This window comes from Apus apus, chromosome 2 (genome assembly GCF_020740795.1).
Source record: "Apus apus isolate bApuApu2 chromosome 2, bApuApu2.pri.cur, whole genome shotgun sequence".
NCBI lineage: Eukaryota > Metazoa > Chordata > Aves > Apodiformes > Apodidae > Apus > Apus apus.
Genome location: NC_067283.1, coordinates 62320049 through 62464227, shown reverse-complemented (window position 1 = coordinate 62464227; position 144179 = coordinate 62320049). Strand labels below are relative to the sequence as shown.

General features: G+C 41.7%; 1 protein-coding gene across 1 annotated transcript; it reads left to right on the top strand.

Moving 5' to 3' along the window:
• The first annotated feature begins 9858 nt into the window (after positions 1–9858).
• On the top strand, positions 9859–12295 carry SOX4 (SRY-box transcription factor 4). Its single transcript, XM_051610867.1, has one exon. It carries the CDS (start codon positions 10673–10675, stop codon positions 11972–11974), a length of 1302 nt encoding a protein of 433 aa, XP_051466827.1. The 5' UTR covers positions 9859–10672; the 3' UTR covers positions 11975–12295.
• The last annotated feature ends 131884 nt before the right edge of the window (positions 12296–144179 follow it).

Below are 144179 nucleotides of genomic sequence, written 5' to 3'. Positions count from 1 at the left end.
AGCCAGACACCACTTCTGCTCCCCTGGTTTGCAATAATTTTGGCATTACATGTTGAGCTTCTCTCAGAAGGAGCTTCAAGCACATTTACCACCAGGATGTACAGCAACACATATTTTGAAGCGTCAGTTACTGAATATAGATATGAGGTGTATAAGATTACAAAATGCATCAGCATATATCTACATAAGAACAGCAGAGCTTCTTCCATTTATAGTAAAGATGGTATTATATTTCTGGGATAAGAAAATGGAAAAACAAAAATAGATTACTTGAGAGAGTTTAAATTATGGGTTATTTTTATCTTCATCAGTAGGCGGCCATTTTATCTGCTCACTTACTCCATGTGATTCTGAAGATTAAATCAATAAACTTCCCATAGGTAAATTTTTGCAAGATTGCACTGAACAGGAGTTATGCAGTGGGTGAATTCTGTTTAATTTATTTTTTTTTACCTGATTAAAAATAAATCGATGCAGATGTTGTATTAGAGCAATGCTGAGGCTAAGAGCAGGGAAGATGAAAGTTCAAGGCATGAAAATCTGTAGGCTGGTGAAGCTATGCAAAGGAGCCAAAAGTTTGCTGGCACCTGTCTTGGGGGGGCTTTCATCCCAGGAGGGAGCTGGGGGCAGAGCCGTGCCTATAGCAGTGGGACAAGACCTGGAGAGCAGGGCAGGGCCTAGCTGCTGCACAGCCCATTCCCAGCTGCTGTAGAAATACCTCAGAGAAGACTCACAGCTGCTGGACACATAAATCAAGAGTGAAACCTAAAAAACGCCTACTATTGCTTCTGGTAGCTAAGATGGCTCATTTATAGCTATCTCAGGGTTTTTTGTGCTATACCATAGACTGCAGTGTGCATCTACCCTAAAAAGTGTCTCCAGCGTCTATTTCTATAGGAACTTGAAATTCTTCTGTCTTTTTAGCTCTGTAGTCTAAATATTGTTTTTTTTCCCCCATTGGTCTTGCTACTTGTGATTTTTCACAAGTAATCACTTGCCAGTGATTTCCCTCCCCCTCCCCCCCTTTATATATACAGGCAGAAAAGGTCATGCACTGAAGTCTTCAGTGCAGTGCTAGTGAATATGCATGTGCTTACATCAGCGAGATGCTGTGAGACCTCAGAGATGTTTATTGCCAGTTGTACAGCTCTGGAATGAGCATCACTTACACACCAGGTGTGAGATACACAAGACACAGTGTTATATCCTGGTTACTTCCACCCCATACAAGACATCTGCCCTCAGAACCACGTAACTTCTGTGCCCCACCAAGAGAGGCACAGGAAAGTACTTTGTGTCACAGGGCTGAGAGCATGAGAAGAACCACGAGATCTGCATTGAGACAAAGTGCATGCCTCAGATTTTCCTCCCCTGCCCCCCCTCCCCATACCACTGGGGTACATGTGGGCAGCTGCTGTTTATTCCAGCCCTGAGGTGAAAACAGTTGACGTGTGGGTATGTTGCGGCAACCACCAGCACTGTTACCTTCCACTTCAGAGCCTCCACAAAGACCAGTTGCCAGGATGAGTGCATGAAGGCAAAAGTCTCAGGTTCCTGGTGGAAACAGATGCCACGAAGTCTGAACAAAGTCAGTCTACATGCCAGCTTTCTGTATTATCTGGGTGGTGCTTGGATTGTAAGGCCATTTGGAAGCATCTTATTTGGTACCTAATTGCATAAATTACAGTTCTGAGCAGATTGTTAGCTAGAGGAAGTTGTCCCACAATCAGATATTAAAAGAAAAGGGTTTGTTTGGGTTTTTTTTTTTAAATGAAATGTGAGTAAGGATAGACTAATTTGATGTGTATAGTAGTTCCTGACTACAAGGATATATTCTGATACATCAACAAGATTTGCACTTCAGATTTCAAAGGCAGTGCAAACAAACCAAAAAAAAAGAGGGCTGCTTAGCAGATAATTTTTCTGTGGAAGTGCTTCCATTACAGGAGTGTGATATTTCTCACATTTTTCAACTTTTATATATATGTTTCACAAAATGACTATACACTGACATCCTCTTATACAGTATTCAAGAAATCAGTAATTTTATAAAGCAAAATTCAATGGCTCGGGTTTTTTATTAGTTCCCAATACATAGATAAGGTGCCAGGCTGAATTTGTGAGATACAGGAGATGAGGATTAACATTTTTTAATAATACGTGGAAAATGCCTGATTTTTGTAACAAAAAACAGCTTCCTGAGGCTACACACAGACAATTTGTTATTTTTGATAGCAATTAATCAAACGTAAATACAGACTCTACAAAGCAATGCAAATTCAGATACCCTGCCTCACTTGAGCACACCTGCACATTAAGATTACTCATATATACACTTTTTGAGTGTGACAGCTAGATCAGGATTATATAGAGTTGTGTAGAACTTCACCACCCTTTTCTGACATTCTGTTCAAAAAGATTCAATTCTTAGGGAAAAAAAAAAAAGGTTTTGGATTTTAAAAAAAATATTAATATTTAATATTAAATCAGTTATCTTATTCTGCACAAGAGGCATAAGCGTGGCAGGTGACAGAGACTGTAGAATAGACTCTGGCAAGTACAGAATGGCATCATTTGAACAATCTATTCAGAAAAGATTAAAAAAACCCTCCTACTTACTAATTGTCACACCAGCACCATAATTAAGAACAATTATATGGAAGAAAACCAGGAAGAAAGCCAGACTTGTATTTGTCCTGAGCACAAAAGGAAAAAAAAAAAAAGTAAGAAAACTACTTTTTGTTCTCCTTCATTTTAGATTCAAATGTATTTTGTCTCTTCCTACCAGAATCTGCTGTTGGTTTTTTGACCTGTGTATCAGAAGCAACAAATCAGAAAAAAGAAGCAACATTTGTCAGAAATTCATCTGTTATGTCTGAAGACCACAGGGAGGAATGAAGGGATGAATTTTTTACTACAAAGGCAATTTTATGATAAAAAATACTAAAAGTTGTCTGAAGTTGATAGATAGGAAAATGGTAGGCCATTCTTAAGACCAGTCTTAGTGGTGTGACATGGCTGGTTTTAGTCAGTTATTTCCATGCCTCAAGGGATCCTAAAATTAAAGACATTTAAAATAATAACAATTATTACCTCCACCACTGTTCTGGACAGTAAACAGCATTATTTGATGACAGGCTCTTCTGGAGGCTCTGCAGAAAGCCTCCAGAAAGCTTATACACCAATCCTGGATCTGCCTGGGTGACAGTCTTGTTGGTCAAAAGCTGGGTGATACTCCAGAGTTTCTCTACGTCTGCCAGAACCGTCTTAGAGTACATGGATAACCCCAACAGTCCACAGGTATCTGAAGGCATTATTTAGAGGTGGATTCTGCAGATAAGCATCCATGAGGATGGGTGATCTCGACCCTAGAGGCCAATATTGTAGGTTGGGTGTTTGTGGGTGCTTTTTTATGTGGCTTTTTTTTTTGTTTGGTTGGTTGTATTTCGGTTGGTCGGTTTGTTATTAGCTGGGTTTTTTTATGGTTGGACTCGATGATCTCAGAGGTCCTTTCCAACCATGAATACTGTGTGATTCCATGATCATGAATAACCCAGAGTTTACAAAAAAATGTAATGATCACAACTAAATCCTATGCAATATATTTTTTACTATTGTTATTTAATTACCCTTAATATATCACTGAAGAAATGGTCATGAGAGCAAAAGTTAAACTTTAATTTTAGAGGAATCCTTTTTGCTATGTGCATAAGAATTTCCTTATTCCTCCTTTCCAGAAGTACTAAGTATAGGCAATGTTTTCTTAACACAAGAAGTCAAGCATATGCTGAATTAAATATCATGCAAGATGCAACCGAATGATCTTTAAAAACAACCCAAATTGAATTAAATGCATGGTGGTTTTGTAGCTCCACCTTATCAACCATGTGAAAGTCTGGGTGACATCATGATGTTGCGGAAGCGGGTGGAAATATTACTCCATTCTAGATACCATGTGGGCTTCTGCTGCACTGTCTTCTCACAGCTGTTTGCTCATTCTTAAGAGATGGCAGGAAAAGATGAGCTGAATGCTACAAGAGAGGTAGTGATAAGTTTGTAGGAGAAGGCACAGGAAGGCAAGAGCAAGCAGGAAGGACAAGTACAGGTGGCTGGGAGGGAGCATGAGGGGCAGAACAGAGGAGCACATTCAGACAGCGGGGTGGTCCGAGGGAGCAGGGCACTCCTTCCCCGGTCCTCCTGGAGGGAGCAAGGCTCAGCCCTGCCAGAGGGCTGGCTGCAGGCACACACCAGCCGCTGCTCCTCTCCACCGGCTCTCCTCTTGGGCTACCCTGCCTGGGGTGGCCTTCACGGCAGCTGCAGCTCATGAATATGCAACGTGCTGATACATATGCAGCAGACCGGTAATTCCTCTTCAACCTCGTGACTATGGTTCTTTTCACTATGTAGGAAAGGCTTGCCAAAACAGCTTTTAAAATGGAGTAAAAGGTTTTCTTATATGAGGCAGGGGTTTTTTTGTTTGTTTTCTGGGTTGTTTTTTTTTTGGTTGTCTTTATTTATTTATTTTAAAGGGAATTTACTACTACATCTTACAGGATTGGACAGGAGTTGCAATCCTCCTTTCAAGTAAATGCCAAAAAAGTGTTTTCCAAGTTTATTTTTTGCTTTTTAACAAAGCTTTTTGAATCAGTCTTACTCATAGGGAACAAATTTAATCTTTAAAAAGTCACCAAAGTGGATAAAGGAGAGAAGGTATGATCATATTTCCTTATTAAAAATCTCTGGAGATGAGTTTCTACCTTCCCAAACCAAACATTTCCATATAAGTGATTAATATCTGAATGCATATAAGTATGTATATGCAAATGGTTTCTTACCTACTTATGGTATTAAATGAGCTAGAAATGCCTCAGCGTTCTCATAACAAGAGCCTTGGGTGTCTATGTGAAGGCTCTTAGTCAAGTAAAACAGAAGTGAACACACATTTTTGAAGGAAACAATACCGTACAACTTTAGGCAACAGATTTTTCATGGCTAGGTAAATAATATGCTCTATAAAACGTTTCCCAGTCATAAAAGCTCTTCTCAACAAAGCTGTTGGGGAGAGTTCAAAGCGTTCATGAATCACGTTGAATAAAGGTACTCTGTGAATCGGAGTGATGTAATTGTTCAATGGAGTTTTCTTCTTGCAAACAGGACGAAGAAGGAGGGACCACTTTCATGTCTCAGCTTACACTTCTGATCCTTAGGCACGCTCTTCTTTGATCGTGAATATTCGCTATCACCGTGTTATTTTAAAAGCCAGGGCTTTTTTTTCCCCCCTTACTGGCAAGTATCTCATCAACTTTGTTTTCCTTGGATAAAAACAGGCGGTGAAAAGATGGTGGGGAAGGTGTTCTCTAGCCGTGTACCTCTGGTGTGGCCTTGTCATTTGCAATTCAAGCAGACTAAAATCTCCCCGATTAAAATGCGGCAGGGAACATCAAAGCAAAATAGATGTTGCAAAGATGACTTTCGGTCGTAGACGGAAACACGCTCAGAAGTAATTCAGGTTTTTTTGAAAGCAAATAAGGTGCCTCCGTTCCACACCGCGGGGGGGCCTGTCACACAGCGAGGGGACACCGGGCATCTCGGGACTGGCCTTCATCACCCGCAGTGTTTCCTCTCGGGCTGCTCCATGACCAGCTCAAGTCATGGCTCGGGTGGGGTCCCCGCGGCTTCCCCACCGGTGGGCACCGGGATCAGCCTTCGGGGATGCCGCCACCTGCCCCCACCCCCTGCGGAGGGCCCCGCGCTGCATTAACCGACCCACCACGCCCGCCCCCCTTTTCCCAGCTGCGGGGGGGGCGGTGCGCGGCCGCGGAGCGCCCTCCGCCGCGGGAGGCAGGCGCCCAACACCCGCCGTGGCTCCGCGCCCGCGCATCCCCGGCAAGGGGTGGGGGGTTGATGGCTGCGCGGGCGGGAAGCGCCCAGGAGGGCTGCAAGAGGAGTGGTCGTGCCCGCCGTGTTCATCGCGAGGGTGGTTGGTCAAAGGGAGGGGATGCACTTTGTGCGCTGCGCGACCAGGGTGTCTGCTCAGCGTGGAACGAACGCGCGTGTGCCCCGGGGCTGGCAGTGGCTGGGGCGCCGCTGAGCAGCGCAGCAGGCTGCGCAGCGTGAAAGGCGGCGGGTGGAGCCGCGGGGCTCACCGGCCCTGCAGGCTCTGCTCGCTGCCCGGGCAGGGTCCTGACAAGGAAGAGCAGCTCTCCGTGCCGACAAGGGCATGCAGGAACATGTTTCGCGGGAGAGAAGGTTTGCCTTCCGAAAGCTCAGCCGGAGTCGACTCCAAAGCATTTCTCACAGCCTCCAGAGCTAGGGGTGCGGAAAAGATCAACTGCAAGGGCGGTAGTTAAATAAGCCTGAGAGCTACTAATCCTCAAGCTTAAGAGGGAGAGGCGGGGGGGGGGAATCTGCTGCGGTGCTAAACCTGCGTGTTCTTAAGACACTTGAACCGCTGGGGACTGTGGACTGATTCACGCGTAAAACCCTGAATCCGTGCTTGTAGTTGCCGATACTGCTGCAGACTTGTCCAGAAGCTTTATCTCAAAACAAGCTTCCTGAAACACCCTCTTGCTCCATGTGCGAGGCGAACCGCAAGTTCCGATTCCCAGCCGTACGTGTGCGAATTGTGTTGTTGACCACCATGCCCTTAAAATCCCCCTGGTGAGGTTGACGGTCAATCGTAACGTGTTTCAGGGGCGCGCAGGTGAATGTGTAGGCTGAGAGCTCTTATATGCAAACAGACTGCATTTCAGTTAGAGACTTGCAGTGCCAGGCTCCTCAGCAAAACCACGAGGAAATAATAATAATAATAACGATAACTAAAATAAATAAAAAAGTCCGAGTTGGGTAGCTCGGCGCTTTCCCACGTCTTGGCAGAAGAGGCTCAGCGCTGCCACCTCGTGTCCCTCTCCTCGTCCCCGGCCTTACAAAGCCTGCGGGAAATAAAATTAAGTTTCGAGGCTGTTTAAGTTGTAAAAGGTGGAGAAATCTTGCCAATGCTCTTAAAAGTGCGTTTTGGACGGAAGCTGAATGCTTAACGCTTTACACCTAGGCCTAAAAAATTGGGGAGCTGGAAGGCACTTTCAGTCCCACACTGAAGGATTAGGGGTGGAAGCAATTAACTTCAAGGAAACAGAAATTGCAATAAAATGTTTTTATAGAGTTTCACATCATGTTCTTACAATTGCTTTATTAAGCAGTTCTAAATTGCACTTTTAAAAAAGGTTTCATGCAGGAAATAATACCCTTCTGTCCATCCCACAGAGACATTTTTTGAAGCAAGATTAAATCAACATGACTGCTTTCATCAAGATAACGCTTGATTCACCTGGAGCTACTTTTTATGCATGAGGGCCAAGACCTTGCACACCATAACACAACTGAGTGAAAAGCTTATCTAAAGCTTTTTCTCTCCTTCTCTCCCTGCCTATCAGTTTGGGTTTTTTATTTGTTCTGCTTTAACCTGTGTCTAGAAACATGAGAATATTTTTACCCACTTTGTAGTTTAAACACATTAAAATTTATATGTAAAATATGATAGCTGAGGGTTGAAATCCTTTGGGATATTGTGCTAACAGGTGAAGCAGCCAGAAGCTACTGACTGTTCACAGTCACAGTTTTTCACACCGTTGCACATGAACACCAGGAGTGTAAATAAATGCAGGCCTTACTTCTGACACCAAAACCACCTCGAGCCTCCCTTTCTATAGATGTGGGTGGTATATGGTAGAACAGATTAGATGTTCAGGGGAAAAACATAGTGTGATTTACTACCCACCAAGTGTAAAGGTGAGAAACTCCACTGATGTCACTGGATGCCCTCAGCCTAACAGAAAGCAGTATTTTACCCAATGCTTACCGGAGCTGAAAAAGGAAACAAGGTATTACTTTTGCAAGCAAAGCAAAGCAATTCAGGTTGTATCTTTGTAAACACTCTCAGTAGTGACCTACCCAGGGAGGCATAAGGAATTCAGGACTTTTCTCAGCCCTTCATGCCAGTGTAATAGTGTAACAGTTTAGTGTAATAGTGTAACAGAGCCCAAGGTGGGATCTTAGTATTCCAAGCCTGTTCTCAAACCTGCTGGAAACCCTATTGAAGGATCCTCCTACAAATTTTCTTGCAAAAACTTGCAACTTGTTTTCAGACCCCCTTCTTAGGCACTTCAGCTGTTTCCAGCCATTTACTTTTTTTTTCTGATTTAAAAAGTGTTTTTAGCGGTGGTGTCGTGTGGAATACAAAAAAACCCTCACAGCTGTTTTGTCGAAAAGCCTTTTTGGTGCCTGGCCTGCTGCATGACGTGAGGAATCCTCGGGGAGTTACGTTGCCATTTTTTACGGCATCACCTTTACCTGGGTATTGGGTTTGTTGTTGTTTCGGGGTGTTTTTTTTTTATGCCGGGAGGCCTTAGGGAGTGCTTCACAGCGCATAGCACCTCTGTCCTGTTTCTCCTTCGCTCCTGATCCTTGCGGAGGGAGGAGGAAGTGAAACGAAACGGTGATCCCCGAAAAGCACCTTGCGCCCTAGGAAGGGCCCCGAAGAGGGGGAGGCCTCGCTCGGCGGGGAAGAGGGGCAGGCAACCACAGCCAGGAAGCTGGTACCTGTCAGCCGGCCGAGCACTTCTTTTCCTCCCCGCGGGCCCTCCCGCTCCCGGGGGCACCCAGCGGGGCCGGGCCGGGTGCCCCAACCGCAGCCCCTCTGCCCGGGATCGTGCGGCGGGGCCGCAGCGCGGGGGAGCGGCCGGTGGAGAAGCGCGGAGCGAGGGGGGGGGAGAGTCAAGCAGGAGATGCGGGGCACCACCTCTTCCTCCCGCCGCGCCGGGGAGGTGAGAGGGGTGGCAGCGATTGATTAATTAACGCCGCCGCCGCCCGCGTCAGGCTGGCCGCTCGGCGGGAGGTACCGGCCCCCCCCGTCCCCTCCCACCCCCGCCGCCGCTCGGCTCCCGCCGCCGTGGCGGAGGGGGCGTGACCGCGGCGCTGCGCGGGCGCTGCTCGCGGGGTGACGACCCCTCCTGCCTCCCCCTGGCTGGGGGCAGGGGCGCGGGTGTGCGCGCGGGCGGGACGCCCCGCCGCCCCCTCGCAGCCAGCCCCGCAGCGCTGCCCGCCGGGCCGGGACATCCGCCCGGCCCTTTGTGCGGGCAGGTGTCCCCGCTCGCCGCCCGCGACTCCCGCAGCACCGGGACGGAACGGGTTAATTCTCCCTCCTCCTCCTCCTCCTCTTCTCCTCCCCCCCCCCCCTTTTTTTTTTTTTTCTTTTAATTATTTGTATTACGATGATTTTTGCTGATTTCCTTTTTTTTTTTTTTTTCCCCGCGGGCAGAGAGGAGGGAGAAGGGAGGCGCAAGAGGGGGCGACGGGGGGGTGGGAAGGCGGTGTTGCGGGATGGGGGGAGTGGGGGGTGGTGAGGAGGGGCGGAGGCGGGGGGGGGGGGTGAGGGAGGGGGGGGCGCGGGCACGTGCGCCGCGGGGCGCGGGGCGGCGCGTGGGCCTGCCCTCCTGCCCCTTTTAAAAAGTTCGCCCCGCCGCCGGGAATGAGGTCAGCGCCGCCGCTCCCCATTGCACGCGGCGGCCATTACCGCGCCGCGGCGGCCGCCAATGGCGGGGCGGCGGGCGGGGCTTGGCCGGCGGAGGCGTTGGATACAGCGCCCGATTGGCCGCGGGGCGGGCTGCGAACGGATAAAGCGGCGCGGGGCGGGCGCGGGGTCCGCTCTCAGCTGCAGCCGGCGGAGCGCGGCGCGCGGGGGGCGCGGGGCATCGCCCGGCGGGCGGGCGGGTCGGCGGGGGGCGGCGGCGGCGGCGGCTCCGCGGGGCTCCGCGCTCGCGGAGGAGCAGCAGGAGCAGCAGCAGCGGCGGAGAAGGAGGAGGAGGACGGGACTGGGCACCCCCGGCTCGCCGGTCTCCCTGCCGGGGACGGTGACACACTCGTTCATGCACGAGCGCTTTTCTCTTTTTTTTTTCTTCCGGGCATTTTTTATTTTTCTAATTTTTTTTTCCTTATTTTTCTTTTTTTTTTTTTCCCACCCCTGCTCTGAGGGGTTTTCGCTCCTTACCTCGCAACGACCAAATCCTACCTGCACAAACTCCTGGCCGCCGCCGCCGCCACCACCACGAGTCCTGGAGCCGGGGTCTGGGGGCGCGCCGCCTCCCCCCTCCCCCGCAGCGGTGCACGCTGGCCGTGCCCAGCGCTGAGAGACTTTCGGCGGCGGGCGCGCTGCTCTCCTGAAACGCCGGGGGCAGGACAAAAGCACTTGTGAACTGGACCAGCTGCTTCGGGGAGGGGGGACACCTGAAGTGGTGAGGAGAGAAAAAAAAAAAAAAAGAGCAACACCCCCCCCCCCTCCTCCAAAAAAGCCCCAACAAGCAACCAAACAAAGGGCCCAAAACACCCCGAGAAAAAAAAAAAAAAGGCAAACTTGGAGGGGTGGCTCGCGGTGCTGCTTTTGCAGAAACTCTGTCTGACCGCCCGCGGCCCCGCTGCCTCGAGGGGGAGAGGACCGCGCCGCCGGGGACGAGGCGCCGGTGTGGAAGTACAAGTGGTACGGGGAGCGGGGGCGCGGCCGCGGGGGGCTGCGCGGCCGGCTGTGCCGCCCCGGTGCCGCTGTGAGAAGTTGCGCGCCCTGCCCCGCGCCGGAGCGGCGCTGAGCCCCGGCGAGCCCCCCGCCGCCGCCGCCGCCGCGATGGTGCAGCAGACCAACACGGCGGAGAACACGGAGGCGCTGCTGGCCGCCGAAACCTCCGACTCCGGGGCCGGCATTGAGCTGGGGATCGCCTCCTCCCCCACGCCGGGCTCCACCGCCTCCACGGGGGGCAAGGCGGACGACCCGAGCTGGTGCAAGACGCCCAGCGGGCACATCAAGCGGCCCATGAATGCCTTCATGGTGTGGTCTCAGATCGAGCGGCGGAAGATCATGGAGCAGTCCCCCGACATGCACAACGCCGAGATCTCCAAGCGCCTGGGCAAGCGCTGGAAGCTGCTCAAGGACAGCGACAAGATCCCCTTCATCCGGGAGGCGGAGCGGCTGCGCCTTAAGCACATGGCGGACTACCCCGACTACAAGTACCGGCCCAGGAAGAAGGTGAAGTCGGGCAATAGCTCCGCCAAACCCGGCGACAAGGCGGACAAGGGCGGCGGGGGCGGTGCCGGCGGGGGCAGCGCGGGCGGCGGCCCCGGCGGCCCCGCGGCCCCCGCCAAGCCCGCCCCGAAGAAGGGCGGCGGCGGCGGCTCCAAGCCCTCCCCCGCGGGCGGCGGCGCGGGCGCGGGCGGCAAGCCCCACGGCAAGGCAGCGGCGGGCGGCAAGGCCGCCCCCTTCCCCGGGGAGCCGCCGGCCGCCCTGCTGCCGCCCGAGCACCAGGCGCTCTACAAGCCCCGGGGGGCAGCGAGCGCGCCCGCGGGGCCCGGCAAGCCGCTGGCCGAGAAGAAGCTGAAGCGGGTCTACATCTTCGGGAGCGGGCAGGCGGCAGCCGCCTCCGCGTCCCCCGGCGGCGCCGTGCCCGGCAGCCCTACGCTGAGCAGCTCGGCCGAGGCCGGTGACCCCCTGAGCCTCTACGAGGAGGGGGGCGGCGGGGCGGGCCGGCCCGACGGGGACTGCGGCGGCGCCGGCTGCCCCTCGCCCTCCGGCTCCGGCTCGCCCTCGGACCACCGCAGCTACACCAGCCTGCGCGCCACCTCCCCAGCCCCCTCGACGGCGCATTCCTCCTCCGCGTCCTCCCACTCCTCCTCCTCTTCCTCCTCCGGCTCCTCTTCGTCGGACGACGAGTTTGAGGACGACCTCTTGGACCTGAACCCCAGCCCCGGCTTCGAGAGCATGTCCCTGGGCAGCTTCAGCTCCTCAGTGCTCGACCGGGACCTGGATTTTAACTTCGAGCCCGGCTCGGGCTCGCACTTTGAATTCCCGGACTACTGCACGCCGGAGGTAAGTGAGATGATCTCGGGGGACTGGCTGGAGTCCAGCATTTCCAACCTGGTCTTCACTTACTGAGGGAAGAGCCGGGCCCTGCTGGAGGAGGCACAGGCGCGCGTTGTCGCAGGACTCGCCCACCCCGCCGGGGCGCTTTTGTTTCTTGTTTGGTTTTGTTTTTTCTGGGAAGGGGCTGGTGAGACTGCTTCTTGTGCTCGGGAAGAGCGGCGGCGGGAGCGGGATCGCCCTCTCCTTGCAAAAATGCCAGCAGTTCCCTTCCTCCGGCTGGAGACAGATCCGCACACACCCCCTCCGAGGGACGAGTCTGACGGTGCTTTTTCAGAGACTGTCGGGACCGAAACGCTTTTTAATTTTCCTTTTTATTTCCTGAAAAGAGACAGAGGAGCGGGGGGGGGGGGGGGGGGGGGGGGGGGGGGGGGGGGGGGGCTGGGGGGGTGGGGAGGGACCACACACACCTCTGGGTTCTTTGTTTTTACCCACTTTATTCGAATAAAGAGGAGGGGGAGCGATGCATTGTGCTGAGCGCACACTGGATGTCTTGAGCGTTCGCTCTTTGTGCGAAGGAGCGATCAGAACTGCTTGGAGAGAAAAAATAAACACAAAAATCCACCCAAGGCCTTGCAAGGTTCATGTTTGAGGGGAGAAATCCTGTCCCGGTTTCTTCTGCGGTGAGAGGAGGCGACGATGATGTGGAGAGAGAGGAGGAGGCGGATGGAGTTTGGAGCTGGACTGAAATCCTAGTTAAGCGGAGAAGAGCCAGACTTACACTTGAGAGCTGTCTTGGAAATACGGTGGTAGGAAGATAATAATAAACTGAAACGGATTTGCACGTACGGATGAGGTGGCAGCAGCGTTTTTCTCAGTCACCTTATGTCATATGTAGAGAGAAAAAAAAAAGACCGAAGCTTCAAGAACACTGAAAACTTTGGAAACAGAGACCGAATGGGGACAGTTTCTGTCATGACATGTGGTACAGGGGTAATGGAGGGCAACGGCTTTTGCAAAAAAAAACCCCGAAAATACAAAAAAAAAAAAAGTAGTTTTTTTTCCTTCTTACTCGGAATCGTGATGGTGTTGGATTATTTCACTGGTGGGGTTTAATATAGCATGTTATCCTGTCTATCTTTCTAAGATTTCTGTAAGACTGTTGAACAGTTTTTAAAAAATAGTGTTAGGATAATATAAAAGCAGATAGATGGCGCTATGTTTGATTCCTACAAAAAATATCACCAGCTTTTTTTCATTCTTAACTCTTTAAAGGATTCAAACGCAACTCAAATCTGTGCTGGACTTTAAAAAAGAAAATTCAGGACCAAATTTTTTTCTCAGAGTATGTATGTGTTTGTTCCTTATAGCTGTAAATGAAAAGACTGTTTTTTCTCACCGATGCTCCATCCTCGTGTTGTTTTGTTTTTTTTTCCTTGTAAATGTGATCGGATGCCATTTTATAAGTGGACGTATTTATACTGGCCAAACATTTTTGACTTGTATTTCTTTGTCCTTTTTTGGTAGTTCTCGTTGTTACCCGCACCATTTTTATGTCTCCTTCACTGAAGGGCTAGAGTTTTAACTTTTAATTTTTTATATTTAAATGTAGACTTTTGACACTTTTAAAAACAAAAAGAGAAGAGAGATGAAAACGTTTGATTATTTTCTCAGTGTATTTTTGTAAAAAATATATAAAGGGGGTGTAAATCGGTGTAAATCGCTGTTTGGATTTCCTGATTTTAACAACAGGGCCGCTGGTTAGTATCTCACACGCGTGTGCGCGCTCACGCTCACTTACCCATTCACCCACCCACGAATCAGCCCCTATTTTGTCCATGTTTACACTCCAATCTGCAGGCATCTTAAAGTGACAGAATCCCTCGCCGGTGCCCGCTCTGCTGCCCCCCCTGCCTCTCCGGGGGGAGGGGGCCGGGGCAACCGAAGGGGAAGGGAAGGACGAGTGCGTATACACTGTGTGCTACCGTTTGGGGGAGAAACCTATCCCGGAATGAAGTAAAGCAACTGATGCATTTACACAGAAGGGATCCTGTACCTTTAACTTGTAAACCACATCTTTTGCACTTTTTTTAGAAGCAAAAACGTGCCGTTTAAACCACTGGATCTATCGAAATGCCGGTTTGAGTTCGCGACACTATGTACTGCGTTTTTCATTCTTGTATTTGACTATTTAATCCTTTCTACTTGTCGCTAAATATAATTGTTTTAGTCTCTTATGGCATGATGATAGCATATGTATTCAGGTTTATAGCTGTTGTGTTTAAGATGAAGAAAGTGAAAACATCTTTGTACATTTAAGTCTGTATTATAATAAGCAAAAAAGAAGATTGTGTGTTTATGTATGTTAATATAACATGACAGGCACTAGGACGTCTGCCTAATGAGGTGGTTCCGTTAAGGGTTTAACTTTTTTTGTTCTTTGTTATTTTTTGGTCATCCATCCTGTGCAATATGCTGTGTAGATTTCTTTTTTTTTTTTTTTTTAATTTTTTTACTAACGATAACCCTCGACGCAATGTTGGGGGAGGGGGAAAAAAAAAAAAAAAAAGATCATGCCAGCTAACCATGTCAAGTTCACTGCCTGTCAGATTGTTGATATACCTTCTGTAAATAACCTCCTTTTTGTTTTATTTTGGTTTGTTTTGTTGGTTTTTTTTTTGTTTTGTTTTTTTTTCTTCGGGAAGGAAATAAAATCAGCTGGAACTGAACCCTAACACCGGACTGCTCTCGTCCTCATTGCTACGTCCCCGGTCCCCTCCGGTCGGGTCTTTCCCCGTCGTGGCCCGGTAGAGGAGCGGCTCGGCCCCGGTGGCAGCTCCAGCTGCCGGGAGGGGTGAGGGGAGGAGCGGCCGCCACGCCGAACCGCCCCTCCGGGACCGAGGGAGCGGCCGGGGGCCGCCGGGAAGCGCTGTCCCGGGTGGGGGTTGCGGGTGAGGGGGTGGGAAGGGCTGGGCTTGGCGACTGCGCGACGGGATCGGCACCGTGGGGCTGGTTATTCCCAGGTCCCGGCGCTGCGGTAGCCGGGAGGCAGCGTGGGCCGCGCCTCCTCCAGGGGCAGCTGGCCCTGGCACCGCGGGTTGAGATTCTTTTCCGTGTTCCATTCCTTTTTTTTTTCTTGCTTTTTGGTTTTTGTTTGCTTGTTTCTCCTTTCTGGCCTGGCGTTTCGGGTGAGAGCCGGCGGGACGAGCGAGCCACTGAGGCCGGGGAGCAGCGGGGCCCCGCCGCCCACCCCCCTCCGGAATCATTAATGAAGTCTTTCTGATGCAAAACGCTTGCAAACGGTCGCCAGTCAGCGCCATTAGGCGTGTGAATAAGGGGGCCGGGGGACCCAGGAGGCCCGCGGCATCTGGGCGCTGCTTTGCCCCCCCAGCCCCCTTGCTGGCTGCCGGGGCGGGGGGCACCCCGGCTGGGACCGAGGCCAGTGACCCTCTTGGGTTTCGACTTTCCGGGTCCGCGCCTGCGTTACCCTCCGGCCCGCGCATATGCATCGTACCTTGAACAGTGTTTTGTAAACCGATTAAAGCATCCCACTGACATAATGGTTTCACTTAGCTGTTAATTTACAGCTGGCTTTGAGCCATAAACTCTTTTCCATGAAAAAGAAGCAGCAAACGAAAAGAGACGTTGCAGCGGCTGTTTCGCAAAGCCACCGGCGCAGGAGGTTAATGTTTGCCCTGCCTTATCCCCGTGAATTCCTGTGTTGTATTTGCCATGCAAAAATCCCCCATCAGCAGCTCCACGCCGCGCATAGCCTGGGAGATTTCCTGGTTGGCTTCTTTGCATACAGCGCCTTCCTTTCCTTTCCTTTCCAGGGCCATTTGCGAATCAGCAGCCTCCGCCCGCGGCCCCGGCGCATCCCCGGGGCTGACCACCCGGGGGTCCGGGCGTCCCCGCCCCCGCGCTGCCGGGGAGGTGGGGGCAGGCACCCCGCTGGGGGTGTGCGCCGCAACCCTTCCGTCTCCAGCACGTTGCTGTCCCCAGCTGGTGCGGTGAGAGATGAATTTGCACTTGGGACTGAGCACAGGTCAAAATCAGGGAAGGGATAAAAAAATCGGGGGTGGGGTGTGTGTGTGTGATGGGACTGGTGACAACGTCAAGGAGCAGCCTCTTGCGGGCTACAGGCTTGGGCGGCAGCCTTTCCCAAGCCCGGCTCGCCGCTGCTGCTCCGGGCCGGTTTGCCGTTGGCTACAGTCAACTTGAGGGGTTTTATGGCTTCCTGCATACGTTGTTTTCGTTCTCAGTTGTAATTGAGTCCAGTGTTGCCAAACTGATTGTTTCTCTGGGGACTGTTTGGTGACACAAGTTGCTGCTTCCAGATAGCCAAGTGGAAGTCAGGCTAAAATCTGTATATGTGTTCACACCACGTGACATATGTGCATATAGACATAAATGGGAAATATTCCTATGTTCCTTGCTGCCTGCAATACAAAGCAAGGCAAGTCTCTCCCTCGGGGAAGTACTCAGAACTAAACCACACGAGGATGTATCACCAAATGTATTCTTTTAAATTTATTCATTCATTTCTTTATTTGAATAGGTGATATTTCTAGTATCAATGTTTCGAAAGGAAAAGCAGTAGCCCTATCGCGAACGTGAAAGCCAGCAAACGTATCGCAAAGATTTTTAGAATTAAGATCTATGTTAAAAGAAAACTAGATTTCGGGAATGGCAACTGACGTCTGGCCATAGGTTTGCCCAACACCGGATCCTGTCTTGGACCTGGGCCAGAATGGCGGGTGCCTGTGAAGACCTGCGTTCCCACGGCGCGCTGAAATCTCCGAGCGGAGGCTGCAGGCGCGGGCTGTTCCCTCCCGCCTGCTCTGCCGCTGCTGCGGGGCCTCTCCCCCCGCTGCCGTCACAGGCCCCAGCCCCACTCCTGGAAGCTGCAACCGTGCTCCTGCAAACGAGTCTAAGCAGAATTGTTCCTTCCCCGCAGTGCCTTCACCTGGCCTCTGGTGATAAACATTTCAGAGCCTTCTTACAGCCAGACGTGGTCATTGTCACCAGTGAATCCCCCTCCATTAATTTATCCTATCCTCCAGGGCATTCCCTTCTCACTTGTGGCCTCTGCACTGTCTTGTCATAAGACTGAGTGCATTTGTGTGCTGAGCGAAAAATGAAGTTTCTATTTTCTACTTCAACTTTGCTATACACAATTGTGTCCATTCTTACACTGTGATAATTTTGTCTCTTCTACATCTTTTGCTGAGCTGCTGATTTTTGTAGCACTTTGCCATTCACCATCAGCTCATCTCAGTGCATAGAGATGTAGAAAAAACTGAAGATTTAAATGAAAAATCACCATCATAGGCTGCATATGTCTGTTGCTAACATTTATTTTAATAGACCGTTCTTCTTTGTAAATCATTAATTTACCTGCAATTTAGATGAAGACTGTTCACCTCAAGAGTGCATATATAATTTTCAGTAATCAGATTTACTTCCCCTGTGTATCACTACATTTCCTTCCTTGTGAAGTGGTGTGTGATTTGACTGCCTGCACAGAGCACATTGTAGGTCTCCCTGGGAGTCAGAGATGCTAACCATGTTTGCAAGCTTCACACTCCCATGTTATACTTCCAGCAGCTAGGGCCTGACTGAGCAGAAAGGAAATTGCTGGGCTAGAGGCCTTCCTAGCTTCCCCTTTAGCTGTTGTGACATATATGATACATGACAGAGTAGCAGCCATCTGAGTACAGAGCCTTGACACTTGCTGGTCCATTTCCTCGCCATCCTCTGCCACATCTATTTCCACAAGAAAAACGGAAAACTAGCAGGCTAGAGCTTAACCCATCTCTCCAGGGCCCTTTATCCTGCGTGTGGGATACAGTTTCTAAATGTATGTATTAAGGTTAATTTTCCTGTACAATAACTCCATAAAGGTCTCTGAAAAGCTTTGAATACATTAGCAAGGTGTTACAATGCAAACTCCCGGGATTACACATCTCGTGACCATCTTGATACGCCAGAGTTCAAAAATTATTGTTTACCTCCTGCAATTTCAACCTCTCCTGTCCAGAGTCCTTGAATGAGCTCTAAACATCAGCTATGCCAAGGAAAATAAATATGATTGTCTCCAAGATGGGTATAATGTGGTACAAAAGGTAAGTGACTTGTTCAGGACTCAGTAATTACCTGATCAGTGACGTGCATTGTACATAAGTATCTCAAGGTAAGGAGCAGTGTTTACTGAACTTGCAGTAACCAACCTATGAACCACTAACAGAATTACATCCCCTAGAATAGGATTTAGGCATAACTCAGGCATGCAACATTTCCTGATACATCTTTGGCCAGACCATACTATTCTGAGTCACTTCCTATGCCTTTTTTTCCTAGTGGTGCAGTAACTCCTAGTGTGCTTTCTCCCCCTTTACTAACTCCTCCCCATTTTTAGTAAAGTTTAATTCTCTTCCTGTGTGACCAAAGAGTATCCACAAACTCCAAGGGCTCCTGTTACATCTTCCATTCTACATGAGTTTATTTGAAGCAAAGGACAATATAACAGTGGCTACTGGTGTGGTGATGTTCCTTGATTTGTGGCAGAGGAGGAGAGCTGTGCATAATCTGACCTTGTTGACAGCTAACAAATGCTATCCAGTCTCTTCATATACCCCCATGTGTTCTGTCTGTATCAAAGGCAGCATTAGCTTCCTTGAACAGGAGGAGGAAAAGGGCTTGCAGAACTAGGAGCAAGACCAACAGATTAATTGCAAGGGAGCCCATATGGGTCTTTGAAAATGATGGGAGTTAGGTAGAAGTAGAAACCCAGACCTGGCATCAGCCAGGAGAGCTTTGAGTCCTGGTTAGCACCATTATGCCAGCAAAATGCTAGATAAAACGTGTATTACACTGGCAAAACTTTGCTTTGTCATGTTGGCAGTGCTCTTGCAGTGTAGACCTGGAAGAAAAAGGAAAATACTTGTCTTTCTATCTTTCCTCTTTTGCTGTCTCAGTAACTGACTTTGTTTCTTCCTGGGCTTCCCTCCCCAGTCTCCAGTTGACATTCCTTTCTCTGACCTCATTTCTTCTCAAATGTCTTCCTAACCTTCTTCAAGAGGACTTTGGCTAATACTCTGTTTGAGATGTAAATTCCCCATTCATTGGACCTACAACATTATATTTCCTGCTTCCCAGACCCCTTTTTCATCTGTTTCAGTATTTATCTCCTTCCCTTGCAAAAGGCACCTTGCCTAATATGTGGCAGCAGAATGAAAACAAATCTAATTTAAGATGTATCCAAGATGTACCCATGCTACATTATCATCCTGAGCTTAGTCCAAGGCTTTCAGATGAGGGTATCTCTGCACATTTTCTGCCTCAAAAGTAGCACCAAGCTGGATACAAATTGTGAGTGCATTTCTGGAAGCTAAATTAAAACTGCTGGTATCTAGCTGAATAATTTAAAAGGCTGTTGCTCAGGTTGAGTGTTTTGAACAAGTGTGATTGCTATGAAACCAGACAAGATCTGACCACCTGATCTCAGCATATCTCACTGAAATACGTATACTCAGTTTAAAGCCCACAAGCATCATTCAAATGGACAAACTCTTGATGTATCAGAGAAAATATCATGGAGTGACTTTTTGCCTTAGCAGTCTGCCTGAAGCTTGTGACTGCTTGCAGCTCATGGTCTGCTCCTCTCAAGAAAATGAAGCAAATATCTGAAGCTTTCCAGGACCTTGGAACTGCTGAAGTTTTAATTACTGCCACAGTGGGATGGTCACTAATGAGGGTATATTGACAGGACATAAAGTGACTGATGACAGAGGGTCACACAGGATGGTGTGGGACCCAGTGAGTGGCAAAGGGAATGGCAGTTTAAAGGGGAATCTGGGCATTTATCCAGACTTGAACACCTGGATCTGCATTGATTTATCTCCATGAAAGCAAATTTAGATGTCTTTAGACTCAGCAGAATTTATGCTAGGGACTAGCATGATTCAGAAATGTGGCCTTTGAGATATTGCCATTGTGATGCCACTGATCCAGACTTACTCAGGGTACCACAAAAGACAAAGCAATTCAACATTATGTGAGGTAGCTCCTATTTACATATAAGTATTCATGTGCACTAATTGTATATAGCTTCAGGGATTTTTTCCCGAGAGAGACATAAATATTAAATTGTTCCAGAAAACAATTTCTTTCTGAATAATAAAAGGATATGATTATTTTCTAATGAAAGAAGTTGCATGTATCTAGCTGTAGTGAAACCAATGGTATGGTGGATAAAACAGGAGGTCAGAAGCAGGCATCTTTAGATTAATTCCTGGTCTTTCTGCAAACTTTGTCCAAGGCTCAATGTGATTTGGAAAATCTTGTTATGCTGCTTTTTCTTTGGATTGGTTTGAGGGGGGTTTTGTTTGTTTTGTAATGAATAAATTAAAAATGTATGGTGTTTTTAGAAAACATGGAATAACAGAACAGAGTAAGAATAAACTTACATTCTTATTAAAAAAAAAAAAAAAAAAAAAAAAAAAAAAAAAAAAAGGAGGAATCCTGGATATTTTAAAAATCTTTGGTTTTCTCTTGGGTCAGCTTTGGTGGAAAAATGTGAACAGGTTATTTGTCTAAGATCTCTCCTTGCTTTTAAGAACCCAGATATGAAGCCTTATAAACAGAGTCCTTTGCTTCCATATCCTAAAATGAAAAAGCACACTAGTGCTCTGGAGCTGGTTGCAAATGGCAGGTCATAAATTCCAGCTCATCTTATCTGAGTGGTGTATTTCATGTAGTTCTAAAAGACTGTATTATCACAGTGAAAGATACACACTGTGATTTAGACTTTAGTCTTAGTATGTCGCTGACATACTCTGTGATAATTAAATAAAGGAAGCTTCCTAATTCCATTAACAAATTGTTCCAGGTTTAGCTAGAAATGAAATCATAGTGTCCTCTCCTCTTCCACTGTATTAGTCTTGTTGTTATGTAGTTGTTGCTGCCCTTAATCATAGATCAGCAGCTCATGTCCTTTGTGCACTTCGAATACAGAACAAAAAGAGAAGACTCACTTCAGACTGTTTACAGTTTAAATGTAGAACAGAAAAGCAGCCATGGAGATGAGCAGAAAGCAAAGTAATATTGCCATTTGGCTTGGCAGCACTAATCTCCCTACAGCAGCAGCCTGAGCTAGCTGCTCTTTCATTCTTTGCAGGTATCACAGATGAAGACGGGTATTAACGAGGGATTTAGAAGAGAACACACATAAATTTGCACCAGTGAACAGGGACTTCTTCCAAGGTATGTCTCCTGAGGAGAGAGAATACAAAACATAACATGCAAACAGCTAAGAAGCAGGGATCTTGAGATCATACATGGGAACCATAATATACTTTGTAAGTGGGTGATGGCGTTGGAAAGGACCCTGACATCAGCTTACTTGTGAAAGAGGGCCAGGGGAGAAGAGCACAGATCAAGTTATCATGGTCAGGCCCACAGGCCATGAAAATAGGCATTGAATCAGAAAGTCTAGATGTATGGGAAGAAGGGGGAAAAAACTACTGCAGTACTTGGGACCCACGGTGACCAAGGCGGCCAACAGCATCCTGGCTTGTATCAGAAATGGTGTGGCCGGCAGGACTAGGGAGGTGATCGTGGCTCTGTTCTTGGCATTGGTGAGGCCGCACTTTGAATGCTGTGTTTAGTTTTGGCCTCCTCACTACAAGAAGGACATTGAGGTGCTTGAGTGAGTCCAGAGAAGGACAAGGAAACTGGTGAAGGGTCTGAAGCTCAAGTCTTCTGAGGAGCATCCAAGGGAACTGGATTGTTTAGCCTGGAGGAAAAGAGGCTGAGGCGAGACCTTATCGCTCTCTACAACTACCTGAAAGGAGGTTGGAGTGAGGCAGGGGATGTTTTTTTCCTCCCCAATAACTGGTGATAGGACCACAAGAAATGGCCTCAAATTGTGCCACAGGAGGTTTAGACTGGGTATTAAAAAGATTTCTTCACTGAAAGGGTTGCCAGGCATGGGAAAAGGCTGCCAAGGGAAGGGATCCAGTCACCATCCCTGAAGGTATTTAAAAGACATGTTGATGTGGTGCTTATAGAGCTGGTTTAGTGATGGACTTGGCAGTGCTAGGTTAACGGTTGGACTCAATGATCTTAAGGATGTTTTCCAACCAAAATTATTCTATGATTCTATGGCGTGCACTTCAATAAGTTTAGGAAAAAACAGTACTATCAAAGCATACCCTGGATATTAAAGCAGAATTACTGCTGGTTACTAACAAGAAACTGGTGTCTTACGGGAGTAATTAGAAGAAAAAAGGTAGGAGGAAGGTTTTAAGGGCCTAGTGGAGATGGAAAACTGTGTAGTTGTTTAATTCAGGCAGAATATACAATCTAGGTTGCTCATTATCCACAGGTAATATTAGAGACTAAGGCTGAGGTTTTAATTTCTTCTGAGGTGAGGATGGCGGGAAATCATTGTGTGAGCCAACAGAACCTGGTTTCTGCAGATCTGTATCTCAGGAGAGCCTCATTGGGGGGACTCTCTGATGTCTAATTGGTACGGTGCTTCCTGCTGTAAACTATCTGGCAGGGCCTGAAGGGCACTAATTTGTTCCCCTGGCCAGCCCCACCTGGGACTCTCACCTGCCCCTCAGGAGCTCATTGAAGCTGAGGGCTGGGCCTCCATTTGTTATGGATGTTATGGATGGACAAATGACGATACACGTATGACCCATCTTCAGGAAGGTGAGTTAAGAAGGTAAGTCTGAAGAGCCTTTTGCCTGTAGTCATTTCCAGCTGGTGAAATGGGCTGTGGAAGCATTTGAGAGTTGTGTCTTAGCTACTCTGGGTGACCCTAGCACTCAACATAGGACCTGGCATCCTGTGGCCTTACAGGTCAGATGTGGGTTGTGCAGTCTTCTCTGAAGGATCCGGGATGCCAAACGACAGGTCTAAAGCTTTTGTGGCTTTGTGACTGGCAGGTCTGTTGGTGATCTGAAACTCAGTTAATTTTAAATTGTCCTGTAATAAAACTAATACTATGGAAGAATGGGAAATATTATTACTTACAAAATAAAATTCCAATTTAATAATATTTCTTGGTAAACAGAGGTCTATGGTAGGCACGCTAAGGTGTAGTTAAGGATCTTCTTGTCATAAATGATTTACAAACATGTAGAACAAAGTGTATTTGTAAAGAAATATCCACATATGCACATTTATAAACAATTTTTTCATCAGAATGCTCTGAGAACAATAACAATCACAAACAAATAGGCTGGTTTCATAAGAAGGGGATTGATTTAGATCAAAGTCATTTAAATTTTAATCAGGATTTAAATTGTCAAGTTGGAAACCTTGATTTAAATAATTGATTTTCATCTTGTTTTGCATTTGTGCTTCCTGTGTATTTTTCAAAATAAAGGTTGATTCTCATTGGCTGCTGTAATTCAGTATTTGCTGTTGCTAACCTTGAGGATTATGTACATACTACATCTGTATGTATTTGTTTAACCTATACTTACACAGATTCTTAATTTATACATTTTTATAATTCTAGAAAGACATTAATGAATATTTTCTGACTTTCTAAATCATGCTTATTTTTCCTCGTGCATTGCTTCTAACTGTACTTGGATGGTAATTAGACTTTCATTAAAATACATAAAATATTGAGAGAAAGAAGGTGTTATTTAAAATATGCTGGGTAGCTAAAAAGTGATTTTGTTAGAAAGTGGTGCTTTTAAAAGAGGTTTAGATCTGCCGTGGACTTCAGACTTGTAGCTAGGATAAGTTATTTTAGTGGGGCATTAGTTGCCTGTGTCACCCAATCAGGTAGGGCTACATTGCTAAAAACTTCACAGAGGTCTTTCAGAGTCCAGGGACTCTGTGGTGAAGCTGAGGTCTGGGTCAGCAGAAAAAAGAGGAAGCCATGAAGGACAGGAGCTTCTGCAAGACCAATGGTGGCTTTTCCATCAAAGCTGGTGTCAGTGGTGAGCATGGGAAAGAGGAAAAGCAACCCACCATCCTGAGCCTCCAGGACAAGGTGTCCTGGTTCAGCTTGCTCGAGGCAGCTTGTCTCAGCGGTTTTGACCGAAGTGGCCTTCTTGGCCACAAGGGCACAAGGCTGGTTCATTGTTGAGTTATTACCTACCAGGACTTCAAGATTCTTCTTCTCAGAGCTGCTTTCCATCAGGTCAGCCCATAACCTGTACTGATGCATAGAGTTGTTCCGCCCCAGGTGCAGGACCTTGCATTTTCTCTTGTTATATCTCACTAAGTTCCTCTCGGCCCAACTCTCCATCCTGGCCAGGTCACGCTACATGGCAGCACAGTCTTTTGATGTGTCAGAGACTCCTCCTAGTTTTGTATAATCGGCAAACTTGCTGAGGACACACTCTGTCCCCTCATCTAGGTCACTGATGAATATGTTAAACAACACCCAACCCAGTACTGATCCTTGGAGAACACTGCTGGCTACAGGCCTCCAACTCATCTCTGCACCATTGATCATGACCCTCTGAGCACTGTCACTCAACCAGCTCTCAATCCACCATACTATCCACTTCTCCAACCCCTACTTCCTGAGTCTCTGAATGAGGATATTATGGCAGACAGTGTCAAAAGCCATGCTGAAGTCAAGGTAGGTGACATCTGCTGCTCTCCCCTTGGCCAGCCAACCAGTTATGTTACCACAGAAGGCTAGCAGATTGGTCAAGCATGATTTACCCTCAGTAAATTCATGTTGACCACTCCCAATAACTTCCTGTTCTTCAATGTCTTTAGAGATGACATCCAGAAAGATTTGCTCCATCACCTTTCCAGGGACAGAGGTGAGACTAACTGGCCTGTAGATTCCTAGGCAATCCTTCTTGCCCTTATATCTTGATATCTTGAATGTATCGATTCAATCAACTAGATGATCAAGACATTTTTGATTTTTTAATGTTTTGTCCCGGTGACAAAAGATTATTTGAGGGTGTGGACTGTTTCATCACTGAATGTTCCTTCAGGTGGTGAAGCTCCTGTGGCAGTGGGGAGTTTTGAATTAAAATATTTGGAAGGTCTGTGTGACCCTCAGGGTTACACAATACATTTCTATATGTGATAACACCAAACACAACAAAGATGCCCTAAAGTACATTCCAAAACTTGTAAGATGTATGCAAAGTACATGTTTTGAATTATAAAGGGACATGCCTAAACTATAATTTTTTGGAGCTTTCCCTAAAATTATTTTTCTCAAACCTCTTTGTTCTCTTACTCTGCTTGGCCAAGGGAGTTGTAAGTATGAAGAAGATAACAAATTGCCAGAAACTTTTTAGTTGATTGTTGTGTTTTTTTAGTAAAAGACTGTTAACTCTACCTTTGATTTCTGCTAAAGTAAGTCTGTTGTTTTGTTTTGTTTTTTAATTAAAATTTTTTATGTGACAGTCAAACCTAGGAAAAGTAACAAAGTACTAATTAAGTTCTAACTAATCTCAGTCTTCACTGGCCATCAATGCTCATAATGAGTCTCTCAGGTTTAAAGACACTAATCATTTAACAAAGCCAACTGTGTCGATTGAAATTAAGGAACTATTAATTCAGCAATTGCATAACAACCTACTAATTTCACATATTTGTGTTAGCATTTCTGTCACTGTAGTTTCAAGTGTCTGGTAGTGTCTAATATTGGTAAAGGCAGGGACATGTAATGCCTGACCCTTCAATCTCAACTATATGATGACAGAATCACAGGATTACCCTGGTTGGAAAAGACCTTCAAGATCATGGAGTCCAACTGTTTTCCTAATATTGACAAGTCCTTAACTGAACCATATCCATAAGCACTATGTCTATATGTCTCTTAAATACAACCAGGGATGGTGACTCCACCACTGCCATGAGCAGCCTGTTCCAAAGCCTGATAACCCCTTGGGTGAAGAAATTCTTCCTAACATTCAATTTAAACTTCCCCTGATGCAACTTGAGGCCAGTACCTCTTGTAACTTCATTGAATAGACCAATCCCCACCTCTTTACAACTTCCTTTAAGGTAGTTGTAGAGAGTGATAAGGTCTTCTCTCAGAGAAGTATGCAAATATAGAAAAAGAGACATAGAAAACAACCCAAAAAGCCAAAACAAAATTCCATTTAATATTTATATGGTGATGTAAATTATTTTAATGAGACTTTTCGATGTGTTGCAGCCATGAATAAGTCTCTCAGATTTGAGGATGGTGATTCTGTACTTCCGATGTTTGGTGGCCTTAATACCAAATTTAAACTAGTTGACTTTTAAAAAGAGATTTCTTAATTTGTATGTTGGGTTTTTTAAAATAAAGACATTGCACTGCTGTATCCATTGCGCCTTACAAGGCTGGAAAATTACTTCCCTTCCTCCAGCAAAGCCCATTATTTTTATACTTCACAGAGGAATAAACATAGTTCTCTTTACTTCAAAACATCCCTTTCCTCTGATCCTCAAATAGCTACTCTTAGAGAGCTTCTTGTCTTGTTTAAGATCTTGATTTATCTCCAGCCCTGCATATCTTTATGAGCAACACCTCAGAGCACTCACACCAACAGTGTTTCTTTTCCTCTCACTCTCTTTAGTTTGAAGTTGGCCGCAAATATTTTTCCACAACCAATTAATGTATCCGATGTACAAGTCGTAAGGATAGGATTTCATAAGACCTTCTGCACACGTGGAATATAAATTCCTTTAATAGATACACAAATAGAAGATAGGAAATGTTTGAAATTCTGAGGGCACCCAGCTTCCAGGGTGAGTTCTGATTAACAGCTGATAACCAGTACTCTAAGGTTTCCTGCCATATGTAATAACACAGGAGATGAAAGAGGATATAATTTGCTTTAGGCCTTGTCCATTTTACTGAATGTCATGCCAAGGATTAGGTTTAATTTGATCCTTTGTGCAAAGATTTTGTATTTTTTTTAATAAAGTAGCTATTCAGATTAAAGGATAAATTAATACATTATTCTACAGTAATAAGTATTAAATTGGATCATGCGTTGCCTCTGATGGTATCAACAATTACTTACTGGGATAAAATGTTTCTTGTCATAACGCAGTGGAATATAACTATGCCCTAGAAACAGGATTTCCAAAATGAAGGTTTTTTAACTATTCAAATAACTTATCAGGAAAAGTAAACAAAATCATGCTGCCCTTAATTAGGAAGGGAGACTACTTTTTGGTTCTGTTATAGAATTCTTGTTGAATATGTGAAACAACGCAAATCTCTCACACACACAAACCCAAACCAAACCTGCTGGATTCAATAGCAAAGGCAACAGTGGAGAGAAAGACAACAAAAACCTCGCAAGGTAAACAAGCTTTTGTGTTCTAGCCCAGTTGTTTTAATGCTGTCTTGAAGCTGTGTTTGAGATAACAGTAGTTTTTTGAAATGGCATAATTTATTAATAAAAAATCCTAATCCCCTGCTCCTGGGCAGTTGAGGGCTGTGCCTGAAGAAGACTGTGTAGGCTCAGGAGGAGTGATCCCTGTCCCTTGTCCTTTCTACAGAGCTCAAGGCTTTTTTTGCTATATTTGCTCCACTTTGCACTTTAGCTGAGGGACCATGAGACCCAGAAATCACTTAAATGGCCAATCCAGAAATGAGAAAATGAAGATTGGCTGGCATGTTAATTGACTAGCTTCACCTTATCATCCACAATGCCCTCTAAGACTGTAAAGATATGCCTTGGTGTTTCTGGTTGGTTTTTAATCTTTCATACTTTTCTGATGAGAACACTTGAAGTGATATTTTATGAAATTTGATGAGAAGTGCACCTGAACCCTAGCAGAAAAGGCATCAGTGATTTAAATCTGCTTTGGAATATGTCCATAGTGGGAGCTGAAGTGACTTCTTCTACTCAAGTATTCCCCTTCTGAAATAATTATCTTCCATTTCTAAAGCTGCCTACTTTATTCAGTAGGCCTTGTTTATGCATGCATGTTCTGAGTTTAAAGGCAATTTTTTTGTCAGTAAAAACTGAGATTATTCTCTTCACAAATTATTGGAAAACTGAGGAATAAAATTCCATAGAAAAGCCTCCTAGAGGACTTGCAGGATGTAACATAAGCCACCTGACAGTTCCAGCTAGGGCTGTGAGAATCAGTAGGAAAGAGGGTGATGTACCTGCTAAAGCTAGGAAGTGCAGGAGTGTTAAGAAAGGGAAATCCTGATTTATTTATCTTTTTCTCTTTTAACAGACCCCATTGCATAATTTAAGCCACAGCAGTAGGTGGCTGTACCTCTGCTAGACAGGAACTGGTCACAATCCCATGACTCCAAGAATCCTAGCTATTACCTTTTAAAATCAAACACAATGAAGCATCATAGCAACCTGCAATAATATCCAGCTTCGACCAGCTGATCAGCTCTCTGCACCCTTGCACAGAACAGCGGTATGTAGCGGTGCTGGGACCAGCCTGCAGGCTGGGGAGATCCTACAGCATCAGCTGCAGGCTGTGACCAGCTGCCCTTGTTCCTTCTCCTCCAAGGTCATGTCTTCCCATGAATGAAGGTGCTGTGTGGACTCGGGGTGCTCACCCTGCTCGGGTGAGCAGGGAGCTGCGAGGCTGCTGGGGAGCACTGGGTTGACTGAGCTGCTGTTCTGCTTATGGAAAGGTCTGGGGAGGCTTCACAATGTGCAATGTGTAATGGGGGGGGGCGGGGGGAGGGCAGTAAAGAAAATCATATGTGAACCTTCTCTAATGCAGAAAGTCTTTTTTCTGGTTTGGTTTGATGGGTTTTTTGGTAGCGGGGGAAGGGCCCCAGGCGTGGCTCCAATAAGAAGCTGAGAAGCTGCCCCTGCTCCAAACCCAGCCGAGGGGCTATTAGAGGGACAATAGATGTTTCCCTGCGATTAACATACCAGATAACAGACAAGTGCTGAGCAGAGAGGCATTGGAGGAATAAGAGCTGTGCTGGAAGAGGAGAGCAGTGCTGGTGGTTGGTGAAGAGGAAGGGGAAGAAGGTGCCCAAGCAGAAGTTTTCCTACAACCCATGGCGAGATGGCAGCTGTCCCCCTGCACTCATGGAGGAACGTGGTGGAACATTCCCTGAAGGCACCAGGAGGGGTGAACTTGGCCACTGGACTTGGATTTTGTGGCCAGAGGATTTGCTGCCTGTGGACTCTGATTATGCAGCTGTGGAAGACCCTGGTGCCAGGGGAGGTGGCTGTTCCCAAAGCAGCCCGTGACTCTGTGGGAAGCCCAGGCTGGAGCAGCTCCGGACCTCGTGGGAAGGACTCATGAAGGAGAGGTTCATGGAGGACTCTCTGCCATGGGAGGAACCCCGTGGGGAAACAGGGCAGGACTGTAAGGAATCCTTCCTCCTGAGGAGGAAGGAGCAGCAGGAACCACCAGCCTGTGAAGTGACTCTAAACCCCATCCCCTGTCCCCCTGTGCTGCTGGGGGGAAGGAGGGAGAGAAACCGGGAACAAAGGGATTTGGGCCCGGGAAGAAGGGAGGGGTGGGGTAACATCTGCAAGCCCTGCTCTGTGTGTGTCTGTGTCCTGGGGGTGTGTGATTAGTGTGAAATTCAATTATTATTTTTCCCCAACTTGAGTCTGTTTTGCCTGGGACCTTAATGGGCACGAAGGATTTCATATGTTTGCCAATAAAACCCATTTCTCTCATTTATTGTTTTCAGAATACTTCTTCCAGTGGGACCCTAATCCAGGCACCTAAAGGTAACAGCAGCTTCTCACAGTGGAAAAAAATTGGCTAGAACAAATTAATCATAACATCACTTCATGCTGCTCTTTTGTCCGTTCTCCATAGTTCTGTCTCTGACTTTGGAGATAATGGGCTGCAGTTATGTCTAAACATCTCTCTGCCTTGAAGTTCTAATGCCTGTTCTTACAAAAGCATTTCTGTTTCCTGACTATCTGGTGTGTATGTATAAAATGCTTTACATATGGAGAACAGCATAGGCCTGGCTAAGGATCTAGTTTGTCTACTGTTTATTTGCTATCTGTCATCTAACTGGGTGTTTACTCTTATGATGTAAAATGTCTCCTGTTTCTGGTAACTAGAAAGCCATGTTGTCTCTGGTCACTTCAAGGGACATTTTCCTCATCAAACATACTTATTACTATTTTAGATCAAGAATATTTTTTCCTTTTGAACCTTTAAATATGTTTTGGCATCTGAACATTTGTTATTCTTTCCTTGACCACAAAGCAAGATTTTTAATTTATTTATTAAAAAAATATCTGTTTAAAAATCAAGAAGCATTTATTTAAAATGTGCAGACCTCGAGGACTGTGTTATTGATGTAATGGTAGATTTAAGAGCAAATGGAATTTCCCACAAGTCCTTCCAGTGCTGTTTAACTGACCTTTTCAGTACAGTATGTCTACATGAAACAAACCACAAGAAATACGCCAAGTCGTTTTCATATCTGTATCCAGGTGTTTCTAATACATGTATTAGAATATAAAACCCACATATCCAACCATCACTAAAGCTGATAAATTGCTGAAACGGCTTTCACATGCACATTGCATTCATAGGTGTCTTAGTGAATGAATTATGCAAACTGGAGCTTTCACTAAAGGCAAGCAGAATGAGGCTTCCTATCAATATTTAGGGCCTGACTCTACTTCAACTCAGATCTTCTATGAGCATTTATAACTGTGTGAAGTAAGCTTAAGAAGAATTTTAAAAAAAAATGCTCCACTGGAATTTACATGGCTCAGAAGGCTTGTAATAGGATGAGTGTCTTTACTTCAGGTCACTGATTTAAATCCCAGTTAGAAATAGCCAGAAGTCATTACAATCTGATGGCTGGTTGGTGACCTATGAAATGAACTGGTGACAGGAGCCACCAGTTGCCACCAGGATGAGGCTTCGTATCACACCAGTGAAGCAAATTTAGTAGCCTGCAATTAGAGAAACCAGAGTTTTTATTTTCCTTAAGGAATATCCAGTTTCTCATTGCCCAGCCTGCACTGAACAGTGCACAGTTGAGTTTTATCCATTAATAGGAGATTTTCTTAGAATTACAGTCTCAGTAGCTGATCCTTTAAACCTGCAGAGACAACCAGCTGCAGCCTTTAGGTAGTAATTTCCCCTCTGCCTGGCTTTTATCTAGTAAATATTTGCCTCTTTTTGTCCATATGGTGATTTCTCCAGGCTTTTCCTGTCATCACTGAGGCAGCAGCCTCTCCTTGCCCTCTCCCACACTTTATTTCTCTTTGCAAAAAGAAATAAAATATTTTTAAAATTGCTTGCTGTCCCTGTGAATGCATTATTGGGAAGATACATATTGAGGTCTAATACAAAATAATTATTGACTGATGGATCCCATAAACTACCCAGTGTCTGTGGAGGCAGAATCTGGAAACACAGTGTATTTATGTGTAATAAATACAGAATTTGTAATTTGACCTTACAGGCAGAGGTTACTGACAGATTATGGGTCTCTCTAATCTGATTCCAAACAGTCACATATTATGGATGACATTTTCCTTTCATGACACCTCTGGCATTGTGTGAGGCATCAAGGTTGAAGAGAATAGGCTTATTTGAGCTTCATTATTTTTTAGTTTGACATATTTCCTGAAAAATAACACCAAGCAGAAAAAAATGAGGGGGAAAATGGTTGGGCAAAAGTTTTAATGTTTCAAGCTGTTGCCTTTGGAACTTGCCATGTGCTTGACTGGGGCTCCTGAAACATAATTTTTATGCAGTAGTCAGATGTGTCAAGTGACTTGCTCGGGAGATCGCAAGAGCAGGGCTGGAGTAAGCATGCTTTTCTTTCTATACTAATTGCATAGTATGTTTGGGTTTGCATGGGGGGGAGCATTATCAATACTGGTGTCGATGACATTTTTCCAGTCATTCCACTGACAACTGGGTTGAATCTCTTCTGAGAAATCATTGGTTTAAAGAATATGATCTTCTGTTTTGCCAATACTGACCAATACACACCTCAGCTTTCTTGAGGGAGCACAAGTAGTATCTCATTGGGACTCTGTATATATTTTATCATCTTAATCATTAGATACAGAGACAAATTCAACTTCTATCAGACTGACATCATTATTGCACGTATTTCTTTCATGCCAGGTAACTTCATTCAGGACTCGGTTTCCTTCTGATGCTGGTTTTCAGTGTACAGTTTGTATTTTAATAAGTACGTATTAAAACAGGTGTACGCTTTGAAAAATGTTAGCAGGGTAGGTAAATTATTTGATGTAAACAGTGACAAAAAAAAATAAATTGGGGAGACTAAATAAGTACCCTTTCATGAATGTGGATCTATTGCCGAGAGAAAGTATTCTGTATTAGTCAAAAGCATAATTTTTTTTAAAAGTCACAAGCAGAATAGGGTTGTAACTTTCCAGATGAGGTTTCATTTGAAAAATTTGAGAGCAGTGGCACTGTTGAGGCTGATAATAATATTGACCCAAAGGACCAAAAAGACAATTATAGAGGTTAGAGGCAAAAGAACAAAGAATGGTAATAGAGGTCACAGGCAAATGGAAATCCAGACAGTTACTTTATGTCTTGTCTATATTTACTGTGCTGGTTTTACCAGAGCTGGTAGAGTATTTATGTGCTTAGGCTGACCTTGATATTTCTTGCAAAAAGAAATTATATTCCATCGTCCTTCAGAATGGCAGGTATATGTCTACATTTTTGCCATACCTATTTCCAAGTGAAGAGGGTCAAACAGGAGGTCAGTACTCACACAGGCCAAAATCAAAGTAAGGAGGCTGAATCTGTGGCCAGGAGGCTCTGTTACTGTGCAGAGTGAAAAACCATCTGTTGTGCTGGTGTGGGCTGAATTTGCAGGGCAGCCCTGCGGCGGCCCTGGCGGCCTGGTGCTCAGAGAAGGCTTTGCCTGCTTGCATGGCTGCTGACAGGGTGGTGGAAAAAAGTCGGTTCTTCACCCTCTTCCCTTTCCTGGGCTGCTCACTTACTCCCTCATTCATCTGGTGCTGCCCATCTGTCCCAGGGGTGGCCAACCCTCTGGGTCCTTGCTGGCACCTGGGATGCCCAGAGTCAAAAGAGGAGCAGCTTTGCTCTCTCTGGGTTCATTCTTCTTTCTGTCCCTTTGTGCATGCAGAGGAAGTGTGTGCTGTGTCATAGACTGTTTTTTTTTTAAATTTATTTTTTTTTTCTGAGGCCTGCAGACTGTGTAACCGCACCCATGCCACATAAAGCAGAAGTGCATGATTTCAGAGGCCTGCCTACGGCTGCAGAGATGGGGAAGTCCCGAATTAGATTTTCGGGCCAGCCACAAAAACCTTGTCTATTATCTGGCTGTCTAAATATCCAGTCATACTAAGAAGCCACAAAGATATGTAGTAAAGCTACAAACAGGTGTTTCATATGATAACAAGGTGCACAAAGGCCTGTTAAACCAGGCTAAGATTGTAAGTACAACTCAAAACCTTTTCCTGTCATTGTCCTGTATATTCTCTATGTGAAGGAGCTCAAGACAAGGATTTTACAGTCTCTGTCCTTCATGAATATTCAGCTGACTGCTCAAACAGATTTATGAATCAAAGAGATCATACTGACTACAACTCTAGTCCAGCACCTTTGTCAGTACTCTGGGGTGATTTCTTAAAAGAAATGATGAACTAGAAATGCTGATGTTTCCAATATAAGCTGGAGAGGAGGATAATTAATTTAATCATTTAAAAAGCCACTAGAAATAACTCAAACGTTCTCTGAAGAAGAATGTACCTTATCAAACAATATTCAGAATACTAGTCTTAAACACTCAAATCAAACTGCCATATTTTTCTAACAGTTTTGAATGTGTATATAGACATTAGATCATCTTTATACAGTATCTCTTTTTTGTAGCTATATTTAAACTTAATATATCTCAAATAGACCAAAATTTTCAGGAAGGAGGAAATCCAAGTTAATGTTTTAAAGCTTCAAGGAAGAAGAAAGAAAGGCTAAAACCAGAACTCCCCAAACTTAGTCTTACTTTGACTATAATAATCTATTCAAGTAGTACTCATATTTGTGTACTGAGTAAATAGGAAGAAGAATGTGGAGAAATAAGATTTTTGCCCCTGTTTATTAAGAATAACACAAAATGGGCTGGTTTGTTTTTTCAACTTGTAATTGGGCTTTCATTTTCTTAAAAAAAATTCATTTGAGTGGAATAGCAACTGCAACAGTAACCATTGTATACAAACATATTGCTGAATTAAACCCTTCTTTAAATTTGTTTGAGAATTATCTATTTCTCTGTGGATTCTTGCACAAGATCTATTGAAATAACCATAGGCTCTGAAGAGAAAAATGGCAGAAACAGTTAAAATGTCAGTGTCAAGTTACTGATTTGCAAAATAAGGGGGTTAAATGGGACAAAAAACTCAGGAAAATGCAGAAGAATATATCCATGTCAAAACAATTCTTTCATTTGCAGCCTTGTCTGTCTTGGTCTTCATGTTTACAGAAATGGATTGATCTAATTATTTGGTTCATACTTCTACAAAAGAGAGTAATGGTGAAATCTGCATATAGAAGAATAAAACAGGAGAAGCAAAATCTTACTAGGACAGCAAAATCCAGAAGGTGCTCTGAATTATCTGCTAAAAGACCACTTTTTGCTCATCTTCTGCTGTACTGCCCATCTTCCTATACGTAGCAACATCCAAAAGCTCGTAAGCAAGTAAAAATGTTCAGATGCTCTTGTAAAATCAGTGGCAGTTCACTCCTCAGGGAAGCAGGGTAAAACAACACTGAATAACTTTTGTGCAGACTTTTCTCACAGTAAAAGCAAAGACAGTTACTGTAGCTGTTGTACAATAACTTTTCTGTAAGTTCCCTCCTGATGTTTGTCATCTCTCGCGGCATCTATTAGAATCAGCATCACAGAATCGTTTAGGTTTGAAGGGACCTTAAAGATCACTGACTCTCCAGCATGGGCAGGGACACCTGTCACTAGACCAGGTTGCTCAGAGCCCCATCCAGCCTGGCCTTGAACAAGGGAGGCCATGACAACATTCCTGGGCAACCTGTTCCAGTGTCTCACCACCCTCACAGTGAATAATTTCTTCCGAATGTCTAACCTAAATTTCCTCTCTTCCAGTTTAAAACCATTACCCCTTGTCCTATCACTATAAGTCCTTGTAAAATGTCCCTTCCCAGCTTTCCTGTAGGCCCTTTCAGGTACTGGAAAGTCACTATAAGGTCGCCCTGGAGCCTTCTCTTCTCTAGGCTGAACACCCCAACTCTCTCAGCCTGTCTTCATGGGAGTGGTGCTTCAGCCCTCCGATAATTTTCGTGGCCGTCCTCTGGACTCGCTCCAACACCTCCATGTCCTTCCTGTGCCGGGGCCTCCAGAACTGGACACAGTACTCCAAGTAGGGTCTCAAGAGAGTGATGTAGAGGGGGAGAATCACCTCCCTTGACCTGTTGGCTGTTTTTCTTTTGATACAGCCCAGGACACAGTTGGCTTTCTGGGCTGCAAGCACACATTGCCGGCTCATGTTGAGCTTCTCATCAACCAACACTCCAAAGTCCTTTTCCTCAGGGCTGGTCTCCATCCATTCTCCACCCAGCCTGTTTCTGTGCTTGGGATTGCCCTGGCCCAGGTGCAGGACCTTGCACTTGGCCTTGTTGAACTTCATGTGGTTTGCACAAGCACACCTCTCAAGCTTGTCAAGGTCCCTTTGGATGGCCTCCCTTCCCTCCAGTGTGTCAACCACACCACACAGCTTGGTATTGTCAGCAAACTTGCTGAGAGTGCACTCAATTCCACTGTCAATGTCACCGACAAAGATGTTAAACAGCACAGGTTCCAGTACTGATCCCTGACTCATCACTGGTCTCCACTTGGACATCAAGACATTGACCACAACTCTTTGATTGTGACCATCCAGCCAATTCCTTATCCAAAAAGTGGTCCATCTACCAAGTGTGTGTCTCTCCAATTTAGAGGCAAGGATGTTGTGTGGGACAGCATAAAATGCTCTGCACAAGTCCAGGTAGATGACTTCAGTTGCCCTTCTCTTATCTGCCACCACTGTAGCCTCATAATAGAAGGCCACCAAATTTGTCAGGCAGATTTGCCTTTAGCAAAGCCATGTTGTCTGTCACTAATTACCTCCTTATTATCCATGTGCCTTAGTATAGTTTCCAGGAAGATCTGATCCATGATCATGCCAGACAGAGGTGAGACTGGCTGGCTTTTCATTCCCTGGGTCTTCTTTTTTCCGGTTTTAAAAATGGGGTTTATGTTTTCCCTTTTCTCATCTGCAGGAACTTCACTGAACTGCCATGATTTGTCAAATATGATGGATACTGGCTTAGCAACTTCATCCACAAGGTCCCTCAGAACCCATGGATATATCTCACTGGGTTCCACAGACCTGTACACCTTCAGGTTCCTTAGATGGTCTTCAACCTGATCTATCCCTACCATGGGTGGTCCTTCATATTCCCAGACCCTCCTTTTGCATTCTGTGACTTGGGCTGTGTGGCTTGAGCACTTGCTGGTGGAGACTGAGGCAAAAAATCTCCATATCCTGAGTAACAAGAGTCTCCCGTTTCCTTCCAGAGAAGGCCCACATTTTACCTAGTCTTCCTATTAGAAAGAACTGAAACCCATCCTTCTCTACTGGGACACTCTGTGGTAGTGCTTCAGTGGGTCTGACATAGTCTGTATTTTTTCTACACAGCCAGGAACAAAGATCAGAAGGGATCATGTGGGTCTCCAAATCCAGCCTCTTGAAAACCACATGTAAAAACAGCCAGCAGCTCTTTTGTCTGGAGAAGTCCACAGGTGATGTGCTTTTGGACTCCCTCTGTTTCCAGCATAACAAAACTTACATAGAAAGTCAAAAAGCCACATGCAGGATGTGTAATGGGAGTGAGACACAATCAGCACCCCAGGTCTCTGCTGCAAAGCTTTGATCTGCATAGTAGAAGTTGCTTACAGCGTCTGCACAGAATTCTAGGCTTAGGGGGTTCCAGTCTTTACATCACTGCTGTGGTACTGACACAGGCTTCAAAATGACCCTTGCCATTATTGTGGCAACCAAATGTTAAATGAGTAACACAGCCCCAAAAACCCACTCAGCTGGTGATCTTCAAGCAATTTTATATTTTCTTGGTAAATGCAACGGAACCTAAACAAGTTAATGTAAATAATACTTCCAAGAGATTAAAACACTCCTCTAAGTGCATTATCTCTGCAGGAAGGTTTCCTGTCTTGTGCAGACAGTTTGCTTTTAGGCCCCCATTTATAAAATTAGCTGTACACTAATTTAATGTGGTGGTGAGACATAAAATAGATTTTAAAAGTAACTAGAATTTAAAGCCAAACAAAGTTTTACTTGAATTACAGCTTGTGTTCTTGTTGCCAACAGCAGAAGTTAAGGTTGACTCCTTTCTCAAGATAATTGGTTGATTGTGTATCACACAATGTTTTAGCAAAATTGAAAACCTTTATGGAAGTTAAACTTCAGAAGAACATGGACCAGCAGGATAAATAGTAGAAACTGGATTACATTCTTTGTCCCGTTTGACCTTTTACATAATTATTTAATGACCTTAGAAGTCCTTAATTTATGTCTGGACTGCATTTCACTGAAGCCTTTCTTCATGGAGGCTTGGAAAGCAGAATAGAAGTCACATTGAGACAGAAAGACATCAGATATCCGAGACTGAAAGATTTAAGAACATGGTTGTGCAGTGGGGGAATCAAGGATTTGAAAACTAAACACATAATTTAGGCTAGTTGTCCCCATGATATGGGAGCCAGAAGTGACTAGGTGACTGCCATCTGGAAATGTTTTAACACTGGCACTTTATGGGCAATTTCTGTGCTGCTGTGGTTTTAGTCCAACCATACGTCAGCATGTGGAGTTGTCAGTAGACCTGCACTTGAATCCCTCCTATAGCCACAGTGAAACCTAAATACAAAGGCAAATGAAGAATTAAAGCTGAATGAACACCGGGTTTGAATCATTCATTATTCTTATCCTTAGTTCTTGAGTTCTCTCCTCTGTGTGAGGCTTTCCACTGTTTTTAAGGGGTGTCAAGCAAAATGGACTATTTTAAGCTGGGTCATTCTGTTTGCTCTTCTTTCATATTGACACAACATTGGCAGTACGTTCCCATAATTTCTTTGACATTCCATGATTTATTAAACTGAACATCATGGTGACATAACATAGGAAGTATTTTCTGATGCTAGGGTGAAGGCATCTGGGGCTAAGGATTTAATGTTTATTTTACCTAGGTGCTGCTCAAAGGCAAAATAGTAGGTCAAGATACGTGTGCAATATTTATCTTTCCGCTTGCAGAAAGCAGGTATTGTTATTAGTACATTTTGTATCATAATTAAAAATGTTATTGTGCCTACTGACAGGCCTATGAGCCTTACTGTAAAATTATGAATTACATCCATTCCAGATGTGGGTTATTTCTGTAAGGTTTTTAACTTTTCCAAATCATTTTCTACACAACATAATTTGTCTCATGTTAATGATAATAAATTATTCCCTTTTTCTTGCTTCTTATGTATTCCATTTTATTGTTTAATGTTTGCCTTTACCTGGTCAATGAACCACAAAGGGATTTTGACCACATTTTATTGTCCTGACTGCAGATGGCCTTTTTCCATCAAGTAAGCTGTATGATAAGACACAGTACCTTCTTTTTAAATGTTTCTGATATTTTTGCCCTTTCCATCAATTTTTCTAATAACTCCTATCTTTGCTTAGTTAGCTCTTCAGCTACATATTGCCAGCTGTGACTGTCTTCTGTTCGTGTATATCAAATGTAATCAGGTCATGATTATGGGACCCTAGGCTACTGGTGGCCTCTGATCCAATGATTAGTTAATCTTTATCCCTCATAATGTAGTAATAAGGTAGAGACATGACTTGTTTAAAGACAGTTTGTACTACAGAATTACAATATATCATTACTTTTTTTTGGACACTTTTGACCTCCAACTTCCAAGGGCAGGAGAAGCGGACACAGACGATCCTAGTTATCTGCCCCACAAACTCCATCTCAGCTGACAGGCCATGGGGCAAATCACCATCCTCACAAACTCTCAGCAAGTGATACCTTGATGCAATGTGTCTTGGATGTCCCCCAAAACCAAAATCCCAGGAAACCAGAAGCTGCTTGTACAATTTGTGCTTTTCCAGAAAATGTTAAAAGTAGTCTTCTATAGAATGTTTGCTGGCTGTGCCACAATGCACAGCCTTCCACGGGATTTGGGGCCATCTGGGAAAGGACCTAGCCAAAAACTATATATGTGTTAGCAGAAGAGTTCATATTAATTGGACATCAATGTGCATTACTAAAAGAGTACATGTGAAAAGCAGAGAAAATAAAGATAGAAGTGATGAAAAGGCTACGGTGCAGTCAACATTCCTCTTCCCCCCATGAAAGTGAAGGATTAAGAAAACAAGAGAGGAGGTAGGAAAAAAAAAGGATAAAACTATGGAAATAGTGTAGATGGAGAGAATAGAAATCCAGGATTAGTGAAAAAGTCAGAAATGGAGGGAAAGAAGAAACAGTCTGTAGAAAACCATTTAGGAAGAAATCGTAGAAGTGTTATGATTAGTTGCTCCAGAGCACACAATGCAGAAGGGCAGAAGAGGAAAATAAAGTGAAAGGAATGGTTAAGAAGAATGAAGACAGGGAGGTATTTCACATATCTGATGTTACACTGTGTTGCACATTACCATTTCACATCAGAAAGCCAGAATGAAAAGCAACAGCGAAGTAAGTTGCAGCAGAATGTGAGAAGACCACGCCTGTGAGTAACACAAATCACACGCAGTGATGGAAGGAGTGGGGGCAGAAGGGAGGAATTGTCGGCAGTTTCCCTGGGACAGTTGCATGAAAAGGTTGATTCTGAGAGGGGAGTTATAAAACATTTCAAGAACAAGACTTAGAGCCTGACAGCAACGGGTAGGAGAGGATTGTTTGAATGAAAGCTCCCAAGCTAGGAAAGATGGGAGCTGGAAGGAGCTGGAAGAAGGACAAGTTGAGCTGCTAGCTGGAACTTAAGGGAAATAGGAGGGGATGTAGGTGAGCAGAGGCTGTAGGAAGTGTCAACAGGACACCAAAGGATAAATACCCTGCCTTTCCTGTTGGTTTTGCCTCTTCTAAAAAGAAGACATCTCAGGATCATCCTCTGTTTCTGACTTTGAAAAAAGAGCCCTGCCATGGTGGGTGTGGGCTATTCGTTACCATTTCCTGTCAACTTCAAGATTTGTTGGTTTTGTTTGTTTGTTCTTTTGATGAAAAAAGAAAAAGCAACTGTAATCGGGTCATCTTTCAGGACCGGTCGGCCTGCTCCAACAGGGCCTGACGGCTGGGGGCTCTGGGAGGGGGACAGCACTCAGGGCTGCCCCGACTCTGTGCCAGCACACCCACCGTGCACCCCTACGAGGTGCACGCCCCCCACACAGCGGTTCGCTGGTAGGTACACCATGCACACCCTCAGTGCGCACCCACCCTCACGGGACGCGCACACGCCTTGTGCACGCCCACGCCGTGCACAACTCACAGCACACACCGTGCAGGCACCCGCACCCCCTCAGTGCCTCCCTCCACGTGCAGACACGCACACACACGCATGAAGACAAAGGGCGGCAGATCCGTCCGGTCCCCCACACCCGTCACCTCTGCCCAGCGGCACCCCCTCCCCCCCCCATCCCCGGCTGCACTCCTGCCCCGCCGGCCGCCCCAGCCCGTCACCCTGACGTGGGGGTCCCGCTCCGGGCGGGCCGCCCCTCTTCCCCCCTGCCCTTCCCCGACAGCGAGGCCGGGACGCTGGGAAGCGGGGTGGGCAGCAGAAAGTTTGGGCACCGGGGGGCCAGGCGGGGCGGGGGGGACGCTCCCTGCGCCTTTGTTCAGCGCCGGGCTCGGCCCCGCCGAGGGTCCGCTCCCGCAACTCGCCCCCACGCCCCAGCCCGCAGCACGAGCCTGTCCCGTGGCCCCGCCGTCTCCACGGGGCCGCTGGGTGGGAAGGAGGAGGAGGAGGAGGATGGAGGCGGAAGGTGTCTCTCCAGCCTCACTCCCGCCAAGGTGAGTCGCAGCTCTGCTCCGCGCTTCTTTTGTCTCGGTGCGAGGCCGCCGCCGCGCAGCCCCGCCCCGCCAAACTTTCGGCGGGGACCTCGGCGCCCCGACGGCCGCCGACGGGCCGGGGCCGGGGCCGGGGGCCGGGGCCGGGGGCGTGCAGGGGTGCGGGGACAGCCGCGGTTTCCGCCCGGGGCCGCGCCGTGGCTGCCGGCGGCGCCCGCGGCGGGCGTCCCCGTGGGGGCGGCCGGAGGGCAGGTGAAGGGGCCGTGGGCGGCCCCCTCCTTCCCTTGGCTCTCCTTGGGACGAAAGCGGTCGGGCCCCGTCTTTGCGCCTTACGCAACAGGTAAGGATGCCAGGAGCTGGCCGCAGCGCTGGTGGCACGGAGCCGCGGCCAGGAGATTTCGGGGGGCTTTTTTGTTGTGACGGTCTCTGGAAAAAGTGCTCAGGGGAGGGGGAGGAGAAGCAGCACTCTTCCCAAATTCCTCTTGAGTTGTTTATTTATGTACTTCCCGTGTCCATGCAAAAAGAGTTCGTTTCGCAACTCCGGAGTTTTTTATTTTCTTTCTCCCCCCCCCCCCCCCCCCTTTTTTTTTTTTTCCCTTCCTTTTTTTTCTTCCTTTCTTTTAAACTTATTTTTCTTTATATTCTGCGTTTGCCCGTATCATTCCGGGGGATCAAACTGACCGAAAGCAGATACCCAGAGGCTTGTCCTCATTGACAGTCGGGGGAATCCAAACAAAGAGGTGCATCTACCGGAAATAATGATTTGAGAGATGTTTCTCTCCCTTTCCACCCCCAGCCCACCACCCCACTCCCCCCCCATCCCCCCCCCCCCGCCTTGAATGACATTGTGTTTTTTTTTTCCGCAAGGTTCAGTTCGAGGGAAGTTTTGCGGCAGAAACTGGGTCGGGGCTGAGGAGGGATGGAGAAGACGGAAAGTTGCGGCGGTGGGAGGAGGCGGGGGGCGAGGGCAATGCGGGACCCAGGCTGCGCCGGGCCGCGGGGGGAGCAGGGGCGCGGGGGACCTGCCGCCGCTGCCGGCTCTTTGTCTGCTCGGGCAACTTGAACAAAAGGAGAAACTCGGATGAACTCTCCATCTCTCCCTCTCTGCTCCCGGGTTATCTCATCTTCGGCAACTTTATCCGGAGAGATTTACTCAACTTTCTCCGTGCTCTCCCGCCGCTTCAAAACAAACAGCACCGCTGTAGGGTCGTAAGGAAATCTGGTTTCGCAGCTGAAAGAAAGGAGAAGGTACGTTGGGACTTCGGGTTTATTGTTCTTTCTCGACTCCCTCGTCCTCCGCTCCCCCCGCCCCCCCTCAAGCTGCGCTCTGGGCTGGGAGTGCGCAGAGGAGAGAGGCTGCGGGCCAGCCCAGCCTTTTCTTTGTACTTTTCGGAGCACATGCAGGTATTTTTGGGGAGGGTAAGGCAGTCATTCCGCCCTAGCTCCGGTAATGCAGGCTGGGGGGGCACTACTCAAGGGGGGGGGTGTCTTGCCTTCTCCTTGTGCCTGCTTTGTATTTTATTGTAGTCATTTCAATTCTTTTTTTTGGGGGGGTGGGGGGAGGGGAGTGGACTCAGAGTTTTGTGGGGTAGGTTGTGTTTGAAGAGTTGCAACAGAGGAAAGCTGAAGGCAGGGAAAGCTTCTTGAGGTTGTAGGGAGTCCTGGGTGCGCTGGCCAGGGAATGGGGGCTGTGGGGCTGGGCAGGGCAGCAGGCGCAAGGTGGGGGCTCCGCTGGGCGCCAGCCTGGGCCGGGGGAGCCGGGGACACCGCAGAAGGTCTCACATTGCTGCTGTGGGACCTTCTCAGGGGAGCAAGGTGCGCAGAAGTGCGGAGGTAAGATTTTAGGAGGAGATGGACCAGAGGGAGGACTTTGTTCTTCCGAAGGTATTGATCACAGTGGAGGGAGGGAGTGGGAAGGGTCGGTCCAGGCTGGCCCTTCCTTGGCTTCTTTTCCCTTGCACAGTGCAGTCTGCTTTGTCCCTTTGAAAAAGTGATAGTCGCCTTGGGTTTTGTTCCATTCTTTTTGGTATTCTTGCTTTCTAGAGTAAACATCACAACTTCAGAAAACTTACTCTTGTGCTTTTTGTACTTTTCTTAATTATCTTGATTAATTTAGTGACTTCTTATTTCCCCTTCCATTTTTCTATGGTGGTCTAACGACCACCACTTTTCCTCTTTTCTCATTCTATTCCACTTCTTGCCCTTTCCTGTGTTATTTTCTTGTCCTAATTTGTCGATTGTCCCTCTCCCTCCTTAGACCTATCCGTTTTGGAATTTCTGAAGTCTCTCATTTTTCACTTTCTATTGCCACTCATTTTACTCCTTTCCTGGTCCTTTTCCACCTATTCTACCTATATGCCTGCTTGCATTTCCCATGGAAGCTCCTTTTGCCAGAGTCTTTCGTTTCATGCACACATAGATACGCCCAGGTTTCTCCTGATGTGAAGCAAACATAAAAGTTTCTTCACTTCCTCTTCTAATATTACTCTTCTGTGATCTACCCTACATGCACATTACTTGGTTACACAGATGGAGCTTCTAAAAACTTCTAACTTCTTGTGCATCCACTAATATTCACCTTCTCCTTTCTTTATATCTGTGTTCATACATCTTGCAGTCTCTAAAGGCTTTTTCTAGTTCTTCTCCTTCATCCTTGGTGTGGAAATTTGTTCGTTCCCCTTTCCCTCACTCCAGCTTGGCAGATCTGATGCTGCTCTTCACATCACTGTTCCCTCCTGTGCAGAGGGCTGAGACTTTTCCTTTCTGTTCCTCATATTTTCCTTCCTGACCTAAGTAACAATTTCTTGTTGGTACTCCTGAAGGAATGGCGGGCACAACCAGTGCCAGCATAGACAGCCCTTGGTCTGGCTGCTTTGACTTGTTCCTTGCTGGGCCAGGTGTCAGCAATGATGCCTGTTGCCAGCGCCCTGGCTGCTGTAGCAATTCTGCTGCTGAAGGTGCCATGGTAGGACATTGAGCCAGGGCTAAGGGGTGAACTTCTGATCACCATGAGGTTTTCTCCTCCACCCTCCTGATACATTTCCTTCAAAAGGGTTTATGAGTTTTATTTTTGCTCCTTTGGGTTTTTTATTGACTTACTCCTTTCATGAGTTTTGAAATACCTGCCAGGGCAGTTGAAGAGCCTTTATATTACTTTCCTTTCCTGGTACTTCAGCACTTTCTGTAATGTAAGACTGTACAAAGTGCAGAGAAATATGAAAGCCTTTTTTCTTAAAGCAATGAAAGAACAAGAGCGACAGCATCTAGCTCACTTCTTGTGGTACACTCCAGCCTCATGATATTTTTTAAATGAAATGCCATCACCAGGCTTTGAGTTTAGGATAGGTCGAAAATTGTGAAGAAATACGTGTTGGAAGTTATTCAGAAGAATGTAACTTTATATTTCTATGTTAGTCCACCCGAGTGGTGTGGTGGAGTTACTGTGATGAACTAACACTTCTTCCCCTTATTTGAACAGGTCAAAACATGGTCATCAGGAAAACAGGATGGTTGCCAAAACATCAATCTGTGATGGGTGCCATATTGTGTTATCCTTTGGATGGTGGAATACCGCTTGGGATTCTTCAGGGGTGGTTAATGTGGTACAAACTGTACTGTACAGCTGCTGAACGTCTTAACTATTTGGATTCATACATAAGTGAATGGGCTTCTGGAAGAAGTGGAAGAGCTTTTTGCAGAGGCTTGAGGATATTGTGGAAAATGCTGCTGAGACCTATTTGGATTATATCATCATCTGATATCAAGATTCTGCAGCTGATGGAAGGTATGCTTCTCCTCTGTGGAAAAAATGCTCTCTCTCGTACATCAAAATACTAACTGCATCATCTTAGTTTTAAACAAACTTGCTTTGTAACCATTTATTTTTTTCTGCCTTTGCCTTGCTGCTGATGCTTACCAATAGTTTTGGGTGGTGTAATCTGACAGAAATGCCTTACTAATGGTTTGGCAATGTTTTTATCTTAAATGTAGAAGGAAAGACTGAATGTGGAAGTGTTTTTATTTTCAGAGGTAACTGGTATTTTCAAGGTAATGACTTCATTGAGTCTAGGAGTGCTTAGCAGCTCTAGAAAATCAGCCTAGTTAACTTTTAAGAGAACTAAGTTAAAACCTATTGAAACAAAGCATTTTCCAGAATTACAAGATTTGAATCTTTCAAATAGCCGACTTTGCTTAAAGGCATGCTACTATTTTGAGCTGAGCACAAGGAAACAGCCTTCTATTATTTAACCTCTCTTCCAAATAGTAACAAAAATCTTACGGATGGTGTGTGTGTTGGAGAGAGCACATAGAAATATTTCACTTAAAAATTCAAGGAATTCTTTTGTTTCATATGTTTTTAAAGTTTTGATTTAAAGCTTCTTGTGGAGTGTTTGTGTCCTGAGTGTCCTAGTACTGTGAAAGTCTGTTGAATGCAGATAGTGCTCAGTTTTCTTGTATGATAAAATAGAGGAACAAAAATGAAATGAAAACTAGGAGACAAAAGAAGCTGTTAAAAGAGTTATTAATTAATTAATAACAAATTATTATTGAATCTAGGTTAATTGTTAATCCAATGGTGTGGAGATCATTGAGCCCCTTAGTGAACTATGAAATTGGCAAAGCAAATTTTAAAACTATTAAAAATCTGACTATTTTATAACTGTCTTGTGTACTTATTTAGAGCTAAAAATGAGTGACATGAAAATAGTTGGGTTTGCTGCATGTTTCAGCTCATCCGGTTGGTTCTAGCCTATACCATATGTAGGGCAGACAAGTATTCATAATCTTAAGAAAAGTGCTGAGCTGGCTGGCCTACTTTTAGAGCAAAATAGAAATCTGAACGAATAATCACTTGTTATCCTTTCCAGTTGTAAACAGATACGTGTTTTAATGAAGCTCTACTGTTCATTTTCTTGATTATTAAGGATAACCTTTTAATTATGTGCTGAACAAAATTAATGTACATTTAGATTTCCATTCTTAATATTGTTCTGCGTTGGTACTTTTTTTGAACTGGCATGACTTAAGTTAGCCGTATGAAAGCCTTTATTTTGAATTCTTGCAAGAGGAAAGTCTTTGGCTGTTTGTGGAAAGAGGGAAAAAAAGAATAACAAATGTATTGTGCTGGAAAAAAAAATAATTTAGAGGCGTGTCTAGTGTCATCTTGGAAAAGAAGCCCAGTAATTTTTTGTCTGTTTTTAAAGAAAACCAAAACTGCTGTCCTTTTTTCTTTCTGTACAGATTTTTTTTCATGTTCATTTTTTTCTCAGACACTTGCCACTCATTAGGAAAACTAAATTGGACAGAAAAGATACACTCCATTTATCTGCATAAACACCATTCATTTTCCTCAACACTGAAGTGAATTTTTACTTAATGTAAATAGAGTCAGCTTCTTATCATAGCTTAATTTGAGAGTTTGTATAGATTGAATTTCTTCATTGCCATATGATTCAGGATATATTATGCACATTATTAGATATATTTGTGTTTGTTCATACCTGGAGCATTTAAAAAATTAATAACTTTGTGGCAAAACTGATAAGATGTAAAGGGGCTAGTAGGGGTGCTGCATTGATGGGAGGTGAGACCCTTGAAGGGCTTGCACAGAGACAGGGAAATTGCTTTTCACAGGCCAGGGCAGTCCCAGCGAAAGGGTCAGTAACAGCAGGTGAGGCAGGGGATGGGTGGAGGCTGAGATGGGGAATGAGCAACACCTGGGCCCTGGGGAACACCTGCCTTACCTGGGGTGGGAAGCAGCCCTGCTCTCTGCAGTGGGAGCTGGCTGTCAGGAGCTTGGGAGATGCTGCTAGAGAGGAGGGATTTGAGTCTGTGAGCCCTAATATTGTAGTTCTATAAAAAGTGTGGGAAAAGGATAGTTCCCTGTAGTTTGGCCCTGGTTTCAACTGGGCCATTGCTTCTGACTGTCCTTAAAGGCAATGGAAGTCCTTGTAGGTAACCTGGGCAGTATGGGCTTGGGGGTGAGCTCTCTACTCCCCCTCTTAAGCCTGTCCTGGTGTGTGTGGTGATTCAGCCAGTAGCAAAACTTACACCTAAACCAAATTAAATCAAAATCAGACAGCTGGGGAAGTGGTCCCTCCTTTGAACTGTGCTCTCAGTTAAAAAAAACACAACTATTTCAGCCAATATACCTTGTTGCATAAGAAAGTGTCTTGCTCCACGTACCTGAGAGAGTAACCATGGGGATGTCTTGATCCAACAAGCACAAGTGCAGAGGAGTTTTAATAGGCTGCAAGATGTGACTTTACAGTGTCTTGTGGGTAAGTGAATTGCAGTGTTGGAGTTGTGCCTTGTGAGGAACGGGCAGAGAACAAAAGGGCAAGTTTTGTACATTCTGGGTTTTTTTTAGCTAACACATGGGGTGGTGGTATATGGAATAATTTCCTATCAATTAACATCTAGGAAGGCAGAAAGGAAAATGTATTAAAGACTTAATTTTAGTTCTTTGATTCCTTCCCTTTAGTGAAGTATTTTTGTGGGGAATGAGCTCAAGAATTATTAAGTGAAGCAGAAATTTCCACAGACCTGTGTGTACCCCACTGGTTCCTGAAGCAAAACAGGGACACGTATGCTTTCCTGAGGGCCTGCTGTATTTCACCCCTCCCGTGGGAGGCCCCACTCCTGCAGTGCAGGTCTAAGTAGCTTCCTTCCCTGGAGGCTTTGCCAGAGTGTCCTCCTTGGGATGCAGATGTATAGTTTGAATCTTGAGTAAAATTTTGGGATACGGCTTTTGAAAATATGGTTGTTAGTCCCTGGAAGGGGCCCAAACAGTCCGAAGACTATTGTGCAATTATGAGGAGGATAGTATGCTAGATAGTGACTTTGTACTCCTCCCTGGGGGCTGGCTTTGTAGCTTTGGATCCATAGAAAATGGTATTGATAACAGTGATTAAAAAAAAAAAAATAAATCTTTATTTTACTCAATGCTGGTTGAATCTCATGTGCTTAGTAATATAGCTTCATATAGTAGAAATTATAATTGCAGATACAACATGTTCTTGTTTTAACTCTCTGCTTTCACCTGTGTGTCACCTTACCGGGTAGCTTGAAGTACAATACTCCTGCAGAATCAGTATAAGCATTGGAGTATGGTTTGTTTCTTCTTAGTTTGTGTGAGTAAATTTCATGAGAGGTAGAGGAAAGTCAACTGAGGCTGAAAGAAGAGGGTTGCCAGTAGAAGTCTGGGGGTTGTGTGTGAGCGTATACCCCCCCATTTTATTACAGTTATGATTGAGAAATACTTGTGTGAACACTTAAAATGGAAAGGAAGCCTTTACCATGTGAGCTGCTTTCAGTAAAAGGATATTAGTTATGTCAGGGCAGAGGCATATGATGTCTGGAATACAATCTGGAATGCAATTTTCTTTCTCTTGATCAGATTCATTTTATGTAGCAAGCAGCTTTCCATCCCTCTAATGGATTCTGGTTTTATTATTTTTTTTTTCTCTTTACTTTTTTAAAAAATATTTTTGTAACGTGAATTTTGTTACAAATTATTTTTGAAGCCTAGGGCCCTTTGCTATTGTGCTTGATGTCTTGACCTTTCCTTGATTAAAATGCATAGATGTGTTTGGGTTCAGCAAAGGGATATAGATAAACTAGGGGGATTAAGAATATCTTAATACAAAATTGAATGTGGTCCTTGTTTGAGGATGGGGACAGTGCTTCCTCTGAGAGGCTGTATGACTACTGCAAGCATGGATTCTGTATTCAAATCTATGAATATTGTAGATTAGTGAGAACATGTTGTGTTTAATTCTGTAGAAATAAGAGGAAAATGCACAGACCTAATCTACATGTGCATGTGCCTGGTAAAATGCTGAAATTATTACACTTTGTATGCTTAAAAAATGATAAAGATGCTGTGCATATATTTAATTACAATATTGTCACCTTATGAAATGTACCTGCATTTTGTTATGTCTTATGTTCCAGTATCAATTCTTCTATCATTTTTCTGTGTGTGGGTTGGTGTGGTGGTTTGTTTTATTGTTGTTCTTTTTTCCTTTCCAAAAACCTGTGTTCCTAAAGCATTTTGTGCATGAAAAGCATGGTGTCAAGTCCTGCATGGGAAGATGAGTGTGGTGTTGCTCTGGACGTTGGCATTCTCCTTCAGAGAGAAGGGGGAGCAATGAAGTAGAACCATGAAAGCTTGCATGGGATTTCTCACGGGTATGGGTGGGATTCGGGGGGGCGGGGGGGGGGGGAGGGAGGGGGGGAGGAGGCAGGGGGGAAGGTATGTTTTTGTCATAAAACACAACAAGTTGGCAATGGGAGTAGATATTTGGAGCTGGCAAAGGTGGATTCTGACTTAGTTGTGAGCCAGGGATGATGTGTGAAGAAGGGAAGTGGCAAGGCATCTTGAAAATGAAGGCTAGTTGCTAGTGATTGATGTGATAGAGGAAGGAGAGGTGGATTTTGTAGGGATGGATGAGAAGCTGTTTGTCATAATTTGTGTCTGGAGGCCTGTGCCATCAGAGCATTTCTAATGGGAAAATGTAGTGAAATCTTTAAATGGCTGTAGCTCAGGTTATAAATATCTCAGGGATCACTAGGATTGGCTTTTTTTTTCTTTCTTTTTTTTTTCTTTCTTTTTTTTTTTTTTTTCCCCTGAATGACAAGATTGTTTCTGTTTAATCACAAAATTGTCATGGTTGGAAAGGACCTCGAAACAAAGTTAACTTTAGCTTTTTGTATTAAATTGCTCCCCAAATAGCTGCAGTCTGCAGTTGAGGATACAAGTTAGCTTCTTCTGTTTGGCTTTGTAATATGGTGCGAAAATTCATTGAGATGAGTGGTTCAGGAATTGCCTATGTTGTTTTGAGATTATTTCAGAGGTGAGCCTTTGTGTTTCTGGTCACTTAGTTATCTTTCAGAATTTGCAAATCAGTTTTTGGTTGGTAATAGTGTTTCTCTGTGCACATGCTCTGAAAATAACAAAAGTTGTGCTGGCTCCAGAATACCTAAGAGGGTATCCTAGATTATGCAGCAAACACCGAGGTATATCTAAGCAACTCGCTGCTTTTGTGCATGCTGGTGTAGTGCCATGCAGGGCATTAATTTAGGACTGTAAACTACTTTAACTGTATAACGCTGCTACTGGACTTGATCTGTTAAGTGCTGTGTCTCAGCTGAGGTTGTGTATGATGTGGCTTCAGCTCTGCTGGTGCTGGAGATGACCCGAGCTGACGGTAGCTTGGGGAGCTCTTCCTTGGGCTCCCTTGTGGTGTGTGAACGTGGACACAGTTGTGCTTTGTAGAGAGGCTTTTGGTTAAAGGCCTTGGGCTTTGAGTGTTGGAAGCTGCAAAGGTGTTGGAAGAGACACTCTTCCCCTTACAGGAGATGTGGAGCCTTATTGGTAAAATCTAGAAGACAAGACAGATGATGAAAGGTATGCTGTCTCTGCATTATGTGGCTTTATCAGTATAAAGCTTTCCTTTTATGTATGATTAAAATTTGTATCTTAGATCATTGTTTGGTTTATCAGATCTGGATTAACTGCCATTTCTTCTTTTCAAATAACTTCTTTTCCATGGTATCAACACTCGATAGTTGAATATTGTAATCCATTTTTCAGAAGACTTTGATGCACAAGCATTTGTAGTCTAATTTAGTTGATTACTTGAATGCATTGTGAAAAACTTTGTTTAAATTGAGAAAAAAGTTGAGTGATTATTGCTTTTAAGGCATAAATGGGAGCATAGCTTGCAAAACCAAATTAGCTGTCCCTGTAAAAATTGATATTGTCAACTCAGTTACTCTCTATACATCAGCTATTGGAGTTGGCTGGAGTCTGTTTGATGTGCATCTCCTGAAGGAATTCCGGCAGTGGAGGAAGTGGGCTGTAACCTGTTGTATGTTTATGACAGCAGATCATCATCTAGTAATAGGACTGAAAAGGAAGTTTTTAAGGCAACAATAAGAGAAAGTTGCTCTGTCTCCTAAAGTAATGAATGTTTGTAGTGGGTTGACTCGGGCTGGATGTCAGGTACCCACCAAACCTCTTTGTCACTTCCCTCCTCTGCTGGACAGTGGAGAGAAAAGAAATAAACCCAAATCTTTAAAATGTCTTCCCCCACCCCTTCTTTTTTCACAGGCTCAACTTCACTCCCGATTTCTCTACTTACCCTCTCACCCCAGTAGTGCAGGGGGATGGGGATTGGGGGTTGTAGTCAGTTCATAACGCAGTCTCTGCCGCCCCTTCCTCCTCGGGGGGAGGGAGGACTCTTCATACCCCTTTCCCTGTTCCAGTGTGGGGTCCCTCCTGTAGGAGACAGTTTTCTGTGAACTTCTTCAGTGTGGGTTCCTTCCACAGGGTGCAGTTTTTCAGGAACAGACTGCTCCAGCATGGGTCCCCTGCAGGGTCACAAGTCCTGCCAGAAAACCTGTTCCTGCATGGGCTTCTCTCTCCATGGGTTCATAGGTCCTGCCAGGAATTTGCTTCAGCATGGGCATCCCACAGAGTCATAGCCTTCTTGGGGCATCCACCTGCTCTGGTGTGGAGTCCTCCATGGGCTGCAGTTTTTGGACCACACAATACATGTAGATGTAAAATTAATTAGATACCAATTTATTTTAAATGTCTTATTTGAACTTGTACTTAACACCGTCCTTGCATGCATTTTAATAGCTTAAAACTAATACGTGAAATATTTTCATCAGCCAGTCTTGAGTAACCCAGTGCACTTTTTCTGTTTAGCTATCACTATTTGAGCTGCTGTGTCCAAATCCAGTCATCTAGGTTGATTTTCAGCAGAGCCAAATAATAGTTGCTGTGGTATGAAGCACTGGGATTTTTTTGTGAAAGTGAGTCACACACCAGAGCCTCTGTGTGTATATATACACATTGGTTACATACTGCAGGCAAGTACACATGCACATCATATAGTCCAAAATCAAAGGTTTTGTGGAGCCTGAGGCAACTTCATGAAGGAGACAGGTGTTTTTTCCCCTCTGTTTGAAGCAGTGCCTAGGGCATTCCCAAACCTTGTGTTGTCTTGAGTTGGTGGTCTTCTATGCCCTGTTCCCTTTTTGTTTTGTTTTTTAGCTACTCAGAATTAAATATGGGCCCTGTTCCAATTTACCAGTTTGTTTCTTAAAAATACATCCTGCATGCAAATTCTGATCCACCAAAACCAATATAACAGAAAAGTGTCTATTGAATTAGTAGTGAGCAGGTGTGTCCTGAAAGAATTCACTGTAATCATTTGTAGAACACTTTCTCCATCTTGGGCATACTGCTCACTTCTCCCCTGCTCCCCTGAAAAACACCACTGAGAAGCAGCAAGGTGTATCTGAAGTGGAGCTAAAGCACTAAAAAAAAGAGAGTTTTTTCAACTGGCAAGCAATCTAGCTTAACTTTGTAATGTGTGTTTGTATGATGCATGTATGTACATACCTGTGTGTGTTGGTTTGATGGAACTTGTTGCTTTATGCACAGTGTAATACTTGAAGTGGCTAGAGGAGTTTTCTGGGGGTTTTAACATATTTTTTTAAAATACATTCAGTAAGAATTGTTGTGAGCACCACCAAAACTACGTGTGGAATATTACTTGTGGGCTTCACTCAGGTTAGGTATATTGGTGCTGCTGTCTTTGAGGCTTGTGAAAGGATGTTTGTGAAGAGAGACTGGAACCGTTCGCATACTGATTTCTTTGCATTTGCAAATGCAAATCAACCCATCTACTGCTCTGACCTTGGATTGCATGTTGCAGTTGAAATAGTTTTTTCTCCCTGAACACTGTTGCAAAAGGCAGTAAGTTACGATATGATAGATCCGAGTGAGAGTAGGAGAGAAAGGGGCAGAATGAGAATTCATTTGCAGATTTATGTGTTTGAGGTTGTTGCATCTTGAGCCTTTTCTGAAAGTGTTGGTACAGTCCTGTAAAGCATACTCGGGCTGTTGGATAACTGTGTAGGAGAGCATATTCTAGACACTGGGAAATGTCTATAGCGTTGTGCAAAATAAGGATTTGCAGACATATTGTAGCCTAGTAGGTTCTGAACATGAAAGGGGGAGCTCTCTGGTTTGTTGCTCTAGTATATAAGATATGGTGTATCTGAGTGATGGTTGCTGAATTAAAGCAGTCTGTATTCTAGGCTTCTGGTTGCTTAGTGTGAGTAGTGCTGTGCAAACAGCCTAGGAATTGCCAGGAGCCATTTTGCATATGGCATTTTCACTTGTTTTCTACCACGGGCAGTGGTTTATTGCTACTATTTGTGTAAGAGGAAGGAGTGGAGTGTCTTTATTCTTATTTTTTATTTGGAATGCTTCCAGGCTGAAGAGAACTATGAAGTGTAGACCCTGTTATTTCAGGTCAGTGCCTGGACTAACTTCCTGGCAAAAACTTGTTATGGATCACATATTGCTATCACTGCAGAGCACAGTAAGTGAAATAGGGCATCTCTAGTTCTGCTTAGATAAGTTCAGTATCTTCTGTGAAAAACAAAAAGAGAATCTCTGTGGAGATGCAGGGGTTGAATGTAGTGTAATAACCACTTGGCTGAAAGATACTTGATAGCAGCTTTTGAGGGAGATGCAGCCACTTAGCATCTCCCTAAAGAGAGCCAGGGTGCATGCACTGGAAGAATATTACATATCCATCAGACAACAAACGTTGTTATATGTATTTTTAGTGAATTTTTATTTCATCCGCTTCTTGTCTAGGCATTCGAAGATGAAAAAGAGAGTCTGAGGAATATTGCTGTGAACAGTTGATGCCTGCAGTTGGGTGTAGGGACACACTTGCTGTATAGCAGAGCTGGCAACATCTATGGGCATTGTTGTCTTATTTTTGTTTTCCCAAGTGGGAAGGGGAACAAACAATTAATTAAGCATAATAGAATGTTTAATTTCTCTCAATTTTTGTATGGTTCTTGTCCTGTCTTGGTTTTCCAGTTCTTAGATTTAAAATTGTTACCCTAGCTGCACATGGTATGTTGAAATTGAATCAAGTAGAAATTGTATTTGAAGAAATTCAGCATAATAATTCTAAATCAGCTAATATTAATTTTAAAATGAAATCTCATACTTCAAGGGTCAAAGTCTTTCACTTGGGGAAAATTATCAGTATAGATGCTCTCTGTATCTTTAACTGAAATGGTCTGTAATTTATGCTTGATTCTTCTGCTAGGCTAATGTTAATTAGTTTAACATATCACTCATAAAAGATGTCATAGTTGAGTCATTGTGTAGGTAACAAATCTTGCACTGGCTAGCAATGAAGAAATATTACCTCTATTAAAACCCACACTTAAACTGTGGAGTCAGTAAGGACTCGTGACATTTTGCAGTCATCCAGTTTAATGCATTTTAATGCCTTCAGTAGTGTGACGCTTTTTCGTGGTGGGGGTTTGGAGTGTCTATGGGGGATAAGCAAGTGAGGCAGAGCTTTCAGATTACGCAGTACATTATACCGTACAGCCTGTGCCAAGAAGTGCTGGCTCAGGCTGAAGTTAGGTCTGGATACTGTAACACCAATTTAATCTTAAAAAAACACAACTGTTTAGCATTGGATTCCCCAAAGAAAGCATCTATAAACAGTGGTAAAAAGGTTCAGATCTGCTTATATTCAGAACCCAAATCGCTTGATATTAACAAGGCAGCTCAACATTTACAAGTACGCATGCTTGTAGTTAGTGAGGTAGTTTCATCCATCTCTGCCCTTAGAGAGGCATTAGAACTGGGACTGTAGTGGAAGGCAAATTTCAGTTGCAGTTGTGGAGTGGTTAGTATGATCCTGTAATCGTATGTTGGGGTTTTTTGCATTTAAAAAAGAATATTTTATTTTCAAAATAATCCGCCAGCCTTTCAGAGGAGGGGGTGGTGTGGTGCTGCCAACACAGCTGTGTGCCTGCCCTGAGCCCTGGCATCCTGCTTGGCTGTTACAGGTATTTCAGCGTACAGGACAGGCCAGACAACTTAGTCTGATAAGACCTGCCCACCTTTGCTTATTTCTTTAAACCGTTAGCATCTGAATGGCAATGAGCAATTGAATAAGCCTTTGAGTGCTGCCTGAGGAAGGCTGGGTGAAGGGAAGGTCCCAGGAGTTTCACTTGGACAGCACTGGTAGTCCTGGGCAAGAGACAAGGACTTCCCATCAGAAATGTTAGCGTGAAAATGTTGAAGCCTCCTCAGCTGCTAAAGGCCACAAGCACTGAGACGGCACAGGAGCGAGGCAGTCCCTCCAGGCTGTGGCAGAGAATGTCTAAAACTTCGGGGAGCACCTACCAGTGCATCTCAGAAATAATGAACTAGCCAAACAGATTCATTGCTTGCAAGTTGTGTGTTTGTTCCCCTGTGAAGCAGGTTACCATAGCTGTGTGGCCAGGTAAACATGGTGAGGTAGATCTGAGAAAAGAAGAGTTACCATCTTATAATAAAATGCAAATAAACAGCTGACATGTTCTATCATCTCACAGTCTGAACACTGAAAGAAACTAGGTTACCTCTTTAATCTTTTTAAGTATCCTGATAAATTCAGTGTTTCATGCCAGACAAATGGCAGCTATGGAGCAGTTGGAGCTGGAGGAAGCACAGGAATGTTCCTCTGCCTCCTTTAAAATTCTGTGAGAATTTAAGTTGCTTTGGACTATTTGTACTTCTGGACACCAGTAGAAAGCAGAGCTGGTGATTACTTTAGTGTGAAGTTTGAATGAAGTTTTGTTCATAAAAATGTACCATTCTTTGATATCCTGCTTTACTGCTCATAGCACTGGTGTATTTGTTGAGTGTCTCAGCGTATCTGTGAGTGTAGGTGTGACCTATGACAGGTATCCCTTTGAAGTGGCTACAGTCCTCAGTCTGTCACACTGACCTTTTAATCAAGAACTTGCTATTGTGTATGTAACTATGAACATTACTGTTCCTTTAGCTGAAGGAAACCTCTTTCTATGAACCTATGAGAGGCTGCTCTTAAAGTGCTGTTCTCCTGAGATGGCTTTACTTTCAGGTTCCTGAACCATTTTCTCATTCATTCATTTGCAATTTTAAATTTTGGCTACCACATGAGTTGAAAAATTGTAGCAAATGAGCAGCATTCTAAATTTCCTTCTTACCTTGGATTTGCATTAAGCTTTCCGACTTCATTTAATTTTAACCATGAAAACTGAATCTATTCCAGTAATTTTATTAACATCAAACGGCTTCAAATTATTCACGTGTAGCTCTTAAAATGTATAAAGCAGCAGTTTAAGACTTTGAAATTCTTAACAGATGCTCAGCTATGTTCTCAGTATTTGAGCTTAAAGCAGAAAGAATTTAACTCAATTATAATAATGTAAACCTTTCCCCTTTGCTTTGCATAATTAAATATTTTCATTTACATAGCACAGAAGTTTAACATTCTAAACAAGGTAGATAAGCAGAAGAAGAAGGCAGACAAAGATGCATGTTTGATGCATGCAGAGTAGTAATGCACTTGCTGGTAATCTTACTGTGCTTGTTATTAATAACTTTGACTAGAAATCCATATGCAAATTCCTGTGAATACGATTGTATTTAATGTGTGGAATTTTTTTTCGGTGTATCTCCTGAAATACTCAGTGAAGTACATTAGAATTGGGACAGGAATACAGCAACCTTGATATCTTTCTTGTTTTAGTATATTGACTGGCGGAACAAGTCTGGGGAAAATTAAGCTTTACTTTTTTTTTTACCAACTTGGGTGGATGCAGGAGGTGTCTTAAGTGTGCCTCTGTGGAAGTCTGATCCTGTGTGTGTCTGGTTTACAACTGGTGTGTAGGAAAAACCATGCTAGAGGTAGTTGTTACTACCACTTGGAGTAATGTTCTGTATCATTTACCAGCCTGCTGTCAGAATAGTATCTCTGTGGTATATTGTGAAGGTGTTTTGAGGGTTAGAAAATAGACCCAAGATTTGCAAATAGCTGGACTTTTAAAAACCACTGCCATTTGTCATGGCCATATTAGCAAAATATATCAGTCTGAAATCTTTCTACGCTTCTGAAGAAATATGGTGCAGATTTTCTTGGCTAGTTTAGTGTCACACTTGAATCTTCTTGAAGTGGAAGGATTGGTGGTGTTCCCCTATGCTAAAATGAAGCATTTCTGATTCTTACATTCCTAAATTCTTAAATTATGTAATATGTTGCAGATTATGGTAAACAATGTGATTAAATACAAGTATGTAAAATAAGAGTAAAATACATTTTTCATAGTGTCTTTTTGTTTGCTTACCTGGTGAAGTTTAGGGTATGTGGCTTGGTTTTGTTGAATGTAATACATCTAAGTAGTTTGGAGGTGTGTTGGGTTTTTTTATTTACATTTATTACATGCTTCAAATCACAAATTCAAAATGCCAATACACAGGATACATGCAGTAATTCTCTACATTAGAATTAAGAAAGGATGGATTTTTTTAGACAAAGCTTAAATTCCATTAAATTATTTTCAGCATATGGATTTTATGGTGTATATCAAAACACAAAATAAAGTGTAAGTTCAAGCAAAAGGGAGAGCACCTCTGTGTGTATGTATGTGTATGCATACATTGTGGGCTGGATGAGGACCCTGGGTAGGATTTGGTTTCCTTTGGTAGTAAGAATACAGTGCAGAAGTGTGTATGTTGAAGATGGGGAAATCGCTTCCTTGCTCACTGGGTATTGTTCACTATTAGCTTATGCTATGTGACTTAATTAATTACAAAGGTAGTGTGTTTCTGCTTTACTGAGCCTTTCTGCCTCCCATTTCCTATTTTTTTCCTAGTCTTGACCTTGTCAAAGACATAGTGTTCCCATTTCTGATTTAAAAACTAAATAAACACCCCCCTGCCTCCCATATCTGACATTCTGTAAATAATATTGGAATATTTGGCCTGGGAGTCCTTGGAGTAAAACCTTTTATTTGTGTGGTATGTGCACTTTTTCTGGTCTATTCTTGTCCAAAGGTTTAGGGAGTATCTATGAACTTTATACTTCCTAAGTCATAAGTTTAGCTATTTGCCTGTAAGCTCTGAGGATTAGAATTCCTAGATGTTTTAATACCAGGAACTGCTGTTAGAAACTGCAGTGGATAAAGAAGTCCTGATTTATGTGCACTTAATTAATCCTAATGCCTGGGACTTGTTCCAATAAATTTGCACATCTGGTTGAGTGCCCAAGGTTTTAAATTAGATTTTATAATTTGGGTATCGACCTTTGAGGACTGGAGACTAGAATCAAGGTATCATCCACATAAAACATGATTCTTCTGTAAGACTTCTATAAGTAGTACTTGTTAGCATCTCTCTGACCATGGCTTTGATTATGTTGAAGAGGGCAGGGTGAGCACGTGAGCACTTATACTCTGTTCTTAGTTGTGAAAAGTATGGTGTTTTTTTTTTTTTGTTTGTTTTGTTTTGTTTTTAACACAGTTTGACAAACAGACCCCTTCGCAGCAGTGTAATCCAATTGAGAGATGGTCAGTGTATCTCATTTTCCTAAGGACTCCGATGGGATAATCCCAGGTAACCCCATCATAAGCTCTTTCCAGCATCTGGCAATACTACTGATGAGTGCTGTGATACTGCAGGTGACTTGATTAGTTGCTTGAGGTTGTCTGGTCCAGGCCTGGATGCAATAAATCTACCTGATGTATTTTAATAATTGTAATTGCAAGCTTATTCAGCTTAAAAAAAGGGGTGGTAGAGGGGGAAGCTTTGGTGTGGGATCTCTGTGGTGAGACTTCAAGTTCCTACTGTAGTAGGAACTGCAGTATTGCCACTTTAGGAAACAGGTGAACAGGACACACTGGTTCATGCAGCTGTGATCATTGTGATAACTAAAGTTGCAATTTATTTGAAACATGCCCAGTTGGTGGCCCCTGTACCTGGTTGGGTTATACTGGATAAAGCTGTTTTTTTCATGGCTGTAGGAAACAGGAATCCTTTCTGAGTGCATCGCTGGGGTGGTAAAAACGTTTGCTTTCAGTGCTGCCTAGGCTTTTCTGTGTTGCTTCTGTAGTTGGATCCTGTTCCCTCTGGACTAAGAAATGCTTCTGAAATGCAGGGCATTAAAGTCCCAGGAAGGACACACCCTCCCTCTGCGCCACTTATGTTGGTTGGAATGGGAATGTCATTTAGGGCATCTATCTTTTGAGGTTTTTCTTTCATGCTTGTGTGGTGGGAATTTGATCTCCTCCTTCAGTTCTGATAATTTTCCTCTGAGAGGCAATAGACAGTCCTCTTGTGTATCATGATTCTATGAGCTAGGTCAACTTTAAGGTCCCTTCCAACCTGTTCTGTGATTCTATGATCATTTCTCTGTGTGAGCTGCTTTTGGCAGGGTCTAGATATCACCTTATGTGCTCTATGGCCAGGATTTCTGGGTGTTTTGTGTGGTGTTTGGCTTTGTTGGGTTGGTTGTTGTTTTTTGTTTTTTTATAATTGCTGGAACTGGAATCCTTCAAGGTGTCTGGTTTGCTGTGAATGAAATCCACAAAATCAGTACCTGGGAGGAGCAAGGTATCAATTCTCCCTATCTTTCTCTGTCCTTTGGGAGGGGAAGTTTCAATGAACATCTGCATTGGCTGGGGATTGTATTGTCTACTCCAGGATAATCTGTGCATGGTTGTTTGTATCTGTGACTGCTCTGATGGTCTGAATATGAAAATGATGTTTTGCCTACCTATAAAAGGAGGGATTTACAGTGTTGTTAAGGAGGTGGAAGAGCTCAGGAACAGGAATGTTGATACTTGGCCAGACAAAATTTTGGGTTCTTTTTGGGAAAAAAGGAATAACAAATACATTAGAATTTGTTTTTTGGTGGCGCAGTATTATGCAACAGTATGCACAAAGAGAATGACAATGTGACCAGTAGCTCAGGAGCTTTATTGTAAGTGATATAAGTAGTTTGATTGAAGGCTAATGTACTCTAGATCCTCACTGAGCTGTTGTGGGTACATCAGGAAGAGCGTGAGAACGGGTTGAGTTTGAATTTATGCTTTCACAGTTTCCAGTGATGTATGGCTTGTGAACCTTGGGCCTGTCTGAGTGAAAGTATCTTTGTAGTTAATAATCATCTGAGGATTTTTATTCCCATCACTTTTTGAACTAATGAAGACTGGCAATATGCATGGCACCTAGCAGTGCTGAATTCCACAATGAATTTAATGTAAAGAAGTCTACTTCAGTTTGGTTTGAACCTGCTAGGAGCTGGGTTCCTCCAGTGCCCCTCTGCCCTTGTGACAGGAAAGGTATTTATTTCCTGCGTACCTTCCCCTGCCAGCTAGGGTCTTGCAGAACTCTGCATTGTCTCCCGTCAGTGGTCTTCTTAAAGTGGTTATGAGGCTAAAGGAGGCAAAAGTAGGACCCAGTTCTTAACTTTTATTATTTTGTCCTTCATTCTATGCTTTCTAGTTCTACTGTGTCCTGTTGGGAGAAGAAATGAGGTGTATGTAGTAATACAGCTGGTTTTTTTGTTTGTTTCAGTATGCATTCCATAATAATAATAATTGATAGTATGCTGTTACCTTTTTATTTTCCCTTTGGACTCTTATAGAGAATAAAACTGTCTATTAAAATAATCTGTTGTTGCCCCAAGACTTTCTTCATTACTGCTAAGACTCATAGCTGCTACATAAATTGTTTATGTTGGGTGTTCCCTGTCTTGATCCCATTCCAAATTTGTGTTTCATTCTTCTTTATTCAATTTCACCTAAAAATCATGCCATAATCATAGAAGATGCTGAAAACTTTTATTTGAAGGTTTAATAAACACTCATCAAAATAAAGTTGAAAAGCTGGAGCCCTTCCAGGGCTGTCCCAGCTGACAGTGCAGGCCAAAGAAAAGCTGGAAGGGCTCATCCTTCTAGGAGTCAGGTAGCAATTACAAGAATCAGTAGAATAGGAACAGTCTGCCACCATCGTAGGCTAAAAACACAGAAACTGTTTTGTATTTTTGTATCTAGTATAACTAAATAAAAGAATATTGTTTACTACTTACTAAGAGGCATTGGTGGAACAGAGGATTTTTAAGGAGATCTCCCAATTATTGCATCATTAGCATTTTGACAAGTATTTGTAGAAGAAACTTAGTGTGTATCTTTTTGCATATTTGCTGCTACTTTTTAATTATTTTTTAAAAGCTATTTCTCTGAGAGCTATAGATTTATTTTTGTGTCCTGGTAGTTTCACAGAAAAAAACACAAAATAACTCTCATGACACAATCAACCTAAATCTTCCACATAGCTTATATATTCTGAGGATTGAGGAAAAAATAAAGAAACTAGATACTTCACATGCATTTGGAAAGAGCTAGTGATGCTGTCCTAAAACTATGCCAAAGACAATGAAAATACCTTATTTCTTCTGTGAGCTGAGCAAGATGTATAGGTATAGCACAGTAAGATGGAGGCTGCTGTCACCATGCCTGGATACAGACTCAACAGACAAGGAAGGGCTCAGGGATTAACAGAAACTGTGCTGTAGTGGCTAAGAGGAGAGGCATTCAGAACAGGCAGCATCCTCTTGTATATTACAGATATTGAAAGTATTTTTACTGTCAGCTTTCAGTGTATGATTTGCAAATTGCATATAGACCTGGGTGATATTTGGTAGCTGCAGATGTGTTTTTTATGATTTCTGACCAAGTAATAGAAAAAAATAAATAAATCAGTCAAGTTGTATGTTCTACTCCCTTTAAAAACTAAAAATCACACCTCTAGTTTGTTTAAATGTGGATTTCAGTCACTGGAGCTACTTCAGAGACTTATACAGAGGACAGTCAGACAGTGTATTCCTACCCTGTATTACCATTTTAACCATCTCTGTCCTAGGCAGGATATTGCTTAAAGGCATTTACATTATGATTCTTAAGATGCTAAACTTTTTTAAGAAGGGGTATGTCACTCACGATCAAAAAGTAAGAGGGAGATCAGAGTTCTTCTAATCTGGTCCCAGAGAAATGGTGTGTCTGAAAAAGCTATTTATTCATTTTTGTGTATCCCAGAATTTAAACACAAGTCATGCCAAAGGGCCCATCTTGGTTGTATCAGAAAAATTGAGCCCTTTGAGCAAAGTAGGCATGAAGTAGTTAAATGGGTGTTGCTAAAAATGCTTTTCTTCTGTAGGGATGGCATAGCTGACAATAATGTCTACAAATGGTCTTACAAGTTCAGTGAACTTGAGTTTCAGGCACTGTGGATTTAAATACATAATGACTAGCCTTCAGTAGCCACGTCTAATAGGTTGATGCACGTGTGTCAAAATTATGAAGTACTTACTAAAAAGTATGTGGAATCAGATTGATCTATATTAGTCATTTAAATTATTGAACAGCATCAGCAGTGCATGGGTCATCACCTGCTGACTCTTCAAAAAGTGGCAGGAAAGAGTTTGCCTACACTGTTAGAAACTGATGTCAGTCACCTGGGGTTTGTAGATGTGTAAGAAAAAAAAATAGGCAAAACAAAAATACAGTTCTTAGGAGTTTCTACTGCATGATGAAAATGGCCTGGCTGTAAATGGGAACTTTGGTGTCCAAGATGCAACATGGGAGTCTTATAAGACTGTTTTGTTTGACCTGTGTATCAGTTTAGGAAAATGGGCATCACCTCTCCAAATCCTAAAACAGCAGGAGAGAAAGTGCACTTACTTGATTCAGCTATTTTGCCCAAAATGGCCTTGGGGAATAACTGTAACGAATTGGGAAGGGAAAGAGAACCAGTGGACTTCTATTGTGTAGTACCCGTGATGCTCATCTCCTGTAGCAGATGTAGGGGTCTGTTTATTGCAAGGGGCACCTCAAAAATAAAGGTTGGTTATCTGGTTAGAAGTACTGGAAGCTGTCAGTGATGATGGTTGACTATTTGTGTTTAGTTTGAGAAGTCTGGCATGCCCTGAAGAAGTCTGAACTGCACTGACTTTGGCATGAACTTCTCAGAACTAGTTAAGTTTTTCAGTGCTAATAGGGTAGCGTGCCTGTTATTTCTTTTCTGTTGAGCAGGTGCTTGAATGGCAAGCCCTCTGTCCTCTGTAGGACATGCTTTAGTGTGCATGAGTGAGGTTGCAATGCACCTACAGGCATCATCCTCTGGCACTCACTTAGCAAATGCCATGTGCTCAGTGTATTTGCCTGTGAGCTGCAAAACTGGGCTTAATCATAAAGAAATGTGTTGTGGCGCAGGAATCATGCACATAGGTATTTAGTTTCTACATTTTCTATTCCCTGTTCTGTAGCCAGTAGCCTCAAATAAAAAGGTGAACTCAGCAAGGGGAGCAAAATCTCTCTGGCTCGTGTTACCCTGAGGTTTGGGTTGCTAGAAAGAAGACTGTTGATGGAAGAACAGCTTGTGCTGATTTTTTGTTTGTGTGTTGTGTGTGTTGGTTTTTTTTTTTTCCCCCCCTCCCCTCTGATCGTGTCAAAATGGAAGAGCAAGTCACAAGCCTGTGGCCCTTTGGCCATTGTGTTTAGCTGCAAGTGTAAATGGCAGACTCCAGGCTATCTGACTTAGGGGTCTGCCTGAGAGAAGTGGTTGCATTCAAATTCTCCTGAGGGAGGGTGATTGAAGGCTTGGCTGCAAGCTGCCCTATGCCCTTCAGAGTGAGCCTGGGAAGAAGAGGGCTTCTTAGAAGTTGTCAGCAGTTGATAGCTGTAGAGAAATCTCTGTGCTGGATCAGTGAAACAATGCTGAAAGGAGAAAATGAAAATAACCTAGAGCCCTGTCTGTTCAAACGCTGCCTGCTAAACTTGCTGAATGCAGGTAGTACCAAACATGTCTTGTCCATGGTATCATATGGGAGTTGAATATTGCATAAATACCAGATGTATTAAGAGCTCTTTTCTTGTTCAGTGAATATTAAAGAGTGATTGCTCTTGTGTTGAATAAAGAATAATCTGTTGATAAGTCTTTTTGAACTCAAAGATATCAGGACTGCATTTGTTGTGTTTCCTGAGAAGCAGATCAGTTAAGAGAATAATATTTTTTTCTAATTTGTGTTCACTGAAGACACGGACTGGTTGAGCATGTTTTATAAAAGGTGTTTTTTGAGAGTCATAGTTCATTTCCCTATCCAGTTAAATGTACCTAGTATAGGTTTATGTAGGTCTTTAAAAGAAAAAAAAGTCTATGAACTTTTAAGGGTGTCTGCATCAGAAGTTTGGTTTCGATAGTAGTGGCATAGTGCCTGACTGGTGTGTTCTCATCCAGTGCATCATTGTGCTGTCCCACTAAGTGACCATACTTGTCATCACTAGCTCTGTCTTTTTTTTTTATTCATACAATGCTTTAGTTACCAACTTTGCAGTTAATGCTTAAATAATCTAGTAGGATATTTCTACTTGTCATTCCTTTCCCTTGTCTGGGAAGCACAACATACTTTGCAAGCAAGTCTATTTGCATAAAATGAAGTCTGTCCTCTGTTTCCAGCACTCGTCTGTATCTAGGTGGAGTCTTTAGATATTGGCAAGTGTCTGAGATTAGAAATTATGACATGGTGTTACTAACTTTAAATGTCTACAGCTCGATCAGGCACTTAAAGCAGAGATCTTTCTTCTTTGCTGTGCATCAAGAATAAAAGAGATCCTCTGATATATAATATGCTTGGAGGGGAAAAAAAAAGTATTTCTGGACAATTTAGAAATGTATTAATTTACTTGAGCTAAAAATGGTGTAAATAGGGGTAATTTAAGCTATTTAGAAATCGAGTTAGACTTCTGGTTCCAAGCGCTGTCTAACAAAAATACCTAGCTCAAACTGAGAAACTTTTTCTAAATCCAGAGGTCTCTATTCTGTGCTCTTGTGTGATGGGAAAAATTCTTGAGTAGAAGGTGAATAAATGTTTTAGCTTGAAGTTTGAAGGAGGAGTTAATTCTTAAAAATTGCTGTCCTTTCATGTGGCTTCCACATACCTGCTGTCACCTGCTGCTTTTCCATAAGAGGAGGAGGTTTATGTTTTTAAATCACGGTGTGATGTTTTCAGCCTAGGTACAGCTGGAAGATCTCTTAACTGCTCTTTAACCAGGTGTTTAAATCTGCACTGAAAGAGCTGGCGGGGGCTGGGCTGGTTGGGGAGAGGGGGTGCGGTGCAGATGGGGGCTGTCCATCTGGGGGGCACGGGAGCCTTTAGAGCTGCTGCTGCTCCCCACGTTGGTCCGTGCCAGGCGCTACTCCTCCACTCCGTGGTGGATGTGGGGCTAGGATGAGCTGGCAGCACTGTGTATGCTACTTGATCTGCGCCTAAGAGCTTTAGTGTTGCTCTCCTCCCTTCTTGTGTCCCGTCGCTGTTCTGTGCTCTGCTGCCGGGTATAGTATAACCTGAGCGAGAGGCTGAAAGATGGGCAACTGCCTGGGTCTGAGCTGGATGGAGGAGAGTGCTCCCCAGCTCTGCATCATCCGTTTCCTCACTGAAACACGAGCTCAAGTACCTAGAATGCAAACGCACTTCTCATTCTTCTGATTTGTTGATTTTTTTTTATTTGTGCAGAGCTTGAAATGAAATGAAATGAAAATCCTGCAGAGGAGCACATGAAGCCTTTTCTTGTTCCCTTCCAGGCTGCTGTCTGCAGGCCTTTGGTGGTTTGCCCTTTTTTTTTTTTTTGGTGTGGTGTGTGTTTGTTTTTGGTTTTCTTAAATTTCTTTTATTTTTTTATTGTGATGGAATAACTGAAAACTTGGATTTACCATGTTTACAGCCAAATAAGAACACATACACAATATGCAATGTCTGTACTGGAAATAGTCCCAATGGATGATTTTGGTGATAGGAGAGAAGTCAAGATACTAAGTGTTTTTTTGTGCTTTCATGGAGATATGGATGGGGTGGTGTTATCTATTCTGGGTTCACCTTCTATAGTATGTAAATGCAGCTACTCTGCTTTTGTTGCTTCCATTAGTTTTCTGCTTGGCTAATTTTTATCTGCCAGTATAAAACCAGGGAAATAAATGACAGTACTTTTTAATTACTGTCACATTAGGAAAATATTCTATATTAAAAAAAAAGGAGGAAAAAAAAGCGCCTAAATTAGCATAGGAGTAGGAAGAACTGTTAAGTAGAAAAACAGCATGAGGAATTTATTGGTAATTGGGTTGCAAGGTTTGGGTGGTTTTCATACAAAATGTTTGGGTAGGCCTTACTATGTGTTTCTTTTCAATATCCAAGTGCAATAACAGGATCACCAGGGTTGATTGTATGAACAGGGAGATAAAAGCTGTAAAGTATATACTTAAACTTTTATTTAGAGATAAAAATTAAATCTTGTATTTACAAAGGCCTCTTTCTGAAAGTCCAGGTTGATTTAAAATATTTTTGTTTAAAAAAAGCCACCATGTAATAATTCAATATTTTGTTGAAATAACATTGAGTTTAAAACAGACTGGAGAGTGAAGCATGAGCTTATAAAGGCTTGAGGAAATCACAGTAAGTAAAAAAAAAAAAAAAAAGGTAAATTTACCATTGAATTTATAGAGAAAAATCAGCTCACTGAGTGGTGGAAGGCTGCTGGATTTGTGCCTGGGGTGTGAGCATTTGACAAAGGCAGTCCACTCATACAGAGGGAATATTTTCTTTCCATTTACTTCAGTATACTAGCTATTCCATTGAAAATTAAGAGCAAATTGGAAGAGAAGACAGGAGAGCTTGTTTTTCATCTTCTGGTATAAGACAGCAGTGAGTGTAGTAGGTGAAGATCTACTCATTCTGAACACTTCAGGGCATGGTCACCAACAGAGTAAATCACATTCACTAAAATAAATAGAATTCAGTAAATAGAAATTCTAGCAAAATGCTGGAGTTCCTGTGAGGATAACAATTCATTACAAATGAAAATGTCTTGAAGTTCACTAATATTAGAATTGTTGTTTTTTTTTAAGGACTAACTAAGCATAAATATGAAGCAATCTTTAATTCTTTTTTGATTGATGCAAATGTTGATAAAAATGTTGGCTTTAAGTCGCTTGATTTAAATAATTGTAATAGGATCAAGATAAAAGTCTATGAAAGGTAGTTTTTTAACAATTATTTTTATAAGTATTGGAAAAATTTACACAAGGCTGTACATAACTTTTTATCATTGTCTTTAGATGCCTTTTATCCTCTCTCCCTTGATGTTAGACCTGTTTCAATGGGCCCAGAAAATAGCAAAATGTGTATCTTAGAGTCTGTATCTTGTAATTGCTTGTGGAAGCTTGTGAACTTAGTAGTATTAATAATAGAGTAGGACTTAATGTTCTGTACCCATTTTTGAAGGATATGAACATAATTTCTTCCTCTTCGCTTAGAAACACAGAGATGAATCCAGTGTCCGAGTTTTCATCTGAAGAATGAATGCTTTTTGTGTTGGGGTTTTTTTTTCCCTTCACTTCCCCTTTGTCAATAAAGAACTTTATTTTCGTTTAGCAGCATTTTATCTGTGAATTTTAATTAAAGGGGTATTTTCTTTTGAATGGCCCTTTAGTTTTCTGTAGTTCAAGAACAGAAACAGTAAATAGAAGGCAACAGTTTATAAGAAATCTTTTTGTTTTAAAAACAGAGGATTAAAACCTGGATTCTCCCAGCAAAACCCTTAGACGGTTTCTTTGTCTGTCTTCTATGCTGTCTTTTCCTTCCCTTCACAACCCAAGGGGTCAAACAAAGTCAAACCCTTCCCGCACTCCAAATGAGAAGAGAGAACCTATATGCTTTAATTTCTGAATCCATTGCCTTGCTGCATATTGGTAGACCTGTCCGTGCAGTGCAGGTAAGTATCAAGACCCCAGGCTTAGCAAAGTATTTACATGTGTGGTTATATTCATTTCTACTGAGGCAAATACTGAGGTCTAGATTTTGTTCTGAATAAAAATCACTTTCCTGAATTGCAGTTCAGGGTGCAAAGTATCTGGTGTTAGTCATAGCTGGCAGCTTCATGTGTACTCTGTCTAGAGGTTGTATCTTTTATATTATTTTGATTGCAAGTGTGATTCTAACAGTTTGATGTATATTTAGGTGTTCTGCACCCCCCAAGGAAGGGAGAGAGGTAGTAATTAAAAAATACTGAAAATAATTGTTGTGAATAGAGACAGCAGTAGGCTTGAAGGCTGGTTACACCTAATGTTAGTAATCAGGTATATTCATATGTGTGAGACTAGATACTGTTAAAATATTTCAATGCTGTTGAAATGATAAAAAGATTTGTTGCTGGCAAGTTAAACTGAGAGGATAAAGTTGCTTTTTAGATATCAAATTGTTCCTCAGTAGATTTTTCTTTATCACAAAGGTCAAGTGAGAACCAGAGTAGGTTTAATGAAGCACTACCAAGCAATCCTACTTCTTGAGTCTCTGTTATATGGATGTGGCCTGTGACGAATATCGGTTCAAAATGTTGTGCAGTGTCCTACCCAGGACCTGTGCTTTCTGTATGTAAGGGTTTCCCTCTGCATTAGCAAGGATGGTGACTGCATTTCAGAGATTCTAGTTGTTGCTTTGGGCACTTGGAAATTGTCAGGGTATCTTCTGGTCGAGTGATGTCTGGCTGTGTCTGTTTTACAAGAAAATATTTTGGCACTCTATTATGTGTGTGGTTCAGTCCAGTGGAAGAGCACGTGGGATGTGTAGTCTTCAAATGGAAATGCTGTAGGAGTATTTATTTTAATCAGTTTTTAAACATACATCATGGCATGGCTAAAAATACCTGCCTATTTCAGTAGAGTGAAGAAAAGCTCTGTAAATATAAGTGTAGGTGGTGTGAATGGCTGAGAAATGGGTAACATTTGCCATAGGCTTCTAGGGGCTGTTTTTTGAGAAAGGATTAAAGTAATATGTGAACAGGTCACGTAACTGATTTTTTTATTGGTATGTTTCTAAACAGCTAGATTTGGAGTGTAAAAGATAATGAGCCACCATTGTGTTTTATTCATTATCTTGGATAAGGACAGGAGCACTAACTGCACCATTCAGATCTGACTCATTCTGTTTGGCTGTGCTGAATATGAAGAAATTAAAAAGGCAGTTTTAAAACTTGTGGCTACAAATAACTTGTCAGTGTTTGGTGATGAGGAGTCCACATAAATCTCTGTATCTGGAATGCATGAACCCATGAGTATCTCCTGTTAATTATGCTGTTTGACGTTTCCAAAGCTAAAGAAGAATGATAGTTAGTTACGAATCATATCCTGCCATGCTGAAATGCCAAGCTTCATTTTATTGTGATAGAGATTAAGGCCAGCAGAGTAGTAGCTATTCTTAGCATCAGAATTTTTGCTACTGTTAAACTGCTGAGGCAGCATTTGCTTAATATAAATGAACCCTTGCACCTTTATTAAATGCTTTAAATCTAGAAAAAATTATACCTTATCAAAAGGTTAATACAGGCAAATTACTGTAAATTGTCTCTTGTCTGTGCAGGGCAGGTGCAGTGAGAGCAATTTTATGCAGTGTATAGTCCAATACCTATTCTGGAATCGTTAGAGGTGCTAGTGACACTGGGCTGGTTGACAGGAGCAACTGGGGGTTGTTGTTGCAGCACTCTTGTAGGGTCAAATCTTTGAGTTTGGCTTCTGCATGGGATAACAAGCTTCATTTCTGCTGCTCAGCATTTTGCATGGGCTATGTACCCAGCTTGTTCTGGCAAAGTATGGAAAATATGTTCTTAAATAACATCAAACTTCAGTGGTATGGAAATGCTTCAGTGAATCAGGGTCTCAGGTTGTGCTGTGGAAGCTGTGGGTTTTTTTAAATTTTTGTTTGTTTGTTTGGCCTTTTTTTTTCCTTTAAGACAATATATACTTCCAGTCTGGGGTGTTGCATTCTTAGTCTTCCTGTTAATGCAGTGTGGGGAGAATTACACCCTCTCTGAAACAGTGAGTGCTGCGTGACCTTCCACCACCAAAAATAAATCCAGTTTCAGGTATTTGAGCACTGTGTGCTTAGCCAGCCTCACAGCTCAGATTTAAGGAAGTTCATAAGCTCCAATACCTGTCACTTCCTTTTATTTCTGTTTTCACTGAGAAATAAGAAGTGTAACTGAAAACTATGTTTTTAATCACAGCATCAAGTTAAGCAAAGATTCAGGCTTGTACCTCTGTAACTACTGCATCTGCGTTAACGTTTTGTGATTTTTGTTAGAACATACAGACTAAGTATTTGTGTGAGTACATGATGATGTAAATCATGTTGAAGTAAGCTTCTGAAAATTGTATTTTTTATGGTAGCTCCCACGTAACTATAGGGGCATGCAAGCCACCTGTACAGGATGCTGCTGCCCTTCTCTGACATGTAAGCAGCTGCTGGGTTCCTGAGCAATGAAATGGGTTAAAAAGTGAAGTACCTTCCACATGGGTACTGCCCCACATCTTAGGTCAACGAGCATTAAATAAAAACACTTAAGGTTACCTGCTCAAGAGCATTGCAACACGGGAATTTTTTTTGGTGTTATTTTTTAATAGCACCTTTTATAAGTGTGAGACCTACTTGTTTTATAGTTTGGAAATGCATGTATTCACTCTCTGAGAACTACTTTTCTCCTTTTTTTTTTTTTCTCCCTCTTTTTGAAGCAAGAAAGATGCATGTATGAGGCAAGCATGATATGTTTTGATGAAAGGGGTTTTTTTAAACATTTTGCAGTTGACAGGAATGTGTGCCCAGCACAAGTCTGCAATACCGGACCACATAAACTGAGCTGTGGCCTTCCATTTGCTCTAAAATAGGGCCTTTTGAATCGCATGTTGGGTTCACTGCTCTCTTTCACTACCAGAACAGTCAAGCCCCAAGTTCCCACCATCCCAGAGAGCGTCTTACCCACCCACTCACAGGTTTGTGTTGTGTTTTTTTTTTTTTGGGGGGGGTGTCCTTTTGCTGAGATGCTGTCAGCCTGCAGAGGGAGAGGGAAAGGGAGCCCCTGCCATGCTGCAGGCCTGCCCTTGGGGTGCTTGTGGGACCAAGGCTGTCATGAATTCCTCCTCCCCTTAGTCCAGCAACTGTTTATATATTTTTATCTAATAACTGTTTCAGCTTTTTGCTCCTTCCTTCTTTAGCTGGTGATGTCTCCCTTCTTTTTTGCAGTACATTTCCCCCCCCCTTTCCTCTTGATTGAAGTCCTGTCTTTAACCTCCTATTGTATCGACCCAATTCCATAAATTCTTCTTCTGAATTCCTATTCCTTCCCCACAAAAAGCCCCTTATTATCCGAAGGGAGTGTGTTTTTGCCTGGCCTCTGGATGGCTGCTCTATTCAAAACCTCTCCCCCAGAGTAAGAGGCGTCCCACAATTCATTGCTTTTTCTTTGCCATGGTAAAAGCTGAAAGAATGTTTAACAAAGACCTACAATTTGTGAGGGGGGTGGGAAATGCGAATGTAACAATAGTTTCAGAAAACTGCTGAATAATATAACTACTGAATAATACAACCCTCTGAAGAACCTTTGGGAAAGCTTTATCCTGTTCATAACCAGCTGATAAAGCAGTATATTTGCAGAATTTGATACAAACATCTTCTTTGGAATTTAGTGAGTCTTGTGTTTTAATTATTTAATATTTTACATAATCTTTTTTATGCCAATGCAAGGTGGCATAACATTAAAGCACATATTACAGGGTTGATAATGGGTAGGAGATAAATGGATTGTATTGTGTTTTGAAGATTTTTCAGTCGGTAATGTTATGCAAATGCAAATTGAGGGAAATAACTTTGTAAAAAGTTGGGATGTTTTTAGTTATCCCTTAAAACCGTGTATCTTATTTTAAGGATTGGTGCATGTTTGATAAACGCTGTTTTGATCATGGGAAGTACTTGTGGTGTGGATGTAGATTATAATCTCAAAAAGTTTGTTACAGAACGGTATACTTAAATCTGTGTTTTAAAGGAATGCAATCAAGTTAAAATTACAGTTTTTCATCTGTTTACATAACAAAACGTTTTAACCCCCTCTCAGGTGCCATGTAGTTATCCCAAAGCAAGATGAGGAATAAAATACTCTCCCTTTTTGTGCTTAGTTTAACAGGGGCCTTTGAGAGCCTTTCCGGCCCACTGGGTCCTGCTGTGTTCTCACAGTGGTCACTTGCTTTGTTTTTTGTCTGAGAGGCCTTTGTGGGGCTACTGGGAGCCTAGAGAAAAATGCTTCTGGTTTGGAACATAGTAAATTTCAAGTGCAATCTTACATTGTTGCTGCTTTCTGAGTCAAACTGTATAGGGGATGAGACTGCCGTTTTGAGACATCAGTGTTTCTCTGCTCACAGAGGCCGTGTTCCCACCCTTATGTCAGGGCTCGTGCGTGTGCAAAAAAATACACTTCAGTTGATGTGACGATCTTGAAGTGCTGCAGCTGCTCAGCCCCTTGCTCCCTGCCTTACGCAGCCGCGGAGCCTGCTCTCTGTTTTACAGAATGTCCCTTATCCTCGCCCATGTACTCAAGTGCGTTTGGGTCCTGTACAGATGCCGGGCTGGAACCCTACGGATGTTCTCTCAGACGATGGATTCTGTCTCCCGAGGAGCCACTGCGCTGTGTTGCTTCAACTGTTGGCTTGCTAGGACCGGGTGGGTTGACAAAGAATCCCCCCACCCGGCTGGGAACTGGGCTGGCCCCAGCGACCCCGTGGTGAGGGTGGCCTGTATGCATCTGAAGGGCCTTTAAATATGCATTTGCACAAACCCTTACTCTGTTGTCACTGATTCATGTAATGAAGGGTCCCTAGGTATTCATTAACGGAGGTTGTTTCATAAACATTTCTTGTGCAGAATTTTTAGCCACGGGATTTATTCCATTGGATAAACAATATGCCAAGAATCATCTTTCTTTTTTTGTGTGTGTTTTGTTCCCCCCCCCTTCTTCTTTAAAGACCCAGTTAACAGTAGAAAAGTCTTAAGTCAGAGTGGACAGAATAATGCAAAATATTCACTGTGAAGTTATGCATTCTTAAAAGTGCCCTCTGGTGTTGTGGCAGTGATTATTTTCCCACCGGTGATGAAACAAGCATTTCCATGAAAGCCAGATTTTTCTGGTCACGAGTCCTGTTTGTTTTGCTGATCTCTGGTGTATTTTCGGGTACATGGCTCACATCACATAATTCCTTTGAGTAAGCTTGTTCAGCAATTTTGCAAATCCAGTTCCAGGTATCTTGTTTTCTTATTGCATGGTAGTATGAGAAACAGTGTTTTAAATTTTGCTAAGATTTTAAGTGTATTAGAGCTCCATTCTGCAATTATGTGGAGGCTTGTGTTGTGTGGGTTGTATCTTAAGGAGCCACACCAGCAAAACCTCTGTTTAGAGACTGAGGAGCTTTATGAAAGATGACATTTGACTAGCAGATGCATTCAAAACCAGGGCTGCCGAGCACTGCCCCATCTGCTTTGAGTAGAGCAGCAGGGGTTTTAATGCCTACGTATTTATTATGTAGAGGGAGTCGCTACATGTTTAATACAGGTCCTCATTAATTTTGTGTAGTCCGCTAGAGCTCTCTAGTTTAAGTATGAAGAAATAAAACTCGTAGTGATCACTTCTGTTTCCTCAGCTTGTACCAGTTCCACAGGATCCTCACCAGGGTTTTCTGTCGCTTCATTTATTTTTTTTTAAATTGATTTTAATGTTATAATAAGTAGCCTTCAGGAGTCACATGAATGTTATTGTACCCGTGCAACAAGGATGTCAGGCAGGGGGCTGCAGACAGCAGGCAACTCGAGGAAATTCTGTTCTTGCTGTGCTTCTTGAGAGTAGTGCATGGCCAGCTGGTGCCAGGTGGGCTGCTGCTGGAGTAGCCGGGGATGAGAAAAACAAGACTTTGCTTTCTATGGGAAGGATCTGTCGTCCTGGGCTTGCAGTCTCTGCAGGGCAGCTGTCTCCTCTCCAGTGAGTGCCAGATTTTCATGGTTTGAAGGAGTAGCCAGCAGTAAGCTCTTAGTACTCTCTCAGGGCTTTGGAAAAGAGTGTGTGAACAGCCCCTAAAGACTTGATAGCAGCCTCTGACATGCAAATGCAATTCTCAGCACCTCATTTTCCGATGGATGTCAAAGCCTTTCCCAGCATGTATGCACTGGTAGTACTGTAGTGTGGCATTCACATGCTTCAGTGTTAAGTCACTTCTAGAGTCACTGGAATGAAAGAAACAACTGCAGAGCCCGATGTAATAAGAGATGTGCTTGTGAATTTTCTAACATTACAAATGGTAGCGAGAGTTTGAAACACAGCCAGAGACACTTTTCCATCTTTCTGTATCTTTAAAAGTTGGTGTTTTTCCTTTTGATTCAGAGCTTCAGGATGTATATCTCAAATATTGATTTAAAGTCCTAAATAATTTGTGTGATAGCTGAAGATTTTGTAGCCATTTATCACAGGATTTTTTTACTTATTGCTCAGTGCCCGTGGATATTGCTGTCACTTAGGCAGCAAAATTATTTCTGCTGTGAAAGACCTGGAGTTTGAAGCCTTTGGGTAGGACGCCAGAGTCAGGTTGTGAATTCTTATTTAAAATTAATTCCTGACCTCTAATAGCAGCAGAGGGGGAGGGGCATGATGGCTCCCAGAGCTCGGAGGACTAAGACCCATTCTATGCTTCCTTGTAAGATGCTGAACTGCTCTCATGTTGTGCATCTCCTGGTTTGGATGTATGCTGGTAGAGATACCAATGTTGCAAAGCCCAGGTGTTGAAAAATTGACTTCTTTCTGCCTTCCACTTTGGGTAGTACCTGCAGAAGAAAGACTTTTTCAGTAGCGTGCCTACTGGCAATGGCTCATTTATAAATGTAAATTGGCAGGGCAAAAACTGTAGATTTCCAGCTTTTAAAGTAAGGTACAAAACCCCAGGTTTTTTTATGTGCTGTTACATTAAAATGCCATTCATAGTCATTATTTCCTGTAAGGTGAATAATGTAAAATCCAGGCAATTATTATCTATCCTAGGATGTAGCGTTATTTAAACCATTGCTGGTTTAAATTAATATGCTGAGGGTGAACTGTGGCAAGGGTGGCAAGGACAAGCATTCTCTTCTGCCGTCTCAGCTACACAGATGGCAGTCCTTGGGCAGGAGTGGGATGGGAGAGGACAGTGTCCTACCCCCTGGCAGAAAACTGCTGCAGCTTCCTTGTCAGAGTCCTCATTTACTGCTTTAAACCTCTTCTTCCCCTCTCCTTTATAGGGAGAGACAAGCTTTCAGGCTTTGTCTGCTGAATGATCCAACTGATTTTTTTGGTAAGACAACTTATGTGAGTAGTGCTGCATGTCTGCAGATGTCAAAAAATACAAGATGAAAGTAAGAGAGGAAAAAACCCAGGGAAATAGCATGAGTTGAAGTCCCATTTGCACACAATCAATGTGCAGAGGTATTCAATCAAACTGCACTGAAGCAACTTTAAAGAGATAGGCAAATGATGCAGGCTGTGATCTTGACCAGCCTTATCAGGGGCTAACCTAAAAATTAGGCATAGTATAAGCTTACCCCAAGGTGAGCCTTTTGGTTTCTGTGCATACTGTGGAATGGGTATTTCATCATTCCCTTGTTATTCCTTTGTTTACATTTACATTCCCATGTTTTGTGAATATAGGTCACAACCGTAGACTATTTTGCACTGCTTTTAATAATGAAAAATTCATTATGAACCTTGAGAAAAATGCCTCCCTGTGTGGTGAGGGTTACTGGTAATAAGTAAAAAAGACACTTTGGTACCTTTTCTGGGGCAAGAATTTATCCCTCTATATTGAGAAGAAAATAGAGCATAAGGTGAATTTTTAAGGTCTTTATCGTGTCTGATGTCTTTAAATCTATGATGCTGGTTGGCTGGAGTGCAAGTCAGTCCATTAAAGAAATGTCAAGTGTGATTTTGGAAGAGATATGTTTTAAAACAATACATGCATAAAAAATAGCATAAGGAATTTGCCTCTGAGCTGCTGTGGGGGTGACACATTAATTGTCACAGATGAAGAGGTAGGCCCCCCTCAGAGCTCATGATTTCACTGTTCATGATTTATTAGTCTTGCCACGCATTATAGGGGAACGTGCTATTCTCATAGCTTTTCAAATATTTTCTGTCTTATTTCAGTAACAAATTTGTAACTTTCTAAGATCTACTGGTCCCCCTGTGTTACTTACACCAAACTGTATTTTCAGTTGGTTTAGCTTGGTGGTTCTTTCCTTCCCCTCCCCCCCTCAGAACCGTTGTTTTATGATGTATATTGATTTTTTTTTTTCCTCTCCTCTCTTTGTCAGGATGTACTGAAATGCAGACAGTTAAACCACTGGTTCTTGTATAGTACATAATAAATCATATCTTGTCTATTTTTCTCCTTTATACTTCCTGTTCAGTTTCTTCAATTCAGTTCTGTAGAGAGATCAGCTAGATGCTGCTGTTGCAGCAGAAGCAAGGCGGTGATGCTGTGGCAAGCACTGCCCCTCCCCCCCAAGTGTTTATCGCAGCGCAGTTGGTTTCTTTGCCAGTATTCATCTTGGTCTGCACACGCACTCCCCCCCCCCCAAGCATGTTTTGCTTTTTAGCTGAAAAATTCTGCTCTGGTCCTGATGGTGATGATGACCCTCGGTTATGAGTTTACAGGCAGAACAAGTGATGTTATAGAAAAAACAAATTAAGATCTTTCACATGGCCCTTCTCTCCAAGCCTTGAAAATGACTGCCTGGAAATATTTCCCTGCCTCCTGTGGGCATTTCTGTCCAAATTCTACCATTATGGCAGAATGTTTTGAATTTTATATCTGCAGGGTACAAAGAAAACACAGCAGAAAAACATAAGAATCCATTACCTATGCCTCCAGAACAAAACTTCGAGTTTTTCTTGTTGCAATAAGATATTTTTTCATGTTAATGTGCTGAATGGGGGTGTGACATGATTTTTTCACTCATAAGATCAGCTGTGACTGAAATCCTTTTATTAACTCTTTACATGAATTCTTTCCCCTACATCATCAGACTTGGAGTCGATCAAGATTGTGGTAGATTTTCAGAAATTACTGATCACCGACAGGCACACCATACTAATTTTGTTCCTTCTGAAAGCACTGAAGTGCATCTGAAATATCTTTCTATATAATGTATTGATTATTATACGTACTGAATGACAACGCAATTCATCAGCTTCAGAAGCAGAGCCTAAAATGTAGTATTTTTATTTTAAAAAATCATGCCACAGATTCTATATACCATCATCAGGTTTATCTGGTGATCTTGTGTCACTATGAAAGTGCGACCATCTCTGGGCTTGTATGGTTGTGTGTGTGGGAAGTACCTCATGAACATGTTGCCCAGCTGAATTGTGAACAGCAGCGCAGAAGATGATGTTGAGGGCTGTTTCCTCTGCCCTGGGCTTGGGAAGAGGTGGTGAGCATCTGCAGAGGAGGGTAAGGGCCTGACTGGGGGATGTGCTAGAGTTGAAGTGAAGAGGGCTGAGATTTTATGATCTTCTGCTGTTGGGATAGCACGAATGGTGAGGACATAGGGGAGCAGCTTGTCTTTCAGAGCTTTGATTGCCTGTCTTTGGGAAAGATGTTCCCAGGGAGTGCTTCTTGGAAGTGCCACCTCCTATTTATGCCTGAAGGTATTTGTGTATGTCTTCTTCAAGAAGTTATTGTTCCTGCCTTTAAAGAGGGTTCTCAGTCTACAATGTGGTCAAAAGGGGTGGAAGAGCAGGTCTGTGCCAGAATAAACTTGCCCACCCTTGTCAGTACCTTGTATATCCATCAGCTCCCAGAAGGGAGAGGGGAATGTGCTACAGGCTGGATGTTAAATCTTGTGGCCTGAGCTTGTCCAAGAAACTCTGCCTTTTGTCTCCTAGTGATTTATTCCTTCATTTCAGTAGCTTTAATGCTGTGTTGGTATTTGCAGGAGAATGTGTGTGTATGTTTGTTTAATGTCTTGCCTGTGTAAATTTCTTACCTCTTTGCCAGAGTTTAAAAATGAATGGTGCAATTTTTAATTAGTAATGCCTTCAAATAGTCAATAAAAAAGCCATCAGGATTAGACTTTCAGAATATTTCATGTTTTTGAGACAGTTCCTGGGGATCCAAACTTGCCTTGTCTTAGAAATTGCCTGCAAAGCTGCATTGTCTGTGTGTTATCTCTAGGATAAACTTATTTATTTTATATGTTAGTCTTCTGAAACAGGAAGGCCATAACAACAGTTCTGTGCCTGGACGTGTGGAGAACGGCAAATGATGTAATAATATAATTCCCTGATGGTGCAGCTTCCCAAAAAGCTGAGTCTGACATGGGCATATTGCTTGTGACTTACTAATCAATGATTGATTTTAGTCCCTTCATTGATTTTTTTTTTTTTTTTTCAGTCATGAGTTTGCGGTTTTGTCCTTCTCCCAGTTTTTTTTTCTTCTAGTCAATTATGGTCATTCATATTGCATAGTTTCAGTCATTCTTATCCTATTAATTTAGGGTAGTGGATTTCTAGAAATTCTGACTTTCTTCGGATACATAAACTTAGCTTTATTTACCCCAAAGCTGCAATATGGTTCCACTTTATTTCTGCTTTTGTGTGACTTTTCAAGGTTTTGTCTAATTTTTTTCTTATCAGATAAAGCATAAATAAGTTTGATTTATAAAACCAAATTTTTGAAAGGCTGGTATATTCCAGGAACTTTTGAAAGATGCCATGAGTCAATACTAGTCTCCATTTCTATGAGACTTTTTCTTTTTTGCACTCAATAGAGTGACTGGATGGTGGACTTGACGGCCTGTGTGTTTTGCTATTTGAACTGGAATTTCTTTCCTTTCTTCAATTTTCCAAGCTTTTTTTTTTTTTTTTTTTTTTTCTCCTACCCATTACTTTGAACACAGCAAGTGTATTTCGTGCTGTAAATGAATCGGAGATGATTCAGTGTCACAAATACTGTCATAGCATAAGAACAGAAAAGTAACTAAGACCAGGCTGGATAATATTGGCTGTTTAGAGGAGACTTTTTCATTGACACTGTCAGAAAAAGCAGAAACATTATGAAGGTTATGAAGAAGGTACCTCCAGCATAAAAAAAAGAATAAAATTGAGATGTGCTTGCAAAAGAGCTTAAAAACATGAAATTGAATAAAAACATGAAATAAAATCTAGGCAATTGTAAAAAATGGCCAGAAAAGCTGTCTTTATCAGTAAATGAAACATATTAGGTAAGTAACTCTGCAGCTGGCTCACAATTGCATATCAGGATGATATCAACCACTTCAGTTTACCTTGTTTTCTAAGACGACATCACGAAATACAGCACTCCATGATACGCAAATGCTTACACTTTAGTAAGTCTTGCTTATATTGTCCATTAGGAGTTACATTGAGTAAAACTGATTTTCTGTTACAGAGCATTTTCTAATCTAAATAAAACTCCGTAGTTGATGCCACATTGAGCATAGCATGTTTCCTAAGCTTTTAAAACAAATCTGCAGCACTTGTTTATGCATATGTGTAGAGAGGGTGCATTAGCAGCATTGAGGCCTCCTTGTGACCTTGCATTAATCACAAGTTTTTACTCTTGAGTGGAAAAGATGGTGATCCATAACACTGGCAGAGACTGACACGAGCTTCAGGTTTGTGTCTGTGGTTTATGCCAGGTTAATGTAGTGTTAACCAAACTACTCAGGAAATCTGCTCTGGCCAAAGTGATCTTCACTTACATGCTTAATTTTAGCACTATGTGTTCAGCTTTACTTTTATGGCAATACTCTTATTAGAGGGCTTAAATCTTTAATTTGGCAAACCCAAATGTGTTTGCCATCTTGCATGTTGTTATTTATAGGCATTGGGAGTCTTTGTCATGGGCAGAGATACGGTTTTGCTAGAACTTTGCAAACTTAAAAGTAGCTCTTGCCACACAAGAGTTTGCAGGGTAAATATTATTGCTGTGTTTGCAGCTGCTTGGGAGTTTGCCAGGAAGGGGTTGTAGCATATGCATGCAGAGGGGCTTCTTGGAGAGTCTACCTTTCTGCAAATAACATACTCCACTCACAAACACTCTGTGCAAACCAGTATTTACTGTAGCAATCCCCCTCTCTCCCTCATCCACCATCATAGAAGTATGCTAACATCCCCCTCCTCCAAGGATCCAGTACACAATGAATAATAAAAAACTTAATCAAAATTAGCTCTTGTTTTGAACTATCAGCTATGCAGTTTTTTGGCTAGTTTGTTTCTGTCTCTTTCTGTTTGCTAGAAAGCCCAGGGGATAGCTTGTAATGAAGCAGTGCACTCAAAAATTTGCAAGCAAGGAGAAAGCCTTGCTGCATTCTAAGTTGCAGAGTGTCACAGTTCCCCAGATTGCAGCAGGGTGCTGGTCTGCCAAGGCAGTACCTGCAGGGCATCATGGGGCAGGCTGGCATTATTATCATCATCCTGGCTAATTTCTTAGCCTTTCACAGGGCTTACTCTGACTTGGAACAGCTGTGGGATTTGTTGGTGTCTTGTCCTTTCGAATTTCCTGTGCTGCTCTCTTCTTCTGCAGCTTCAGGAGCTGAGTGTCTCAGGCTTGGGGAGAGGTGGTAGAAGTTTGCAGGGAGGCAAGACACACACTTGTAAAACTTGCATTTGAAAATAGGACCAGATTATTATGATGTTATTAATGGTAATATAAGTATTATATATCAATTTGGAAGGATTTGTGAACTATTTTCTCAAGGAGATGGGAGACGTCTTTGTGTTACAGGAACTCAACAATAGTTCCAGTTCATCACTAGCTGCAGTGCTCTTCATAGTGTTAGAGGATAACAGAAAGTGTTCTGTGGAAACACTGCTTTTTTTGTTTTTATCTTTAAAAATAGAGTAAGAGGATTTATGGGGTGGGGGGAAAAAGCCCTATATAAGTAAAGCAGAGTAAGCTGTGTTATCCCAAGAATCACTCAAGATTTGGTTTAGAGCACCTGCTGTTACCCATTGTGTATTCTAGCTAAGTGTTGAGGAAGGCCTGCAGGCTGAGGAGCCACAAAATGGAAATGTTTTAAGCTATGGCTGTTTGTTCAACTGAAATTTATCTTTCACAAAGGTAGAGAATGTTATTTTTTTCATGAAACACAGCTGCATCATTAAACTGATCATCAGCCTTCGTAGGTAAGAAAAGCTGTGTATATGTAGCACATAGAGAAGAACAAATAACATACTGAGTTAGATTAGTTTGATGATGCCATTACTTTTCTTGCTGCTACCCAGCTTGTGACCCATTTTAAGGACTCAGCTGCTAGAATGGTTATTATAAAAATGAAAATGTTATCATTTTTGTCTAGAAGTATGCTAACAAAATTTTCATTAAAAACCTGTTACCTTCTGCATGTTTTTTAGACACTGTGCTCTGAAATGTCAAGGGCAGAAAGAGAGGATATGAGAGAAGTGAGGAGAGAATATGAAATGTTAAATTAAGGTGATACATTTCTGAACTAAGAAACCCTTCAGTATAATATGAAGGCGTGGAGGGGCAGTACCTTTGTCTAATATGGGCCATAATTGAGGACTAATGAGTCAGATTTAATCTCTTTTTCTCTGAGGATGAGTTTATTAACTTGTATTGCATCTATTTTAAAACTATATTTTTTCATTTTGGGTCATAGGCGTTTTATGTGTACACTAGGAGTGTTGAAAGGCAAGAGATCAGGAGCAAGCAGAGCTGAGTCTGCCTGAGCACATTACATTCCCATAGAGGTTTTGCAACCTTTGTGGCAGGCTTGGACTTGAACCTTTTTACTTGGAGAGCAGAAATGATATGGGTGGCATTTGGTTTTGCTTTGAGACTCAGCTGCACTTTATTCAGCTTGTTTCCTACCTCTGCTTTTGGTTTCTGGACCAAGTACAGCACCAGTCTGAATTCTTACATATTCTTACATATTCTGTTCTCTGTTATAATTTCTGCCTTCCAAATCCCTTTGCTTCCTTTGCAAACTCCATCAATGCAAAGCTATTTTTATTGAAAAGTAGTAATGATGCTGAACAAATAATATGGACTTAGACTCCTGTGTTAGACTGGTACTGTGATACAAAAGCTTTCACAGGTGACAAATACTCATCTTTTTGCCAAACTTGCTTTTGTTTCCTATTCTGTTTTACCAACCAGTTGGAGCTCTAGTTTCAATGTAGTGGAAGACAGGTCTTTAATTTCCAAATATTTGATGGTGTTCCCATATCTTAACTGTGGTGTACTGCAGCGTTTCATATTGACAGCTTACTGTTTTGTGTAAGTTAATGGGGGAAACCTACATACTTCGGCAACTCAGAAAAGAGGTAAATTGTGTTTTGACATTTGTAAAGACTTTGAAAGATACTTTGGAGCGTGGTGAATTATAATGACTGATGGCTATGGCAGCTCGTACCTCAGCTGATTGCTTCACACTCTGTGCCTTCCACCCTAGGAATACAACTATTGTTGGTTTGTAGTTATCTGTTATTTTAAAATTGCCTCTGCAACTCTGAATGCAATGTACAAACTGAGGTTTTCTGCCTGGGGAAGTAGAAGTCAGGGGATGTCAAGGTTGCTTGTATCACCCTAAAGCTAAATGAGACTCTAATTTTTAGTGTGATTTGGTGGTCTTTCACGATTGTGAGTCTGCATGCATATTGTGTATGTGTGTAATCAGAAGCATCAAGTTATGGTCTTATTTCTATTCAGAAACACGAGTGCGGTGGCAATTTTTATATTACTGATTTTGAAATCAGTAGCTTGAGGTTTTGTTGTATTCAAGGAAAGGTGGTTGTCTCATGGGGGTAATGAATCTGGTGAGAACCTAGTGTATGGCCATCCTGCATTTAACATAGTCTGCTATTTTTGTAATTTCCACATCTTACTACTTGAAAAAATAATTTATTACTTTTTTTTTTTTTCTCAGTACCATAAAGGAGCATTTCCATTTTCCATGGTCTAGTTAATGAAGGAAACACATTCTTTCCCACTAAAATAATTGCTAAATATCCCTAGTGTCCTAATATTAAGATCACGATGCTTAACTGACTGTGAGAGTAGGGCAGAACTTGTCACTCCTAGCTGAAAATTTGAGGTTGAGCATCAGCATTCATCTCTGTGGAGATCCCAAAAGAAGCTGCTAAACTTTTTGTTTGCTAAACTTTTCTGTAACCATATTGCACAGTGAGAGATAATTACGATTTCTTAAAAATAAATATGTGAGCCCATAATATATGTGATTTCTAGTTAAAAAGAAAAAAATGGTGGAGATTCTTCTATGCCCTGAAGCAGAAAGTATTGCGTAGGCTGAGGCTCCTAAATGTGGAAAATGAAGGCAGAGTGAAAATTAGACCAGCTCCCAACAGTTTGCTCATGCTTTTACCAACTTTTTTTTTTAACGTCTCTAAATTCTAAGTGTGAACATATTTTATTTAACAACATGTGACAGAAGGCATAGGCTTTTCTTTCCATTTTCTAACAACCCACACTTTTCATATGCTAGTGGATATTAGTATGGAGTGTGGTTTCCACCATAGGAAAATAGTTCCCAGCAGTGTTTGACAGGAGATGGGAAGAAAGGATCCAGATTTATGTTCCATTTTAGTTGAGGTACTGAGTATTTAACCAAACGCAAGGAGGGAAATTAAAACGAGTGTAATTTTTTTCAGTTCATCAAAGTATCTTTGATTTATCCCATATAATGATCCATAGTGGAATCAGGGCTTTGCAGTCAATGTTACAAAGTGCAGTCATTCATTGCCATGTTAATGTTTTGTCTCAGGAGCTTAGTTCTGGTTTGCAGCCAGAGTGCTGGGAATCAGGGCTGATTATGCCCACATTGGTCCATGTTGAGGTGCAATCCTGGGAGCACAAATTGGATTAATTACAGGTAACACCAAGCCAGAAGGTTCACATTCAGAGTGTACTGAGTGTACAGGTACAGAGTGTACCTGTCCCAGGCCCCTCTCCATCACAGAGACATATTGGAGCTGGTCTGAAATAAAACTCCTGAAATGTGCATTTTGGAAATGTTGAGTCCTTAATACCAACTATATTGCTCTACTTGTTTGCTTCTAGTGGGAAGCTTGATATGATAATACAGGTGTAGCTAGGAGGCCTTCTGAGTGTCTTAGAAAAGGAGTAAGAGAAGTGGTATAGAATGGGATTTCTTTTCTAGCTTGGATGAACTCTCTGGAAAAAGTTTTTTGTTTCCAGACTTCATGTAGGTGTTTGTAAAGTTGTGTCAGTGACTCACTTGGAATACTCCTTTGGTTTTGGGTAACAATACTTAAATTACACAACACTTACTTTATTTGATATCACTAGATTGTGAAGTATCTGGAGTTCCTTTCAGTGAATTTTGGCAGTTGCCAGCTGGCTTCTCTTACGTGATGGTGGATAGAATGTGTTTTACTTCTGACTTCTTTCTTTTTAAAAGTTCATTACTAAAATGAGTAGTTTAAAATTGAACACCGTAGCTGCTACAGTAATGCAGATAAAGCACCAAATATTCATTGTTAACCACCACTTAAGCATAGTTAGCATTCCTCTTGCTTTGCTATTAGGTAAGACTCCCATGCAAAGCCTGCCTTAAATACTTTCTTGTATCAGTTGTTTCACAGCCTTCTACTTATGAGCTTTGCTTTTTGTTGGTCTTGTGACTCCAGGTACCCTTATATACACAAGTGTACTTCTATTGGGCTCCTGACCCTATTTCGGGGTCATGAGCCCTTGTTTGTGGCTTGCTGCATTAGAACAATTTGAAAGAGTTGTCTTATGCTAATGCTTTAGGAGGCAAATGCAAATAACTGTCAAGAAAGCAGTGAAAGATTAATCATGCAGAGGGCTGATGTTCTCCAGAATAAAACTGTAAAAAAAATGGAGATAGCTCATACATGTTCAGTATTGTAGGAATAACTTCTGTTCCACTCCCCACTGATTAAAAACAAAATACCCTCCCCACCCTGTATGAAATATATTTATGAAAATACATACAAATCAACAGCATTAATTTCATGCAAATTCTTGTATTTTCTTTGGAAAGTAAAATAAAGGCTCTAAAGTGAACATCATGTGACAAACCATTCCCCCTCACTCTTACCCAGCTCTACTATCCTTTCAAAGATAGAGGTGCTGTCTCACATGGAGAACTTGTGTCAAAGTTCAGCCTGGAAGGACTTGTTTTATAGACCTTAGACAGTGTTTTCTAATGAAGATAGGAATGACATTGCCTTTTTAATGTCACAAGTGTAATTAATTCTTCTGTCATTTTGAAGGAAGAAAGTTGGGTATATTGTTCTAACATCTAATTTTCTTCATGTCTTTCATACCACAGTAGGAACTGGTCTATCTTGATTTCAGTAAAGCATTTGACACCGTCTCCCACAGCATCCTTGTAGATAAGTTGATCAAGTATGGGTTTGATGATCAGGCAGTGAGGTGGATCAAGAACTGGTTGAAAGGAAGAAGTCAGAGAGTTGTAGTCAATGGGGCAAAATCTAGTTGGAGGCCTGTGACTAGTGGAGTCCCTCAGGGGTCGGTACTGGGACCAGTGTTGTTCAACATCTTCATCAACGACCTGGATGAGGGTACAGAATGTACCCTCAGCAAGTTTGCTGATGACACCAAGCTGGGAGGAGTGGCTGACACACCAGAAGGCTGTGCTGCCATTCAGAGAGACTTAGACAGGCTGGAGACTTGGGCGGGGAAAAACCTGATGAAGTTTAACAAGGGCAAGTGTAGAGTTTTGCATTTGGGGAAGAAAAATGTCATGCACCAGTACAGGTTGGGGGCTGACCTGCTGGAGAGCAGTGTAGGTGAAAGGGATCTGGGGGTCCTGGTAGACAGGAGGATGACCATGAGCCAGCAGTGTGCCCTTGTGGCTAAGAAGGCCAATGGCATCCTGGGGTGTATTAGAAAGGGTGTGGTTAGTAGGTCAAGAGAGGTTCTCCTCCCTCTCTATTCTGCATTGGTGAGGCCGCATCTGGAGTATTGTGTCCAGTTCTGGGCCCCTTAGTTCAAGAAGGACAGGGAACTGCTTGAAAGAGTCCAGCGCAGAGCCACAAAGATGATTAAGGGAGTGGAACATCTCCCTTATGAGGAGAGGCTGAGGGAGCTGGGTCTCTTTAGCTTGGAGAAAAGGAGACTGAGGGGTGACCTCATCAATGTTTACAAATACGTAAAGGGTGAGTGTCAAGAAGATGGAGTTAAGTTTTTTTCAGTGATGACCAGTGATAGGACAAGGAGTAATGGATGCAAATTGGAGCATAGGAGGTTTAAGGTGAATATCAGAAAAAATTTTTTTACTGTGAGAGTGACAGAGCACTGGAACAGGCTGCCCAGAGAGGTTGTGGAGTCTCCATCTCTGGAGACATTCAAAACCCGCCTGGACGCCTTCCTGTGTGATGTGCTCTGGGTGATCCTGGTCTGGCAGGGGGGTTGGACTAGATGATCTTTCGAGGTCCCTTCCAACCCCTATGATTCTATGATTCTATGATTCTGAGTAAGTCCAGCTCTCTTGGTCTGAAGGTGTAGTTTAGCCCTGTTCTGGATTAATTTATGCTGTATGTACTCAGTTCATTTAAATTAATGAAGCTTTGTTACTTGAGAAAGATGACTGTGTCATTGTCTAGGGAAAAACGGAAGAATTAACTCTGATTCAGGTTGGTGATGCTACCTGTGTTACTTTCTGTCTCCAGTCTTCCAGGTGGTTTGAGGCATCCAATTAGTGAAATCCAGAAGCAGTATTAGAAATACAGGGGGCCTTTTTAGCTCTTCATGATTCTAAATGCCTTACTGTGATGGCAGCACTTTTAAGGAGGCAAAGAACCCGTATCTACCTCATAGCTGACCATGTAACATTTGCAAGCAGCCTAGGATGGTGTCCTTTTTGTCTTTACTACTATGAGTCCTTGTGTTCTATCAACAAGAAGGTTTCACACCATTCAGATATTATTTGGTTCATAGGAAATATGTCTGAATGCCAGTCAACAGCAGCATGTCCTCTGCAGAGACAGCTTCCAGGTCCTCTGGATGGCAAACAAAATGTGCAATGAAGGTCTGCAGTTCTGTGAATGTGTCTGAGACCCCTGTGTTATGTGCCTGGCTGTGTTGGTGGCACTGCTGGGCAGGCTTTGCAGTAGGTCTTACAGATGTGGATGAGGGCCCATGCTTCCTTTTCCAGAGGAGCATGCATCTCTGTACAGTCGCCCTACTCCCCACTCTACCCTTGGACTGACAAAGTATCTTAGAACAAAGGGCAAGTAGGGCACCCCCATCCTTGGTCGTTATATCTGATGGTTTGGGTGCAGGTTGGTTGACTGCCATCAGTAGTGGTTCAATACTGTTGAGGAAAGAAATGCACCCATGAAAGCAAAAGTGGCAGTGTAAGAGACAGTTCAGGATAGGTGCTGGGGGGCACTGCCTCCGAAGATCTCTGACTGTGTATTACATGGATGTAGGGCTAGAATTTTTTGTTGAGGATCACCCATGTTGGTAACATGTGTTGCATTGCTGTAGTTTCTGCTCAATCTCTCATAATATTCAGTGATACTGGTGTACATCAAGGGTATCCCTTGTGCTTGTTACTCTTTTAAAGATAGGATTCTCGGGTGAAATCTCTCCTTCATCCTTCTATAACTTGATAGCCTTCTCCAAGCCAACTGTTGCAGTGCCTATGCCCTTTTGTGGCTGTTGCCTCACCACAGAGATCCAGTGAGTGCCAGGCACACTGACTGGTGCTGGTCTGCTTTATAACTTTTCTCTATGGACAAGGTCAGGCTGAAGATACATCCTTAATTCTTGTGAGGGTGACATTAGGATCTACTCTGCCTCACACAACTGCAAGGCCACCTTGCTTTCCAAAAGTAAACTCAGCTCTTTGAGGTTCTTCCTGTTGCAGAGTCCCAACATGCTCTCTAGTCTTGCTTTCCACCTCCTCAATAACTAAGGTGTGAACTGCAAGAGGAGGGAGAGGGACAGATCTGTGTTTTATTCCTTTGTGAAACAGCATGAAGGAAGGTCATCAGTGGTCAGGCACACCTGAAGCAGGACCCAAGCTTGGGCTGCTTGGAAGCTGAATACTGTGTGGTAAGTGACTGGCATTTGAGTTCAGTATTGAGAGATTTTCCTTTAGCAGCTCCAAATACATCAGGTTTATAGGACTTTGGAGTAGTTAAAATGTCTCCTAGGGAAAATATTAGTACTTAAGGGCTTGTGGTCTTGAGCGCTTCTGTAGAGTCTGTGTTGCAGTGCGTGCGTGAGGTGTAGGGTGCTATTCACTGAATGTCTTCACAGTTACTGAACACTTTGATTTGGTGCTTGCTTGTTCTGTCACTGTATGGTTTTTAACATGATTTTATTTAAATTTGAAATTGTTAGACTGGCTTTGCAAACCTCTAATAATTTTCAGTATAACCTGTTAAAATTAGAGGACAATTCTAGCTGTGGAAAATAAATCACATTGCTATGACTGCCTATCCCACCATCCTGCTAATATATTAACTTGAGTGAAATTGAAGTAAGTACTTCAGCTGCTAAATGCAGCTAACCACTGCTAGAAGAGAGGGAACAAGCCTGCTGAGATGCAACATCAGCCTTGCTAGCTTTATGCTTCCCACAGTTCTTATTTCTCTTTTTTCATTTAGCAGAAAACAGTTAGTCAAATATTCTTTTCTGCCTTGAGAATTGTTTTACCATAGGCTAAAATTTCTGTGGTTTGAGGCAAATAATTTATTGTATCCAAAGCCTCCATTCTGAGACAGACCTGCTGAAGAGCAAAAAGCTTTCTCATGGAGGTCTCATCAGTTCTTTGATAGGTAACTGAACTGGCTTGTAGTGGGAGGTGCTTGGTAGAAGTTAAACTGTAGTAAGTCAGTATATTACACTAATAAGAAATTAATGACAGTAGTTTCTTCCATGTTCGGAAGACTGCAAATATTGCATCTTTGACACACTGAAATACAATGCCAGTGTGTTGACAGGGAACAATGTAATTAGCATTTTCAGTAGCTAATGAATGAACACTTGATTTTTACAGTCTGTGGATAAGTTAATGGAATATGTTTGTTTTCTAACTTAATTTCCATGCACTCTCCCAAACTGTAAAAAATAATATTTAAAAAATGTATTTAATTAAGTGTCAGTGGAAACTCCTAGTATTCTGAATTTGAGAAGAAACTGCTTTTTTTTATACTACCTGCATTATTGGTGAGGGAGTTGTTTTCAATGCACACTGAGCTTCTAAGTAGACTTTCGAGGATTTAAACATGACAACATTTTGTGAAGATATTTAAGAAACACTTTGCTTAGTCCAAGCTAGTTTTATCTTCTAATAGAGACCCTCTGAGGGTCCTCTGGCATTCATGTAGGCCTTTTGGAAGGGAAAAATACATAGTTTAATTATTTTGGAGTTTCTGGCAAATGATCTGTGTAGTCAGTTATGGAAAAAATGGGCTGCCAGTAGCTTAATGAAATACTGGGTAACATTTACTTTCATTCACAGGGAAGATCAGAATTGTCTATCAAATGAATTTTATCTGAGGCTAAATGACAATTTAGGCAATTTCAGTTAATGCATCAAGGTGATAATTGCATGGATTGGTTACAAACCCTGCGTGTGAATAGGAGCTTGCTTTTCTTCATTAAAAAGCAGCAGCAGAAACAAAATAATAGTATGTGTGGCATTTATAAATATGCCAGTTAAATAGAATATTGTCTGTAGAATCTGTTGGTATTTCCTCTATCTGCCTCTGTAAGACTTTCCTGGCAGAGGATTAAAAGGATGAAAGAATTACTTTATGAACTTAAGGTTCATATTCTATCTCTGAGAGCAATTAATTCCTTAATAGTGGGAAATGAAGCATAAAGGCATTTAATTTTTATAAAGCCATATTCCTTTTAAGTAGTTATTGGTGGTTACTTAAAATAGACACCTGATATAACATGAGATAGAGATAGGCAGAAAACTTTCTCCTTTCTGCCATCAGTTTTCTTGACAAAATATAATACTGTAGAAATACTAAAATAGTTAAAAATGGAGCTTGACATTTTTGCTTGTATTTCCAGAAAAGCTGGAAATGCAAGTGATAAACATCTGTGCTCACTTTTCCCTTTCACTTTGTGAATATATTAGGCTGTAAGATGTGGGCTAGTCTATGCTCAGTCAAGGCAATTTCATTTGTGTGTTCTTGTGCAAAAAGGTAACATCTTCCCAGAATATGGAAATTAAATTTAATAGATAAGAAGCTATGAGGACTGTCCATTGAGAAGCCTGTGTTTTCGAGTTTTAGTTTTGCTTCACTTTTGCAGTGTTGCTGTGGTGAGCATGAAATACCTGTTTGTTTGCTATCATTGCCTTCAGTAGTGATAGCTGCATTTTCCCAGGACTGCCTATGTGGTTTGTGGGTGAGGGGAGATTTTGATGTATTTAGAGCCAAACCTTTGGAAATCCCTGAAGGCTAAGGCTGGATCCTTGAGCTGGTCTGGGAGCTTGTGAAGTGTATGCTGCACCTACTGACATGCTCTTTGGGCACCGAATAGGGCTTCCTGTTTGGTGAGAACTCGCGTGTAAACTGGAGCTTCTGCTGCTTTTACCCTGTCCCACACAATAGTAGTCCCAGTGGCACCTCATTTCCTGCCAAGCAGGAGACAAGAGAAACTTATCACTCATACCAGGACATTGCTAGCGTTGCTAGGAACACTAATCAAACAAGGTTCAAGGTTTCATACTGATGCAACCAATGCAGTACATGTGGCTTAGATTGAGGGGGAAGGTTGATTTTTTTTTTTGGGCTTGGTTATCCCAATACTTCCTCTGTTCTTATCATTGTGACTTCTTTTGTGCCAGTTTCTTACCCGGTGGACACGGATCTCTTGCTGTTCTGTTGACATTTTCATGACGGATTGGGTGTACTCTCTAACAAGGGGAGATAAAGCTGGATGGTTTGTGTTAGTGTATTGCTACCAGATGTGACATCCAGCAGCTGCACAATAGCATCCAGAAATCTGAGGGTGGAGTAGTGTATCAAAGACTCCTCCTTCTTCTCTCTGCTCTTCCTCTGCAAGTAGCAACTGGTGGTGTTTGCTGGGTTGTGTGTGTATGGAGTTAACTGTGATCCTTGTTCTTTCTCATAGTAGCTTGTTGGAGGCTGTGTTGTGTGGCTGTGTGGGGTATTTGTGTGTCTCCGTTTGAGGTAGTTAAGGTAGTGGGGTGGAATTTAATCACTGTCCTTGAGGCTTTCAGACTGCAGAAGTTAGCGGTTGGTCCATTTCCTTTAATAGCAAATCAGTTTTCTGTTGATGATCTGGATTAAATAAAAATAATATTGCAACATTAGCAAAGGAATAGCTATGCTTTTCATAAAAAAGCTATGTTATTAGGGAAGGGGAAAAAATTACTCTTCTGTTACAGCTGATTTGAATGCCATAGAATAATGAGTGTAATTAGTAGAAAGATGCACAAGACCTTATCTAATAAGATGGGAAAAACAATGTGAACTTGGAATGTCCTTATTGCACAACATGTGCAATGTGCAGTATGGTGTCAAAGCAAGAGCCTTAACTGTAAGAGTTAAGCCATTGCAGTGAAAAAAGAAGTGATGGACACTCTCCTGCTAGCCCTAGGAGTGCCAGTCTGTATTCAGTGATAGATATTCACAACTAGTTTATCCACTTGGGTTTCTGCATGTTGACTTAATGCAGTGTTTTGTTTCGGAACCTATACTAAAGATTGTTTTAAGATAAATGACCATAAAATGATCCCCTCTTCACATAATTTTTCCTACATCAAGTAGTACAAACTCAGAAAACTGAGCAGCAAATCTGTGCTTCTAAAGAAATGTAGAGAAGTTTAGGTTTTAAAAAAACCCTACAACACCCCCAAAATGAGAAGCCTCTGTGCCACAGTAACTCACAAGAACTTAACTCTGGTCTGGAGTGTGATCAAACAGTGATCAATATGTGATTAATGTATTTCAGTATTTATGCTACTCAGCTAAGCATTTTTTCCTAACACGTAATTATATGTATTTAGTTGCTGTAGCAGAGTAAATATTGGTTTGGTACATTCCTGTGTTAAATTTAAATAGTGAGAAGTGATTTTTTTTTTGTACACTCTGCCTTCAGAATCTACTGAAAGAATGTGTTTTAGATATGCTTAACAAGGTGGCAATGTCAACACACAAGCTTGAAATGGGAAGTGTGTTGCAGAGTTGATTTTCTTTTTTTTTTTTTCTTTTTTTTTTTTTTAAATTTACTAGTGGAAAGGACTGCCTAAATGGTTGTTGATTGTATGCAGTAAGAGTTGTCAACAGTTAAGCATCACATTTAGCTGCATTTCTCTTCAGTGAAGTTTTCATCACTTTCTTCCTGCTCCAACTTGAGGCAGTGGTTTGAGTGATGCTATCACACCTGGGAATGTCAACCAACTAATGCAGATTTAGAAGGTGCTAGGTGCTGCTGATTGTTACACCCTCTCCCAGGGGCACTGCAGAGAGACAAGGGCTTGTGAATGCATCTGAACTGCTTCACTGCAGTGTCCAGTGTCTTCAGTTTGAACAGCAGCTGATGGTGATGGAGCACACATGCAGCTGTTCACAGGGCTTGGCTTGCTGCTCAGGCAGATATTAACAGTCAAGAAAAGAGAAGAGTGGGAGAGATACTAAGCCTTAAACGACTGCAGCTGTTTGAGGGCATGTCAAAAGCTCTTAAAGGCCACCGCAGTGGGTGGTGTTCCTATGAGTTGGGTAGCTCATGTTCTTTAAGCATCCCCTGTATGGAGTGTTTCAGAGGTCCAAAGCTGGAGGCCTAAAGGATATGATGTGCAATGTGGCCGCTCTTCAATTTCTTTGTCACCAGACAGACAACATGGTGAGACTTTGGCTGAACATTGAAGAGGGTAACCAGAGGGGGGACTAAAGCAGGCAGAGCAAAGCTCATTTAGAAAATGGGATTGTAAATGCTCCTCAGCTCTCTCAAAACCACTGTGTGTGGTCACAAATTGCTAGACAGTTATGTCAGAGGGAGAAAGAACGGTTTTGTGTTTAAGGCACCAGGCTGGTGTCAGGAGATCTAGTTTAACTACTATAAATGTCCTGTTTTTCTCGATATCCCATGCTTCTGTGTTCCCTTACGGAACAGAGGCGATCACGCTTCTTTCCTTGCGTGCTTTGTCAGCTCTCTGGGGCAGGGAGTGTTCATTGATTGTGCTATCTGTAGGACAACAGGGCTGTTGTGGTCAGTAAGTGCTGTATTCCCACCTAACAACATGGGGTAAAGAGAAGTGTCACCTCCAGTGCAGGTACAGAAACACGTGCAGCCTGGGGAAGAAGCAGGAGCTAGAACTGCACGTGTGGTAATTGCTGTGACTCTATAACTGCAAGGTGATGGGGCAGCATGCAGGACTGGGGTGCTATGGTGGACAGATGCAGGTTCTTCAGGTCAGATAGGAAGGGAAGATGAGGACTGAGGAGGGTTACCTCTCAGTGAAGGAGCAGTTTGAATTTATGGAGCAATTCTGAGGGACAGATGACAGGCAGGTAGGGAGCTTGTGGGTCATAATCTGGTGGGGTGGGGAAGTAAACGGGACATCATGGTTGAGAGTTTCTTACATTGCACCTGATGAGGATGAGGAAGAAGATAATTTGAGGAAGTTTCTCATTCACAGCCTGTGGTTCTTATGGGTAATTTGAAGGTCTTTGACATCTACTGAATGACATAGTTGGATGTAAGTTAGACTGGACATTTCTTGAGAATATCAGGATTAACTTCTTCATATAGGCCTTGGAGGTGTCAAACAGGTATGACACATGATTACATCCATTCACAAAGAAGGCAGAAGTGATTGTGAAAGTGACAATGGCAGCCCTGGCTGTAGCCACCATGAAATAGAGGAGTTCAAAATCCTTAGGGGACTAAGAAATGCGAGTAGCAGGGTGACAGACCCTGGGCTTCAGGCAAGAGTGATTTAGTTTATTCAGGCAGCTGGCACCAGACACATTGAAGCTCTAAACCACAAAAGAGGTCATGAAAGGTGGACAGGCCTTGAAGGACAATCTCTTCTAAGTGAAGGAGCAGCCCTTACTTGGGAAAACAAGCAGATGTATTGGGAGACCAGATTGGCTAGGCAGGAAGCACATGATGGAGCTCCAATGCAAAAAGGCTCCATAGAGGAGGAGGAAGCAGTGAAAGAGGAATTTAGAAACATTGTCCAATTGTACGGGGCTGGTGTTACAACAGCTCACCAAGTGTTAACACGTGCAAGTTGTGTTAAGGGCCACCGGAAGAGTTTCTATCACACTAGTAGGAGAAGGCTGAATGAGGAAAGTGTGGGCCTGCTGCTGAGTGGGATGAGTGAACTAGTGGCAGTGGGCACATGTATGGCTGAAGTACTTGTGCCTCTTGTGCCTCAGTTTTCACCAGTGAGGCCTCACAGGCCTCCCTACTTAGTGAAGAGTCTCAAGGAGGACAACAGGGCCAAGCACAGCATCACAGGTAACTTGGGATCTCAGCCTCTGCAAGCCCAGGGAGACTGTGTCATCTCCAACACTTTGAGGTTTTCAAGACTCAACTGGTTAAAGAGCGGAGCAAAATGATCCCTTGGCTGGCTCTGCTTTGAGCAGGAGACTGAACCTTACCCCTGAAGGTCCCTTCCAGCCTGAACAGGTCTGTAGTCCTCTGCAATGTATGTAGTTGGAAGGGTTGCCTGCAACCATTTAGCTCACTTAACTGATGAAATATGTGTTGTAACTCTGTTGTAACTCGGGAGTCGCCACTGACTCCAAAAGCTCTTATGGTGCTGACTGGGCTCCATATGGACCCTCTTCACTTGTACTTCACATCACTCATCAAGAAAAAATTGCTTGAAGCTGCCAGCCATAGTTAGTCTGCTTGACTCTTGTCTGATGAGGTCAGTTTTGGTGGGAGGAAGGGAGTGCTGCTCCACTAATCTTTTCTTTGAGTCTCACCTGTGTGATGCTGTAGTCATCTCACTTCTTGTCCTGAACTTTTCCAAGCTGTTCCCCCATGTTTTTGAGAACCCCAGACTCTTGCCACTAAGGACTATGTTTCAGTGATGGATGGGGTTTGTACTGATAGTTTGCTTGTAAAACACTTTGGGAGTTTTCCCAGTGAGAAGCTCTATATCAGGATGTGAGAAGTTGAAGTGTGAATCACCGCTCTGCCTTCTCTTGCCAAGCTTCCTGAGCTGAGGCTGTGGGGCTTAAATTCCAAAGTGTTCTAGTTTTTCTCAATGGGCTTGTGAAGAACTGCTGCTATTTTTTGTGTGAGTAACTATGAAGAAGCTGTGCATAACAGGCTACAGGCTCTTTGGATTTCAGGATAGTTTTTAAAAGCTATTTTTAAATTACAAGGCCTTTAAAGCCTTATGTAGGATTATGTGATAATGAGGAGCTCTGCGTCCCCTCAGGGGAAGGATGGAATTGAGGGAATGGGGTCAGGTCTCCCTTAGGTCTACAACATTCCTGCCTTTATGGAGTCTGCAACAAAAAACTCAACTGGAAGTACATTTTCCTGGTGCCCCCTTTTCTCCACATGCTGACTTTTTTTTCATTTTTGAATGCTGTTCAGCTGTCTGTGGTGTTATTTCCAGCAGTTTCCTGATAAATTTCAAGGCATTGTATCTGTTAATATATTTTTAAATTTTTCTTTCCTCATGTGTGTGATTACAGTCTTGGGAATTTTCTTCCAGTGTTCTGCCAATGTCTTTAACAGTTGTTTTACTGTTAGAAATTTCATAACGGATGTATTTCCTGATTTTAAACTCTGTAATAGGAAGAAAGGAACCACAGTTTTCCCATCTTGGTGATAGCCCGAAGCAGGATGTGTGGCATACAGGCATACAACAGACTTTCATGAGGAGGAGGAAATTAACTGGCTACAAAGTAGGGAAAGTGCACCAGAAGTCATTGATCTTCATTTATTTTTAAGTGAAGCTTTGGCTCTCTAGGCAAAGGGACAAATGATATAATAAATGGAGTCTCCCAGCATATTAATGTGCAGTGTTTAGATACCTGTGTTGATTGTGACTCTGGTAAGATTATGCAGCTCCATCTATTAAGTGTTATCATTGAACCCTGTTTCTTCTCCTTCCTCTTTTTTGTGAGAATGATATTTTAATGCTGTTAAATGAACTAACGATGCATGTTTCCATGGCCAGGTTCTGCTGTTTCCAAGTGGTGTGCAGTGGGATTGTACATAATTTACCCAGTTATGTCCTGTCAGCTTTTTGGTCCTTATTCTTTTTGGTGCCTGGAAAAGTGAGATAAAGCAGCTTATCTTCTTTGAGACCGGTGCTGCATTCAAAGCTGCTTCAGAAATGAAAAGGAACATTCAACAATTTTTCTGAAGTTAATATAAACTTAATATAAAAAAAACACAGTCAGAAGTGTAACTGTTAATGAGGCTTGAAATATGCTTTATTCTGAATAATCTGCAGATCAGTGGAGGGAGGGAAGAGGTGTAACCTCTAGAATAGCCTAGTACTTTGGAAAAAAATGAGTTTTCTTTTTAAGTAAACTTTGGTTGCAACATTTCTTATCCATAGTTTGCTGATTCTGTGATACTGAGTGTCTATAGGCAACCCATTGAAATCTGTATGGATGAAAAAATCTAATGAAGCTGTTATTTTGATATGAGAATGCAGTAGGAATGATACATTCTCACTGGGGGACACCCCCACCCTCCTTGGGCCCCCTTGAGTTTTAGTATAGTGTTGGATTTAGTATAGTAATGCTTATCATAACGGTGTGGGTTTTTTTTATTATTATTCATTTGTTATGTATTTTACTTTTAAAATTATTATTTCATTTATTTATTTTTTTATCACTGTTGCACTAAATTTGTTTTGATAGGTGATATATGAGTTCCTCAAAAGTAGGAAATTAATATTTTAAAAATTGTTTTTGTCCATTTTCTGAAGCATTTTCCTCCCTGCTTCTTATTAAAATTTCGTTTAGGTTATGTTTTATGAGGCCTTCACCCCCTCTAGCATATTTTTGTGCCTTTTTTCCTCACTTGTAAAATGGTACTAATATTTCTTCTTTCTTCTTCGGTATCTTTCCTCTTTATTTTTGCTGTACAGCCTATTTTTGTACTGAGGCTCCAATGTTGACCCTCAGACTAGACTTTGCACTGCTTGTTACTTAGGAATGCAGCAGATGCTGTCTTGACAGGCTCTACTTAAATGATGGTTGAATATTAATTCCAAACTTTTCTAAAAGTGTCAGAATTCTGACAAAGGTAAGTGAAGGAGGAGTTTGCTGTGATAATGGCTCAGGAAACTATTCCCAGTTCTGTTTTGCAGGTCTGTCCATGTTTTTCCTCAGTTCAGCTATGTATCTGAGATTGGATGATGCTTCATGGTGATAGAGTTTTTTGTGTACATTAATATTTTTGAAATATTTCAACTGTGGGACTCCAGCCATGCTTTCGACAATTCCAATAACAGTAAATTAATGGTATAGAAATGTTAATATGTATATGGTTTGCTAAAGTTTTGTGATGCCCTGTTAGTAATATGAGGAAAAAGATCATATTACTAGTGAGACAAGGCCTGTAGGAAGGTGTGTATGTAGAATAAAAGATTTCAAGGAGTTCTTACTCAAGTGAAAATATTTTTAGCAGTAATACTTCTGTTTGAAGGTCTTGTTTTGTTTGCCCTCTCTTAAGCACACGCAAATGAAAGTAGGTTGGCCTTTTGAGTTTGTTCCTTCTCTGCTGTTTATCACGAAGTGTGTGTGACACACTTCTGCCATCTTCATGGGCAATTCTGGAGAGCAGCTGGGAATGCCCTGAGGAAGCCAGTTAATGCTTCTATTGATTTATTTCCTGGTATCTTCCTTCTTTAAAAGTAAAATACATCCAATAAACATGAGAGAGGATTAATTTGTGTAGCGTTGTTGACAGCTGGAAGGAACATTGGAAGGGTGAAATGTCAACAAATGTCTCACCTACAGAACTTGGCCTGTCAAAGCTTATAAATGACATGCACTAGAGAAGCTGTTGCTGATTTCATATTTTAATGCTTTCAGTCTGGGGAGGTTGTAATTAATATATACAATAATCTCAACTGGAGTTGTAGACTGTTTTTGTCTTGGTTTTGTGAGTTCTTTGTTTGTTTTGTAAGGGACAGGTGGTGGTGTATCACCACAGTAAAATTATGTATTCATCCAAATGATTGTACTTTTACTAGTTGACACAACAAGATCTGTTAATGAAAAACCTGAGCTGCTAAAATAAATTTGTATGCACATACTAAAAAATATTTTTATACTTGAAAAAAATAAATTGAGAGAAGGCAGTTACTGTTCATTGACTTCTAACTTTTGCTGTCTTATGGGCAACCAAGTGGAACAAGTAACACACTGAGTAATATCATGCTAAGGCATGGCATTATCTTTAACTCTTTCAACTTCTTGTGGCCCAGTATAATATAAGAATTTCATGTGAGACTTATTTCCTACCAAACATGGGTTGGCCGTCATGGTGGCTGGTAGTGAAGTGGTTGTAAAGCTGCTAGGGTGCCAGTTTTACATTTAGCCCAGACATGCAGTGAAGAGTACAAGTCCCAAGGGCTTTGTTCCTTCCCTCGGGTTAGTTTCTATATTTTTACATTTAACCATCATTGGGTTAAAATCTGCAAGCGGTTTGATAGTGGAAACCACGTTGTCCTCCTCCTAGGCAGTGTCCTGACCTGATAAACCATTCTGTGGCCGAGTTAATCCTCAGTTGTATTCTGTAAAATGGCGCCATCTAAAAAAGTACTGCTCTGAAATATTTTTATGGGTCTGATGTTCCTTGGGGAGGGGAGGACTATGGGGTTGAGAGGCTTATGTGGCCTCTGTGAACCACTGGCAGCCCACAGTGCACACCTAGCCATTCTCCCTGTAGGTTGGACTGTGTGATTTTTTTGGTGGGGTTGTTTGTTCTTGCTTTAGGATTGTTTTTAGATAAAATTATTCAAGTTGTTGCTGTATTTTCACTGATGGTCCAGTTATGGCTCAACAGTACTTGAACAGTTTTACAGCTTGTGGCTGAAGAGGAGCTTCCATTTTGCCCTTTCCCACTCCCAGGCACATGTTCCTACAGTTTCCCTCAGGCCACCAGTCCTCATGCCCTCATCCCTTTGCCTTGCTGTGCTTAATGTGAGGAAAAGTGATCTGGAATAAAACAGCTCATTGTTTCTTCTGCTGTTTTAATGAGCTGGTGCCTTGTGGAGCAGCTTAGCAGTGGGAGGGCAGGGAGAAGCTCCACCGTGGGAGATGTGCTGGAACAGGGCAGGAGGGCAGAGCAGGGCAATGGGCTTGCCAGTTTGGCAGGAGAAGGAAAAAGGGAAGGGGCTTTTTTTCATCCCAGCAACAGGCAGCAGTGGGTCTGTGCCATGCTTGTGGTCAATCCTTCTGTCTTATTGGTGTGTGTGGAGTGCAAGTTAATGGTGGAAGCACAAGTGCCTGTGGGCTTCCAGGCACGGCAGGTGCTAGGTGGGAAGTACATGGGGCACATGTCAGGCCTTTAAATTCTGCCCAACCTCCATTTGAGGTGCATGAGTCCATCCTTTGGGGATTTCCAAAGTGTTTTTCTGGTGCCTTGGCTTAAGAGGCTTGCACAAAGCATTCAAGAAAACCTGTGGGTGGAAGACAGAATTTGACCGTAGGCTGTCCTGAGTCCCAGAGGCAAATGACTAACAGCTAAGCCCTCCTTCCTCTTGAAATGTTTTCCTTTGATAAGAGTGTGAGCTGAGCTCAGCGGAGATGCTGAACAGACACAAAGGCTGTTTGTAGTGGGATGGCCAAGAAATGAGGAAGTGTGAATGGAAAGGATGCAAATACGCAAGTGGTGGGGGTCAAACCCTGACACATAGTGCACTCCCTTTGTTTAATAGTCATAACTTGCAGCAATGACTGGCCATTTTCAGGCCATGCTAATTTGATTTTTTTTCTTTTTGCTTTTTCCTCCCCTGAGGCAGTTCAGAACTTCTGGAATAACAAGAATAGGCAACATTTTGCCATTACTGCATGCTCCTGCCACTCCCCACTGATTTTTGTAGTGGGATGTGGTCAATGCTTTCGCTCTGTGCCATAGAGATTTGGAGTTTTGATTAAGGGAAGGAAGCAGTATGTCCAATCCAACCAAGAAAATATTGCTTTTCCTTCATGATGTTCATGAAAGGCAGACAGATCTTGCAGCCTACAGGTTTCTTTGTAACTGTTGCACAAAGTCCTGCTTAGTCAATTTTTCATTTGACCTTTTTTTTTTTTTTCCCTTCTAGGGTTTAGCAGCCCTGTTGGGCCCTCTGGCTCTGCGTCAATATAGCAGCTTGTAGACAAATAATATCAGGCTTTAGAGGTGCAGGAGATACAGTAGCATTAATGTAACATAGTTGTAAATACCAGTTGGGCTTTATCAGTGTCTGGTCTAATGTTTTTTGTTGAACGTTGCTTGCTCTAAAATAGCACTTCGGGTCTCCTGTGTGAGTTTTGACACCGCTGGGTTCAGCTGAAGAAAACATTATCTTTCAACACCATGGGTTTAGTAGAGCCTAAAGTACTAACAGACTAAGTAAGTAAATCACGGAGAAAGCAAACAAAGCAAGAGAAAACTGGGAAAGATGCAACCCAGGAAAAAAGCATGTTAAAAGAGACAGGCAGGAGGGGAAAACCAAAACAGTTTAACTTCTCAGTATATGCATGGCCGCTCTGATTTGATGTGTTTCTTCCTTTTCCTCCTCCCACTGTAGCGTGCCTGTTGCCTTTCAGTATTAACCTTCAGCCTGTGTTGCGTGTTACTGCCCGGCGAGTCCTGCTTCTGCCCTTGCTCTCCTGCTGTGCACACCAATGAGCTCAGGGCTGGCAGCTGGGGGAGATTCCCTGTGATTTGGAGCTGTGAAGTGCTGTATCAGCACATGGGAGATTAAGGTTTTTAGTAAATTTTTTCTTGCTTGGAGAGAGGAATTAGTGAGCCTCCAAATTCATGGGATTTCCAGTAAATCTGTGGCTGCTGAATGTATTTATTCCCCCATGTTGCTGGCTCTGCTCTTGACAGGTGCTGAGAGGAGATTTATGGAAACAGCAAATATTTGCTAGGGAGGCCTAAATATTTGAGGATTATTTAGATGTGACTGTTTATCATCATCTCTCTTAGTTCTAGTTCAGTAATTTAAATGCATAGGCTTGAGTCTTTGCACATTTTTAATCTACTTCTCTGTTGGATTTTATACAGGTTTCATGTCTAAATCCTGCTACCAATGGACTATACAGGTTTGACACACTAACTTGGAGATTAACTCTTCTGTTTTTTAGTTCTTGTGAAGCAAAATTATGGGGAGAGCAGAACATGACTACAGATGAACACTGCTAATAACAGTGTAAAAACTTGGGTTGTGTTCAGCTGACTAAAAGTAATTCTGAAAAAACTCCTGAAGAGGAATTTCTGTATTAGTTCTGTCTGTATTTCTGCAGGACTCCTTTTTACAAAACTTATTTTTTTTTTTCCCCTGATATCCTTTTGTAGCTAAGTTGTACATCACTAGCTTTTAGAGGAGGTAAAAAAGATGAAGAGAATAAAACCAGGTTACTCATTTTGGATGTCCACATCAATAATTGTAGAAGGAAATAAGAATAAAAGGAAACCATGAAGCTTCCCTCAGATTTCCAGTGAAATATATAAAAATCAATGTCAGCTTTGCAGTTATTTGAGAGATGAACAAATACATGCTGAAATGCACCAACCCTGGAAAAGAGGTCTAGTACTGGTGTCCTCTATGGAAAAGCCCACTCCAATGCCATCTTTTGGCAAGCTTTTCCACCTTGGTCACTGTTCCTGACCCTGACTTTGACTGTGTATGGCAGCAGGTGATTTTGGAGGTAGCAAAGTCCAGAACGGGTAAAACCATATTTGCAGTCTGCCAGTGATACTCAGCAGAGAGACAATGCTGTTTGGACTCTTTGCCACCTGTTTTGTGTTTCTTAGCACAAGAACAGCTGATTTTGCAGCCTGGGCAGGGCTAGGGTTTGTCAGAATCAAGCAGCTGAACTTAATGTGGTGAAGATAAAGATGATACTGGCTGACTCACGGGAAATTAGGCAGAGAAATGGTAATATTCTCCCTATTCCTTCTGATTGTTGTGCATCTTCTGCTCTGCAGTGTTTTCCATCTACAGGTGCACTGCTTGGAGCATTGTGCTATGAAGTGCTTCAATAGCACAGGGTCTATTACTGTCTTTTTCTAGTGGCTCCTTGGTGAAGAGGCTGAGCTGATTTTGCTTCTTTACAAGCCTTGATGCCATTGTCAGCTCCTGCCATTTGATATTGCATTAATGCGTTCTGGGGTTACTTACCGTTATTTCCACAGGAGCTGATGCTACTGTAAAATGTGTTGTTTATTTACAAGTGTGGTTGTTGTTGTTGTTTGTTTTGTTGTGTTTTTTTTCTCCCCCTGTCTACTTTTGAGTGCCATTCAAGGTAGCTTATAAAATCATTCTCCCTTTTTTTCTGCCTCTTTTACTACAAGTTGGTTATGTTTGGTTTCAGCATCTGAGAGCCCATTTCAATTGGATGTAGCACTGTTTTGGTGTGGATGTCATGTTCCTGAATTCACTTTTTCTTAGGCCTGGGGAAAGCATAAAGTTACTGACCTTCATGGCCTGTTGCAAAGCCCATATCCTGGAGGGTGCAGAGCATGTCTGAGGCTTTGAGTTTCTGGGAGCCCTAGTCACATTGGTTGAGTTGATGCATGGGTGTGGTTTTGCAGTAGTTTTTATACATGCACCTTTGGTCATGGCAGGAATGAAGGAATGATATTCTGTAAATGAGTGTCTTTCAAAATGTTTTTGATTAATTGATTGCCAAGTTAATATTGTAGGCAAATCTGAGAATATCAACTCCAAGGTGAAATTAATAAAATGAGATGTGTTTTGATGAGAGGTCACAAACCTGGAAAGTTGACTTTCTCTTGTAGCAAAACTGGATTTTTATTTCAGTTTTGCATTCACATAAAAGCATTCAAATGCATCAAAGAAGTTATTCAAGATTTATTCTTGTCTTGAATCAGCATATTGCATTTCTCCTCTTTCCTTAGGTCTTCAATTTCACCTACAGCTTTCATTTTAATCCTTGAAGAGTTTGAGTAGCCATATGTAGTGAATATGTAAATGTATCTCTATTTGGGGATCTGTTGACCTGTCCAAACTATCACTGGCAAAAGTTGTGTGGATTTTTTCTTTTTCCCCAAAAACAGTATTCCATGTTTACTTCTGCCAGTTGGTAGTTGTATTGTGCTCTGTGTCAGACATTATTGGATAAGGATTAAAGGAATTGTTTGGTTAGTAACAAGGAGCTGTTACTAACCTTAATTATCAAAAACTGAATCTAAAATAGAATAAAGTTTGAATATTTCTAATTTTTTATACTTGTGTGTTTTCTTAGCATAACTAGAAACACTTGAAGAAAAAAAAAAAAAAGCCCTCCCATCTGCAAGCTTATAATCTAACTGTTGCCTTTAGTCTCACAGGCCTTTTAAAAAAAAATAATTCCCCAAACGAAAACATTCCTCCCACCCCCATATGTATGTACATATTTAGAAAGCCTGGTAAAGCAAATGTTTTCTATGGAAGGTATTTCTTTATGTGTGTGGATGGATAGGTGAAGGGTGAAATGAGAAAATTTCTAAATGTAGATTTGTCTAACAAACTATTAAGTTTTGGTTATGAATGAAGTGTAGAGATAAATATTATGGGTACTGCAACTATAATAGAATAGAAAGGACAGCAGAAGAAGCTATTGCTCCAAAGATTATACTAGTGCATTTTTGTGCCTCTTGTTTCATAGTAGTCTGTGAAGAAGAGAAGTTATGACTTATGTTTATGGAAAAATCTATGTGAAGTAACTTTCTCTGAGCCTCGTGGCCTCATGCTTGGCAGGAAATGTGTGGGAGAAGATGCAGCAGATTGTTTTGTTCAGAGAAGTAACCAGAGCCCCCAGCAAGCATCAGAAATACCCTGGCAGTCGCCATGCTGAGCCTGTGACCTGCTGAGGCATTCAGCTTTACTGGCTCTGCCTGCATCGTTTGTGTGATGACAGAAATGGTTAGGCAGTGGTTGTCTTTCATCTTTCCTCTCCACTTCTAAAATTGTCTGTCTCTGTCATTTACAGCACTTCAGTCTGCTTGACTGCTTAGCACCATGTGAAGTGCTCCAGTGCAACTGGACTTCCTGCCCTTTTTTCATAATGGGAGAAAAATACATCTAAAGTAATTGCTTCAGTTGAATTATTCTGGGCTTGGAAGCATCTGGGGAGGGGCTCTCTCACTCCTGCTTGTGCTGCCCCTACACCCTGCTGCTGGTGCTGCCGAGCCAGTCTGCAGCCAAAGAGAAATTCCAGAAGTACTTGTACGTGTGGCACACTCATTTTTGGTTGTGTGGGCCGAGTTTCCTTTGGCTGAGCTTCTGTCCTCTTTTACAGCTTCAACACTTCTTACCCCTGAGACATTGTCTTCTTTCTTAATTAATCTTTTCATCCCTTGTAGAGTCTGGACTTCCTCTTGATAACCTGTTTAAATTGTTTATTCATCCGAGTAAGTCTCCATTCTTTCCTTACGATTTTTTTCCCTTCTTGGAATAGGAGTGTGAATATCATTTGTATTTTTCAAATGTGACATTTATGTGTTTGAGCTGAAGTGTTTGAGCACAACCTCACTAATTTACTTGGTTTCTCAAAATTTACCATTCTGAGAAGTCCTCATTGCATTTACTTGTGTCAACTTGATTCTTCTCACTTAATTGTGACATACACAGCATTTTTTGACAGCTCTTCTATCCAGTCTTCTCAGAAAGGCAGTGGGTAAAATAGGTTCATCTCGTGTCTTTTCTTGTTGTTTATGAAAATAATATCAATAATAGGGGAAAGAAAAGCTCTCTGACATTTTTGTCAAATAAGGTGAAAGAAGCAACACATTGTAGTGTCAGAAAGAGAAAAAAAGATTTTTTTATCCATGTAGATGTAATTATGTTTCAGGTAAATTCTTTACATTTCCAACTGGCATGTATTCACTCACCTTACTAGTAGTTGCAGCAGGGTTGAACTCTCTCAGTATTAAAAGATACTACAGGTTAGTCTAGACCTCTGTGCACCTGGTGGCCTTTTGGTGGATAATAGGGATCTCCAAAACAGTTTCAATCAGGTTTTTTGTTTTTGAAGTTATTAACCTGCCTGAGGTCTAGGGAATACTCTAACCAATTCCTAGACTGAAGAGTCTCGGAGAGAAAAAAGGAGAGAAATCGTAGCATAGAAGAGGTATGTGCTATGGCATAATTTTTGTGCTTTCTTAGTGAGTACCTCCCTCTTTCTCACGTGGGCAAAGGTTACCTATGCCTTAAATAAATGCATTCTTTTTCAGGAAAGGAAATATCCCATATTTACTTTAACCCAACAATTTTGGGGCTAAGCTTCATACACTGACATCACTGGAAACAGGATGCTTGCACCTGGGGCACAGTGGCTTATTAATAAAATTGTGACCATAAACTGTGACAACTTTGTCCCTGTGTCTGTTTTCATTATTACTGTAAATGCATTCAAACCTAGGTGCCCATTTCCTTGGTGAAGGTGTTTGTTCTGAGCCAAGCATGTAGACTCACCTACGCATAATAAAAGCACTACTTAAAATCAGTGAGGGTAATGCTATTAAGTGCTCCAAGTTGGTAATACCAAACGTTTGGGAGAGTTTAGAAATTTGGCCCACGACATGCAGCAGCAAAGTCTTTCTGTGCGTTTTCTTCCCTTTCTTTCCTTGTCCCCTTTCTTTCCTTGGAGATGGAAACGCCTGTGTGGGAAACCTCCTCTCGTTCCTCGCATTTCGTTTCTTTCCGTTTCTGAAAGAAATCCAAGTTCTCATAGTTCACAGAGAATGGATTCAGTCCAGGGAGATCGCTGCCCTGTTCTCATTACGAGTCCAGAAGGCTTCACGCTTGCAGCATGTCGCTGTGCTGCGAAGAATACAGAGAGGGCAGAGGCGTCTGCCGGGGGGGGGTGGGGGCAGAGGCGGCCGCCCCCGGCGCTTCGGGACCGCGCAGCCTTTGCAGCCTTTGAGTTCGTGCTGACGGGAGCGCGAACTCGCCCCCAGCCACCCCCAGCCCAGCCCAGCCCGTTCTCACGGGCCGAAGGCGGCCGTGTGGGATGGGATGGGATGGGATGGGATGGGATGGGAAGGAAGGAGCGGGGCTGCCTCCCCAGCCCCTCCGTTCCCAGCGCTGATCCCTGCCCTGGCTGCCAGCGGGGAATTGCCGCCAGAGGCTAGGAGACCTACCCCGAACCGAGTCACGCGGTATTCACATTAAAATAAATATTTAGTGCCTGCTTTTCTTTGGGACCCTCTTGTGCGAGAGTTATTAACTGCCCGTGTGTCGCTGGAGTGCAAACATAGCTTTAATTGGAAAGGATGTTTGTGCTTAAAGCCGCGCGCCGCTGCTGACTGGAGTTCGTAACTCCGTTATTAATGGCTTTTCCTAATGACCTGGTCTGAAGATTCCCAAACCACGATTCCATAGCTCACATCAGGTCTGTGGGGAGCTGACACTGTAGCAGCTGCTGTTAGGATTCTTGCCAGAGAACAAATGCAAAAAAGGCCTAACTCACACTGAATCCTTTTTCTTTTTTTCTTTTTTCTTTTTCCTTTTTCTTTTTCTCTTTTTCTTTTTCTTTTTCTTTTTCTTTTTCTTTTTCTTTTTCTTTTTCTTTTTCTTTTTCTTTTTCTTTTTCTTTTTCTTTTTCTTTTTCTTTTTCTTTTTCTTTTTCTTTTTCTTTTTCTTTTTCTTTTTCTTTTTCTTTTTCTTTTTCTTTCTCTCTCTTTCTCTCTCTTTCTCTCTCTTTCTCTCTCTTTCTCTCCTCTTTCTTATTTTTTTCACCTCCAAGTAAGCAAGTACTGTCTACTACACTCCCTTTGTGAGTGGAAAGGAGAATTCCTGATGACATGAAGGGTGTAGAGAAGTGGTCCCTGGTAGCTCTTTCAGGAGGAATTCATTGGCACTTCTTTTCCTGCGCTTTTTTCTTGTAATGAATGATGATTTATGAGGTTTAGTGTGAGAATAACACTTACTTCTTCCCCCCCTCACCCTGTCCCCTCATATTGTTAGCTAGGTAAATTCTGGTGTGGAAATGAACATTTCTGGTGGTCAAAATACACAGAATGTTCCATGTATGGTCTCTTTTAAAATCCTGTATGGGGATACAGAAGATAGATGGATTTACCTTACAAAGATGTTTACTATTTTATGAATCTCAAGTATGATAGTCTATTAGATTTTTTCTTTCAGTATCACAATGTTAAGTACCTCAAAAGGCAAGTTCTGGCCAACTCTTATTTAAAGAGGGCTTTTGGAAATACCAAAGATGGACCACTATTTATTTATTTATTAGCTGCACATTTAATCTGTATTAATTTTCTTGGTGTCTTATGAATTTTTCTTATCGCTACCCTTGTCTCTTAGACTGGAGAATACTTTTCAGCAAATAAAAGGTTAACTCTTTTTCTGTGACTTGGGAAAGGAGAAGACTTTTTCAGATTGTGAGAATATTTGTTTTTATCATATCGACAAGGACGCTGGAGTGAAACAAATGCTTCTTTCAAAGACAGCAGCTGGTTCCAGCCTCCAGGTTTGAACTATTTTCAGTCTCATCTGCTTACAAGCAGCTGGAAGCAAGCCTATATGGATTGCTTATTTCAGAGGTTGATGTACTTTCTATAGGGAATGCAGAACTGGATCTTACAGAAAGGAATATATTAATGTTGTCAGAGTTGAGTTTTAATAAATTGAGCTTGCACCAAGAGGCTTTGAAAACATGCTTTTCTCTGAAAGTAATTTTGATCTTCTGCAAATAAAAACACCAAATGTTTGACCGTGGCCAGGTTGCATTTGTAAATGGTAGTTCAGTTATTTTGATTTATTGTGTTGGTTGATTTAGTTATAGATGAATTGGAAACAAACATACAAAAAATTGAGAACATTTTTGGGGGAGGAAGATTACTTTTTACAGTTGCTGGTAGGGGTAGGAATTCCTTTGAATAGCCAAAACATCACATAAGGACTTTCTTACTCATGGAGTGTGTATATGTGATAATTTTCCTTATTCCATGCGACTGGTATCTACCACCATATAAGTGAGTAGCAGGAAAAAGATTCAATTTGAAAGATGACCATCAAATATCTTTATTGGGATGATGTGTGTTGTTCAGCTGATGTATTGCTTTACAGAGAATATGTAGTGAGGAGGGATTATTTTCACTTGAACTGTTTGCATGATGAAGGAAAGATGAGGCAGCAGCAAAGTGGGTCAGGCTGAATCCTCCAGTCTTTGCACAGAATTTTTAAAAATTGAGATTTACTGAGAAACAGATCAGTTTAGCCCCTTTTTTCCTTGCTGTGTGCAGATTCAGTGTTTCCTGGTTTTAATAAAACTGGTAATTCTGTTGGGTATCTTTCTTAAATTCTCAGCAGTTAACATGTATTCAAGATGTTTCCTTTTAGGAAAGTTTTCCTCTTTCCATATGCTAACTAGGGAGCTGTAAGCAGCACTGTCTTAAAGCGAGAGCAATGCCTTATTCCATGAGAATGGCAGTGGTAAACACTGTAGTGGAAAAAAGCTGGCAGTAGTGTTTTCCTAGTACTGTTTGCTCACATAGTGAGGGGCTTACTGTATGTCACAATGGCCTCTGTTTGCAAAAAATACAATAATTCATTTTCCAAAAAGACCTAAGAATCATTAAATGTAGTTAAAGATATGTTTATGCTTAAAATGCAAACAAGCCTTATTTATTTTTCTAATAATTCTTTGAATATTATTGTTGAGCATGTGAATAAGTTCTTTCAAGTGATCTGTAAGCACTGAGTGGCGGTAGCTGAGGATGTAAAATGGCTGCCTCACTTGGCCACCCAGGGAGAATCGAACAGGATCCCATGTTCGTGAGGCCACCACAGAATAATATTAGCAGGGGAAAAGAAAAAGAAGATGTGGGCCAAATATTATCATTACATAATATTTTTCTAATAAAAAACAAAGCTGCTCTAAAGCTGTTTTAATACTAGTTTGCCTTGTACCCTGTTGCAAATGTAGTTGCACCCTACAGAGAACTGTTCCTTTAGATGATGACATTATGAGCTTAGCACGCATGAGTGGTCTGGATCTGTTTTGTAGACGCATCCTTTCCAGCTCTCAGTGGACTCGGAGTCTGGATCCTGATATTGTTGGCTACTTGAGTCAGGGCATCACATTACTCTTCCTACATGCAATTTCCTACCTTTGGCTCATGTAACCTTCTTACCTGAAATTCCATTTTCTTCTCTCACTTTAAAGAAATAACACAGGGATGTCACTATGGATCGAATATTCACTGCCCTGATTTGCAAAACATGTTCTTTGACTATGGCATTCATTTCTGCACAGCTATTTCACATCACTACTTTCTCCCACTTTTGATGTGACCTATATTATATGTGCATGTCATACTGTTTCATTGCATAAATTGTATGTCTAACAGTCTATTTCTCCTCCTCTGTTAAAGAACCTTGGCTTTCTGTACCTTAAGAGACTATATGGACACTTCTGTTGTCCTTCTGGGTGATGTGCTGCCACTATACCTTCTGACACCAGACATAGATCTACTTTCACAGCAGACCTGCTTTTAAATGTGTGAAGGGCTGCTGGTGTAGATGAAGATGTAATAAGAAAGGTTTGAGCAAAACAAAGCAGGCAACTGAGCTTCATCAACACTGCTGCTCTGTCTGCTTGTGACTTTTGGAGGGCAGGATTAGTGTGTATCTCTGTAGCACCTTTTTCTAAAATCAAAAACCCAGCCCTATGATGCCGGTGCTGCAGTAAATAAATGGAGACCAAAGGATTTCATGTCATCAAGATGACAAGAAAAGGAAAATGTTTTTAAAAGGCCCTGATCTAGGATGTGTCTTTATTTTTCTGAAAAGTTTTAGGTCACTCATACTGTATAATTTTTTCCTCATCTTTCTGTTACTATATTGGCAATTTGTGAACCGGGGAGAAGCACTATAGGTAGAAAATAGTTCCATGCTATTGATGCTGTATTTTTTTTTTTTCTGAGTAATGGCAGAAATGTGCTTTGCAACTTCCAAATGAATGTAAAGAAAAGGTAAAGCTGCCAATATAAGATTCATATATGCCCATATGTCTTGATCAGGTTTTTTTCCTCTTTCTTTTGTCAAAATACTTCAGCATGAACCTTGTTTCAGTATCTCTGCATTTACAATTATTGTAATTAATGTTAAACTAGTATTGTTATAGTAGTGTACTTCTGAGTGTTTCTGTTATTTTTTTTTTATTATTATTTTGAAATACAGTTGAGGGATGATAAATATAAATGTTGACAAATGACTATAAGACAACTACACGTGAGAGTTAGAGTTTGACATACCTAAAAGTTGTGAGTTGTTTTAAACGAGAAAAATCACAAAAGTGTGATTTTTGTGTTTGAAAGATTACCTAGGGTTTCGTAACTTCATGGTAAAGAAGAAATTGGAATTACATCCAGGTTTTCATTAGAAGTAATCTGTATTGCACTTTAGGATCCTTCAGAATGATAATTCATTGCAAACTAGAAATTAAAATGCTCACAGAAATGTGAATGGAGAGGAGGTAGAAAGGGGCTGTGAAGTTCAATATCATGACCATGTGAGATAAATAGAAGCCCATTGCAGTATTGGATCATAATAAGGGGCAGCTAATATCTTTTTAGCTATACTGCTAAATCCATTCCTGATTTAGAGTGAAGATATTTAAAGCTTGTGGGGAGGCATACTTTATTACAGGATGAAAGCATCCTTCTGGCACGGAATTGTCACCTGTACAATGGCTCTTGCAATACTCTTCCGCTTGCACCAGCATGAGAGAAGCTTCCCAAAACATGTTTCTGGGATTCTAGAAACTTCAGGCAGTTGCGCCTCGGGGCTTGATCCTGCTTCTCTGGGGGCTTCATCATCCTGGTCCTGTGAACAGCGTGTTCTGTGTAGCATGATTTGATAATTCTTAGAAACACCCATGTTGCTCACAGATTGCTGTGTCTCCAGGGAATGCCCTTTGTGGAGAGGTGTCAAAATTAGGATAGTACTGCTCATTTATCTGAGAGATGTGTCATATCTAGAATTCTTGTCTAACCACTGAAAAAGATTTCCTGCTTGCTTTGTTTTCACTCTGCTAAATTGATTAATATTGCTCTTTCTTCAAAGTTAATTCATAAGGATCTTAACATATTGTTTAGATTAAAGCAGCTTTATATTTGATCAGAAAAATACTATGTAATGATTATATTTGGATCTCATAATCTTTTTCTTTTCTCCTGCTCGTATTATTCTGTGGTGGCCTTGCAAACAAGGGATCCTGTTAGATTCTCACTGGGTGGCCAAAAAGCAGAAGGTTGCAAGTGTTAGAAAGAACCATATTTGTTTTGGGTGGAGGCTTCAAAGGCTCACAGGCTTCCTTACACAAGGATGCAGTCAGGAAGTGGAAAGGCAGGAAAAAAAATTCTGAATCTGTTTTATATAAAAAGGGGAACACTGCACCACCATCCTTGCTTTGCTTCAATGGAAAGGCAGTATAGTCATGGATGCACGGTATGTCTTTGATTGTGTTATTTACCATCAATAAACCATCCCAATTTCTTTATGTGTACACTTTAGTAATGTAAAATAGTGATACATTCACGCAACAAATTTTAAATAGCGCGCAAAAACTTAGCAACCTAATGTGTGTAGTTTGAGGTGTTGGATGGTGGGATGTATTCCAACCCATATGTTCTGCAGATTCCAATTAGTAAGACCCTCCTGCTGCTTTGTGGGATAAAGTGTGAGTTGGGATTTAAAGCTGTATGTTTTTTTGGTAGGTTATTGAAGGAATTACCTCACCCGTTCCTTCCATTACTAAAGATAATTCACTCATGTGGCTTGCCCAGGCTGGTCTGCATCTGGAGGGCTTGTGATTTTGTTGTAAATCACCTACGTTAATAATTTTATTAGATGATGTTACAATACAGCTGTAAATCAGAATTCTAACACAATATTATGGATGTCTGCAGGAACACAGGTCTTTATATACCATGTCAGACTATTGGCACTGGAAGAATTGTGCTCTGATATGTGCTATGGATGGATACAAGTAAAAGGAAGAAATTATTTTTTTGACCTATTCAATCAATTAACTCCTTTCATGGGGAAAGGAAGGAAATATTTATTATTAATATGCAATAACTTCCAAATGCTATTAGTGGTGTTATCTGTTATGTTTGAAATATCTGGGCATTTTGATCAAGAAACACATTTTACATGTGTGCTTTGTAGGTGTATTTGTTTGTTTGTTTGTTTAAGTTTCCTACTCCCCCAGCTCCTTGCTTTTCTTTTAGCAGGCTTCCAGTTAATGGAACCACAGGAAGTGATTCAGTCTGTAGCATAGGCATGGGCAGTGTGCATGTGCTTAAGGAGATGCTGTGGAATAGTAAGGACTTTCTTTCAAAGTCACCAGTGAGCAGAAATCCCACAAAGGAATGACTCAGGAGGACTCAGTGTACTTGAGTCACTTCTTTGAAATTGTTCCCGTTTGTCAGTATTTGCCTACATTAGGCATTATTGCTTGTGTTCTTTATGGTCATTAGTAGGTTGAACTTTACATTGCTTTTGTGATGAACAAGGTTTTTGTTGACGTGGGGAACTGAAGTTGCAGGGCATCCATGCAGTGTCTCATTTTGCCATTTGGGGCATGCTACAGAGCACTTCAGTGTTTCTGAGCTACCTCTGGGTCTGTGGAAAGCAGGATGTATGGAAAATACAGGGGTCTTGTCCTGTCTTTGTGTTGGGATGTATCTAGAGGCTCCTCTAGGTGAGGAGATGATGTGTAGCTGAGCTCAGTAATGGGGCTTCCCCTAAAGTTGACTTGCCCAAGGCTGCCTGGGCAGCCAGAACAGGGCAGGCAGCTGAGATTTCACCCATGCTATTGCTGGTTGGCCAAATGACTACATGGCAGATGCTGACCAATCTAATAAACTTAATTTTAAATCATAACTTGTACTCACTCATCCACTGATTCAATGAAACTGAAACCAAGGAGTGGCAGCAGACACTGCAGGGTTACAAACTAGTCAGAACCCAATCTGGTTAACTGAACATTGAACAGCACTACATGGGAAAAATCAAATATTTTTTTTTTATTATTTTTTTTTGTTGGCAATAGTTACCCTTGTTTTCCATTTCAGAAGGGTCTGGGGCTCTGTGAAATATAACTAGAGATTGTCATTACAAGTCCTACTCAAGTCAGCTTCCCAAGACCTTTTATGCTGAGCACTAACTCTTTAGTTGGCTCCAAAAACTCTGTGGATTCCTAAAAATGGATAGTACGGTCTTTGATTGTTGGAAGATTAATGTTATAGATTCTATTTATGTAAATTACAGTTCCATTTGTGAAGGTTTACTTGTAGAAGTCCTACATAAATACCTTCAAACAAATACTAAATGGAGGGGGAGGAGGGGAAGTAGGAACTACAACATTTTTTATTTCTTTTGTGTTTATATTTGGGTACAGCCACTGCTGTAAAACCGAGAGCTCTGGTAATCATTTATGCTTAGCCATTCTTACGTTGCTGTGATGGTGCCAAGGGACACTTATCTAATGATGCTTGCTATAGTATCAGCTATGGTAATATGATAATGTTGTTTCTAGTTCTTCTCTGAAGTTACTGATTTTTATCAGGGATTAGGATACTATCTTTATAAAAAAGGCAACAGTTCTCCCTTCTGAATTGGCTCCAAGTATAATTTAATTAAGTATATATATTCTTAGTGTTCAAGTGACTAAAAGTTGGATTTCTGAACATTAAGGTATTTTCTCTAATCTAGAAATGCATCCTAAACCTTTTAGAGGAGTTGGTTAAAAGTGAGTGACTGTCTAAAGATGCACAGACAAAAAAGAATAAAAATTACTGTTTGGCCTATTATTTGCCATTTCCTGCGGTATCTTTTTAGGACCTTGAATATAAAGTTTTCTTTCCTAACTGTTGTGTGCTTTTCCCTTTGTTTCTGTATCAAGACTTTTTTTTTTTTTAAAAAAAAAAAAAAAGTAGAAATGAATTTATAATTCCCTCTATGTTGTCGTAGTCATAGGAATTTTCTCAACTCTGGGTTATTCAACTATTTTGTAATGAATGTTGCAACACCATTGAATAGTTATTCACAGAAATTTTAACCCATAGGAAGAAAAAAACAAGTCAATGTTTGTTGCTGTTTTTTAGAAAAAAAGATTTTTTTGGCAGTGTAGAATATATATATCTGAAATAAACTCTGGAATTTTAAGTATAGTGAGAAGGATATCGGGAAAATGGCTACATTTTTTATGAGCATAACCTGTAAGGGGTATGTTTGCTATGGTTAATAACCAGGAGTTTTTGCTTGCCTAAAATATAATGTCATATATCTGTGCACAAAACTCTGTCACCTTTGGCCTGGGATTATTTTTGGTTGATCTCCACTGTCTTTAGTCAGAGGCAGCTGTGTTTTCCTGGAGTATCACAGGGATAGGTGCTGCCTCCGTGCCCTCAGGCCAGATTCCTCGCTTTTTACTGCCTGTAGTGCACCACGCCATGTGGAAATGGATGCTCTCGGCCTCTCAAGCTGTGCTTGCTGATCGCAGGGGCAGCGAGGACAGTCTTGCAGCACCGTCCCCGCAGGCCGGGCTGTTCGTGTAGTCCCCAGGAGTCCCTGCCCCAGGGAGGGGAGCAGGGATGTGTGCTGCCTGCTGTCTGCCGTGGGGAGATGCACCCAAACCTGGGGGCTCGGGTGGAGGAGAAATGTGAAAATCTAAAAGGGTTGGCTGAAACAACACAGGGGAGCTCCCTCTTGCTTTCATTGAAATGGATGTTAGTGTGGTTATTGTGGTTATGGTTGTTTTTCTTTAAATGACCGCTTCCCCCGTCCCTTCCAGCTTTCAGCTCTGCCTCCCAGCACTAGGAGGCCTTCAGCTTCAGAGGAGAAAGCTGTGTGAAGGTGGTGGCCTGTCAGCAACAGGGAAAGCTGATACACCTTTGACAAATCCAGTAAGAAAAGAAATTGTGAAAGATGCCTGCCATCTTAAATGACATTCTTATTTTTAGTATGCAGTAGAGGCCTATGTTTCTGTTTTGCCTGTATCTGAGGTACTGGTGTTGGTACTGGTATTATTTCTGTTTTCTGTCATCTCTAGACATTTAATAATGTGCAAATGTCACTACTTAACTGAAAACTAAAAGCAAGTTAAGTATAGAACTAAAGCCATCTGGTAGTTCAGACAGAAAAGTTAGATAATTAGCTGTTCTTGTCAAGGGACTGTGATTAAAATAGGCCATCTTCATAATAGTGACTGCTTTGCAGGGGCTTCCTCAAAACCACCTGGGATAATGATAATGAAAAGAACAAAATTAAAAAAGAGGGGGAAGTGGTGCCGTTATAGCTCATGCCTACTTTTGTAAGTGAAGTCAGCTTTCAATTTGAAGACTGTTTGTTATTTTGGTACTTTGGAAAGAAACATAGATTGGGTTTTCTGGCTTTGTTTGGCAATGTGACACAACTCAGTCAGCCAAGTTACTGCTGGGAATTCTCAATATTTCTGTGTCAAGTTTTGGTTTCATTGCTCACATCCTTATTAACTTGTGAGTGCTGTTGGCATAGCTTGTCTTCAAAGATGACTCTAATCAGTGTAGCCTGGTGGGTCATGCTGAGGGAATTTGTTCCTTTGGGGGAATTAGCACTATTAAGAAAAACTAGATGAGGAAAAAACCTCCAGAACACCATTACAGCATCATTCTTTATCTGGGGATGATCACAATATGCATAGTAATGTTAGTTTAATATGAATATGTATTGATATATATCTTTGAAGGAAAAAGCTGTTTAGCAGCTAGTACTTAGAAGTAATCTAATTGTATAGTGGGGAGGAAACATCTGCTTAGCTTTGGCAGCTCCAGCCCCCTCTGCAGCACTACTGTGGAAAGGCTCTGGCCTCCTCTTGGCCTTTCCTACTAAAATCTTGTCCTCCTCACTGAACAAAATAGCAGCAGGGAAATCTCCAAAGGCTGAACAGTGCTTGCTGTTCACTGAATATGGATTCCTTAGTGGATGCCCTATGCCAGATAGAGTAATTTTAATCAGTGAAGTCTGACCTGAATCTTCTTCTAAGTTGGGCCTCTTTGGGAACGCAGCGTTAAGGCAGCTATGCTAAATGGACTAGTAAGATAAAACAAATCAATAGTGAAATGGCAAGGGGAAATTGCTCTATCATTGGTATGATTAAATTAAAAATATTCTCACTTCAGATTGATACAGATCCTAGATCTAAATGAGATCAATTGAAATTTCTTTGGCTTTGGGATTTTTTTTTTTTTTTTTTTGACAGTTGCTACTTAACCATTCTAGCGAAGAGCTGCTCATGCTGTTTCAGAGGTTTGTAAGACTTCCAGTGTGGCTGTAATATTTTCTCATATAGAAATGCTGAAAATCTCTTTTGAAAATGTAAGCAATTGGAATACTTAAATTAAAATGGGAGCAAGAATTAAAAGTATTCTGGATTTTCTGTGCTTAGATTCTCCATGCAAAAAAAGCTGCTTCTAAATTATTTTTATTTAATGAAGCTTTTATATCTTTATTCCTTGAATAGGAAAGCAATGATTTGAAAAATTCAAGATATTGAGGTCTCAAAAGTGTCAAGGATGCTCAGCTTTTAGAAAAAATAAGTAAGCATTTCAGTGCAATAGGCTCAAAATAAATTGCTGTGGATATACAAATATTTCTGATCAGTTTAATGGGTCAAACTTTCATTTCATTAAAAAAGCATTAAGTGTATGCATACATGATCAAGTTAATGTAAGTCTCTAAATGCATTCTGTGTAAAACAGCAATGTGAGTACTTATCTAAGGTTTGTTGTAAGAAGTGTTGAATCTGAACACTGCCTTGGGAATTTTCTTTTTTTAATATTGAGAGAATTAAACTATTAAAAATTGCTTTTGAACTTTTTCTTGAAAACCATAGAAATTGGAAGATCCAGATTTTAACTTCCAAGTGCAGGTTGTCCCTCATGCTTTAAGTTCTGCCTGCTCCTCCACTGTTTCAATATCCTGCACTTGGTGACTTGATGACTGGAGTTCTGCTTTGAACTTTTGTTTGTTTGTTTGTTTTTAATTTGTGGCAAACTTTTGCATTATGCCCAGACAATCTGACTTTCCAGCGTCTTCACGTTTTTATAGTTGTTTACTTACATGGGAGAAAAGGGACTGAGAAGTTGACAACTAAACTGAAGGAAGAACATGCTTTTCACTTGTACTGTTATAACTGGCTATAGATAAATCTTGCAAGGGAGTAAGTGACTGTAAAGGTATGAGATATAGGCTGGGTGGCTGGGGTTGAGCACGTTAAGTCTGAGTGCTGTCATGATGGAAGTTCATTGGAGTTGTATTTAATCTGGTTTAAAAATTCAGATTATTTTAAGAACTAAAATTTGCTTTGTGGTATGACAGACCTTTAGATTCCCCCCCCCGTTAATTGTATTTCTCTAATGTGCCAGTGTTTTTTCACATCTACTCTTTGATGAGGTGTCTGATTACATGTTTTGGTTTTATCCTGTTTTTTGTATGAGCTGCTGAAATTCAGATTTTCTTGTAGATAAGCCTTTGGCCTTTCAGTTGCTTCTGCCTCACAAATAAATTAATTCCTTCAAGCCAGCGAGTCTGCAGCTCCAGCTGTGGCTGTGGATGAATAGTCTTGCAGGGTCATGTACTGTAGCTCTGAACCTAAATAAAGGGATTAACGAGAGTTCACTTGGATGAAAAATGCTTAATTTCACCACAATAGCTATGAGAATCCTTAGGGAAAAACAATAAAGCTTTACTATTAAAATTGTTAACAAATGATTATTCCACCCTGACCTCCCTTCCCTGCTGTTGGAACAGTGACAAAGGATGGGATTGAGCTAGTTCATGGTAGTATTTTAGTCCCTGGCATACAAATGATCTTCATCTTGAAAAATAATTCCTAGCCTAGCTCTTTTAGGAGAGACGATGGTATTTATGAAGGAAATAATGTCTACTGATGCATTTCACACAATCTTCTGCCCCAAAACTTCTCTTGGTGCAAAGAAAGATGGAGCATCATGTAGATAGTTACAGTGGGACCAAGCCTGAACGCCAGCAATGCCCAGATGGTGCATCCTCATTGCTGCAGAAAAGCATTTACGTTTTCCGCAAGCAGCACAAGCTGCTTTCATTGATCCATGGCAGAAAGGAAAGCTCTCCAGGAGAACTCTCTTCAGCTCTTCATAGACCTAATATTCTCTTAAGTTACACCTCTGCCCAGGAGTCTGGGAGAGCAGAGGGGGCTGCTGCTGGCCAGGGGCTTCTTCACTTGGTAGTGTCACTCTTGGCTGTTGATGACTGGGGTATGGCCACTTTCTGCTCAAGGAAGCAGGGCTGAAGGGCCCAGCCACTACTCAGGGCAATAGTCTGGCCCTTGAAGGCTTTCCTGTCTCTCATAGAGGTGTGAGGAGAGGATGGAAGGAGTTTGATCATAGTGATTTTGACTTTCCCCAGCATTTTAAGGCTTCCTCAGGCAGCACTATTATAGCTGAGCAGTCAAAGCAATACTGGAATCCATTTCCTTGGGAGGAAAACAAGTAATTAAAATTGACTATGCAACTGCCCTTCTTGGTTTAAGCAATCAAACAGAAAAATCTAGTTTTAAGGTTAAAGCTCAATCTTTTTCTTAAAGCTTTTTCTTCTCCTTGGACTTCGAAGGTTCTCAGGGAATCCTGGTTGGTAGGTTGGTGACCCTCTTGAACCCATGTCTACAAAATGCCACAGCCCATCTGGGTTGCTTGCCAGCAGTTCCTGGTGTTGAAGCCTAGGCATGAAAACTGATGCATGAACAGGTCTCGCTGATAATGGTCTGGGGTGCTTCTTGAGCACACACTTAGCACCAAGAACTGAGAAGCGTTTTGGGTCCTGTCATGTGCTTTTCTTTTCCTTATTTTTACTTCAAAGACTTTGTCCTTTTGAGACATGCTTATGGGTCTGGTGTATATTTTAAAAGAAATATAACTTGGAAAAATATTTCTCAATCTTTGTTTCATCAAAAGGCCACGTAATACTTTTTTTAGAGAAAAGAAAAATCTATGGATGATATTGTGCTTTTTTCAAAAATGGTTTTCATTTGTGACCAGATGAGAATCATACTGAAGTCTGAATGTTGTCCCAATCTTTTTATTTCTCTCCTGTTGTTTTCTTGCTTGCATGCTCAGGGAAGTGGTTTCAATTTTTCCTTCTCATGTTTATCTTTTGGACCACCTTCTGAATCTGTAGGGACCACCAGCAGCCCACAGGGATAACTGAGGATCTGCAGTCTGTATAGAAATCCACATGAACTTTTGTTCTTGGCTATATCCTTGCTACAGCACTCTCTGAGCCAAATATTTCTCTCATATAATACCCAGTGTGACTTTAATTAGTCACAAGTGGGAATAAATTAGGCAAGCTCTTTTATCAGCTTCATTTTATCATTGGTTGGTTTGATTTTTGTGGCTGTATGTTCAAGAAAGCTACTTTAGAGGTGTTCTGTTCTTCCTGCGTTCTTCAATGATTTTAGTGAAAGAAGTCACCTTGCAGAAATAGCAGTCTGTTGGAAGAGACTTGAGTTTTAAAAGCACATTTTGTGGAAACAGTTGGCATGGTATTCCTGAGTGGGTTGGTTTCATTTTAGTTTGACTGGGTTTCCAGAAACTTAGTGTTGTAAGGTGAAAATTTTAGTCCAAAGCCACTGCAGGTAACTGTACAACTGTCAGGACTTTCTCTGTTTATGTATGTTAAGTCTTTTGTTGTTGCATTCATGAGTTCACACTAACAGGATTTAAATGTTGACGGGGAGCTGCAATTTAGGATTACACCCCAGCCCCCAACCTCCCTTCCGGAAAGGCTGCTTAACAGCTCGACTGCACACCAAGTTTATAAGATGTGTTCTGGATAAAGCTAATTTACTTTAGTAATTAAAATGTTCTATAATCTATATCTGAGAAGTGCTGCTAAGTTGGTCACCCCTTGAAAAGGTGAGCTGGATTCTCTCACATCTCTTCCAGATATTGTACTCAACCACAGTGTGTACTCTAAGCTACATCTGGGTACCAAGTCATTGCCCTGAAACCTTCTCTCCATTATGTCTGGACTGTCTCACTGAAGGCTGAGCAGGTTGTGTGGGTGCAGAGGAAGCTATGCCTTGGCCAAGACAGGCTGCTGATGCTACAGTAATGTGAGAATGGGGGGAACACAACTTGACTTTTTTTTTTTTTTTAAAGGCTTGTTTGAGCCAAGAGCTAACAAATTTATTAATTTTTAAATTATTTTTAATTTTTTTTTTTAAATGTGTAATTTGTAGACTGTAAAAAAATTGTAAACAGAGCAAATACAGGAGGGGTCAGAATTTAAATAAGGATATCAGCCCACCACTCCATTTTTCAAGATATATCTTAATGAGACTTTTTAATGTAGACTTTTAAGGCAGTTATGTAAAATTGGTGATGTGAAAGGACAGAAATCAGAAAAAATACTGCAAATCTGTTTTTCCTTGCACGAATTAGGGACTTCTGAGCATTAATGTGCATATACTAATATTACATACATAATTGTAAATTGTGAAGATGGTGAGATGGGTATCTGCATGTATATTATATAAGCTTTGATTCCTAATAAGTGAAGTATAGTGAAACAGCCTTGTAGCCATATCCTGAGAGATTCTTTGCTAGCCTTTTTTACTAGAGAAGGCTGCTGAACTGTCCATGAGAGGTAACTGTATTGAAGCAGCAGAACCCAGGATGTTTTTGTGTGTTATAAATTGCTAGGAATTGGGTGGGACCTACAGAGGTTGCATCTTGCACTTTACGTACAATTAAGATAATGTTATAATGCGCATAAGGGAAAAAAAAAGTGTGATATAGCTGTAATTTACAATAAAATAGTGTCCTTCATAAAAGCAGACCCACTGACACACTGTTATGAGGAACCTAGAAAGCATGTTTTGCCTGTGAAGTTTATGGTGATATGCTTGCAGACATGGGAGTTAATTGCCATACATGAAATCTGAAAGGTTAATTTACTAGCTAGCTTACTGCATCAAGCAGCTCCATGCAACATTAGCAGTGCATGCTTTTTCCAATTTAATATTTGATTTAGAAAGATAATACTTTGCAGGGATGCAGTAGAACTGATGTATGTTGCAGAGCCTTTCAGTGTACTTGTGTTGTGGCTATAAAGTAAAAATGCAGCTTTGGAGAATGCTGTGTCCAGAATTTTACCTAGAGACTTGAAGAAATAGAGAGCTTTCCAAGTAGAACTGAAAATAAAAAAAAAAAAAAGACACATTTTACATTGAGCATAAGTAATTCTTTCTGTAAAGTATAACCAAACTTGGAAATGTTATTTCTTTTCCTGTGAGAACTGAAAAACTTCTTTGTATACAATCTGAATTAATATCAACAAGTAAAGATGTGGATTCAGCATAGTTGCCAAATCATTAAAACAACGAGGGATAACTGCTTCTCTTTTGATACATCTGTTTTTATACATATCATGTTGATTTTCCATCTATAATTAGTCATGTTAGTAATTACATATCTTGCATTTCTAGTTCTGGCTCAGATGAGTGTACCACAACTTCATTTGAATTAATGAAGAAAAGGTCTAAAAAAAAATTACAAAAAAATAGTCTGAACAAAAAAATCCTTGCAAGTACAGCATAAGACTGAACTCTGAAGTGCTATTGTTCTGCTTGCTGAGGATTTGGTGACTTTTGTATTATGTAACATGCTTATATTTCTTTTCAAACATTTAGGAATTCACTAGATCTTTTTGTTGTGTGTTTGCTGAAGCATGATCCGGGGACAGCAATAATGATTGATGACTACACATCAGGTAAGAAATCAGATGTATGCCATTTGGTATGGTTATTCATTAGCTTTCCTCATATTGTTTTGGTTAAGCTTCAATAGAAGCAGCCTTTAACATTACAGTATCAAAATTCACTGAATAGAAATTATAAATCTCTTATCTACATGAAAGTTTACATATGTCCCTCAGTAAATCACTATAAGCAGGTTTTTTATTTTCTTCTAGGTTTAATAACTCTGACAACAGATGACATTGCATGTTAAATTGAGTTTTAATGATCGAAAGATTATTACAAAATATGGTTTGTAATTTCTAATTCTTCCATCAACCCACCTACTCCTGCAAGAACTGGTTCTATCTACTTTAAGTTATACCAGATTGGAGCATCTATTCCAGATGTTTTTGACTTCTTTGAGCCACACTTGGCCTGCTAAAAGATGTATGAGGTTTGCCCCTTAGTGAACTTTTAACCTGTTAGTCTGCTGAAGTTTTGTTTAAAATATGTTAATGAAGAGGAAACCAAAACACATTTTGGTGTATTTGTGGTGAATTCTAGCTGTATCCTGTGGGGGAGATTTTGGCTCCCCAGTGAATTCTGTTCTTCTGCCCCTTGTGGTCCAATGTCATTCACTCAGATTTTGCACTTGGATTTCTAGTGGTTGTGACTAGTCTGGTGCAGGTTTCTACTGCATCCTCGTGTGTCTCCGTTTGTTAAATAGAGGCTTCATGAGGTTAATATTACTCAATAAATCCACTGCTGTCAAAGATATGAATGTGATGAAAATGCAATAAAAAGAGAATATGTGCCAGCACATGTGTTTCTTTTCCACACATCAGCAAACCCTCTTCCTCAAGTTGTCTGCTGATAAACTTTCAAGACTATTAGTACTACATAATTACCCTATGTAATTGTTTAGAATGATGGGAGCAAACAAGATGCTGCTGTTATAGTATTTACCCTTGCCACTGCACAACAGTGTTTCCTTAACTTGAATTTTATTTCACTTTAGTGTTAACAACTGCAGGCTTGAATATAAGGACAATTTTAGCATTTCTTGAGTAGTTTAAGTAACTTGTTCTTTAAGGCTGTGCCAATTCAGGTTACAGTTATCAAGTCATTGATACTCTTGGAAGTTAACCCAAACCTGTTAAAGCCTACACAAAGGCAAGCAAAGGCTGGTATTGATTCAGTTCTTGTGCTGTCACAAGTTTCCTGAGAAACTATGGGCAAATTCTTTAGTCCCCGCATCAGTGGGAGGTAAATGCCTGTGTACCTATGTGCTTGTATTTCTGGTGGAGAAGACAGTGTGTCCAGAGTTCTCTTTTTCTACAGCTCTGCTATGCCTGGGTCTACATTGAGTTTTCTGTGCCCAGAGGAATCACCTTGTTCTGGTAATGTAGAGCTGCTAGGCAGGCGGTGCTCAGAGTTGATGTGGGTTACTGCCAAATATACATTTGAGTTAAATTAAAATACTCAGGCATGTGTGTAAGTGGTACCTTAGTACAAGCATGGGTTTAGTATCTTCAGGCTTCCAGTTGTGCTCTTCTTCCATTTTAAGAGTATTGCAAGGATAAATATGGCGAAGACTGTATTGTTTTCAGATTGGATTCAGATGTGTAACTACTATAGGCACTCTGTTAAAGATGTGTCTTAAGGCAAAGGCTTTATTCTGCAACTTGCAGGCTGTAAGAGCATAAACACAGCAAACATATACGCATGTCACTATGAGTTAGATCAAGGGACCAGGTTAAGCCTAGACCTTTAGGAAGACATGGCAGCCTCCTGTCCCAGGGAGTGACTGGTAGCTGATGCGGTTCAGAATTCCCCAGGTGAATGCTGGGGGCAGGAAGGGAGCACTCCCTGAAGTTAGTTTTGAACCTCCAACTTGTTAACTTCATTTAACCTGGGAACTAGGACAGCATGCCAGGAGAGTCAGGAGTTGAATAGTGCCCTTCCTGCTGCAGTGGGGTGATGGGAAAGGGTGATGGGTGCTGAGGTCTAAAGAAGGAATCTTTTCAAATAGCTAGACTAAAATCTCCCTGAAGTGAAATAAAATTGAGGCGCTTCTATGGCTCTCCCGCTGTTGGTGCCTTTCCTAATGTGCAGGTTTGAAGCAGCTGCTCAGGCCTGTCTTGTTTTCTCTTCAATCTTATTTCTTATGTTTTTTTAATAATAATTTGGGGGTTGTGTGGCCTTCATGTTCTGTACCTCCTGGAGTTCTAGAATGCAACAGGGAAGATGCTCTGTCTCCTGAGCTGTGAGCCAGTCATCCTGGCCATTTTTTTTCCCTGAAAGAATTCAAGATTTTGTGGAAGAAACCCGTCGTAAGTTTAAAATATCCTGGGGACCCATACTTAGTGGGTTGAGCCTTCCAGCAACACATTAAAATATAGGACCACTAATCAGAATTGAACTGTATTTTTTCTGGTTGTTTTTATTTTGTACATTTAAAACATGTCTTTCATGTTCACAGTAACTTTAGATGGTTTAAAAAGAAAAAAGGAATTACCCAAATAGCACCTTTGCTGCAAAATCATAGCGCTGAGGACCTGACTGCACATACTCCAGCTAATGCATCAAGGCTATGGAAGAAGGCATGAACATTGCATAAATCTAGCTAATTTATTTAGATGGACTCACAAAAATACACTATGCAATATATATAGCCTTAAGTATTGTGGTAGAATTGCCATATTGGAAAAGGCTGTGGCTTTGCTGAAGGTGAGCCTCTTTGAGAAGGTAAAATTTGATAATGGTTAATGTGCTAAGTATGGAATACAGAGTACTACATTTTTGAGAGTAAAGGCTTTAAAAATTCTGTAAAAGCAAGCAGAACCAAATAAACTTTTAGCTAAAATCTAAGGAGACAGTTGAAGGAGAATAATTTAATTACACTGATTCTCCTTGTTGGCAGAGAATATTTGGGAAATAGTATTAATGCAACTGGGTAAAACTTTGGTTTATTTTTGCTCTACATTTCTGTTTTTCTTTGAAACATAGTAGAGATCTTGGACTTAATCAGGCATTAAGTGTTTAATTATTACAGAACCAACTTAATGTTGTACACTTATTTCCATCCCATGTGCCTTCATTTTCCCATCTGTTTCTATATTTGGGGCAGAAGTTGATAAGGCTCTTACAGAAGTTTGCCTTGATGTGAATCCTTATGAGACACAAGGCAAGTTGGATGTAGCATATAATTTAGGGCTTTTTCAGTTGAAGGTGGCTCTACTGCATTTGTTCTGATGGCTCAAAGAAAAGCAGGTAAAAGATTACCAGGACTACTTTCTCATTTAGAGGAAACTGCCAGGTGCCTCGGTCCTCAAGTCTCCAGAAAATGGGCAAAGGTTTGCCTCTGAATCCCCTCTGGAGTACTGATGGACACTAAGCTTGCCTGTGGTACAAAATGACCAGCTATTTAATGGAGAACCAAGAAGAGGAACCTCAACTGAGAAAACCTACCAATACTAGAGTTGTGACTGTGAACTGTTTGCTCACTGTTTTGAATCTTCCAAAAGGGGTGGTGGTGGGGAGAAGAGCAAATCTGCTGCTGTGCTTGCCTCTGCAGGAAGGAGTGGCTGAGAAAAATGTGTCGTGTGTGTTTGGAAAGGGAGAAAGTGAGTTGATTAGACTAAAGAGAATAAGGTTTATCCACAGATCATCTGGGTGCATATGAATATATGGAGGTGGATAGTTTCTTGCCAGAAAGTTGTATAAAATTGAAAAAACAGAGCAGGATTGTTTGTAGGTTTGTTTAGTTTAGTTTGTGTTTTTTTTTTTTTAACTCTAGCAGGATATAACTAGATCATAAGCTTTGTCAGGACTCAACATCTGAATGTTTCTTGAAACTCTGATAATGTGTTTGTAAAACTGATGCTGGAACTGGAATAAATGAGAAACTTTTCTATATTCTCATTCATGTTAATTAGGTGAAACAGTAAGTGTTATGTTTGTCCAGAACTAGGTTAAAGCAAACAAGATATCGAGAATGGAGAAGCCGAACAATGATAAGTAATGAGCCAATTTCTCAAACTTGCGATGACATACCAAGAGTTTGGAAAAAGTAAGCTTGTGAGCTTCCTTTGTTATTCTAACCTCTTGAACAGAATAATCCAGTCCAAAGAGCTATAAATGCTTTCCAATAGAGAAGTTTATGACCAAGTTTATGACCTAGTTTCTGACTGAAGCACAGTATCACAGTGTGTGGAAAGAGGAAAGAGCTTAAACGAAGATGCTGGTGGAAGTGCCTCTAGAGTGTCGTGTTAGAAACTCAGTCTATTTAGGCATTCCTGCCCTTTGCAAATACTTGTTAAATGGACTCAACTGGAGTGAGTTTGAAACATTGTTTTTTTGGTGTTGTTGTTTTTTTTTTCCTTTTTTGCAGGAAGCATTTAAAATGCCTGGGTTGTCACACAGAATTTTCTTAAGATGTCTGAAATTTTTAACAGCTGTTTGAAGAATTATAATAGTTCTGGGATTATTTCAACAAGATGCCTTTCTAGATCCTGTGTTCCTCTAGAGCAGTGAAGGGAAAAGAAAGATGCTTTCAGTTTCTTTAGAATTATAAATCTGTTCTGCAGAGAGGCAGGGAAAATGATTCATTCAATTCATGGCCCTCCTGTGAGGAGCAGGACAAGGAGTTGAAGGGAATATGCTGGGAGGGGATGGGAACACAAATGTTGGACTTGTGATTTGAAAGTCAAATTGCCTTAAATGGGAGAAATGTTTTTCTTTGCTTCTGTATACCCTTGCAGGAGGCATTGGAACAGACCACATTTCCATTAGCTGCCCTGGTGAGAAGCTGGCCAACGTGGTACTTCTGTCATGAAGAAGCAACAGAGAAGTAAACTACATGAGCTGTTACACTTTGAGAGATTTCAGTTTTACTCTCTGATGCTACTGAAAGCAAGGGACCTGTGCTGCTCTCCATCAGCTGTGGCTGTGCCCAACAACATCTATCCCCTTCATCTGCTTTTTCAAGGCTAGAAGTGATCTTAAGAGCACAGACCGTTCATGTCCCAGCCAAGAGAATGCCATTGAAATACATTAAATAATACTTGATTAGGATAATAAGAGCTATAGTTAAAATTCTTGCAGTGTTTCAATTATAATTCCTTTATTATTCCAGTTGCTTATAGCTTCCTGAAATGCTCACTTCTCAAGTTGAAATTTTCCAGACTTGATCTTGGCCTGACAGTGACCTTTCTTCCCTTCTTTGTTTCTCTTTTCTCTGTGGTATTAAGTGAATATGGCTTGAACATTTCATTTATAACAAGAAGAAAATAATGGAAAAATACATCTTTTTTTTTTACTTTAAAACCCTGAGACTGAATAGCTCAAGTGGAGCAGATGTTAGAGAAATGGTGGTGAAAATCATCAGAAGTGCATCTTGAATCTTACCAAAATCTGTGAGAGGGAGCACTCAGAGGGCTATCAACTGTAGGTCTTACATTTTAACTTTCTCTCCATTGTGCACATGCACTACACTCCTTCATAATTATCACATGCAGTTATTTTGGCCTGATCAGTGATCAGCTGAATGAAGCAGTAGTCCTTGGAGAAAGAGCAGATCTGTTTTTTCCTGTTTGCCATGACCTTGGTGAGACACAGCCTGTAATCCAGGAAGAAAGCAGCACAGCTGGCAAGTACAGTGCTGGGATGTGCAAGGAGAGGCCTCTGGAGCACTCCTTCTGTCCTCCATTTCAGGTTGAAAATGTTGATGTTTTCAGAAACTCTTATCCCAAGAAAACTGCTAAACAAAACACAAATTTTAAATAAAACTTTTGACCAGTTCTACTCAAGCTGTAGGCTACACTAGTTGAAACCAGAGCCTAGCTGACTTCAGGGATGGAATTTATACCTGGGGTGGAAAGGGCAGAAATAAATTGTGAAGTGCTTTCCATAAAATTAATGCTGTTGTCATGCCTATTTATTAACTTCTGTAAAGAATACTGATGATGGTGGTGATGTAAACAGCAAATTGTGGTGTTTTACTGCTTGACTTATAAGATATTTTTCAATAAAAAGTCATGTGCCTGCCTGTTAGCTTGCACACAGGCATGTTTTGCCTTAAAGACTCTGGTTTATGCCAAGGACAATCAGTGTGAGTGTTTCTGTAAAACATTATGAGAAACTTTTTATTTCTGGAATTGGTTTCTCTTGATCTCTTCCATGGGAAGTATCAAATCATGTGCATTCATGAATCATCTTTGTTTCTTTTGTTAAATGGATGTGTCTTCCCAGTGACGCAGATAAAGTGTCTGACTCTGAAAGTTGCAGGGCAGCAGCAGAGAGAAGATCAGAACAGACCTGCCAGCAGACCTCACAGAGATTCTCACCTGCCCTTTAACATATGTTTTAACTGAATTCCCTGACTCTGAACCTTCTGTGCAACATCGCAACTCTCTGATCTTGTAGAGGACCATAGAAACTTCCTTCATCAACTGACATCTCCTTACCTTTATCACCTGCAAGATTGTCCCTTGCAGGAACTCCCAAGGGCTGTTAAGACACTGCTTCAGCATCACTGCCAGCTGCTGGGTAAAAGTTAGGTGCCCATGACATAAGCACAGCTTTTTATATTGCTGAAGAGTACTTATTTTGTGTTGGAAAGTAGTACTATATTTATGGCTTACTTAAGATTTAAGGATCTCAGGATTTAAGATTTGGTCAGTAAATACAGAAGTCCCATCATAACCACTTCCTCCTCTAAAAATTATTTGGAACGTGTCTGCTGCACTAGAGAGTGAATCAACTATCTTAAAGTTGCATTGATTTGTCATAAAAAAACCAAAATCTAATGCCAGAACTTGGAACGAAGTTCTGTGTCTCCAGTTTGTCTTCAGAGCAGAAGGAGCTGTTTTCTTTAAATCGGCCACCAGATTTTGGTCTGACTTGCTGTTCTCATGATGGGAATCTTGTCCAGTGTGGCATCCTTCTGACCTGTCTCTGAGTGAGCCACAGACTTCATAACCATGTCAAGGACATCTGTTGATGTGGCTTATTTTCTGGGGAAAATCCTGGATTCTGAGTTCTTTCAGGCCTCCTGATGCACGTCAAATGACTAAAATGGAATTGCTTGGAGCAGGAACAGTAAACTTCTCATTCAGAAGTTAAAATACAGTTGTCTTTTTGAAGCTATCCTTGCCCATCCTAATGGGAATAAGCAGTGCAGACTTTGGTATTGGCAGCAAGTAATGAGTACCACTGCGAAAGTTGTGGGTGCGTGAGAGTCAATGTGCAAGAAGTTTTAGGTGAAAAGAAATAACAAAAACTTAACTGAAAATGACAAACATGTTTCTGTGATGCTTTTCTTGTAATTTCAGTCTGTCGTGGAAGCTATTGGTTTAGGTTTCTTCTCTTCCATGTTGTCTTTGGGCTTGTACTTCCAGTTAAATTTTCGAATGTATTATATATGGAAGTTAAGCAACTGTTTCCATCATGGATATTTAAATGAAGGCTCAATTACTGGAGTATCTGGACATTTGTTGTTCTGAGACTTCTGGCCCAACCTGCTTGAGCTGTATACTTGAATGGGTGTGTGCAGTGTTACAGCTAGACCTTGGCTCTTTTGTCAGCTGTAGGTTATTGAGGGTGGTTTACTAACAGAGGTATGGAGCTAATTTTCTCATGTTGGTTTTATACTCAGTGGTTTCTGCATCGGTCTTTCCTTTGTGTAATATTCACTTTATCTGTAGGCTTAAGTATTCTGCCCATTTTGCCCAGAGTAGAGCCTGATGTTAGAAACTTTAGTAACAAAAGTCTTTCTGTCCTGAAGTATTATAAAACTGACCAGTCATCCTTTAACCTTTTGGATTAAGTTTAATGGGGAGTAACAGTTTTAACTCTTCTTTTTGCTGCTGCTACTTGGTTACTAAATAGTCAGTGGTGATGAGTACTTCAGAAAAACTCAGTTTAACTCCTGAAATGCCAGTCTTCTAATCGCCTTTGCTTTGTCACTTCCCCAGACTCCATGTACTTTCTCTTATCTGCATGATCTATAAGTTAATAAAAGGCACTCCAGATAAAAAAGCCAGTATAGACAGAAAAAACTCCCTGAGGGAGCTGAAGCAACTCCCATGCAGTAAATTCACAACAGTTCTGCTGAAGGGAGAGATCAGCATAACACTTTTTTTGGTGCCTGGATAATTATGTGAATGAGCCGCGGGTGCCTGACCTCCTTCCCCCTCCTTCCCAGGCCCCTTGAAAGTAACCATAATCCTCCTGGCTCCTGTTTCCTCTGCCAGAATAACACATCAGCTCTTAGTTTGGAAAATGTCCTGCTTTGCAGATGTGCTCTGTCCCAGGGAAGACAACCCTCTCTCAGGCTGAATGCTTCTTGGGTCAGCTGCATGATAGCGTCTCTTCTTGGCCCCCTTGGAGGTGATTAATTCTGATTACTTTGCTGCCCTGTATAATGTCAGGGCAGTCTCTTATTTTGAGAATCAGCATAGGAGGGCCCTGTTGCAGATCTCATACCGTTGGTTTTGGACATGGGGTCCATATGGTTACTCATTGGTTGATGTTTATGTGTCAACTGAAAATTGAACATTTAAAGTGGTTTTAGCATCCTTACAACTCAAAGTTTTTTAGATCATTTTTTGGGGGTGGGTCACAATTAGGACATAGAGAGAGGTTAAGCTGAGGTGGAAATAATTGTATTTTGCAGGGAAGTGAAGATGATGGTGATTTACAGATGCAGGGCAGATAAATGGAGCTCTGTTGGAGGAGAGGGAGGGGTACGTTCCCTTATGTATCACTGCCCGGAGTGGGCTGACTGGAAAAGCTAAGCCTCAACTGTGTGCTCCCAGCACTGATAAGTATTGTATTTGGCTGATAAGGAGAGCAAATTAGAAAACATTCAGTGTCTCTGTACAAAGTAAAAGTCTGTCTGTGACTGTAAACAGGGAAAGGCAGCACAGGGCTGCCCACTCAGGAAACGTTCAGATGCAGGGGCACTAGTGAGATGGCACACCCAGGGAAACCAGCAGTCTGGAAAGCAAGATTTGGGAATTTTGCTGTGATCAAAGCAGGACCCAGTAGGAATATTGCCTCATCAGCAGGTTTGCATTGCCATTGTCTGATGGAGATGGTGCCTGCTTGGCTCCCACCAGTGTCCAGCCTAGCCAGCCATGCTGTATATTTCCAGGGCGGAAGTAATGGCATGAGAGTTTTGCATGTGTAATTCCCTTGCTCTGGTCAGAGCGCCCTTGGGTAGGCAGATTACAGTCAGTCAAAGCTACGCCAGTGGCAGCACTGTATCTTTGCCATCTGTAGGTTCTGATATGCCAGAGATTAGGCCTGTTTCAAGCTGTCTCTTTCATGGCCATACCCTTCAACTGATCCCAGTCATTAAGAGATTAGGTTTCTTGAAATATCAGCATTTGTTGGGCCCCCTGGCTGGAGCAAACCACTTAGCCTATAAGTGCAGGAAGGCTTGAATAGGTTTTTAGTGTGAAAGAAATGCCAAGTTCCTAACATATACAGAAGAATAGTCTTTCACCTGCAGAGTGTTGGTAAATGCTGTTTTTGTACTGTGGTCAAGGGCGTTCACTGATAAGCTGGTGGAAAAAGGAATGCAATGATGGAAGTGTTTCTTCTAGGCAACACAGCACAATAAAAATATGAATATGTATGAGATGGAGAGTGCTGACTTCTCAGAGCTTCCTGAATGCACACTGCTTTAAAACTTTATTTTCTTTGGGGACTGTGTTACAGATCTATTAAAGCCCAGAATGGCAGGCAAAGTAGAGAGTTTTTGATTCCCATGCTGCACTTTCTGAGGAAGAGTCTGTAAATAACCCAAAGTGAGATTTTTGATGCTTTGGCAATCAAGAATTTGGCCAAAGCTGGGGGAAAGGAGTACAAAACATAACACATATGCTTTTGTTTGTTTGGAGGAGACTGCTGCCCAGCTCAATTGCTTTTTATTGGCAAATAATGAATTTCAGTACAGATAAACACTGTAAATTTTTGCTACCATAACAAAAAAGGCCAAGCTCCTTGTCCTATATCTGAAACCAGTTTCTGTACTTGTGGGTGCAGATCTTTCCCACTGTGCTGGCATGAGGCTGGGAATTCCCTTGATTTTATGCTCTGAGCAGGGATCTAGACCTAAATGTGTCTGAATCTCTGCAGTGGAACTGCAAGCATTTATGGTAAAGCATAGTGTGGGCAGATCATGTGTGACTTGTTTGTTAGTGAAATGTCTGATAATTTCAGACTTGCTTTGAATAGCTTTCACATTCTGGTTAACCCTTTGCATTCCCTGATTTGTCAGTTCTTACCGAATAATCCACCCAAAATGGCATAAAATACTCTTGTCATTTTTTAAAAGAGACTGTTAATAAGAAATAATATATACTCCGAGTCCAATGATGATTCCTTCTGTTTATTCATAGAATGGTTTGGTTTGGAAAGAAACTTGAAAGTTCATCTAGTCCAATCTCCCTGCCATGGGCAGGGATGTCCTTTACTAGACCAGGTTGCTTAAAGCCCCATACAACCTGACTTTGAACATTTTCACAGGACAAAACCTTAAGTCCTTTGGATATTCTCTGCATTATCACAAACAGGTTTTTTGAGTCTTATTGAAATGAATATAATGTTTCCCATGTAAATTATAGTAAAATGGACATAAACATTTTATATATATAGGTCTTATTTTCACCCACTAACATGCAAAGGCATATTTTCCTCTTAGAAAAGAGTTTTTGGTCAAGTTCTACTTTTTCAAATCTACAGAGGTTTAACAAACAGTTCTGCTGAATTCTCTGCAATGAGTTCCAATGTTTTCTACTACTGAGACTGACCCATAGCTATGGAAAAAGTGTACATTTTATTATTATTTAAAATGTCTCAAACTTTCAATACTCAGAAATTGCTATTTTAAATACACTTTTTTATCTGCAGATCCTCCCACATAATTTACTTTAAGTTTTAAGACAGCTGTGATGGCCTTCTCCTGCTTGCAGCTGTTCCCTTTTTCTTGAAATTTAGACTGACTGAAGCAGTTGGTCTAGAAATTAATGGTTTAATTAAAGGGGAACTTGCTTACTGATCCTTCAGTGTTACACATAGACAATGTCTATGTACACACATACCTACAGTATGTGATACATACATTTAGAAGTGTCGTTTGGTCTACATAGCCAGGGAAGAGAGCAAAGCTGTTTTTGCAGAATGATCTCACCAAATGCAATTATCTAAAACTCTAGTTCCACTAACAGTTTGCATCTGGCTGCCTGGAGAGGTAACTCAGCAGTTAAGCCAAGCAAAGCAAGCACTGTATTGCAGCAGCTTACATCTTTTTATTATTTTTTTTTGCTCATGAAATTCCTCCTGTTTAACTTTACAAGTGGACTGGAAACTTAAAACTTGTGCTAGAAGGGGTGATCTCCAAACCCTGTTGTCTGACATGGATTCTTGAACTTAAAGAATAACTGTTATCAAGTCTCTGAAATTCACCCCATAAATTAGGAGGCTGGGTTTCTCTGGGGATGCTGGTACAGGGCTATGCTGTATGAACTGAGTCCTTGGCAGGATTGCTTTTTGTGTGTTTGTACAGGAGGGGATGGGGATGACAGGAATGTAACTCCAAACAAATCAGCCTTTTTGAAAAGAAAATGTTTATTGAAGTTGGCTTTAATATAGGTGCCATAGCAAGGAGAAGTGCAGTGGTATTTAAGCGTAACATTGGCTTGAAACTGATGCTGTGTATCTTCTTTTACATCTGTTAGATTGCTCTGGATGTGATGTGTGTTGCTGCAGCCAAGGTCAGATGCAGGTCAGGGGAATGTGTGTGTGTACAGACTATCTATAGCAGTATATAGCAGAAGCATCTGCGAGCTGTAGAGCTTTGCCAGTATCACATAATGATTTGAAACACCACTAGGCTTTAAAAAAAAGCACACTTTCTCATAGCGTTGGCTGTTCAAGTGTGTAATGGATATTCTTAACTGCAACAGGAAAGCACATACAGTGATTAAAACACAGAGCAGAAGAATTAGTCAAATTTGGCACAAATGTCGGAGAGAGTGTCTGCTTTAGCTGTAGATACAAACGAAGCACTAGCCAAAATTCCTTTCAAAGGATTTAATTACATCTGTTTTAATTTAGGATGTAAAATGAAGGATATTGTTTTTTAATATAAATTTAATTCATGGTTAATCTGTGGATTGCAATATCCTTCCAGTAGGAATGCTGTGCTTGGAGTGGGATAATTAAAAACTTCCCTTTCGAGCTGCTTGTTAGTCTGTGGCAAGGCATGCTGTCCAGAACCGTGTGTTCTTCATAGATGTGCAACTGGTGGTGGTGGATCACTTACCAACAAAACCAGCACTCTTTTGATTTTAATGGAAGTGCTTTATTGTACAATAAGCTGTTCATACTGCGAATATACAGTCATCAAAACCTGATATCTTTTCTGTAGTCTTGTTTGTTTGTTTTTTTGAGGTGCACACAATAAGACTGGAGAGTAGTACTTCTCAAACTGTATGAAAGCTGTCTGCTTGTAAATGAGAAAAATAACATGCTTGAGCTGGCCAGTGTTTTTTCTCTAATTAGCCTTTTCCAACTAAGAAAGGGACCTTTTGTGTGCAAGCATATGTTAGTTCACTTATTCTGTACTGCTCGATGGCTGTGGGAGTCATGTGCCAGTAAAGAGTGAGTTCAAAATACCCCTGATAAGAGTGCAAGGTCCAGCTGGTCTTGCAAACCTGACTGCTCATAGAACGGGTTTTAAGAATGCCATTTGAAAAACTAGAGCTGCTGTATAATTCAGCATGTTCAAATGATCTATTTCTGAAGGATTTGGGAAGATTATTTGAATGAATTTGAAAAACTACTGGCCACTGTATTGAGTTGTGAAATAAACAGTGAGTTGGGCAAGAGGAGCAAGAAGAAAAGGTCATCTGTTGTCCTCCCACTCAAACAGGCAGAGGAAGGGCAACTAGGAACTGCTGCTCAGTGAGCCTCTGTTTTAGTCCTTGTGTAAACATGTACACCAATTAATAAGGTAATAGATTTAAAAATAGAACCTCTGTGTATCTGAATAACAGAAACGGGAGTTAGAAACGATGTGTCTGGGTAACAGAATCTTGGGTCTTAATTAGTTTACTTACTTAATGTAATAATGAAATCGGGCCAGAAAAACTGGAAAGCCTTTTAAATCAAAATTATAGCATCAGTAGTAGTAGGAGACTGCAGTTCATATAATGTGACTTAATTTGGAGGGAGTAACATGTAGTATTTTCTAGTGAAAAATTACTTAAAATACCATTTTAATTGACTAGTCTGTGAAAGTTGGGACACTTAGTGAAATTGAAAACTAGCAAAAAATAAAACCCAACCTGCCCCCCTCAAACCCAGAAGCAGATGGTAGTAATAACATACAAGTTTAGAGAATGTTATCAAAGGATCAGGTAATGCCTTTCCCACCTTATTGTAAGATATCTTCAGGTAGGGATGTGGAATGCTGATGCATAGTGCCAAACTCTACAAGCTCTCTTGAACTTCACTGCATTTTCTTCTGCACACAGGGGTGATCAACTCTTCACAAACAGCTTAGTCTCAGATCCTACTCACAGCAAGACAGTATGTACTGTTAGCAGGGTCTTGGTTTTTGTCAGAGGGGTTGTTGCAGCATTGGTTTCAGGATCATATATCTGAGAAGAGTTTGGTCCATTTTGTGTGTGTGCATGTTAGGAGCATCACTTATTAAATGCCTTCAGCAAAACTTCGGTCAATCAGTTGATGTAGTACTGAAGATACTTATTCTAAGAACTTTTCTCCACAAGTAAAAGGCTCAGGAAAGCTGAGTTACTCATGTAATTACTTCATGCGATTGCCAAGTTTGGTGTTTAAATTAAGTGCATAAGAAAACCCCCCTAAATACCAGAACACTTCTGATAAAATCCTGAGCACGTGGCAGTGCTGCCCCTTGATGTGTTTTTTGTCTCATGATGTATCTGTTAGAGTAGGAACAAAGTGATATGGGTGAATTTGAGCATGAAGCAAAACCACAGACCATGTCCAAAGAAGCCTAATCTTTTAGTTGCCAAATATAGGACATCACTGGGTGATGTGCTAAACTTTTTTCTATAATGTCATTCACTATAAATTTTCTGCATCCTTCTTGTTTTAGAAGCCTTAGAACTCAAAAAGCCCAGACAACAAGATGTCACAGGCAATCCCCTTTCTTCTCCCTCTTCCCCCCACTGCCTTGAAAGAGTGATCTGCCATTGCAGTGGAAATGTGATGTAAAAATATGGGATAATCTGTTGCAATATCAAAATATTTAACATTAAAAGCAACTTAAATGTTCTCAGACCTCAAAGGTTTCATTGTGGTTGTACACCCTGCAAACATAAGGTTGTTTTAGTAAGAGAACAAGTAACTTTACAATGATTATCAGCTGTTTTGATACTGATATTGACTGTTCTGTATATTTATTTTAAAATCACTATCTCTTATCATAGTAATAGTATTGTGGAACAGTGTGTTGGGATAATTGCCAAGTACCCAAGAACTGAGACTATCTTGCCTGAATTTTTTGTTTCTCAACTGTCAGGATTTTCTGTTAGTGAAAAAGTAGTTGCTGTGGCTACCTAAGCTGAGAATAGCTTGTAAATGGGGAGGTTTTCTTTTCAGCTGGAAACCCCCCTGTGAAGCTTCTTCATAATACTAGCTCACAGTTCAGCACAGCAAACCCAAAACAGGGTTTTTGTGTTCAAAGCAGACTTCTGCTTTGAGTGTGACCAGAGGAGAGCCACAAAGATGATCAGAGGGCTGGAGCACCTCCCCTATGAAGACAGGCTGAGGAAGCTGGGGTTGTTCAACCTAGAGAAGAGGAGGCTCCATGGTGACCGTATAGCAACTCTCCATTATCTGAAGGGGGCCTACAAGAAAGCTGGGGTAGGGCTTTTTACATGGGTGTGTAGTGAGAGGACAAGGGGTAGTGGTTTGAAGCTTAAAGAGGGGAGATTCAGGTTGGACATGAGGAAAAATTTCTTTCCTGTGAGGCTGGTGAGATGCTGGAAAAGGTTGCCCTGGAGGTCTTGAAGACCAGGTTGGATGCGGCCTTGAGCAATCGGATCTAGTGGAAGGTGTCCCTTCCCATGAAGGGGGGTTGGAACTAGATGATGTTTAAGGTCCCTTGCAACCCAAACCATTCTGTGATCCTGTGATTCTATTCAGGCTAAGGTAGCCCACTGCTGAGCAGGTAGTCAGAAGGCATGAGGACGAGCATTGTGCAGGGAATAACCACCACAGTCCTCTGCAGTGGTACTGCCTTGGTTCAGCTGAGACTGCCTTACCGCATCCTCTCACAGGAATATAGTGTTTTGAAACTTGTTACTTGCATTTTCTTCTTTTAGGACAAACCAACCTCAGCTGCACTGCATGTTTTGAAAGTCATCGAAATGTCAGTACTTTACGAGTAGGGTTTCTTCATGCTACTTCTAATGCTTTTTTGCAAAACATCCTAGAAAATTTTGATTTAGGGATGAGCAGACAGGTGTGACTGAAGTAAGAAGCAATCCATGCTTTTCACATTTAATGAACTGACTGTGAGATTTATCGGTTTGGGATTTGTTGTCTTTGGTTAGAAAAAGATGTAGAATTGAATTATTCTCTCATTCTTTCTGAATTTTTCCTTTTATTTTTTATTTCTTAATAGAAAATCTTGAGCTTTAATAGTCTGCTCCAGTTTTGTAGTGTAGACAGAAGAACTTCAGTCTGCTCTCCTGGTTTTGCTAACTAGTTTAGAAAGTTTTTTCAACTTTGCAATTCCTTATTTGGTTTTAGAATTGGTTGTTATTATTGGTCAGTTAACACAATTCAGAAATGGATCATAGACATAAAGCATCACATGAGAACCAGCATTTAATACTCTGTTTAATCCAGTGCTTTTTATTTGCATAGGCAAAGTGTTAGACAATAATTATCTTGCTAAATTTACATCAGAATCTTAAACTATTTTCTTTTTAGTTTCTTATGAAAGAGAGAATCTGTGTTGTCACAACTTGATAGGCTGAATCATTAATCTGAAGTGATTTAAAGTGCTGTTAAGTCAAAAATACCTTGTTTAAGGAACTGAAAGAAGGGGAAAAGAGGATTTCTCTTTCCTTTATAACATTCTTTAGGTTGTGGTTTAGTTGGTTTTTTCCTTGTATTTTGGGAATCACTTTCATTCTCTCTCGTATACGAAACCTATTTAATTGGTGGGATGAAGCATAATTTTTACAAAATTATTCTCTCTGCCTGTAAAGTTATGCTCTGGCTTTTTTCCATTTGCATTTTGTCATATGTTGAGTCTGCTGAGTGCTGACAAACACAGGTGAAACATGCAGTCTTTACTTGCAGTAACTCTGTCAGTGCAGGTCGCTTGCTTACTCTGTATTTATCTGTTCATTTCTCTGAGCTCGTTAATCCATCAGCATGACACAATCCTTCCAATGAGATTGTGCCAAATGTTACAGTAGCACACCAGCATAAACCTGCATGCCATTTATTTTTCCAGATATTAAATAAGATAATTTTCCTGTCATCTAATATTTATGTCCAGTACAGTCAAAATGCACCAATGTTTTGGTTTTTAAGAGGAAATAGCACAGTCATTCAACAGCATTGCCTGAAAACTTAGTTCAGAGTTTACATACTTACTGCCTGACCCTCTACCCTGCAACACTTTGCTTTGAAGCAGAAGGGTGATGGGGAGAGCATAGGATAAGCCCAACTGGGAGGGATTGCTCAGCATGCAGGACTCCACTGGTATTTAAGGCTGAGCTTCAGGGCTGCTCAAGAATTACTGCTGCTTATGACTGTTTGGCCTGGCAGAGAGTCAGAGCTATTAACTTCAGAATAACATATTTTTAAAGAGAATGCAGTGGTTGGAGAGGATGGGAGGGAAGGGGCTTTTTTCTTAAAATAATGCCTCATTAACCAAATTTATGGCAAGAGAAAGGGTTCTGCTTGAAGTATGGGGCTTTCAGAGTTCCGAGTGAGGTATAAAAATAGTTGGGAATGCGGAACATCCAGGAGAACCTCAGGATCCAGTTTTAGCCACTTGAAGCATTCACAGCCTCATAATTCTGCAGATGGAGCCTGCCTTGTGCTGGCTTTTGCAGCTGTGCCTTCAGATCAGTCTGAATTCCTTCATATCATTTACACTTTCTCTTTTCCTGATTTCCATGTATGTGTTATTCTTCTGTTCATATGCTGTTTATTAAAAACAAACCTCCCCCATGTCCCCTTCCTACCGTGCTTAAAATATTATGCTTACCTGTAAGGATCTGGAGCTTCAGTTTCATATGCTGTGCTTTTTGTGAGCATATGTTCAGAAAATTACTCATACAGAGAATTTTTATTATTTGTGAATATCTCCATCTTGCTTTGAAAGCCACCCTAGCATCATTTAAATAGTCCTTTTGCATGGTGGTGGTATTTATTAAAACAGAGTCTGAAATACAAGTAATGTTTTCTTGCAATTGAGACAGAGAGATGAAAAAAGTCCTTCATGAATTATCAGGACTTACCCCAAAACAAGCAGCTGTTTGACTTCAGCTGAAAGTGCTAAATGTTTTGGTCACCTCTTTCCTGGCATTGACAGAATTTTTGGACTTCTGCCAGAGAAACAGAGCACAATTGAATGTACAGTAAAAAAACAACCCAGCAAAACAAACACCAGTAGCTGGCTTTTGAGTCGGATTCTCTGCTCTTTATGCTGCCTGTCCTCTCCTTTTTGTCTAAGCAATGAGTTTGTGTTTAAGTTTGTATTAAAAATACTTTCTTCCTTTTCCAGTTCTTTGTGTTTGCTCTGCTTTCTCTGTGCTCTTGTTCTCTTGTGCACTTTTCCTTTCCATTAACATGGATTTTCTTTTCCACCTCCTGCTCAGAGCTAAAATTCCTTTCTCTCTTAAAATCCATTTTTTGTGTTTCTTCTATCCTGCTATTTCTTACACTCTTCAATCTCTCATTCTTCTTTGCTGCACACGTCCCTTGGTTAGGTCCTCCTATTCCCTGTACTTTTCCCAAATCATCAACCTGCTTAAAAAACCAAAACAAACCCCAAAACATCACCCAAACAATAAAAGTCCTGAACCTGAGGCATCCTACTGATCAGGTGCTTCAGGTTCTTGACAAAGTGGGAATAGCTGTACATACATAAAGCCTTTGACTTCCAACCTGAGTGAATACTATTATTGAAAGCCTTTTTTTTGGGCTTCTAAATGCACAAAATCTCAAGCTCCTAGGAACAGGTTAACAGGGGAGAATCAATATATTAGTGTCACCTGTGCTGCTAGCTATAGCTGTTTCTGTGTCAGCATTTCCATTTTAAATTTTTGCTTTCAAGGGTTTATAATTCTGCCATTAAAATTCACTGCCGACTGAAACTTGGCATACGAGGACTAAGCCTGGAGCAAAATTTCCACCCTCCCACCCCAATAACTTTTTAAGCTAAAGGAATGCAATGAAGACTATTAGTCTAATGATTAGAAAGGCAGCATTATTGCAATCTAAAAACTGCATAGTTTATTTACTTCATATGTTAAGTGTGGACTTACCGTTTAGGTATTTTGGAATAGAAGATTGAATGGACCAGTAAAAAAATAAATAAATTAAGAAAACAAAACACTTTCTTGATAACACTTTCACAGTATCTCTTGGAATGGATTTCAGTAGTCAGTCCATTTATTGCACAACTCTACTGCTGCAAAATAAATGCCTTAAATTTGTTTTACTTTGAGAGACATCAATCTAGATCATCATAGGCCTTAAGGAAAAGAAAATAACATGATATAGAAATCAGGAGACTGAATACTCCAGGCTCTTGGGTGCAGGATGCTGAAAGCTTCAAACCTACTGCAGTCAGACCACGCAGGATGGGGCTTCCCTGGGCAACCTGCAGGTGTGGGGGCTCAGTCTGCTCTCCCTCCAGAGGTGTTTTCAGCTGGTGACCTGTTCCAGACTGACTGCCTTGCTCATATGTCATCGCCGGGGTGATGCCTCATTTCTGGGCAGATAAAGTTGAGACAAGCAGGATCCTGTTCTTAATGAGGTAATTTAGGTCACCCAGCAACCACCTGATGTGGGGCAAATTTCTCCTGTCTGATTGCCCGAGGGCAAGTATCTATCCACGCAGCCTGCTGCTGGAGCAGTTGGTATTAATTGGCACCTTTACTTGTTGTCCTTGCAGAGAAGCCTTGATGGGAAAATAACCCTTTCCTCCTAAAAGTAGATGGCACGGATCAGGCTGCTGCAGTGTTTCAGAGTTAGCTGTGTAGCTGTTCTTGAATAAGCCTGTATTTGTGCAGCTCATCTTGCATATCTCACCAACTCTGATGCCACATGTGAAGTAAAAAATGCAAACAGAAAAGATGTGTGGAAGGAAAGATTGAAAATTATTTAGTAATGAGAGCAGATGTTTGATCTGTCCCAGTAATTTGCCTTTAAAGATTAATTAAATAATGCTTAGTCTGGGAAGTCAGTGTGTCACGTATTTGACACCCACATATGTAACTGTTGTTTTTAATTTAAAAAATGGTTTAAATAGGAACAGGGAAATAAACAGACCAGCAGAATTGCCCGTGTTTCCCCTTATAGGACTGAATTCTGGTAACTAACATATAACAGCAAATTCATGTTTTGAGTCTATTGAAGACGACTTTTGCTTAAGAGAATGAACTGCATTAGAGGTGTATTTGTCAATGGTTTGTCACCTGACTTTTTTTTTTTCTTGTGGAAAGGGGCTTATAGGATAAAACATAGCACTTACTCTATCAGAAGCCAGCTGTGTGAATGCTGATCACAGCAAACCAGCAGGGCCAGCCATCAAGTCACTTATTCCACTGCCTTTGGGCTGAAAGTGGGGTGAGCCAGTGGGCTGGTGAGTCACCGGTGGCAGGGGAGCTTCAGTGCATCTGCCCCCTGTCCCTCTGAACCCTGAGGGAATCACCAGAGGCTTCCTTCCTCCTCTGGAGACACTGCCCAGTAACACTGTTGACTTCTGGGTACCTGATTGGGCTGCCGTGCACTCAGCCTGGGGCGAGGCCACAGGAGGAGTGTGTCTGTGTGTCAGCAGCTTCTGGCAGAATGGTGCCAGAGCGCTTGTGTGGTACTGAGCTTTGGCGTGGTGGAGAGCTTCTGGCTGCTGGCATCCCTCCCGGGGGGCTTGCCAGCACTTGTGCAGTAGCTGTCCTTCAGGGAGCAGTTATGAATAAACAGCTGGATAAATTGCTCATTTTTTCCCCCTGTCTCTGAATGCTGATACTGTAACACAAGCCCTCAGATTGGCCTCCTAATAGTAGAAAATGATTGGGTAAAAGGATGAGAAGATTTCTTTATGATTTTAAATGCCCTCAGCCATGTTTTTGTAAGAGTCAGAAGAGCCTTCCTACCTTTCATACTGCTTTCTGTTTTACAGTGGTGTTTATGATATAACCCAGAACTCCTCTCATGCAGTCGTGCCCTTCTTTCTTCTCCAACACAGCAAACACTTGAAGGGATGATCACTCCTCTCTTGCTGTATTGGCATCTTTGGCGTGTGTGCATGGAAGAGGTGGAGAAAGCAGGATTGTCAGCAAAATGTTGTTTTACCACGTGATTTAAATCAGAGGCATTTTCAAGAAAAGTTTATAGGCGCGATTCAAATAATTATAAATAAAAGAACTGGGTTTCTGCTCTAGTAGTGTAACTTAAAATAATGACTGTGATTCTTCATTTTTTCCAGTGTCAGAGGAACTGCCCAGCCTTATGGCCAGGCTTCCTGTTTCTTCTGAAAGCTTGTTCAGGAAATGGCAAAATGCACAAAAAGGGTCTTTGTAATTGAAAAAGTTTGTTATTGTGCAGTTGAAGTACAGCTGTTACAGATTTCCTCACTTAAATTTGGACCCTTCCTGAGGTTTTGGTCTTCTAATTATTCTGCCCAAGTCACTGGTCGATAATGTCTATATTTAGCATATTACAAAAGTTTTTTGGGCATCCAAAGACTGAAGTGCCTTTCTGTAAAATTCTGCTTCACCAAATATTATCTATCAATTTTCTGTTGGAGTAAAGAATATGAAGTATGGAAAGTCAAGGTCTTTGCAATGAAGTTTGAATGCATAAGCTGCATCACTGCTTCCATATTTTGCAGGTTTCCACAGGTTCTGAGAACAGGAGAGCTCATTCTCATTCACTCTGAAAAAAAAAAAGTAGAACCAAAACCCCTGCTGCCATCCCCCACCCTTCTCCACCCCCCTTCCTCCCTCTGGCCAGAAAGACCATGCCCTCTTTATTGGGAGTTAGCTTGTAGAATGGCTGTATTGATTGTATTAGCTAAAAGTCCTGTGTTTCAGCTAGTTGTTCCGTTTATTTCACCGTTAGATAATGATAGTCCAGATGTTTTGGTCTTAGCTTGCTGGATGTATTTGAGATTTGGAAATGCTTTGACAGTTCTGCAAGAGACTTAAGTTGGAGGGATGAGTGCAAGACTGTGGCTTTCTTGTGGAAGTTGTTCTGATCAGTAATGCAGGGAATGAGAAGCATGTTTATTTCTTTCTCCTTGTTCTAAGGTGTTACCTTCCTGTTCCCCTTTAAGAGGTACAGCTATGTGTTGTTGCTATTCACCTTTTAGATAGTGCTGTTTGCAAATCACTTAACCATAAGAAAATTCTGGACTAGGACATAATGGTAGATTGTATGTGAGGGATATTATGAGATTTTATGCACCAACATTTATAAGGTAGTATAAAATATGAAGAATAGTGGCCGATGCCAGAACAGCTTTTGCATTTCCATGGTTTGGTTTTAGATTTTTAGATGCTGAGAGCAAGAATAGATGGGGTCGTGCTGTGAGTGTGGTGAACATACTATCTCTGGATTACTACCTCTAATTGATCTCATAAATCAATGTAATTGTTCAGGCTTAGCTTCTCCCTGTACAAGTGGACCTTGTTGCTAATGCATCCCCCTGGGGATGAGCTGGTGACTTCTAAGAAGTAGGTATGTCCTTTGAAAGTAGAGCCCATGACAGAAAGCAGGCTTATACTTTATTTCAGTGTGCCTTTAGAAACAAATTCCCTTCTTTACATGCAATGAACCTATGTATTATCATAGCTGGGAATAGATACAGGTGAAAAATAAGTACCATATAATGGCTAGGGTTGTAAAGATCTTGTAAGATCATCTAGTTCCAACACCCCTGCATGGGCAGGGACACCTTCCACTAGACCAGGTTGCTCAAAACACCACCCAACCTGGCCTTGAACACCTCCAGGGAGGGGCAGCCACAACCTCCCTGGGCAACCTATTCCAGTGTCTCACCACCCTCAGAGTGAAGAATATATTCCTAATGTCTAATCTAAATCTCCCCTCTTCCAGCTTAAAACCATTAGCCCTTGTCTAGTTGCTATACACCCTTGTAAACAGTTACTCCCCAGCTTTCCTGTAGCCCCTTCAGGTACTGGAAGGCTGCTATGAGGTCTCCTTGGAGCCTTCTCTTAAG

Bases quoted from the DNA above. Each gene is read 5' to 3' on its own strand.
- SOX4 (XM_051610867.1), top strand. From the start codon at position 10,673: ATGGTGCAGCAGACCAACACGGCGGAGAACACGGAGGCGCTGCTGGCC.